The sequence below is a fragment of the Macrotis lagotis genome, chromosome 4, assembly GCF_037893015.1.
Source record: "Macrotis lagotis isolate mMagLag1 chromosome 4, bilby.v1.9.chrom.fasta, whole genome shotgun sequence".
Taxonomy (NCBI): domain Eukaryota; kingdom Metazoa; phylum Chordata; class Mammalia; order Peramelemorphia; family Peramelidae; genus Macrotis; species Macrotis lagotis.
In genome coordinates this window covers 189,505,119-189,649,297 of record NC_133661.1, presented here as the reverse complement: position 1 = coordinate 189,649,297, position 144,179 = coordinate 189,505,119, and the positions used below count along the sequence as shown (strand labels likewise).

General features: G+C 34.0%; 1 protein-coding gene and 4 pseudogenes across 1 annotated transcript; all 5 read right to left on the bottom strand.

Annotated features, from left to right (window-relative positions):
• Nucleotides 1-36,134: 36,134 nt before the first annotated feature.
• On the bottom strand, nucleotides 36,135-37,054 carry LOC141520217 (olfactory receptor 4F6-like; annotated as a pseudogene).
• A 4,832-nt stretch (nucleotides 37,055-41,886) lies between these two features.
• LOC141522825 (cardiolipin synthase (CMP-forming) pseudogene) lies at nucleotides 41,887-77,634 on the bottom strand (annotated as a pseudogene).
• Nucleotides 77,635-88,697: 11,063 nt separating this feature from the next.
• Nucleotides 88,698-89,648, bottom strand: LOC141522824 (olfactory receptor 4K14-like). The gene has a single exon (XM_074236258.1). It carries the CDS (start codon nucleotides 89,646-89,648, stop codon nucleotides 88,698-88,700), a length of 951 nt encoding a protein of 316 aa, XP_074092359.1.
• A 17,229-nt stretch (nucleotides 89,649-106,877) lies between these two features.
• On the bottom strand, nucleotides 106,878-107,825 carry LOC141522822 (olfactory receptor 4F6-like; annotated as a pseudogene).
• Nucleotides 107,826-119,437: 11,612 nt separating this feature from the next.
• On the bottom strand, nucleotides 119,438-120,373 carry LOC141520216 (olfactory receptor 4F6-like; annotated as a pseudogene).
• Nucleotides 120,374-144,179: the final 23,806 nt, after the last annotated feature.

Genomic DNA, 144,179 nt, shown 5'->3' with positions numbered 1-144,179 from the left:
TAGAAAAAGTCTTGGAAGGAAAAGACCCTAACTCAGACAGACATAGAACGTCAGGAGAATATGATCTGGTCTTCAGCACAGCAAGACTTCCTTGAAGAAATAAGGAAGGAGTTTAAAAATCAACTGGAAAATTAGGGAGAGACAATTAATACCTTGCAAAAAGAATACAAATCTTTAGAGAATACAATTGGACAAATACAAAATGGGAATAAATCTCTCAGATCCTCAATTGAACAAATACAAAATGAGAATAAATCTCTTAGACCATAATTTTAGCAAATACAATAATTTTCTCAAAACTTCAATTGGCCAAATGTAAAGCTCTTTCAAAAGTAGAACTGACCAATTGGAAAAGGAGTTGCAAAAGGTTAATGAAGAAAAATCCTCCCTAAAAAAAGAATGGAGTTTACAGAAACTAATGACTTCATAAGACAGAAAAAGCCTCTTAAACAAAATCAAAAAATAGAAAAAATAGAAGAAAATGTAAAATACCCCTCAGCAAAACCATTGACCTTGAGAATAGGTCAAGGAGTGGCAACCTGAGAATTATTGGACTTTCTGAAAATGTTGAAGATTTAAAAAAAGCCTAGACTTAATATAACAGGATCTAGTGATGGAAAATTGCCCTGATATCATGGAATCAGAGGACAAAGAAGTTATTGAAAGAATACATTGATCCCCTCCAGAAAAAGATCCTAAAATGAAAACACAAAGGAATGTTGTGGCCAAATTCTAGAACTATCAGATAAAAGAGAAAATCCTGCAAGCAGCCAGAAAGAAACAATTTAAATATCAAGGAGTCATAGTAAGGATTAAACAGGACCTGGCTGCAACAACATTAAGGAATCTGAGGGCCTGTAATCAGATATTTTGAAGAGCAAGGGAGCTTGGAATGCAGGCAGGAATCCACTATCCCTCAAAGCTGAGCCTTCTTTTCCAGGGGAAAAAGATGGACATTTAACAAAATGGAAGAATTCCAAAAATTCCTGATGAAAAGACCAGAGCTAAATAGAAAATTTGGACATCAAACAGGAGGTTCAACAGACACATGAAATGGTAAAAAAAGGGGGGGCAATAAAAGAAAAACAGCTGCTATCAAATAAGTTGAACCTGGCTATATCACAGAATGGGGAAAAAGATTCTCATAATTCTTGAGAATTGTATCTCTAACAGAGAAAATATACTGAGTCAAAGGTGATGAACATTCATGACCTAGCCATGAGACTGCTGTCCAATGGGAAGTAACTGGCCTTAACCCTGCTTGGGAGAAAGATTCTAACAGTTCTCAAGAATTTTAACTCTATTAGATAGAATGTACTTCACTAGAAGTGACGGATGCTTAGAATTTTCTATGACTCAGATAGAATGATCTAAAAAACACTACCTCCTTAAAAAGGGGAGGCAGGAAGGAGATGGGAGGAGGGAGGGGATTGAATGGGGGTAAATCTCATTACAGTAAGAGGTACAAAAGACCTATGAAAATAGAGGGGAAGAAGGGAGGAGATGAGAAACACCTGAATCTTCTTCTCATCAGACTTGGTATAAAGTCAACTTACACATACTTAGTTAACTAAAAAACATCTTTCAGTTATTAAAAGAGGAAAAGGGGAGGGCAGACAGAGAAAGGGAGGTAGGAGGGGGAAAGGTGAACTAACAAAAGGAAGGGAAGGGAAAAGGGAAAAAAGAGAAAGGGGAAAGAAAAGGGAGGGGTGATATAGGAGAGCAAACACACTGAAGGGGTTGATATTTAGAAACAAGAACTGGGAAATATAGAAAAGGGGGGAAGGGGGGAAAATACAAACAGAGGGAAGATAGCATGGAGGGCAATAAAGAATCAATAATCATAACTTTGAATGTGAATGGGATGAACTCTCCCTTAAAACGTAAGTGAATAGCAGAGTGGATTAAAAACCAGAATCCTACAATATGCTGCTTACAAGAAATTCAGTTGAAGAAGAGAGCTATATAGAGAGTAAAGGTCAAAAGGTAAGAGGAAAATATATTTTGCTTCAGCTGAAGTGAAAAAAACAGGGGTAGCAATCCTCATCTCAGATAAAGAAGCTGCAAAAATAGATAGTGTTAAAAGAGATAATGAAGGAAACTTTATCCTCCCAAAAAGTACCATAGAAAATAAAGTTGTTTCAATACTGAATATACATACATACTTACACACACATATATCTCTATCTATCTCTATCTCTATCTCTATCTCTATCTCTATCTCTATCTCTATCTCTATCTCTATCTCTATCTCTATCTCTATCTCTATCTCTATCTCTATCTCTATCTCTATCTCTATCTCTATCTCTATCCCATCTATATCTATCTATATCTATATCTATATCTATATCTATATCTATATCTATATCTATATCTATATCTATATCTATATCTATATCTATATCTATATCTATATCTATATCTATATCTATATCTATATCTATATCTATATCTATATCTATATATCTATATATTTGTACCCAAAAGGAATAGCCACCATTTTCTTCAAGGAGAAGCTGAAAGTACTAGAGCAAGACATAGCAAAATTCTACTAGTGGGAGACCTCATCCTCCTACTCTCAGATCTAGATAAATTGAATCATAAAATAAACAAGAAGAAGTTGAAACAGTAAATAGATTGTCAGAGAAACTGGATATGGTAGACTTATGGAGGAACTTGAATGGGGATAGAAAGGAATGTACCTTTTTCTCTGTGGTACATGGAAATTATACAAAAATTTACCATGTACTAGGACATTAAACCCTAATGATCAACTACAGAAAGGCAGAAATAGTTAATACTTCTTTCTCAGATCACAATGCAATGAAAATCATGTCCAATATTGGGCCAAGGAGATATAGACCCAGAACCAATAGGAAACTGAATAAACTCATTTTAAAGAATGAGTGGAAAAATTACATAAATTATTCATCATTTTATCCTATTTAATGACAATAATGAAATAACATAGCAAAACCTATGGGATTCACTCAAAGCAGCTCTCAGGGGATATATTATATCTTTAAATGCTTACATGAATAAATTAGAGAAACAGGAAATCAATGAACTAAACATGCAACTAAAAAATTAGGGAAAGAACAAATTAAAAATTCCCAATTTAATTCCAAATTAGAAATTGTTAAAAAACAAAGGAGAAATTAAAAGCAAAAGCAAAATAACCCATTGAATTAATAAATAAAAGCAAAAGTGGGTTTTATGAATAAACTAATAAAATTGATAAACCTCTGGTCAATTTGATTAAAAAAAAGAAAGAAGAAAACCAAAATGCTAGTATCATAAATGAAAAAGGTGAACTCACCACCAATGAGCAGGAAATTAAAGTAATAATTTGAAATTATTTTGCCCAAATCTATGCCAATAAATTTAATAATCTAAGTGCAATAGATGAATATTTAGAAAAATATAACTTGCCCAGGTAAATCCTATTTCAGAAAAAGAAATACAACAAGCCATTATTAAACTCCCAAAGAAAAAATCTCCAGGGTCTGATGGATTCACAAGTAAATTCTACCAAGCATTTAAGGAACAATTGATTCCAATTCTATACAAACTCTTCAGACAAATAGGAAAGATGGAACTCTGCCTAACTCTTTCTATGAAACCAATATTGTGCTGATATCTAAACCAGGAAGCGTTAAAACAGAAAAATAAAATTATAGCCCTATCTCCCTAATGAATATAGATGCAAAAATCTTAAATAAAATTCTTAGCAAAATGATTACAACAAGTTTTCACTGGGATAATATATTATGATCAAGCAGGATTTATTCAAGGAATTCAGGGTTGGTTCAATATTAGGAAAACTGATAGTATTCTCAATTATATCAACAAAAACTATCAGAAATTACATGATCATATCAATAGATGCTGAAAAAGCTTTTGACAAAATACAGCATCCATTCCTACTAAAAACACTAGAAAGTGTAGGAATAAATGGAGTGTTCCTTAGAATAATTAGCAGTATCTATCTGAAATCATCAACAAGCATTGTATGCAATGGGGAGAGGCTAAAGAAATTCCCAATAAGATCAGGGGTGAAACAAGGGTGCCCATTATCACCACTACTATTTAATATCATATTTGAAATGTTAGGTTCAGCAGTTAGAGAAGAAAGAGAAATTGACGGAATTAGAACTGGGAAGGAAGAGATAAAACTCTCACTCTTTGCAGATGACATGATGGTCTACCTAGAGAATCCTAAGAAATCATCCAAAAAACAATTAGCAATTTTTGCAAAGTTGTAGGTTATAAAATAAATCCTCATGAATCCTCAACTTTTCTATATATGTCTAGCAAGATACAGCAGGAAGAACTAGAAAGGGAAATCCCATTCAAAGTAACCTCAGACAATATAAAATACCAGGGAGTTTATTTGCCAAGACAGACTCAGAAAGTTTTTGAAACTAATTATAATACACTTCTTACACAAATTAAATCACATTTAAATAACTGGGTAAATATCAACTGCTCATGGATAGGTATAGCTAATATAATAAAAATGACAATTCTACCAAAACTAAACTATCTGTTTAATGCCTTATCAATCAAAATTCCAAAAAATTACTTTAATGAGTGAGAAAAAATTGTAAGTAAATTCATATGGAGTAATAAAAAGTCAAGAATTTCCAGGAATTTAATGAAAAACAGTGCAGAAGAAGGTGGATTAACCCTACCTGATCTAAAATCATATTATAAAGGATCAGTCATCAATACTGTTCGGTATTGGCTAAGAAATAGAGTGGTGGACCAGTGGAATAGACTAGATAAAAAAGCAGGAGACTATTAAAGTAATTTACTGTTTGATAAACCCAAAGAGTCCAGCAATTGGGATAAAAACTCTCTCTTTGATTAAAACTGCTGGGACAATTGGAAGTTAGAATGGAAGAAACTTAGATTAGATCAACACCTCACACCCTTTACCAAGATAAGATCCAAAAGGTTACAAGATTTAGATATAAAAACAATACTATAATAAAATTAGAAGGTCAAGGACTAGTTTACCTGTAAGATGTATGGAAAGAGGAGCAGTTTATGACTAAGGAAGAGATGGAGAACATCACCAAAAACAAACTAGATAATTTCAATTACATTAAATTAAAAAGATTTTGCACAGATAAAACCACTGTAACCAAGATCAAAAGAACTGTAGCAAATTGAGAAACAGTCTTTACAAGTAATGACTCTGACAAAGGACCCATTTCTAAAATATACAGAGAACTGAGTCATACTTTAAAAAAAAAGTCTTTCCCCAATTGACAAATGGTCAAAGGATATGCAAAGGCAATTTACAGATGAGGAGATCCGAGTAATCCATAGCCATGTAGAAAATTGCTCTAAATCATTAATTATTAGAGAAATTCAAGTTTCTCTGCGGTACCACCACACACCTCTCAAAGTGACCAATATGACCAGAAAAGATAGTGATCATTGTTAGAAGGGCTTTTGGAAATTTAGAACACTAGTACACTGTTGGTGGAGCTGTGAACTCATCCAATTTTTCTGGAGAGATATTTGGAACTATCCCCGAAGGGCAACAAATATGAGCATACTCTTTGATCCAGAAATACCACTCCTGGGTGTATATACCCTGAAGAGATGATGAAAAATGGTAAAAACATCACTTGTACAAAAATATTCGTAGCATCCCTGTTTGTGGTGGCAAAGAATTGGAAATCATGTAAATGTCTTTCATTTGGGGAATGACTTAGCAAACTGTAGTATATGTAGTATATATTGTTCTATTAGAAACCATGAGGGATAGAAATTCAGGGAATCCTGGAAGGATTTGCATGAACTGATGCTGAGTGAGTTGAGCAAAACCAGAAAAACACTGTACACCCTAACAGCAACACGGGGGTGATGTTCAACCTTGATGAACTTGTTCATTCCATCAGTGCAACAACCAGGGACAATTTTGGGCTGTCTGCAATGGAGAAGACCGTTGGTATCCAGGTAAAGAGCTGTGGAGTTTGAACAAAGATCAAGGACTATTCCCTTTAATTTAGAAAAATAACAGATATCTTATTGTCTTATCTTGTTATCTCTTTTACTTTTTGTTTCTTCACTTAGGATGTGATTTCTCTCTCATCACCTCACACCCTTTACCAATATATCTTATTGTCTTATCTTGTTATCTCTTTTACTTTTTGTTTCTTCATTTAGGATGTGATTTCTCTCTCATCACACTCAATTTGGATCAATGTACAACATGTAAACAAAATAAAGACTGATAGATTGCTTTCCATGGTGGGGCTGGGGAAGGGAAGTAAGATTGGGAGAAAAATTGTAAAACTCAAATAAAATCTTTTAAAAATGAAAAAAACATACCAAATATTTTCCACTTGAATCTTATTTTATACCCTAATTCTGATCCTGTTCCAGGCTGGATATCCATAGATTATGACAAAAATAATGTGCAACAGATTGTTTATTTCTGAAAGAATTTAATGTCTCCAGGACAATGCTGTCAAATTTTAATAAAAATGAGGATGGGCATAATAGGGAGTGTATATAAGAATCTCCCCAGGCCGGATATTGATGGAGGGGAAAAGACACATTAATATTATCTATGTTTGATGCATTTTTATTTATTTTGTTAATTATTTCTTAATTTCATTTCATTCTGACTGGGCTATATTTGGTATTTTAATGGTGCACCTAAAGAGTAGAAAAGACACTTCTTACTTTAGGAAAGGAAGTATCTGTTGCACAGAACACTTGGCTTTATTGATTTCTGATCTGCAGTTCAAAACACAGCTTGAGTTGGGGTGGGGAGGGAGTTCTGTTTATTTTTATACCATTAGTATTGCTGTAATGTCATGGCTGCACATTTTTAAACTGCACCATGAAACTTCATGGTTCAATGGAGGGAATGGGGAGGGAGGAAAGGAGAAAATGTAAAATTCAACGTTTTGAAAGCACATGTTGAAACTTGTTTTTGCATGGTGCTCAGGAAAAATGTTTAAAAACAATTAAAAAAAAGACCAAGATTGAAACCAGGGTTCCAATAAGGCAGTGTAATCATCAATAATTTAATGGAAACTTGTGCCATAAATCACCATTCACTTCAAAGCTGGCTATAGTCAACAGACAAGTAGAATGCTGAGAAAGTACAGGTTTGTAATATTCTTTAAGATTATAAAATCGAATCAATAGTGGTATAGCAATATTCTATACAACATGCCCTACAACTGGCTCTAAATCTATCCCTTCAAGAGAAAACATGTATGAACTCTGGCAAAATACTAATCCACTCTGAAGTTTTTCATACATAAAGACAAAAATGTATTGTCTTTTACCATATCCAGATTTGAGAGTCATCAAATTTTGTATCAAACAATTGTCTCTATATTTTTGGAGTTTGAATTTGAAATTAATTTCTTCAAAATGCGTGTGTGAGGATCTAACTACAATGAGAAATTTTCAATTTTATTTACTGCATGAAGAGGTAGTACTAGATAACAAATAAAGAACTGTCCTATAAGTCATGGTCATGGTTCACATCCCAGTTGTGACATATGCTAAGTCGAGAACAGTGAAAAATCACTTCAATTCCAAACAGGAAGATCATCCTTTAAATCTGTACATTGCAGAGTAGCTACCAGAAATTTCCTAAAACAATGAAATTATAAGTCTAATTCCTCTTTTCATTAACATGTCCAGTTTTTAAATTGTTTCTGAAATATTCTTGAATCATTGATTCATGTCTTAGTATCTACTATTCATAGTTATCACTTCAATTATTTGCATCTGATTTTACCTTGCTAATAATCACTCCTCTCTTGTAAATCATTTGTGTCTGTATCTGTCTCTGCCGACAAGAAATGATTTAACTAGTTAGAAAGAATAGAAAAATAACACACTATATGATGATCAACATGATGTTTCACAAACTTTCCTGTTTCTGTGCTAAAAAGATAATTCAGTAGGGGGTTAGATGTGTATGAACCAGTATGTGTCTTAAGATGTCTATACTAAGTCTTTGTTGCTCTGCAAGTAACCAAAACCCACTTAATGAATAACGTTATCCCTTTTTTTTAGGTTTTTTTTTGCAAGGCAAATGGGGTTAAGTGGCTTGTCCAAGGCCACACAGCTAGGTAATTATTAAGTGTCTGAGACTGGATTTGAACCCAAGTGCTCCTGACTCCAGGGCCAGTGCTTTATCCACTGTGCCACCTAGCTGCCCCTTAACATTATCACTTTCAAAATTTTATAATTACCAGAAACTTATGTCATGAAAACACAAATAAGAAAAGAATTGTGAAAATACCATATATTTCTTAGCAAAGATATTTAGTGTGAGCATACATATTAAAAAAATTTATCATCTATTAATTCAGTGATGAATAAGTATATAACGTTATAGAATGGAATTCCAATTATAGAACTCTGTGAAGACAGTCATACCTACCAATATTTTGACTAATCCTGCCAATGAACAAGAATAGTTGTCTAGCAGTATTGTTATAAATGAGTTGCATAAAAGAGTCTTCAATTAAAACCCTTTGCTTCAAGTCATCTCTTCAGTACTCCCAGTGATGCAGGAAGCACATAGTTTGTCCATTTTCATTCACCATTAAAATTTAATATGAAAAAGTGATTAGACTCATTCTTATATCATTAATCTTTCCAATATCCCAACTTCATTCTCCCTTCCAAAAGTTATTGTCCATTTGTTTTTATGCTTAAGGAATTATTTTCTTCAGTGAGCTTTGGTACCTCCTTTCCCTTTACCATTTGTTCTATTCTGTTTATTTAGTTGAATTTTCTTCAATAGTTTTTGCATCTCCTTTATAAAACTGTTGACTCATTTTCTTGCATCACTCTCAATTCTCTCCCAATTTTTGCTTATCCCTTTTAATTGACTTTAAAAATCCATTTGAAGCTCTTCCATAACCTGAGGCCAATTCACATTTTTCCTTAAAGACTTTGAATATAGAACTTTGTCATTTTTATGATTTTCTAACTACGTTTTGATCTTCTTGCCATTGGAGTAACGTTTAATGGTCAGTTTTTTTTCTGTTGCTTGCTCATTTTACCATTTTCCTCATTTTACTTAATTTTTGCTCTTTTTTAAAGTAGGAATCTGCTTCCAAGGTGGAGGGAAAACTGTTCTCTAAAGTCATGGTCTTTGTTTAGATGTTTCTAGAGATACTTCTACCGATATGTAAGTTTTCAGTTCTTCCTAAGTAATAAAATTTTAGGAAAAATGCATTTACTACTCCCCTGTCTTACACTCTAAGAGAGCCCACAACTTTTCTAAGCCAGAACTGTGAGGAAGGTCCACACCACACTGTGGCCACAAGCTTTGATGTGCTACTTGTCTTTCAAACCCTTGGATTGTAAACCATGATTGCAACCTGAATGCAGTACCTGTATGGGCAAAACAATAGAGTTCTCAGGGCCAAGAAAGATATTTCTGGAATATATTTTGATGCCCTTATCATCTGTGGACTTGGAAATCTGAAAAAAGCAGCTATAGCTGTTAATTTCAATAGCTCCCAAGGTCTACTCCTAGTTTCCTGAATCTGTGCTGGTGCAGTCTTCACTGGATTATGTTTCACTCAGGTAAAGATCTTTTATGCTAATCTTTTAAGCTGTCTTGGGCTGCAAAGACATTTGGCTCTGACTTTTTGTGAATTTCATCACTTCAGGATTTGTTTAGAGTCACTATTTAAAGGTATTCAGAAGGATTTGGGGAAGAGGTCTGTTTAGTCACTGTCTTTACTATCTTGACTCTAATATTAAAAATATTCTACTTTACAAAAGAAAAATATGTTCCAGTAATAAATAGTTGGACATAGAATATTAATGTTGGGAGATAGAGTACTGAAGAATTAGGTATTTTATTAAAGTAAGCACTGAATTAGGACTAGGGACCAGGATTCAGATCTTTGTTATTCACTAGTTCAGTAGGCCTCCAAAATAAGTTGAAGGATCTGTTTTCAATTCAGGTTCCTAAACTTTAGGAACTGAGGGCTAGAGTGCAAATGCATAATATATTGGGAGACTGAAATAGAGACTTCAGAAAGGTACAATAAAAGTCAGAAAACAGTACTGTGTCATGGAAATAAATTGAGGAGATAATACCAAAAATGACTTGGTTGTCAGAAGTTTCAAAAGTTTCAGAGAAACCAATAAGATATATGGACTTTAAAAAGTCCACAAAAATTTCTCTGATACAGATAAAAATGTTTTCAATTTCTCAAATTTTTCATTGTCCTATATGGGCCCCATACTATCATAGGCATGCAGGAAACCTCCTCACAGCAACAGGGCAGAGGGGTGGGCCTGTGGTCAGTCATATACCAGAGCACAGGCAAAAGAGCAGTCAAAGTCTCTCATAAGACCTTGGAGGAATTAAGGTCCCTGTGGGATGTCCCCAAAAACCCTCCAGAGTCTTGGAAATGTGGTAAATCATAGGCTGAGAAAATGAGTACACAACAGAAAAAGAAAAATCTGACCATAAAAATGTACATTGGTCACATGGAGGATCAAAATACACACTCAGACAATGACAAAGTCAAAACTTCTTTCTCCAAAGTCTCCAAGAGAAATAAAACATGGGATCAAGCAAGAGAAGAGCTAAAAAATAACACTGAAAAGTAATTAAGTAAAGTAGAGGAAAAATTGGGAGGAGAAATGAGAACAATGCAGGGAAATCATCATAACCAAGTCAGCACCTTGGTGAAAGAAATACAAAAAATAATGAAGAAAATAACTTGTTAAAAACCAGTTTAGGCCAAATGGAAAAAGCAACCCAAAAGGAAAATGAGGAGAAGAATACCGTAAAAAGTAGAATTAGCCAGCTGAAAAAGGAGTTAAAAAAGCTCTCAGAAGAAAATATTTCCTTCAAATGTAGAATGGAAATATACAGGAAGCTGATGACTTTGCAAGAATCAAGAAACAGGGTTTTTCCTGCTCTCTCTTTCATAGAAAGTTAGGAACTGCCCCTGCTTTTTGCAAGAATTGAAATAAATTTTAACTCTTTGCTGCCATTTTGAGAGGACTCTGAGTAGTCATTTTGGTTTAGGGTCTCAATACCCCACACAATTTTCTGGGAGCACTTTCAGGAGCATGGTCTTAGAGAGCGATGACTCCTGACTCAGGCCAAGAGCAGGCGCCTGTTGAGAGTTTTACTCCAACAGTCCTTGATGCTGGTCATGGAGTCTCTCCCTCCCTGAGACAAACAACCTGAAGCAGAGTAACTCCGTGGAAGCAAAGAACAGGAATGGATCCGATGAATTTCCCCAAAGGAAACCCAGCTAGCCAGTGGAGTTTCAGTTAGGCTACTTATATGAGTATAACCCAGAGTAGTACATGTCAAAGGACATCAATCAAGGAACTCATTTGAAGCTAGAGGTAATCATCTTGCAGATGAGAGGGCTTGAGCAGCTGAGGTAAGAAAGTCTGGAGGACCGAAAGACTCCTCCTTTAGGATTTTCAGTCCACAAATTTGAGCCAGGTGATTGGGTGTTGATCCAGACATCAAAGGAGCAGAAGTTGGCTCTGAATTGGGAAGGACTGTTCCAGGTTCTTCTGACCTCAGACACAGTTGTGCTGACCCAGGAACAAGGTTGGACCCACCATACCAGAGTCAAAAGATTTGCGAATCCATCAAAAGGATGGACTGTGGACTCTGAACCCACGAATGAATTGAAACTTCATTTTAAGTGAGAATAGGACTAATGGATTCTCCAACACCTCACCCAGGAGTTGGAGGATTCTTGGTATTCTCCCCTTTGATATAATTCTGTTATCACTCCTTTGCTTCCTAGCTGGTATAATTGTATATAATATAAGGTATTTCCACATGGGACTCATTCTTGGGTGCAATTACAGTGTCACTCCTTGGGGTTGGCCCCTTCATTTTCCAGGCTCTGGTTAAGACTATAATCCTGCAGAAATGTGCCTTAGTTATCATGTTCTGAGAGTGTCCCTTTTAAAATAAACAGGCCTCAGTTTTAGACACCTTCCTTGAAGAGGAAAAACACTATTCAGAACTTAATTCAAACCAGTGCTAATAACTTCAATGTAACTAACTGATGGAATTGGGGGTGGGGGGGAGGGCTCAAGGATTGAGCACATGGCCATGGGTACTGGTTCCACTTGAACCTGTTTGGTTACTGAGTAGGAAGTCCTTAGTACATAGAGGAACTGGATTTTGGAATGAGAAGGAAGAGCACCAATGGCCAGTGGCAGAATCCTTGATGGAGATATTGCCTTAACCAAACTGGGAAGGAACTTGACTTAGGACAAAATAGTTGTAGGTGGGCTTTCTCTGCTAAGGTGGACAATATACAATTAGTGCCAGATTGTGGGAGGTACCAGGCCCTTGGGATAGGACCCATGTACAGTGTAATGATGCCACCTGAGTTAGATGTAATACTGGCAAAATGGATGAGAATCATTGCCAATATATACTCAGTGGAGTGGGAAGGTGTAAAGGTGACCTATCCATAGCAGAATGTAAAAAGTATAATCAGAACAATAGTCCCCTGATTACTCAGCTCCAAAGTTGGAGAGGGGTAAACGACAGTGTATGGGAAGGGTTCTTCATTACTTTTTCGAGTGCCCAAAACAGAAGTGGAGAACCTTGCTTTGAGAGATGTACAATTTTGGAAATGCCAATACAAAAATGATGGGCAGATGAGGTGTGATGGGGAGGCCCTCTAGGGGATCAGGATATACAGTATTAGCCTGTAACAGAGTATAATCAGACCAGGATTTTCCAGAAAAAGAATCTGGCTCTAAAAGGGCATTATTGGATATGTGGACAAACAGCCTATCCATAAACACATCCCACTAAATTGGACAAGGATCTGCTATATAGGATTAATTAGACCTAAGTTCTCTTTGTTCTAGGATGAAATAGGAAGTTCTTTAGGTGTTTAATTATATGATGACATAGGAAACCAGAAATGCAGTATAGAGACTTCTCTAACAATAACTGGAATTTCTAATGGTTGGGGGATGTCTGGCCGCACAAAGGAAAATGAAGGAGTATGATCCTGCTACGTGGGCACAAGATAGGAGTTGGGGATACAGGACACAAATCTATATATTAAATAGAATTATTAAACTTCAGGCTGTAGTGGAAATGATAACTAATCATATGGCAAAGGCACTGGACTTATAAGCAGATGAGATCACCCAAACTACAACACAGATTAGTGTTAGATTGTCTGTTGTCTGAGGAAGGGGGTGCTTGTGGAAAATTGAATTTGTCCACTTGTATGAAAATTGATGAGAATAGAAAATTAGTAAAGGAGATCACCACAGAAATTAGAAAAATAGCCCATGTCCCTGTCCAGACTTGGAACTCTCCCTTTAATAATTCATGGAGGGCTTGGTTCAGAGGGAGCTGGTGGCATCAATTTGTGTGGTACAGACTTCTAGTATTAGGAGTCTTGATAATCCTCCCTGCCTGTATACCATGCATGATATGGTTGGTTACTAGTACAATTCATAAAATCCTCCCTCAAATACTTTTGTCTGAAAATCAAGCTCCAAAACTGATGTTAAGGAGAGAAAGTTGGAGCCGAGATAGTGGAGATGAAGAAATTGAACAACATTGTGAGGAGATATTACAAAAATTCAAGCAGAACAGGCAATAGAATGGGTGAAAAGTCAGCTGAGAATATAATAAATAAGAGGAGGGATTGTGCGGGGCAAAAATGCTGACTTTCCAGAAACATAGTGCTAAATTAGTCTAAGCCATAGGCTTTAGTTTCTATTTCTCAAGAATCAGGTGAGCATGAGAACCCAGATCTCCAGATGGAAAAATTATGTCACCCTAAGCATAAAAGGTTTAAGCAAAGACAGAGTCTCCTAAGAAAGCTTAGGTACAACCCCTTCTCTTCGGACCATCAAGTTTGAGCAATTGTTGAAGGGTCAGCAGAAAAGAGGAGGGAAAATGGGTTGCGGTTGTTGAGCTTTTTAAACTCTGCTTCAGCTTCTGTAATTTGGCTTTTTCCTGCTTTATCATAAAGAGTTAGGAACTGCCCTGCTTCTTGAAAGAATTGCAATAAATATTAATTCTTTGCTGCCACATTAAAAAAAGAATCAAGAAACAATAAAACAATATCAAAAGTAAAAAGAAAATGTGAAATATCTCATTGGAAAAATAACGGACCTCAAAAAACAGATCCAAAAGATAATTCAAAAATTATTGGGTTACCTGAAAATCATAACCAGGAAAAGAACTTAGACTTCATTTTTTCAAGAAATAATGCAGCAGGTCTTCCAGCCAAGATGGTGGAGAGAAGACAGGCACAGTTCTAAAGTTTCCTGATCTCTTCCCCATCTATCACATGAACAAACCTCTTAAAAGAAATCCAACCCACAAAACCCAGAAAGAAAAGCCAAGACAAAGAACATCTACCTCGGGATTGGTCTCCAGCAGGAGCTGTGGCTGAATTCGGGCGGGTGAGTCTGGGTCCAGAGGGAGGATCAGCCATGATGAACCAGACTAGCAGCTGAATTGGAACCGGGAGTCTGAGGGCCCGAGAGCCAGACCTGCTGGATTAGAGGGGGCTGGAACATTGGGGTGTGAGTCTGTGGGAGAGCAGAGGCACTAGTGTTGGAGCTGTCCCCCTGGAGATCCCGGACAGGGCTGGGGGGAGAATTCTGGAGAAGGGGAGCTGTGGGCACCATCCCTGGGCTCCTCTGGTCTGAGTCCCATTACAACTCAGACTTCTCCCCTAACAAACAAATGTAAATTGCTTCTGCCTCAGGCCCAGGTGTGTGAGCAGAAGAACCAGCCCAGCTGAGGAATGACCTGAGGCCAGGGTAAAGCCCACCATTGATTGAAGGCAAAAGAATTCAATACCTCCAACTCCTCCCTTCAAAGAAAAGGAGAGGGCCTCAACCAAGGTCACAGACACTCCAGAGAAAGCAACCAGCCCCCCTTACTGGCCAGTGAGTAAAGCCTTTAGCCATCCCAAGCCCCTGTGAACCAGCCCCTCCAAAACTCAGGTCTCAGCAAAATGAAGAAGGGTCAGCAAAAGGTGGATCCATAGAAAAATTCTTGGAAGGGAAAGACACTAACTCAGAGAGACCTGGAAACTCTGAGTAGAATACAATCTGGTCTTCAGCACAGAAATACTTCCTTGAAGAAATAAGGAAGAAGTTTAAAAATCAACTAGAAAATTGAGGGAGACAATTAATACCTTGCAACAAGAAAACAAATCTCTCAGATCTTCAAATGGGCAAATGCAAAAAGAAATTAATTCTCTCAAAACCTCAATTGGTCAAATGGAAAGCTCTTTCAAAAGTAGAATTGACCAATTAGAAAAGGAGTTGCAAAAGGGTAGGGAAGAAAACTCCTTCCCCAAAAAAAGAATGGAGTCTACAGAAACTAATGACTCCACGAGACAGCAAGAGTCAGTTAAACAATATGAAAAAATAGAAGCAAATGTAAAATACCTCATCAACAAAACCACTGACCTCAAGAATTGATTGAGGAGGGGCAACCTGAAAATTATAGGACTTCTTGAAAACATTGAAGAGAAAAAAAAGTCTGGACTTAATATTACAGGATCTAGTGATGGAAAACTGCCCTGATATCATGGAATGGGAGGGCAAAGTAGTTATTGAAAGAGTACATCGATCCCCACCAGAAAAAGATCCTAAAATGAAAACACCAAGGAATGTTTTGGCCAAACCGCAGAACTATCAAATAAAAGAGAAAGTCCTGCAAGCAGCCAGAAAGAAAAAAATTTAAATATAAAGGAGCCACAGTAAGGATCACGCAGGACATTGCTGCATCAACTTTAAGGTATGGAAGGGCCTGGAATGAGATATTTTGAAGAGCACGGGAGGTTGGAATGCAGCCAAGAACCTACTTTCCTGCAAAGCTGAGACTTCTCTTCCAGGGAAAAATATGGACATTTAATGAAATGGAAGAATTTCAAAAATTTCTGATGAAAAGACCAGAGCTAAACAGAAAATTTGGGCATCAAACAGGAGGTTCAAGAGACACATGAAAAGGTAACAAAAAGAGGGGGGGTAGTAAAAGAAAAAAAATGAAATCCAGTAAGTTGAAACTGGCTATATCCCAGCATGGGGGTTAAAAAAAAAGATTCTTATAAACCTTGAGAAATGTAACTCTAACAGAGAGAATACACCTAGCCAGAAATGATGGACATTCATGACCTATCAATGAGACTACTATCTAATGGGATGTAACTGGCTTTAACCCCACTTGGGAGAAAGACTCTAATAACTCTCAGGAATTTTGACTCTATTCGATAGAATATACAGAACTAAAAGCGACAGACACTTAGAATTTTCTATGACTTAGGTAGAAAGATCTAAAAAAAACCACTAGTGCTCTAAAAAGGGGGACAGGAAAGAGATTGAAGGAGGGAGGGGATTGAATGGGGTAAATCTCATTACATTAAGAGGTTCAAAAAACCTATGGTAATAGTGGGAAAGAAGGGAGCAGAGGAGAAACACCTCAATCTTCTTCTTATCAGACTTGGCTTAAAGTCAACCTACACGTACTCAGTTAACTTATAAAACATCTAACCATTCAAGTATTAAAAGGGGAAAAGGGGAAAAGGGGAGGGGGGACAGAGAAAGGTAAGGGGAGTGGGGGAAATAAGGGGAAATAACAAAAAGAAGGGAAAGGAAAAGGGTAAAAGGGAAAGTGGAAAGAAATGGGAGGGCGTGATATAGAAGGGCAAACAAACTGAAGGGGGTGGTTTTCATAAAGAAAAGAAAGACTGGGGAATAGGGATAAAAGGAGGGGGAAGGGGGGAAAATACAAACAGAGGGAAGATAGCATGGACGGCAATAAAGAATTAGTAATCATAATCTTGAATGTGAATGGGATGAACTCTCCCTTAAAACATAAGCAAATAGCAGAGTGTGTTAAAAACCAGAATCCTACAATATGCTACTTAAAAGAAACTCATTTAAAGCAGAGAGATACATATAGAGTAAAGGTAAAAGGCTGGAGCAATATAATATTTTGCTTCAGCTGAAGTAAAAAAAGCAGGGGTAGCAATCCTTATTTCAGACAAAGCAGCAGCAAAAATAGATAGTGTTAAAAGAGATAAAGAAGGAAACTTTATCCTCCTAAAAGGTACCATAGACAATAAAGTCATTTCAATATTGAATATATATGCACCCAGTGGGACAGCACCCAAATTCTTAGAGGAGAAGCTGAAAGAATTACAGGAAGACATAGACAGCAAAACTCTACTAGTGGGAGACCTCAACCTCCCGCTATCAGATCTAGATAAATTGAATCATAAAACAAAAAAGAAAGAAATTAAGGAGGTAAATAGATTGTTAGAAAAATTAGATAGGGTAGACTTATTTAGGAAACTGAATGGGGATAGAAAGGAATATAACTTTTGATCAGCAGTACATGGAACTTATACAAAAATTGACCACGTACTAGGACATAAAAACCTAATGATCAACTTCAGAAAGGCAGAAATAGTGAATACATCTTTCTCAGATCACAATGCCATGAAAGTCATATGCAATACTGGGACAAGGAGATATAGACCCAGAACAAATTGCAAACTGAATAACCTCATTTTAAAAAATGAGTGGACCAAAAAACAAATTATAGAAAGAATTAACCATTTTATCCTAGATAATGATAATAATGAAACAACATACCAAAACCTATGGGATTCATTTAAAGCAACTCTCAGGGGATATATTATAGCTTTAAATGCTTATATGAATAAATTGGAGAAAGAGGAAATCAATGAACTAAACATGCAAGTAAAAAAATTAGAGAAATAACAAATCAAAAATCCCCAATTAAGTACCAAATTAAAAATTCTAAAAATGAAAGGAGAAATTAATATAATTGAAAACAAAAAAACTATTGAATTAAGAAATAAAACCAAAAGTTGGTATTATGAAAAAACCAACAAAATTGATAAACCTCTGGTCAATTTGATTAAAAAAAGAAAGAAAGAAGAAAACCAAATTGCTAGTATCATAAATGAAAAAGGTGAACTCACCACCAATGAGGAGGAAATTAAAGTAAGAATTTGAAATTATTTCACCCAACACTTTGCCAATAAATTTGATAATCTAAGTGAAATGGATGAATATTTACAAAAATATCAGTTTCCCAGGTTAAATGGAGAACAGATTAAATACCTAAACAACCCTATCTCAGAAAAAGAAAATCAACAAGCCATTACTGAACTCCCTAAAAAAAAATCTCCAGGGCCTGATGGATTCACAAGTTAATTCTACCAAACATTTAAGGAACAATTTTTTCCAATGCTATATAAACTCTTTGGAAAAATAGGGAAAGGTGAAACTCTGTCTAACTCTTTCTATGAAACCAATATGGTATTGTTACCTAAACCAGGAATAGTTAAAACAGAGAAATAAAATTATAGACATATCTCCCTGATGAATATAGATGAAAAAATCCTAAATAACATCTTAGCAAAACGATTACAACAAGTCATCACTAGGATAATGCATTATGATCAAGTAGGATTTATTCCAGGAATGCAGGGTTGGTTCAATATTAGCAAAACTTTTAGTATACTCAATTATATCAACAACAAACCTATCAGAAATCATATGATCACATCAATAGATGCTGAAAAATCTTTTGAGAAAATACAGCATCTGTTCCTATTATAAACACTAGAGAGTGTCAGAATAAATGGACTGTTCCTTAAAATAATTAGCAGTATCTATCTGAAACCATCATTATACTCAATGGGGAGAGGCTAGAGGCATTCCCAATATGATCAGGGGTGAAACAAGGGTTCCCATTATCACCACTACTATTCAATATTGTATTAGAAATGTTAGCATCAGCAAGTAGAGAAGAAATAGAAATTAAAGGAGTTAGAACTGGGAAGGAAGAGACAAAACTCTCAGTGTTTGCAGATGACCTGATGGTCTACCTAGAGAATCCCAAGAAATCATCTAAAAAACTCCTGGAAGTAATTAGCAGTTTTAGCAAAGTTGCAGGTTATAAAATAAACCCTCATAAATCCTCAACTTTTCTATATATGCCTAGCAAGAAACAGCAGGAAGAGCTAGAAAGAGAAATGCCATTCAAAGTAACCTCAGACAATATAAAATATTTGGGAGTATATTTGCCAAGACAGACTCAGAATCTTTTTGAAAACAATTATAAAACACTTTTCACACAAATTAAATTAGATTTAAATAACTGGGCAAATATCAACTGGTAATGGATAGGTAGATCTACTATAATAAAAATGACAATTCTACCAAAACTAAACTATCTGTTTAGTGCCCTACCAATCAAAATTCCAAAAAATTACTTTAACGAGGTAGTAAAAATTGTAGGGAAATTCATATGGAGAAATAAAAAGTCAAGAATTGCCAGAAGCTTAATGAAAAAAAAGTGCAAAAGAAGGTGGCTTAGCCCTACCAGGTCTAAAATTATATTATAAAGCATCAGTCATCAAAACTGTGTGGTATTGGCTAAGAAATACAGTGGTGGACCAGTGGAATAGACTAAGTGTAAAAGCAGGAGATGATTATAGTAATCTGCTGTTTGATAAACCCAAAGAGTCTGGCCATTGGGATAAAACCTCCCTCTTTGATAAAAATTGCTGGGAAAATTGGTAGTTAGTATCAAAGAACCTTAGATTAGACCAACACCTCACAACCTTTACCAAGATAAGATCCAAATGGTTACAGGACATAGATATAAGAAACAATACTATAAGCAAATAAGAAGATCAAGGCCTAGTCTACCTGTCAGATTTTGGAAAGGGGAACAGTTTATGGAAGGAGGAGTTGGAGAACATCACCAAAAACCAATTAAATGATTTCGATTACATTAAATTAAAAATCTTTTGCACAGATAAAACCAATGTATCCAAGATCAAAAGAAATGTAGTAAATTGGGAAACGATCTTTACAACTAATGATTCTGACAAAGGACTCATTTCTAAAATATGCAGAGAACTGAGTCATATTTAAAAAAAAAGCCATTCCACTATTGACAAATGGTCAAATGATATGCAAAGACAATTTACAGATGCGGAGATCAATGTAATCCATAGCCATATGAAAAAATGCTCTAAATCATTAATTATTAGAGAAATGGAAATTAAAGCTTCCCTGAGGTACCACCTCACACTTCTCATATTGGCCAGTATGACCAGGAAGGATAATGATCATTGTTGGAAGGGATGTGGGAAATCTGGGACACTATTACACTTTTGGTGGAGCTGTGAACTCATCCAACTCTTCTGGAGAGCTATTTGGAACTATGCGCAAAGGGCGACAAAAATGTGCATACCCTTTGACCCAGCAATGCCACTACTGGGTCTATACCCTGAAAAGATGAGGAAAAAGGGTATAAACATTACTTGTACAAAAATATTTATAGCAGCCCTGTTTGTGGTGGCAAAGAATTGGAAATCCAGTAAATGTCCTTCAATTGGGGAATGGCTTAGCAAAATGTGCTATATGTATGTCTTGGAACACTATTGTTCTATTAGAAACTAGGAGGGACAGGATATCAGGGAAACCTGGAGGGATTTGCATGAACTGATGCTGAGTGAGATGAACAGAACTAGAAAAACACTGTACACCCTAACAACAACATGGGAGTGATGTTAAAGCTTGAAGGACTTGCTCATTCTATCAGTGCAACAATTGGGAACAATTTATGGCTGTCTGCAAAGGAGAGTACCATCTGTATCCAGATAAGGAGCTGTGGAGTTTGAACATAGTACAAAGAGTATTTATTACCTTTAATTTAGGAAAAAAAACAGATAGCTTATTGTCTGATCTTGTTACTTCTTAGACTTCTCTTTAAGGATATGATTTCCCTTTTATCACACCCAATTTGGATCAAGGTACAACATGGAAACAAAGTAAAGACTGACAGAGTGCATTCTGTGGGGGGAGGGAAGCAAGATTGGGGGAAAAACGTAAAACACAAATAATATCTTTAATAAATAAATTAAAAAAGAAATAATGCAGCAAAATTGCCCTGAGATCCTAGAAGCAGAGCATAAAATAAAAACTGAGAGAATTCACTGACCACCTTCTGAAAGGGATCTCAAAAGAAAAACACCGAGGAATTTCAAAACTCTAAAGTCAAAGAGAAATTACTAAAAGCTGCCACAAGCAAACAATCCAACCACAGAATTTAGCAGCATCTATATTAAGGGCTCATAGAGATTGGAATATGATATTCTGGAAGGCAAAAGAGCTTGGATTAAAACCGAGAATCAACTACCCAGAAAAATTGGATTTCAAATGGAAAAGGAGACTTTCAAACTTTCCTATTGAAATGATCAAGGAACAAAAAGTTTTATCTCCAAATACAGGACTCAGGTGAAGCATAGAGGGGGTGAATGAGAAGGGCTAATTATGAGGAACTTAATGATGTTGAACTGTTTGTGTTATTTCATGGGAAGAAGATACTGATGACTAAAATGAACCTGCTCATTTATAATAGCAGTTAGAAGGAGCATATTTTGACAAGGCACAGGAGGGAGTTAAATATAATGATATAATATGGTACAAAAATGGAATCAATGGGTGATAATGGAAAGTACTGGAAGGAAGGAAAAGGAGAGGAAGAAGGGGCTAAGATATTTCACACAAAAGAGTCCAGAAAAAGCTTTTGAGGGCGGCTAGTTGACACAGTGGATAGAGCACCAGTTCTGGAGTAAGGAGTACTTGAGTTCAAATCCAGCCTCAGACACTTAATATTTACCTAGGTGTGTGGCCTTGGGCAAGACACTTAACCCCATTTGCCTTGCAAAAACCTAAAACAAAACTTTGGCAATGGAAAAGGGAAGTCAAGGGAGAATGAGTGAGCATTCATTCTCATCAGAAATGGCTCAGAGAGGAAATAACATACACATTTAATAGGGTATAGAAGTCTATCTTACTCTAGAAAAAAATGAGAAGAAAGGGATCGAATGAAGGGGGAATGGGAGACAGGGAGGGGAGAGTAGGTGATAGAACAGAGGGAAGAACACAGGAGAGTGTACTCAAATACAAATAATCTAGAAAAAGAACAATTTAAAAATCCCTAATTAAATACCTACTTAGAAATTCTGAAAATGAAGAGAGAGATATTAATAAAATTGAAAGTAAGAAAATCATTAATCTCATAAATGAAACTAAAAGTTGGTTTTATGAAAAGCTAATAAAATATGCAACCCTTTGGTTAATATGATTTAAAAAGGAAAGAAAATAATCAAATATCCAGTATCAAAAGTGATAAGTGTGAATAAATCACCAATGAGGAGGAAATTAAAGAGATAATTCAGAGGTAACTTGTCAAATTGTATGCCAATAAATTGGATAACTTGAGTGAAATGAATGAATATTTACAAAAATACAAACTGCCCACGGTAACAGAAGAGAAATAAATTACTTATGTAATCCCATTTCAGAAAAAATTGAATAAACCATCTACAAAGTCCCAAGATGGTGCTGAAACATAATCAGGAAGAACCAAAACAAAGAAAATTATAGATCATCTTAAAAAAAAGGGGTGGCTAGGTGGCACAGTGGATAGAGCACTGGCCTTGGAATCAGGAGTACCTGGGTTCAAATCTGACCTCATACACTTAATAATTCCCTAGCCATGTGGCCTTGGGCAAGCCACTTAACCCCATTGCCTTGCAAAATCTAAAAAAAAATTATAGATCAATCTCTCTTATGAAAATTGATCCAAAAATCTTAAATAAAACTTTAGCAATGTGGACTATAGCAAGTTACTACTAGGATAATACACCATGATCAAGCAGGATTTATACCAGGTAGGCAGAGATGGTTCAATATTAGGAAAACACCCAACATAATTAAACATATCAGTAGCAAAAGCAACAGAAATCATATAAATATATCAATAGATGTTGAAAAAGCCTATGACAAAAATGCAACATCCATTCCTATTAAAACACTAGAAAGTTTTGGAATAATTGACGTTTTCCTTAAAATAATGAATAGCATCTATTTAAAACTGTCATCAAATATTATATGTAATGGGAAGAAATTCTGAACATTTCCCATAAAACCAGGGCTGAAACAAGGATGTCCATTATCACCATTGCTATTCAATATAGTATCAGAAATGCTAGTAGTAACAATAAGAGAAGAAAAAGAAATTCAAAGAATTGGAAATGAGGAAGTAAAACTTTCATTCTTTGCAGATATGGTGGTCTACCTAGAGAACCTAATAAAATCATCAAAAATATTCCTTTAAACAAATAGCAAAATCAGCAAAGTAGCAGGATATTATATAAACCCACATAGATCATCAGCATTTCTATAGATGAAAAAGAAAACTCAAGAGCAAGAGATAGAAAGAGAAACGCAATTTAAAATAGCTATATAAAACATTAAATACTTCGGAATCTGTCTCCTAAGACAAAGAAAATGTATGAACAGAACTATAAATCACTTCTCACCCAAATAAAATATGACATAAATAATTGGAAAATGTCAAATACTCATGGTTAAGTAGAACTATAAAATAAAAATTACAGTTCTATCCAAATTACATTACTTATTCAGCACCATACCAATCAAACCACCAAATAACTATTTTATCAAGCTAGAAAAAATAGTAACCAAATTCAACTGGAGCAACAAAAGGGCAAGAATTGCAAGGGAAATGATGAAAAAAATGTAAAGAAAAGTTACCAAATCTAAAACTATACTATAAAGTGTCAATCATCAAAGTTGCCTGGTACTGGTTAAGAAATAGAGTAATGAATGGATCAGTGGATTAGGGAAGCTTTAAAAGAAGTCACAGTAAATGACTACAGCAATCTACTATTTGACAAACCCAAAGACATTAGCATCTGGTATAAGAACTCCCTGTTTTACAAAAATTGTTGGGAAAACTGGAAAATAGTATGACAAAAACTAGTTATAGACCCACATTTCATACCCTATATGAAAATAATGTCAAAATGGGTACAAGATTGAGACATAATAAATGGATGTTGAGTGTATTTCATTAGCCATTTTCAATTCTAACTCCATTATAGAGACTGATCTATGTAGCATTAAAAATTGGAATGAATGAATGAATAAAAGCTTTTATGCAGCCTTTACTGCATGTAAATCCCTAAGATTACAGTTGGGCATGCAATTAAAGAGCAAGATATTTCTTTCACTAAAGGACCTTACATTCCTGTATGGGAGACAACTCCAAATCAAATGCAAAAATTTCTTGACCCTTTTGATACAGTGACAAAACAGAGTGCACTGCCTTTTCTTTACTGTCATTTCTGAACTGATAAAATCATATCAGTTTGTGATGCTGAAATGTTTCACACTGTCAAAGACTTTGATAGAGTGAACTTTCCTTTCCTGGGACTTTAGTAGATATAGCTGTAATAGTAGAGTCAGAAGAACAAGTTATTAAGTTGCATCTATATAATATTTGTTTTCCAAAACCTAGTTCAGGTTGTATTACTGTTTATCTTAAAGACTGTTGAGTACAGGACTATCTCCATCAAGATATGAGGAGAGATGGTGATAAAGGTTCTAGTGGGAGAGCCAATAAATGCTAAGAGGGAGACATTCTTCCAGTCTAAGACAATAAAGAGAGATCTGTAACATGGAAGAAGGAGGTGGCATGGATGAAATACTTTCAGTGGGATTAAGTGATGGTGACAGAAACAGCGTACTTTTGGGTTCTTTTACTTGGAACATTATACCTTCTGTATACTCCTCAGGGAGCCTTGCTGCTTCAGTTAGGTTAGTTAGGCTGTCCCATAGTCTAAGTTGGTTGACAAAGATGACTGATCCCTTTGTATTGAAATTCACACCCTTAATACTAACATCAACTGTTTGTGTCGGAAATAGGATCTGTAGTCTGAGGGTGCTACTGCTTCCAGGATTCTTGTTGCCTGTCTCCTGTGATGGTTGATCAACAGTTGAGTATTTTTGTGGTAAGAAAAATAAGCCAGTATTCCACATTGATTTATTCCCTCAATCATGACTATAAAGGGTTGGAAGAAAGCAGATTTAATCATCTTGGGGCACATTATTATTTCAAAAACTCTTTGGTTCAGGGACTGAGTCTACTCCCTATATATTTTATCTGAAGTGAGATTAAAATGATATCATTAGAAAGCTATGGTAGGATCATGTTGTGAAGAGCTTTGAAAGTTTATCAAAAGAATTTGTGCCTTATTGTGAAACTGTAGGATGCCACTGGATATTTCCAGGTAGATGAATGACATGAGAAGATTGAGACATAAGGAAAACTGTTAATAGTGGTATAATTAAAAAAATAGAAGGGGAAGATTTTGAAATAGGGAGGATTTTTAGGAGGTCATTAAAATTTGCTGAATGGCAAAGGCTTGTATCCAGGTGGCAGTAGTTGAAAATAACATTTTAAGACAAGATTAAGCAAATGGTGGAGTGAGGAGGAAAAAGGTAGATAAACAAAAGTAAAAATAACTAAAGGTTGTCCCCAAACTGAAAGAATGAAGGAAATTCTGAAGCATGTGAACAACAAAATGGAGGACTAGACAATTTTTCTAGACAATTGAACCTCTTCAAAACATAAATTATTGACCAAAAATAAAGTTTCTTTAGCTATCTCCACAGAAACATAGAATTCAAAAGAGGAATAAAAAACATAGATTGACATAAACAAAGATTGACCCTGAGCTCAGTTAACACCTTTCCAAGCTCACTACCACCAGTTAAGAAGTGAGGTTATATTAGCAAACCTAAGGACAAACCTTAGCTTAAAGCAAAATCACACAAATGTGTTCACCCAAAATTCCTACCAACTTTAAAATAGCAATCAAATAAAATTTCAGGGGGCAACTAGGATGATGCAGTTGATAGAACACTAACCCTGGAGTCAGAGGGAGCTGAGTTCAAATCCAGCCTCAGACACTTAATAATTGCCTAGCTGTGTGACCTTGGGCAAGCCACTTAAACCCATTGCCTTAAATAAATAAAATTAAAATAAATTTTTAGAATGGCAGAGCCAATAAAATCTAAGAGGGAGACATTCTTCCAGTCTAAGACAATAAAGAGAGGTCTGTTACATGGAAGAAGGAGGTGGTATGGATGAAATACTTTCGATGGGATTAAGTGATGGTGACAGAAGCAGCAGCTGTACTTTTGGGAGCTCCCAAGTCAGCTATGATAAGGTAACAGTCAACTTGTCAGAAAGAAATTACAGGGTACCACTGTACTAGCACTACCTCCTTTGTCAATACCTTTGGGTTATATAATTTAAGAAAAGAGAAAAGTACTTTTAGTCAAGAGGGAAGAGAGTGTCAGGCTTGGGGTCAGGATAATCTGATTACAGTTCTGACCTCAGACCATTGACACCTTTTAGCTGTGCAATCCTGGGCATATCCCTTAATCTTTGAAAAGAAAAAAAAGAGGGAAATAGAAATTCTGAGGAGTATTAGAAAAATAATTTTTAAGAAAGTGAAAAAAGAGATCATCCTAATATAATAAACAAATGCTCACACCTTCTAAAAATTAATAGGCAGAACTTGGAGGGTAAGAGAGAGATAGTAAGCAAAGATAACTTTCAATTATAATTGGAAAATATATCTTCCAAAGTGCATAGGAGGTCAAATCAAAGTATCAAGTACTCTGACGAGCAGTATCACTTCTCATTCCACAGGAGGAGGGACCCTGAACCTATACTGTACCTATTGCAATTCAAAGAGACCAGGGTTCCTTTCTGGGTAAGATCCAAGTGCAGACCAACAGAGCAGTAACCATACTTTTCACTGAAAAGGAAGAAAAATAAAACAATTATTATGAATTATTTTCCCATTTACATGCCAGGAAAACTGACAATATTAAGTGAAATGGATACATATTTGTAAACATAAATTGCTGAGATTAACAGAGAAGGAAATAAAATGCTTTAAAAAATCTATCTTAACAAGGAAATTAAAGAAACCATGAGTGAACTTTTTAAGTATAATGTTTTCTGAACCAGAAGGATTCACAGTGAATTTGGCCAAAGTTTTATGAAATATTTAATCTAAATACTATATTTGGAAAATATACCATTTGAAGAAACTATAGATAAATTTCTCTAGTGAATTGTGATGAAAAAAATTTGAATAAAACACAAGAAAGTAGATTACAGGAATATATCAGAAAGATCCAAACAAAAAAAAAAAAAAAACACTGGAGGAGCAGCTAGGTGGCATAGTGGACAGAGCACCGGCACTGGAGTCAGGAAGATCTGAGTTCAAATATGACCTCAGACCGTTAATGATTGCCTATCTGTGTGACCTTGGGCAAATCACTTATCCCCATTGTCTTAAATAAATAAAAATTTAACAAAAAAAAACACCCTGGAAAAGGGGCCAGCTAGGTGGCACAGTGGATAGAGCACTGATCTTGGAGTCAGGAGGATCTGCGTTCAAATCCATTTTCAGACACTTAATTATTGCCTAGCTCTGTGACCATGGACAAGTAACTTAACCCCACTGTCTTAAATAAATAAAATAAAATAAAATTTAAATACTGGAAAACATAGATATTAATTAATCATCTTAAAATGATGAATAGAATCTATATAAAGCCACGCAAGAGTAAGCATTATCTATAAGAGAAATGAGGTTGAAGTCTTACCAATAAAATCAGGACCAAAATAAGGAAGGTTGTTAACATCATTATAATTCAATATTGTTCTAGAAATAATATTTATGGTAGTAAAACCAGAATAAAGGAAACTAAAGGAATCAAAGAAGTCAATAAGGAAATAAAGTTATCACTCTTTGCATGTGGTGTAATGGTATACATAAACAACTAAAAGACTAGTTGCAATAAATAGCAATTATAGCAAAGTTGAAGGACATAAAATAAACCAAAACAAGTCAAAAGCATTTCTATACATTACAAAGAGAACTCAGCAGAAACAGGTAGAGAGAGAAATGCCAAAAAACATTATAGGAAACAATACTTGGAAGTCTCCCTGCCAAAGCAAATCCTATTTGAACACAATTACAAAACCAACTTTTCCACAAAATAAATACAGATCTAAACAATGGAAGAAATTTTGATTGTTTAAGTTTAGGCTGTGTCAGTATAATAAAAATCAGCATTATTCCTCTAAATTTACTAATTTACTGCCATACCAAGCTACCAAGGAATTAGATTATAGAGCTAGAAATTACAAGAAGAAAAATTTTGTGGAAAGGGAAAAAAAAAGATAAGCTTTGCAAGGAAATCAAAGTAATCCATGTTAAGGAAGGTAAAATATCAGTTCTAAATTTCAAACTATATTATAAGTGGTAATCATCAAAATAATCTTGTGTTTGTTAAAAATAGTGTTGGATCACTAGAATAAGGTGAGCACACAAACACAGTTGTAAATGGTCATTGTAATCTAGTGTTTGAATGAATGCAAAGATTGAAGCTTTTCAGAATAGAATTCAATTTTTGAGAAAAGTCTCTGGAAAAACTTAAAAAGAGTTTGACAGAAAATAAGCATACACTAACATCTCACACAATATACTGAGAATAGCTGAAAAATACAAATTATTTACATATTAAGGATAATTTGTAAATTTATGTGGCATAGATAAATACACATTTTAAATATTTTTTCCAATTACATATTTAATTTATTCTTGATTTCTATTTCTTTTTTACCCTCCAAGATCTATTTCTTGGTTTAGATGTATTAGTTTATTACAATATGATTATCTCTTATCACTCTTTTTTAAAAATATTTTTTCCGGTTGCATGTAAGTATAGTTTTCAGTGTTCATTTTTTGTAAGATATTTTATGTCACATTTTTCTCATTGCTACATTCCCTCCTCCTTCCCTATGACAGTGAGTAATTTGATATGTGTTACATATAGACCCAGATTGGGCATATTTCCATATAAGTCTTGCTGCAAATGAAGAATCAGAACAATAAGAGAAAAAGCATATGAAGGCAAAAGATACAATAACATTTTAAAATTAAAAATAGATTTGTCCTGCATTCAGATTCCACAACTCTTTCTCTGGATGTGGACAGCGTTTTCCTTCACAATACTTTTAGAATTGTCTTTGATCACCATATTCCTGAGAAGATCTAAGTATATCATAGTTGATCACCACACAATATTTCTGTTAATGTATACAATATTCTCCTGGTTCCCATCACCAATCACTCAGGATCAGTTGATGTAAATCTTCTTAAGGTTTTTCTTAAAGCCATCTGTTCATGATTCCTTATAGAACAATTTTATTCCATCACAACCACATACCACAATTACTCAAACCATTTCCCTTTTGACGGGCATTCATTCAATTTCCAATTCTTTCCTATTGCCAAAAGGGCTGCTATAAATTTATTTATGCATAATGGGTCCTTTTCCCTTTTTTCTGATCTCTTTGAGATACACACCTAGTAATGGTAGTGTATATAGGTTTATATTGCTTTTGACATAGTCCAAAATTACTGTCCAGAATAGTTAGATGAGTTCATAACTCCACTATCAGTGAATTAGTGTTCTAGGTTTTTCACATTCCCTCTAACATTTAACTTACTGTCATATTAGATTTGTATGAGGTGGCAGCTCAGAGTTCTTGTAATCTGTATTTTTATCATCAACAATGATTTAGAGTATTAAAATGTACATATTAAATAATATATGAAGGAAGAATTTATGAACAACCAAGAAATAGAAAGTTTTATAGAAATGCAAGGGATCATTTTCATTACATGAAATTAAAAAGGTGTGCCCAAACAAAGCTAATGCAGCCAAAAGGAGACTGAAAATAGGAACATGGGGGGTGGATTTATAGGAAGTTTCCCTATTGAAGGCTTAATTTCACAAAAATTTAAGGAACTAAAATACTTTAAAGATAATTCAGTCTTCAGTTGATAGGAAAAGTATACAAATTTTCAGAAGAAAAAAGCTTTCAGAATTGCTCTAAAGCTCTATTGATTTTAGAAAGGCAACAAATCAACTCTGAAATACCACTTCACAGCTATGAGTTTGGCTAACGTGACAGAAAAGGAAAAAAGACAAATACTAGGGGGAATGTGGGAAAATTCAAATACTGATGTACTCTTTATGACCTCGTCAAACAATTCTGGAGAACAACCTGGAAGAAAGTCCAAAGAGTTAAAAGAAAAATCAGTATGCCTTTTTACCCTGCAATAAAAATTCTGATTTTGTATTTCAGAGACCAAAGAAAACAGAAAAGAATCAAACATATTGCTAGAAGCTCCTTTTGTAGTGGCAAAGAATGGGAAATTGAGCTGATGTCCATCAATAGGGAAATGACTATACAAATTGCTGCATATAGTTATGATGGAATACCTCTGGGCTACAAGAAATGATGAGCAGGATAGCTTCAGAGAAATCCTGGAATACTCACATGAGCTCAAACCCAGTGGAAATAAATGCTAGGAGAAAATTGTACAGAGTAAGAAAGTTGATAAAGACATTGCTATTTTCACCAAGACAATTATCTAAGACAATTCCAAAGGACACATGACTAAAATGCTATCCATCTCCAGTGAGAGAACTGTATTATCTATAGATTGAAACATACTTTTTTTGCACTTTAATTTCAAAAGATTTTTTTTGGGGAGGAGTATATTCTTTCTAAAACGTCTAACATGGAAATATATTTAGTATGTCCTAACATGTATATTCAAAATCTAAATACTTGTCTTCTCAAGGAAGGAGAAGACCTGGGAGGAATGAAAAGAATTTGGATCTCAAAAACATTTTTTTCAAAGATTGTTAAAAATCTTTCCATATAATTGAAAAATATTTAACAAAATGAAAATATATTTTTACATTGTACTCACATCCCATTACTCATCCCTTTTTCTAGTACCATGAAGATCATGTCCCAATACTACATAAATTTGTCCTCGATGGAACAATTATTCAACCAGTCAAAGTACTTCAAGAGTAAAATTCTGTCAGGAGTCATTACACTGTTCTACCAGTCCTGAAAATTGTAGTCTGTGCTGGGGTAGTTAACCATGTAGCACCAGTAGTACTGGGATAAACAATCCTGGAGCAGTAGCATTGCAAAGCTCTAAATGACCAGGACCAGAGAACTAAGGAATACAGGGAATAGAACAGACAGAGACTACTCTTGGAAGTTGGAGGTCAATAGACTATATTAGGTGGGTGATTATGGATGGGGGTGGGGAGCTGGTGGATTGAAGTCCATTTAGCCTGAGAGAAAGAGAAAGTAGTCAATCAGAAACAGTTTCAAGTATCCAAAAGGAATTTGAGACAAAGACTAAATCTACAGAACTGTGAATTGTCCAGCATGGACTGAGATCAAGAAGTTTTTAGATACATTTATTAAGGAAAACACAATCAAATTCAGAAAGTCAAAAAGATAAAGAAAAATAGAGAAGGAGTAGAAGACAGAAATTGCCAAAGAAAACTCTTGAACATAAAAATATGCATTTAAAGGAAGGGAAAAGAAAAAAAAATTAGAAGAAAAGCATTGAAAATCAAATACATTATAGAAGCACAAAAGAAATAAGTAAGTTTTTGAAGAAAGACTATGTATTTGGATTTGGAACTGAAATATTAATGGAATATAGAAGTAGATATGTACTTTTAGGGAACTTGAGTTGAATATATGGGCATCAGAATATAACTAAATACTAGAGACATACATTCAGAGCTCATATCCATAAAGATGAAAATTTAACTATTAAGATTAAATTATTTGGCAAGTTGTAGAATTTAAAATAAAAATATGAATGAACTAAGGACAGATAATTGAGGAATACCTCTACTAATGAAAGAAAAAAATTTGGCTCTTCTAGAGAACAGCTCAATTATAAGAAATTAAAGGATAATTTTATTGTCTAGAAGCAAAGTATTTTTAACTTTTTTAAAAATAATTTTATTATGCTTTCTCTTTCCTACATGATCATAGTTATCCCATATATCTCTCAACTCCCTCTCCCAGAGAGCTGTGCCATACAGCAAGGTTTGTTTTAGAAAGGAAAAAAAAGTTAGTACAAATGATCCATACATTGAAAAATATCCAAAAATATGTACAATGTATGCTACCTGGAAACCTCCCATGACCAGAAAATATGTCCTCATGACCTTATGAAGGACATTACAGGCATTGTCTCAGATCTCTTGACCTAATTCTTCCTAAATCTAAAAGAGTTTTGTTACATTTACTTTTTTGTTGTTGTTTGGTAATTATTTTCATTTATAACACTGTAATTTATTTGTAAAAATTTTGATTGTATTTCCTTCTTTCTACCTCAGTTCATTTATATTTTTCCATAGTTTCCATGGTTCCATTATACTCATCATGAGCAAATACTGAAACTCAGAAGTGTCAAATATGTGACCAGTCTTAATAATTTCACTGGAACCTCATTCAGATGGGATTACTTAGTACCTGATGACCTAAGTGAGCAATTTAAGCTATGTAAGTTTAAAGTTGCACTAAATGTCTATGTTATTTCATTTGATATTCACAATAGCTATATTAGGCAGGTGCTATCCATATTTTACACATAAGGAAACTAAGGTTATTTGAAGCTAAGTGATTTGCTCAGAATCATAAAAATCCAAGCTGTCATAACCATAGTGTCCAATGGATGATTCAAATTTAACACTTTCTGGCTACAAGTTCTACACTCTATCCACTATATCACACTGTTTCTCTGGTTGTTATGCATGAATAAGAAATGGAATAAAATTAAAACACTCCAAAAAGACTTCTAATCCATTCTCCTCAGTCCACGTCATCAAGACCCTATTAGTATGTGTATAATTTCATCTATGACTACAATCAACTCTTATACAAACCTAGTGGATACCCATTGATATCATTTCCTAAGCAATCCAATTGCCTAATTAATATATATATATATATATATATATATATATATATATATATACACACTTTTGATTTCTATTCAGGAAACAGAGCAATCAGATTGACATTTTGATTCAATAGAAACCTGTTAAAGTCTGTGATATGAAAGGATGGGGACATAGAAAGAATAAGGTTCCCAATGCCAGAAAGCTTAAATTCTATAGAAAAGTGTAATATTGGAGCAGCTAGTTGGCACAGTGGATAGAGCTCTGGACCTGGAACCAGGAGGACCTGAGTTCAAATCCAGTTCTCAGATACTTAATAATTGCCTGGTTGTGACCTTGGGCAAGATACTCAACCCTATTGCCTTTATTGCCTTGAAAAAATGTGTATTATATATAACAAAAAGTGTAGTTAAAACTACTATAAAGAGAGCATGAACACAAAGTGAGAAACTATCTAAGAATTATATCTAATCTAATTACCTCACCTTATAGGTAAGTATAAAGAAGTTTACTTGCCCAAGGTCAAACAGGTGACAGAAAACAGAGACAAAAGGTGAACTTTTGTCTTCTGACCTCAGTCTTGTGCTCTTGCAAGGAAATAAAATGTCACCTCCCAACCATGTACAGGAAGTGGACTTCCCACATTTTGAAATCTAAAGAGGGTGGTGATCACATTCTTGGGGGAGAAGGGAAATCCTATATAAGATAATTGTGAAAAAGATGCTGAAAGATGGCCAAATATACATTATTTAAAGTAGATTCTGAGTTTACTTGAATTTACTACAATTGTTTGGCAGTCTTTAATCCTTTCTTATTTTACTTTTTGAACAATGATGTCTCTAAAACTAGGCTAATCCATTAAAAAGATGATATACTTTGGGATGAACTTCTAGTGAACTATAAAGAATCAAGATCAGGAAAAAGAAAAAATGTGCAAAATTAACAATATATAATTTACTAAAGATAAATGTTCAAACAAAATTTCCTTTTCTTAAGAATTTGAAATTTTTAAAGAATTGAAGAGATAGACAATGACAGTGATGTGTCTTAACAGTAGCATATGCAAAAATAATTTTTCAACTTTAGTTATCTGCAAATTAACACATTGAAAATATTATAGTTGTCAAAAATGTATTGAGGTATTTGTAGGCATTTTAAGGTAGTTAACAAGAGAAGAAACATACTAAATAACACTGAATTTCTGTTATTCTGAATATACCTCAAGTATTTTGTACATTCTTAAAATGATGTTTTAAGAACATTGATATACTGAAACACTTTCATAGAAGGATGAATTTAAGCTAACATGAAGGCTAAGAAATTAGGCTTGAAATAAGGATGTCTTGAGTTCAAATACTCTAAAAATACTCATATGCTAACATGTGATTTTGAAAAAGTCATGAATTTATTTGAGCCTCAGTTATCTCATCAAAAAATAGAACAATCACAAGCCTAAATCACTAGGTTATTGTGAAAATCAAAATGAGATAACATAATTTTTTAAGCTTAAATGACTTTATGAATTGGAATCTTTAGGTAAGAGGTTTATAAATCATTTCAACAGTCAAAAAGTTAAAAATATGCAGGAGGACAGATAAGATAGAAAAAAGAAAAAATAACTGCCTAAAGGGCTTGTCATGGGGAAGAGTTATTTGACTTATACCATGTTATTCCAGAGGACAGAACTGTGATCGACATTTACAAGTTACTGTGAACATGGACAAATTTTAGCTAAGAAAACAAAAGGCTATATTATTAGGTGTGGATCTTGGTTATGGCATTAGCCTCAATCTTCAAAGATTTATTTTAAAATTTTGGGCAATGGAAAGCTCACAACTTATATGGTTGCATGTCTACATTTTTAGAAGTTCCCTTTTTCTACGCATTATAATATATTCATATATTTATTTGATTTTATGGATGTAAAGAAATCAAAGTGCATTACATGGTTGCTTTTTTAAATTTTTTTATTTATTTAAGGCAATGTGGTTAAGAGAGACTTGCACATGATCACACAGCTAGACAATTATTATTAAAAGTCTAAGCTCAGATTTGAACTCAGGTCCTTCTGAATCCAGTAAAACTGCTCTATTCATTGTGCCACCTAGCTGCCCTGAGTACATATTTTCTGACATTTAGAACTATCCCAAAACACTAAATATGTTTTAACATATTTAAACAAAGTATGTTTTCTTTTGAAGTCATGGACTTTCCTTCAATGGAAAAGTTTAATCCAGAACTGATTCATTTGTGATACTAGTAACATATTTTTTATTAGATGCTATTTGTAATGCAAGTGATTGTTGCTACTTCATGAACAAGTGAAAGGAGACAAAAAAGATGTTACAGATAACATTTCATAAAAGTTCCCTTATTGCAAAGTAAAAATTATATTGAAGTGCACAGAATACAGGGAAAAGAGAATGGGTGATATGGAATAATATTTTCCCCCTTATGATATAGTTCAAATCTGATTGTAATAGGTCAAAAAGGACAATTAATCATTTTTGAGTTTGATTATAAACTTTTGTAATGCAGTCTGAAGGATAAATTGTATAAAGAGAAATTAATTGGGAAAAGCCTTGCAGGTTAGAGAAAGAGTAGATATATTATGACCTTAAACTATTATACAATTGAAAAGGACTTTAAAGAGTAGCTAAACATAAACAGCCAAGATCACTCAAGTACACCATCTCTTATTAGCCAACAGTGATGTGTCTCCAAAACATAATAATTAAATGGACTGAAGCAAAAGATTCATGTCTCTTTTCTATAGATTTTTCAAGAGAGAAGAGCATTTTGTGATTGATAAAATAATCCCCCTGCAAAAGATAGAATTAGTGCCTCTCAGTAACTTGTAAAAAAAAGTTCCTGAATTTGCAGAAAATTCTGCAAGTCAAACAAAAATTAATTTCTCTTTTCAATAAAGTGTACTTGCCCATGAAGATTTTAATAAGTTGTCCGAAAAGTCTTAATGCAGTTGTAAGTTTTGCTTTATGCTTGACTTAAAGGCATTTGGGACACCCTTCACATTAAGCAAGCAAGAAGAATATATAAATCTATAAAGATTTGCCACGATAATTTTTTGGAATTCAAAGATGTAAAAGAAATAAATTATTTGATTGAACCATTGAAAAATTATATGCAACATGTTTTGGCACACTGCGATAGTGTGGAAATCATCTTGAGGTCCATTGGAATAGAGCTTGTTATCAAGATAACTCCAGGTTTAATGAACTAATGTTGACATTCACAGATTATAAGGTAGCCAGGATGAAATGAAAGCATATTCTTCACCGGTAGATCATAATGTTGGGATTTTTTTTTTAATTCACCAACAGGCTGCTCAGTCTCTTTACTGCCACTTTCATGTCTTTGTTCCTGAATGCATAAATAAAAGGATTTAAGATAGGGGTAATAATAAAATCAAGAATAGCAAGAAATTTATCCACTGGCATTGTAGGGAATGGCCACACAAAAAAAGATACATGGACCAAAAAGTAAGACTACCACAGTGATGTGAGCTGACAGAGTAGAGAGAGCCTTGGACAATCCACTTGAAGAATGCTTCTGAACAGTGACCAAGATTCAAATGTAGGAAATGAATAAGAGAAATACACTGCCAATGGAGATAAAACCACTGTTAGCTGTGACAATAAACTCTAACTTATAAGTATCCATGCAGACCAATTTGATGAACCGAGGAAGGTCACAAAAATGCTGTCAATTTCATTAGGACCACAGAAAGGCAGATTTGCCCCAAAAACAAACTGGGTAAAAGAGTGTATGAGACAAATATCCCAAGCAGATATCTTGAGAAAAATGCATATTCTTGGATTCATAATAGTCAGATAGTGGAGAGGTTCACAAATGGCAACATATCTGTCAAAGGCCATAGAAACGAGTAACACCATCTCAGTTTCTCCCATTAACTGAATAAAGAATATCTGGGTGATACAGCCTTGGAATGATATGATTTTATGTTCATAGAAAATGTCATAAATCATCTTGGGAACAACAACTGTGGAGAAAGACATATCAATAAAAGCTAAATTAACCAACAGAAAACACATAGGAGATTGTAATGAGGGTCAGAAGTCATTGTGAATACAATGAGGAGATTTCCCAAAACAATGGAAACATAAAAGATGGAGGAGAAAACCAAAAGGAGATGTTGCATAGTACAAGACATAAAGATTCCTATGAATACAAACTCTGACACCATTGAATAATTCAATTCTTTCATCAAACTGACTATGTTGATACTTAGAAGGAAGAAAATCAGGAAGAAATTACAACAGTTGTATTACAAAAAGGGCTTTATATGAAAATTATAATATTCCATATAGCTTATGAAATTCAGGAAGAAGAATCAAGATGATGGAATAATAGGAAAAAATATGGTGAGATCCCTCTAAACTTATCCAAATAGATCTAGAAAAGACACTAATTGAATCTTTTATTTTAGGTTTTTGCAAGGCAATGGGGTTAAGTGGCTTTCCCAAGGCCACATAGCTAGGTAATTATTAAGTTTCTGAGACTGGATTTGAACTCAGGTACTTCTGACTGCAGGGTCAGTGCTCTATCCACTGTGCCACCTAGCATCCCCCTAAATGAATCTTTATGTAATAAATACAAGAAAATTCACAGTGAATTATTTTTTCTTTATGTTGGCAGAAGGAGAAAGAGATATGTGGACAATAGTTATGTTAAATTGGAGTGATGAAAACAGAGAGCATCAAAGAAGAGAAAAATTTTATATTGCAGGAAAAAGAGGTACCTGATTCCCAGACTCATTTCAAGGCATTACAAGGTAACCAACTGGTAACTTGGTAGTCCAACACTCAGCTTCAAGTCCCAAATCTAAAAGAAAACAGGGAATAAATTTAGAACTAAGGTGGAATGAGTTCCTTGGCAAGGAACTCTGGTTGATATATTAACTAATAGAAAAACAAGTCCAAAAGCATATAGGATCACAACTCATTATCAATTTCATCAACTTCTCCAGACTACAGAATAATAACAAAAATTAGAATACTAAAACAAAGAATAATTTTTGATTCTGTGACTCTGAAACTATGGATTTTTCAGATAACTCATGGGGATGAATTCATGAATAGGCTAAAGTCACACTTTAGCTCAGATCATGAACTTGCAAATCTCAAATCAGGGGTAATCAATAAGGCTTTACTCTGGTTCAGATCACATTAGTATCATTTTTCTATGCTGGAATACCTGTAGTTCATCTTCATTAAGTCCTTCATATTTTAGCCTTCTCCTACACTCTCTATGCTTCACTTGAGTCCTGTATTTGAAGATCAAACTTTCTGATCAGCTATGGCTATTTTAACAGGAACATTTGAAATTCCCCTGGTTCATTGAAAGTCCATCTTTTTCCCTGGAAGAGGACTTCAGTTTTGCTGAGTCTTTGTTTCTTGTTTGCATTCCAAGCTCTTTTGCCTTCTGGAATATTATATTCCAAGCCCTATGAACCTTTAATGTAGTTGCTGCTAAGTTGTGTGATCATGACCGCAGCTCCATGATATTTGAATTGTGTCCTTCTGGCTCCTTGTATTATTTTCTCTTTCACTTAGGAGTTCTGGAACTTGCCTATAATATCCCTGGGGTTTTTTGGGATATCTTTCCAGGAGAGATCAGTGGATTTTCTCAATTTCTATTTTACCCTCTGCTTCTAGGATATCTGGGAAATTTCCTGTAGGACTTATGTTAAACTGATGTCAAGGCTCTTTTCCTGATCATGACTTTCAGGTATCCCAATAATTTTTAAATTATCTTTCCTGAATCTCTTCTCCAGATCAGTTGTTTTTTTCCATGGGATGTTTCACATTTTCTTCTAATTTTTCATTCTTTTTATTTTGAAGTATTGTGTCTTGACTTCTCCTAAAGTCAGAAGCTTCCTTTAGTTCCATTCTACATCTGAAGGATTTGTTTTCCTCAGAGAGCTTTCTTATCTCTTTTTTCCATCTGGCCAATTCTGCTTTTTAAAACATTCTTCTCCTCAACTTTATGAACTGTTTTATTCAGACTACATTGGGGACATCTAATACTTTCAGTTCCCCAGGTTGAGCTAACCCTGAGATCTTGAAACAATTATCAGTGAACCCTAGCAGAAATAAGATCAACACAAACTTCCATTCTAAAATTCCCAGAGTCCAACCCTAATGTAAAATCTGAAGTTAGGATGTAGGATAGAAGAGTAAGCAAAGAAAAAATAATCCCACCAAATAGAAGTTGTTTTAATAATAGAGAAGCTCAAGAAATTCATGCAGATATCAATGAACCCAAAATATCTATGAGCAAAGTCTCTCTCTCTCTCTCTCTCTCTCTCTCTCTCTCTCTCTCACACACACACACACACACACACACACACACACACACACACACACACACACAGTTTGACAGAAAGTAGTTTGGGTACAACTTTATCTTGAATTCCTGGAAGTGATAAAGCAAGAGTTTTTGAAAGATTTCAAAATTTTTTTATTGATAAAGTGATAAATCCAAAGAAAAAATGTATAAAAAATGAGAGCTAGAGAAGAATGGATATATGAGAGTTACAAACCTTGTCTTAAAAAACTCAAGGTATCAGATAGAAGTGAATAAGAGGGAAATGGAAGGCAAAAAGAGAGTAGGAAGAGTAAAACAATGGAAGAGTTGATGCTACCATAACAAACTCTAAAGTTGTATCAAAATATTCATTATCCTTTTTGAGGGCAAAAAATGACAATCTGATGGGGTATTATGCACTTGGAAATAACTGAATTAATTATGGAATAATATTATGCTGTAAGAAAGGAGAAACGGACTTGTTTGAGAGCAAACTGGGAAGTCATATATGAACAACACAGAGGAAATTGAACAGAAATAAGAGAACAATTTATACAGCAGATATAAAAATCTTTGAAATAATTAGAAACTGAATTAATATAATGATGAATCATGATTTCAGAGGATTATTGATGAAGGATGTTACATTTTTCTTAACGAAATACTGAAGGACGTAGAACCAAGAATGAGACTTGTTTTGGATATGACTAATATGAGAATTGCTTGAATATACAAGCTTGTAACATGCAACACACACATTTTAATGGCAGGCAGATGTGAGGTAGCAGAGAGAGGAGATAAATTTCCATTGAAATATATATATATATATATATATATATATATGCATACATAAATATTAAGAATATAAATTCCATTAAAAATATTTGATGACTAAGTTAAAAAGTCTAGTCAATTCTTTTTATTTTAACAAGACTCCTGAAAAGTTGAGTAAATGCTGCATATATCAGTGGGTCTCAAGACCCAAATTTTCTATAAACCAATGAAAAACAACCTCTCAGTCAGCAATTCCAACTATTCTTATCTAGCTCAACAAGTTCCTTACTTATTTTTCCTTAATACTGTTCATAATTTTGCTCATTTACTTCAGGGTCTAGCATTATTCATTCTGATATTTTTTTTAATGAAGATGAATTGGGGAACAACAGTTAAGGAGGCTTTTGATGGTTCAGGGAAATGTGATTTAGTGATTTTGAAATTTGAAAAGTCCAGTAGTCTGATGGATCAAATGACTTAATGCATTTTATATACTTTGGAAACACTGAAGGACTACATAAATATTATATTATTCTCTAGTCATTAATAAAATTTTACTAAATGCTGTGTTCTAGAATTACAATCACTGAAATAAATAATCTTAGGTAGTTTAAGACATAGATTCTGTGAATGGAGGGAAAATGCCAGTAATTTTGTGAGAGTGGAATTGACAAGATAAGGAAATTAAGGTGATATTAGAATTAAATGAGAGGAAAATTTCAATGATGTCTTCCAAACTGCAAACCTACTGCCTGAAAGACTGGTGCTGCCATCAATAAAAATAGGTAAATAAGTAAATATCTTTTGTAATAAGTGCTTCACTCCACAGATATTTATTAAGATCCCAGTGATTATATTATCTTAAACTCCACAATTTCCTCAGCTTAATCAACAATGTTATTTTTTAAAGCAAGTCAACAAAATTAAGTTAACATCATTTTTAAAAGACATGATAAAAAGGACTTCAAAATAGGGAAAATGAATAATGAATCATGTTTAAAAGGACCAACAATTCTGACTTCAAGACCAATGATCTTTAAAGACATCATGCAAATAAATGACTCTTTAAAAAGTATTGTGCTAGCAGTTATTATTTAGACATCACTACCTCTCTCTCTCAAAGGCCTCTCAGAATCAGCATGAATATGACAGAACTCATATCTCTCAAATCATTTTTCATTGATGACACCACCATCCTTTTTTCCCTACTATTTTATTCCTTTATTATCTTCTTGAAAACAATATTTCCAGAAGTTTAAAAAAACTTGGAAAAATACAAATCTTTTAAATTATTATTTATAATATCACATGAACACAAGTTCTAATATTATGAAAACTTGTCTATTTTAGAAACATAGTGCAAAGTCATAAAGTAATCATTGATCCTTAGGTAGCAAACAGTAATATGTCCTCCCCTATGTTAAGTTTAACTATTCTGTTACTCATTATCCTGAAATAAATAATAAATAAACTATTAGGCATCAAAGATTTTGGAAGACTAAAAACAATATGAATTCCATTATGTGTTTGACCTTATTTTCAAAACACACTTCATTTAATCCCTTTATAATTTAGCTTGTCATTCATATCACCATTCTTAACAAATGACATATCCAGATTAACTGTTACAGATCAGAGATTTGAAAAATAAAATTATTTACCCAAGTTGAATGTAAATTCACATTGAATCTAATTTCCTTCTCTTTCACTGATTTTTGTCAGTGCTTTCTTAACAATGAAAATTCTACTTAATGTAAAAAGGGAACCTGGATATAGGCTATTTTTCTGGAAATATTTCTTTAAAAACTTCAAAATTGACTAATTTTAATTACTTTTAAGAAATCTAAGATTAAAAAATTCCAAATTATATTTTTATTTAAAAATACATTGGAAAATTCCATATATGTACAGTACATGACTTAAGCTTAATTTCACTGCACTGGACTTCACTTGGGATGATACTGACATGGTTTATGTTTTGATAAAGTCTTTCCCAAACTAACAAAAAAGGGAGAGTCTTGTAGATTACCAGCTGGTTCTGATGTAAATGATGTCTGGCTGCTTCCCAGATAATAATGATGGATGACATTTATTTGCCTTTTTTCACCTGGACTGTTTTCTGGCCATAATGACAATAACTGTAGGCTGATGCAGTTGTGGTGAAAGCTGTAAAACACCAAAGTATTTGAACATAAATGCTGTCAACATAATTGAAAACTGGATCTGCCAAAGAAGCTGCCACTAACAGTAACTGAACTGCTGTATTCACCTTACTGATGAGTGTTGGCTTTAACCTAGCAGTGGCATAGCAAGGATTGAAATATCTAGCAAGAATTCGTGGTGATGGTAGAGTTCTGTATCTCATGTAAAAATTGGCAGCAATCAGTACTATATCTCTTGCAATAATCATGTAAGTAAGTGAAACTGGAATAAGATCTGCACATGTCAAGCTAATATAAAGGGCACTGATGAGAATTTTATCAGCAGGTGGGTCAAAGGCACTTCTGAATGCTGGTTTCTGGTTGGCCCAATTTCTAGCAATAAATCCATCCAACAAATCAGTTAGGCCAGCTAAAGCAAAAACTCCTTGTGCAACATTAAAATCTTCTTCAATAATCAAATAACCCCAAACTGGGGCCAAGGCAATTCTTGTCATTGACAATTAATTTGGGATCGTCTATGAGTTTTCATACGGGCTGCCCGGAGGCCGCTCCCGCGCCAAGTCCAAGGGCCGGTTCTTGTCCGCGGCTCGCGGCCTGCGTCCAGGGGCCCCCGGCCCCCCTCCGGAGCTGTGTCCCCTCCAGCCGCACCCCGCCAGCCGCAAGGCGGCCGCGGTGACCCCGCCGGCTCGGGGGCGCGGGCGGGAGCGGCCCCCCAGTGTCCGGGAGGGAGGCCCCAGCCCCTGCAGGAGGCGGCGGGGCCCGGGACCAGGGCGGGCCGGGGCCGCCCGCTGGAGCCCGCCAGCGGCTCCTGGAGTCCGCCCGCCGCGGGCGAGGGCCCCCACTCCAAACACAGGGCTCCGCGGGCTCGGGGGGGGGGGCGAGAGGTTGCGGCCGGCACCCCGGAACACCCCCGGGACCCCCGGCTCAGCCAGGCGGCCAGCATGGCCCCGGAGGCGGCGGCCCCGCCGGGCAGCGAGAGCGAAAGTGGCCTCAGAGGAGGCGGCGGCAACAGGCGCGGGGCAGAAGCTCCTCCATGAAGGCGCGGCGCCCAGTGCCCTCTTGCCCCGCTAGACCCGGGGCGCAGCCGCGCGCCGGGGCGCGGACTCGGGCATGTCGGCTTCAGCCACCCCCGCCTCCACCACCATCCTTTAAAAAAAGCCTTAATACTCCATTTCCTTCAAATTATGCTCAGTTAATCACCAGATTTTTTCATTTTTACCTCCACAAAATCTGTTGCATTGGTCATTTCTTTCCATTAATACAACACTTCAACTAATTGAACTTAGTCACGTCTTAATGGTACTATTGAAATAGTCTCCTTATTTACCTCTTTGACTTTAATTTCCTACCTCAAATCCACATGGAGCACAAATTCTATATTAATATTTGTAAAATTATTTTCATGATACTGATATCTAAATTTCTAAGTCATTATTAATTAGGGCAATACAATCTAAAACAATTTTCAGTTGTAATTTTATACCTATAAGACCAATATATTGATCAAAAAGGAAAGCAATAAATGTTGGCGGGACTGTGGAAGAATTGGGACACTAATTCACTGTGGAATTGTGCACTTACCCACCTATTTTGTATAATCAACTGGAATTCTATTATTAAACAATCTGTACTTTACTAGGTCTCTTCCAAAAATGATTAGGGAAAAGAAAAAGAATCTAGATTTTCTTAAATACTCGTATTTTGGTGGCAAAACAACCTGGAAATTACAGAGGCCCATCAATTGGGAAATGGCCAAACAAGATGTGTTATATAATTATGATGAAATGCAAATCTACTATAAAAAAGGATGAGTTTGATGATCTTAGGAAAACATGGATGCACTGGCATGAAGTGAAATTACCAAAACCAAAAGAACATTATATACAGTAACAAGAATATTATTTTAAGGTGACTTTTGAGGGAATAAGTGATTTTAACTTATACAAAAACCTAAAGTAGTTGTTAAAGCCTATGAAGGAAAATGCTATCTACATTCAGAAAAAACAGTATATAGAAAAATATATAGAATGATTTTACAGATATAGATGTAAAATCATACTATAAACACATACACACTCACTCTCTCTCTGCATATATATATATATGTATATATATACATATATATGTATATATATATATATATATATATATATATATATATATATAAGTTTATTGACATTAATCTCCAGGTTAGGGAGAAGTAAGAGAGTTACATGGTAACTTTATTATATAAGTGAAAGAAATAGCTAATTGTACATAAAAATTTTCAATTTTATATACAACCATTTTTTGTTCTACTCTGTTATAAAAATTGTTTATTTCATAAATTAAAAATAAAAATTTAAGAATAATATTCAATGACCTTAGGATAAAATGCAAACTTCTCATCTTGAAATTTAAAGTTCTACATAATGTTTCTCATCTACCTTTCCCACCCTATTGTGTAGCACTTTTGTATTCTACCCAATCTGCCTTCCTGGGTTCACATCATCATGGAATCCCATCCCTTTCCTAAATGACTTTAACTTACGCCAGTCTCATATAATTCTTAGCTTTCCTGATAGCACAGTTGAGATGTCACTTCTTATTTGATCCCACCACTTAAAAGCAAACTGTCCCCCTTAAAATAGTTTCTGTTGCTTTGTATAAATATTTCTATTTTACATTTTGTCTACTCCACATAAAATGTGTAATAATTATGAACAATGTTCATTTTTGTCTTTTATTCTCATGGCCCAAAAGAACTCCTTAACAATTAGTAAGTGGTGAATGAAGACATTTTTTTTAAATAGTTAGGAATAAATAGGTAAATAACTTCTCTGTAAAAACTATATCTATAAATGTATATAACAAGTTTGAGTCTTGCAGCACATACTCCCTTTGAAAGTCTTCTGTATCTATGAAGTCAACTTCTGAAGTCCCATCCTAGACCACAAGCTTAAGTACCCAAATTAAACTAATAAGAAAACTAGAAATTGCCTTCCTTAACCCAGATATCCAGTGTCTCCTCCACCTTTTTCCTGGAATATCCTACAGAATGTCCACATTAAAATGACCTTGCTCAAATTACAGCCATATAACAAAAACTTTTGGAACTACTTTGTCCTGAACTGTCCTGAATTCATCTGTCTAAAATTCCAAATTGTTTGGAATATTTAATTACTTACAAGGTTTAAAAAATCCTTTTTTAATTCAAAAGACATCCTCAGACCCTTTTCAAGTTGGAGGAAATTTGATAATCTAGATCCATCAAGGAACCTGAGTACTGGATATGAAGTAAATACTATTGGAAAAATGTTAGTATGGTTCATACCATGACTATTCTTTGCATTAGTTAAGGATTGAAATTTGATGGAAATGAAATGTACTAGGAAGTGTTTATATTCTGCAACCATACTATCTTCTAACTCATTTCATGAAACTTTTGTATATTGGTTAAGTATTATCTATGGATCCCAGGGAGTCCCTAAATCCTTTCAGTTCTTGATTCTAGGAGGTGAAAACTATTTTCATGATATTACCTTCAATCAAAAACTATTTAGTGAAGCATTCCATTGCTGCATGTCCCTTTTAAAATAATTTCCCAAAGCCTCTTATGTTCTTACATTAATATTTTTGCTTCACTTTTTGTCTCCTGTCTCAGAAATCATTACATGTCTCTTAATTAATTGCATATATATATATATATATATATATATATATATATATATAGTATGTATTAGTAGCTTAGTCTTTTAGAATTATTGCATAATAACATATGGAAATAGCTAATGCCTTAGTGAATAAAGTGTTGAATCTAGAGGCAAAACCTGAAACAAATCAAGAACTCAGCTACTGTCTAGTTTTACATAATTTAAAATTTGTTTCAATTTTCTTAATTTTAAATTGGGCATAATAATGATATCTACTTTATGGAGTTGTGAGGATCAAAGGAGTTATTTGTTTTTTTCAAAACACCTAGAAAAATGATATATGAATGCTTCAATAGCCTAACACATTAGCAGCAACTAATGTGATTTTTCCACTGACTTTTCTTATAGCTAAGCAGATGAGAAAAATCAGCAACAAGAGTCCTGCTGAAATATTACTATCATGTGGGTGATTTGTAAGTTTTCTGTGTGTTACGAATGCACTCTACTTCTATCTCAGTGTTCTTTCTTTGTAAAATTACCTTTTTATACTTTATCGAAAATCTACCAAAGAAAGAAAACTGGTTAAAAATTAAATTATAAAATGACCATTGGATCACTTACTTTGAGCAATAATGAAAACAGAAGTTTACCACAGCCCCTAACAATTTTAACATGAAGATTTAACATGAAAATATAGAAATCTTTTCTAATACTACTTTCAGGTCAAGGCAAAGAACAGCCACAAATCAATGGGACCCAGCTATATCCACCAATATTTGTATCAATCCTTCCAATTGATGAGTGGCTGATATCAGAAACTGTCATACTACCTTTTTGATTTGGTTAGCATCTTCTACCAATTAGCTCAATGCTTTTGCCTCATCTCTTCAATTCACTCAGATAATCTGTAACACAAATAAAATAGACAAAAAATTTCATTGTGATAAAGTGTAACATAGAGTAATAAAAGGTTTATTTTATTCACCAGTTTCCACAAATAAAGCTCAGAATAAAGCTTCAGAGATTAGGCTCACACTATTTAGTGTGTGTCCAAACCCTTTCTCCATTCTCCTTCCCAAATTTTATTTTCTAGATGCTCTTTATGACTCACCAGGAAGATATTGACAGTTTTCTACCTTCTTGATAGCTTCACTGTGGAGAAAATAAAAACACTTCCCCCAAAATAAATTCTTTCTTCAAACCTGAATTTCCAATATGTTCCTTGCCTCTTGGCTGCAGATGATCAGTAGGCATTTGTATAACGTTATTCTATTTTCAGGTTATATTGGTTTGTTGAAGGGGAATGAGGGAATTTTACCTAAAGGGATTAAAATACACCATTCATAGTTCATCTCTATTATGTGAAATAAAAAGTTTACTTGACTTCAAATGCCATTCACAAATCACTTGTATTCAATCTCAAAAATACTGGCATTTCCTTACTTGTCTTGTTCCTATTCCCAGCATACTTTGTTACCCTAAAATTTGGGATGAGTAACAACTCATTTGCCCCTTAGTTCCATGAGGCCATAAAATAAGCACCAATTGGTTCATAACTTCTATGAAAATTCCCTGTTGATCCTCCCACACTTCTAAGTGGAATGAGAAGAGGTATCCTCAAAATATTCAAATGCAACCCTGTTATGAAAAATGACACCTTAAAGCAGTGGAGGATCATTGTAGTTCCTACATGGGTCATAAGAAGAAATCCAAAAACTCCTTGATGGCAGAGAATGTACTATAAAAATTGAGTAAAAAAAATTCTACAGCTCTATTGCTTTAGCCACACATCACAGGGGATTTTTGTGACCACTAAGTTGCAGTGTTTCACTATAATCTTTCCAACAATTAAGCGCGGAAAACTAGTCTCTAGCTTCTCTCTATAATTTCTTCTCTTCCACCTTTCTGTGCTAGGACAAAAGGATAGCAGTATCTTTTAAGAGTCCTGCTGTTCTTAAGAAAACAACAAATAGTGTCTAGAAGTACGAAAACAAAATAGTGGAGATGTTGAAGATTAAGTGATCATTTCATACTGCCCAGCTATAAGAGAGTTCATGGTATGACCAACATGGAGATTCTATCATTGAACAAATATCACCTTAGATTAAGAAGATTAATAACTAGGATCAGGTATTTTTCCAAGATTAATATTAATTGCAACACCATGGGAGGTAGAATTAACATTGCAATGAAGTTTAAAGAAAACAGCAATGTTGTTTTCTTTTTTTTTGCTTTTTCTAAGACAATGAGGTTAAGTGATTTGCCCAAAGTCACACAGCTTTTCATAGAAGTTATGAAACAAATGAAGCTTATTATGTCTGAGGATAGATTTGAACTCAGGTCCTCCTGACTCCAGGGTCACTGCTCTATCCACTGTGCCACTTACTGACCCGTGAGCAGTGCTTTAATGCTAAAATTGCTGCTACTTGTAAGGCTTTAAAAATTATTTCATCTCTGGCCCAGGTGGGCACCTAAAAGTATGGAGATAAATTACCTTTAAACTCTAATGTTCTTTTTTATCCTACTTTAAATTTTCCACATAATCCCTTACAATCAAGTTAGTTCCAGTGTATAAATTCTCATCTCAAATAAAACTGAATTATTAGCCAAATGCAGAAAATCAGATAGCTTCTAGAACACTCACTGTATCTTCTAAAACTCAGAAACTGCTCAATGGCAAAAGAAAATGAAACTTGAAACAGTGGCGCCTTTTCTTAAGAAAGAATGAAAAGAAATGGAAAGAAGGTAAGATGAGAAATTAGTAGGATGGGATAAGAAAAAGAAAGAAGGAGAACAAAAGGAGAGGGGGGGAGAAAGAATATAAATGAAAGAAGAAAGAAAGATATATTATATTTAAACATTATCAATAAAATTATACAACTTGTTCTGTGACAATGATTCTTAGTTGTTTGTGCTTGAATGTTTTAGATAACATTTTGTTTAATAAGTTATGAATTATTTAGATAAGATTTAGAAGCATGTTCATCAAATATGTGGAGGACAGAAAACAGAGGAATAACTATTATCTGCATCATAAGGACAAAGAGAATTGAAGGAGAGACTTAGAATTCAGCTGATTGAGCATTTGGCAGGTTGCCTTCTTACAGTAATTGACTTTAGTTTATGTAATTACAGCAGGTGGGTATCAATCAATATCAGTTACAATGAGCATCAAGAAGAGATAATTCAAGTTATTTTAAGCAATAATTTTTCTAAAAATTGAGCTAAGCCCAAAAAGTAAGTTTTCAATGTCAGAGAAAGAGCTTCCTAACACAGAAATTGTTTAATCACAGCTAAGGAGCTATTTATACTCCAAACCAAACTTAAATTTATGGTAGTAAAATATTAAATAGGCTGAAAACATAGATAAAAACAAATTCAGAGATGTGCTTTATAAAAAGTTGATCATTCCAAGTGACAATAACTGCATTGAAATTCACACATACTAATAAAGTTTAAAAATAATTTAATAATTCTTATTATAAGTTGTCTCAATCTAAGGCACCAAACGAAAAGGGAAATTTGTGATCTTTATATTTCACAATGAATTTATAGTTTACTTTGCCTATGCCATCTAGCAACAAAAGATGACTTTTTAGAAAAGACTTTAATCTGGTCAAGTAGAATAGAAAGAAACTACTTAGAGCCTCATAGAACCTAAATTAAAGGGGTCTTAGAGATGCTAGATATTCCTATTAGCAATCCCTTTCATAGTATTCTTTATATGGAGTGTTACACTAACTTTGTTCCATGATAACAGTGTAGGATATACCAATAGTCTATTTTCTTCTCTATATTAAATCTAGATGAAAATAGAAGGTACCAGCCTACCCTTTATGATTAGTAAAATAATCCTATTTCTAAAAGAAAGGGGTGTGCACCTATGACTACTTAGTATGAACTTGCAGATGTCTCTGCAAGGAAAATAAATTGTAGTTTTATTATCATTCCCTGAAATTTTGAGTCTACAGTAAGTACCAAATGAACATTTCAGATATAGAACTTCAATAAGGATGTTATAACACCAGGAATTCTTCCAAAAAGTGTTGTTTCTATGTTTGTTCAAGCAGTTGAAGCAGCATTCAAAATATGTATTATGTGATTAATCTTTATATCAGTTTAAGAGCCACTAGTATGGAGCGCAATGTCAGTCAAGCTCTTAGCTTCACATATTAATATTTAAGTTGGAGAGAGAAAGGAATGCTCACTAGAATTTAAGAATATGAAAAATATTCTATATAAGTTAGCTCATGTGATCCTTACAAATGTGTGATAAGAGTTCTATTATTACTCCCATTTGGAGTTGTGAAAACTGAGGTGAAACATCTAAGTGAAATGTCTAGGGCTCTATAGTTGGTAAATGCGTGGAGAAGGATTTGAATTCAGATTCTCTTGTCTCCAAATGCATCACTTTTCCTGGTTACAGGAAATTCCTGCATGAGAAAATACTGACAAAATAAAAATCAGATCAGCCATTGCCATGAAATTTATGGTCTGACCCCCATGAACTACTGAGAAATCAAGTGACATTTTCAGGGTTATATAGATAGTATATGGCAGTGGGAGAACACTTATCTAATCTCCCTAGTTTCCAGGCCAGTGTCTGATCCACTACACAGCATGTACCATATTTACTTGTTAAATGGTGGCCAGAAGCTTGAAGAATACTTTTTTTCGATTTATAAATGTTATCTGGGAAACAACCACTTCATTGCTGCCTTCATGTCTTTGACTCTAAATGTATAAATAGAAGGATTTAAGACAAAGGTGATAATTAAATCAATTATAATAAAAAAAAGTCCACTGGCATTGTAGGGACCACACATAAAAAAGCTATATGTACCAAATAATAAGATCACCACGTTAATGTGAGCTGACAGAATAGAGTGAGCTTTGAACAATCCACTTGAAGAATGCTTCTGAACAGTGACCAAGATGTAAATGTAGGAAATAATAGGAGAAACATGCTGCCAATGGAGATGAAACCATTGTTAGCTGTGACAATAAACTCTAACTTATAGGTGTCCTTGCAGGTCAATTTGATGACTGAGGAAGGTCACAAAATAAAAAAAAAACTGTCAATTTCATTAAGACCACAGAAAAGCAGATTCACCACAAAAGCCAACTGAGTCAGACAGTTTATGAGACCAATAGCCCAAGCAGACATCTGGAGAAAAATGCATATTTTTGGATTCATAATAGTCAGATAGTGGAGAGGTTACAAAGGACATAGAAATGAGTAACATCATCTCAGTTCCTCCCATGAAATGGACAAAAAATATCTGTTTTAATATCATTTCCTGAAAATTTGAGTCTGCAGTAAGTAGAAAATGAGGAATGAAGACCATGTGCTGATAAAAACGGTCATAAATCATCTTGGGAACTGCAACAGTGGAGAGACACAAATCAATAATAGGTTGACCATCAAGAAATACATTGGACAATAGAGGTGACTATCAGAAATCACTACGAGTATAATAAACATGTCTACTAACTTGACATCCATATAGAAAAGGTTGACAAATACCAGGAGGCCAAAGTGTATAGTACAAGAACTGGATATTCCAAGGAACACAAACTCTGACACCAAGGTCTGATTCAATTCATTCATCAGACTAACTTTAAGGTTCCCTGAAAAAGAAAAACAAAACCAAAAGGAAAATAATATCTGTTGTGATAAAGATTATTTTAACAGTTCTATGTTATTTGGTAGTTATTGTGAGTGTGAGATTTTTAAATACCTCTTGTTCATATGCATGTTGCAAATTTTCAAAAGATATTTATTAGTGCTAAGAAATATAGAGGTTTCTGTAAATGCTGTATAAGACAAGGTTACTCAATCTTGAATTTTTGTGATTAAGGTATATGTGAGAAAAAAAGTGGAAGGACAGTGATGTGAGAGCAGATTGCTTCTTTTATATCTCAGTAGTGTCATTCACACTTTTCACTTTCACTTTGTAATTTTCCTTTGTGAAAGAAGAATTAAAGAACAAAGGATGAATGGAAATACACAATTAATGATCATAGTCATGGATGCTGATGAAATTAACTCATCCATGAAATAAAAGTAAACAGTAAACTGGTTTAGAAAGCAGAATTCCACATGTTATTTACAGGAAACAAGCTTGAAATAAGAATATTGTCATGGATTTAAAGAAAATGATCAGAGAAGAATTTATTATATATTCAGTGAACTATAAAAAATTAGGGGTAGCAATCATGATCTGAAGCAAGGTAACAGTAAAAATAGACATGATTTAATGAGATAAACAGAAAAACAGCATTAGATTCAAATGTATCATGGTTAATATACTAAGATCAAGAGTTGATTTTTTTTTGTCCTTCAGTCTCAAAGAATGCCATTATATCAGGGAGGTGATACCATGACAACAATGTGAATTAGATTTCAGTGGGAGGGATATTGTGCCAAGTCACCAGCCTCATGTTTGTCCTCCAGAGCCATCTGCCTTCAGTGGTCATATCTAAATCAGGATTATTGGAAATGGCCCTGGATGTGAAGCCATCAAGGTTAAGTGACATGTCCAAGGTGATACAATCAGTAAATGCCTGAGACCAGATTTGAACCTAGGTCAGGATGACTTCATGACCAGTGTTCTACCCACTATGTCATATATCTGATAGTATATCAAGAGTCATATATTTATTGAACGAGAGCATCTAAATACTTAAAAGGAAATTTAATCAGAATATGGCGATAATAGAAGTAAAAGTATTAAGTAAAACTAAGACTAGTAAAATCTTGATAAATCTAACAAAAATATAAGCAAAAAAAGTTGAGAACTTAAATATACTTTTATAAAAATTTTTTAAGACAGATTTCTTGCAATTACAGAGTGGTAATCAAGACTGTACTTATTACATATTTGTACATGAACTCTTTACAAAAAAATGAAACAAATGTAAAAGTATAAAAAACATAAGCATGAAAAATCACACATAGCAAATCCCTCTGATATTGAGCAAAAGCACCATAAAATTGTAATAAATCCAGGGATGTTTCATAAAGATGAATAAAAATGGAAACCTAATCTTTGATAATTGGTGAGTGAAGGACAAGTTATTGAACAGCAGATAATTTCATCAAAGAAATTGATCCAAAAAATGAACTATCATATCAAAACTATTAAATTGTATTGAAAGGAATTCTTAGGATTTATTTTCATTTGTAAATGCTTTGATCAACAAAAGAGACAGAGCACATTATGAATTTGGAATGCCACTTATAACTTAAAAAGTCACAAAGCAAGAATTAAAGAATGAAAGTGAAATTTCTGATTAAATTGAAAGTAAAGAAACAAATTGATAAAGAAAACAAGCTCTGTTTTTAAGCTAATAAAAATCTTATTACAAAAAAGAAAGATAAACTAAATTATCTAAAAAGGGATAAAGTTAAATTAACAACAAAATAAATAAAAGAAATTATAAATAATAATTGCACCCAATTGAATGTGATTAAAATTGATTGCTTTAGAAACTGAATTAAAATTTATAAAAACAGATGAGGAAATACCTAGATTAAAAGTCAGCCAGTCAACAAGTTTCATTACATTCATATCATGTGTCCATCACTGAGGATGCAAAGGGAAAAAATAAACAATCCCTGTGTTGAGGAAGCTCAAGTTATATTTGAAGAGGAAATGAAAATTTTAAGCATACCAAACTTAGGAAAAGAAAATGAATAATCTATAACTCCCAAAGGAAAATAAACAGTGATAGATTCATAAGTGAATTATATCAAAAATTCAAAGAACAATTGAATCTAATATTATATAAATTATTTCCATAAATAGAAAAAGAAAGATCCAATCAAATTCTTCTTACCCTCAAAATTATAGTCTTGGCATCTACACCAGTGAGATATAGAGAAAGAAAAATATGACCCAATATTCACAGGTAAAAATCAAAACAAAGATATTAAATACTACCAAAGCATCTACAGCAACATATTTGAAAGTTAATATTCTATGATCAAGTTGGATTTATACTAAGAATACCAAATTGGTTAAACTATGATAAAGACTATAAGCATAATAGAACATCTCAACTTTAAAAAAATAATTGTATTATTTAAATAAATGCTGAAAAACTATTGACAAATGTCTATATGTGTTTGAAACATTAAAAAATAAGAGACTAAGTGAACCTTTCCCTAATATGGTTGATGACATTTATATAGATCCAAGGACTGCATTAAATCACTAGAAGTCTTTACAACAAGGTCAAGGGTAAGAATAAGAATAAGAATAAGAATAAGAATAAGAAAATTAATAATTTATAGAGCATATACTTTTGGCCTACACTGTGCTAAAAGCTTTACAAATATGATCTCATTTATTTAATCCTCACAACAACCTTTGGAAGTGGGTGCTATTATTATTTTCATTGTAAAGATGGAAAAACTGAGAAAACATAGGTTAAATACATTGCCCAGTGACACAGAGTTAGTAATTTTGATGGATCTGAATTCTAGTCTTCTTTGCTCTAAGTCCAATGATGTATCTACAACATCACATAGTTGTGCATAAATAAAACAAGAATTTCCTTTATTATGACTATTATAAGATGATAGAAATTCTATTTAAAGCAATAATACAAGAAAAAGAAGTTGAAATAATAAGAATAAGTTAAGAAAAAAACCAAAAATGTGTTTTAGCAATGACATGAATTAGAGAAGCATAAAAATTTAGCAAAAAATTAATTGAAATAGCCGATAACATTTTGCAAAATAGGAAGGGATGAAATAAATCTATATTAGCTTTTCTTTGTTGCCAACAAAATGAGAAAGAATGTGTGTGTGTGTGTGTGTGTGTGAGAGAGAGAGAGAGAGAGAGAGAGAGAGAGAGAGAGAGGCAGAGAGACAGACAGAGAATGAGAGATAAAGTTGACTAAAACATTTCCCAAAAATATTACTGTAAATTTAAAGTTTAATGCCTGAAAACTGTATTAATATTTTTAGAAGACCCTGCATATTAATAAGGTCAAAAATTCTAATAAGAGAGATAATGATTAGTCATCTTTGGGAATAAAATAAATCTGACAACACTTTGTAAATTCATGGACTTATTCAATGCCAAACTGCTAAAGGATTATTTTTATGTAATTAGAAAAATTGAAAAAAATAATAATCTCAAATAATATAGTATCAAAAAAAGTCAAAACACTTTTAAGTGAGAATGAAGATGCTTAATAACTTCATATGTCAAACTAGTCTATTAATCAGTAATAAGTAAAACTCTGGATTAAAAAATCAAAACAAATTCTGATTAAAATAGGATAATAAATCAAAAGGGTAGCTTTTGAAAAATATAGTATCCATTCCAACTAAAGACACTAGAGAGAGTAGGAAAAAATGGATTGTTCCTTAGAATAATAATCAGTATCTATCTGAAACCATCAACAAGCATTATATGCAACTGGGATAGGCTAGAGGCATTCCCAGTAAGATCAGGGATGAAACAAGGATATCCATTATCACCACTACTATTCAATATTGTATTAGAAATGTTAGCTTCAGCAATATGAGAAGAAAAAGAAATTGAAGGAATTAGAATTGTGAAGGAAGAGACAAAATTCTCACTCTTTACAGGTGACATGTTGGTATACCTAGAGAATCCAAAAAATCATCTAAAAATGAACTAGAAATAATTAGCAACTTTATTAAAGTCACAGGATATAAAAAACCCTCATAAATCCTTAAAATATCTATATATACTAGCAAGATGCAGCAAAAAGAGCTAGAAAGAAAAATCCCATTCAAAGTCACTTTAGGCAATATAAAAAAACCTGGGAGTCCATCTGCCAAGGCAGACTCAAAACCTTTTTGGAAACAATTACAAAGCACTTCTCACACAAATTTGAACAGATTTAAATAACTGAGAAAACATCAACTGCTCATAGGTCGAGCTAATAGAATGAAAATATAATAAAATATAATTAATATAATATATAACTAATATAGTATAATATAGTATAATATAGTATAATGTAATGTAATATAATATAATATATAACATAATATAATATATAACATATAACATATAATATATAACATATAATATAATATAAATATAATACATACTATACAAATAAATAAATAAGCGAATAAATAAATAAATAAATAAAAGATAATAAAACCATATTCCAAAAAATTACTTCAATGAGTTAGAAAAGGTTGTAAATAAATTCACACAGAGAAATGAAAAGTCAAGGATTTCCAGGGATTCAATGAAAAAAAGTGCAAAAGAAGGTGGCTTAGGCCCTACCAGATCTAAAATTCTATTATAAAACATTAATCAACAAAACTGTCTGGTATAGGCTAAGAAATAGTGTGGTGGATCAATGGAATAGACTAGGTGTAATATCAGGAAATGATTGCAGTAATCTGCTGTTTGATAAACCCAGAGTCCAGCTATTATGATAAAAACACTCTCTTTGGTAAAAATTGGTAGGGAAATTGAAAGTTAGTATGGAAAAAACTTAGATTAGATCAACAACTCACACCCTATACCAAGATGAGATCAAAATGGATACAGGATTTAAACATAAAAGAACATTACTATAAACAAACTAGAAGAATATGGAGTATTTTACATGTCAGATCTATGGAAAGGGAAGCAGTTTATAATCAAGGAAGAGATGGAGAGTATGACTAAAAGCAAACTAGATGAATTTGATTACATTAAATTAAAAAGCTGTTGCACAAACAAAACCACTGTAACCAAGATCAAAGAAATGTAGTAGAGTGGGAAACAATCTTTAGAACTAGTATTTCTGACAAAGGACTCATTTCTAAAATATACAGAGAACTGAGTCAAAATTTGAAAAAAAAGCCATTCCCCAATTGACAAATAGTCAAAGGATATGCAAAGGCAATTTCCAGATAAGGAAATCAAAGTGATCCATAGTCATAAGAAAAAGTGCTCTAAATCATTACTTATTAGAGACATGCAAATTAAAGCATATCTGAAGTACCACCTCACACCCCTCAGACTGGTCAATGTGAACAGAAAAGACATTGATCAATGTTGGAAGGGATGTGGGAAATCTGGGACTAATGCATTGCTGGTGTAGCTGTGAACTCATCCAACCTTTCTGGAGAACAATTTGGAATTATGCATAAATACAAAAATGCGCATACCTTTTGATCCAGCAATATCACTACTGGGTCTATACCTTGAAGAGATGATGAAAAAGGGCAAACATCACTTATACAAAAATATTCATAGAATCTCTGTTTGTGGAGGCAAAGAAATGGAAATTGATTAAATGTCCTTCAATTGTGTAATGGCTTAACAAACTGTGATATATGTATGTCAGGGAATACAATATTGTTCTATTAGAAACCAGGAGGGATGGGAATTAAGGGAAGCCTGGAAGGATTTGCATGAACTGATGCTGAGCGAGAAAAGCAGAACCAGAAAAACACTGTACACCCTAACAGCAACGTGGAGGTGATGCTCAACCTTGATAAACTTCCTCATTCCATCAGTGCAACAATCAGGGACAATTTAGGGCTATGTGCGATGGAGAATGCCATCTATATACAGAGAAAGAATTGTGGAAAGAACTATTTCCTTTAATTTAGAAAAAAAATCCTTTATATCTTCTTATATAATCTTGGAACTCTTATACTTTATGTTTCTTCCTTCACAATATGATTTCTCTCTCATCACATTCAATTTGGATCAATGGAAACAATGAAAACCATGGAAACAATGTAAAGACTTGCAAATTGCCTTCTGTGGGGGGGTGGGGGGAGGGAAGCAAGGTTGGGGGGGGAAACTGTAAATCACAAATTAAAAAAATAATTAAAAATAAATAAATAAAAATAAAAAAAGACTTAAAATAGATACAGGATATAGATGTAAAAAATAATATTATAATTAAATTAGAAGATCATGGAGAAGTTTACCTGTCAGATCTATGGAAAGGGAAACAGTTTAAGACCAAGGTAGAGATGGAGAACATCATAAAAACAAACTAGATAATTTTGATTACATTGAATTATAAAGCTTTTGAACAGACAAAACCACTGCAACCAAGATCAAAAGAAATGCAGCAAACTGGGAAACAATTTTAACAACTAGTATGTCTGACAAAGGACTCATTTCTAAAATATACAGAAAACTGAATCAAATTTTCAAAAAAATAAGCCTTTCCCCAATTGACAAAGGATTAAAGGATATGGAGAGGCAATTTCAAGACGAAGAAATCAAAGCAATCCAAAGTCATATTAAAAAGTGCTCTAAATCATTACTTATTTAGAGAAATGCAAACTAAAGCCTCTTTGAGGTACCACCTCAGACTGGCCAATATGACCAGAAAGGAAAATTATCAATGTTACAAGGGTTGTGGGAAATCTGGGACACTAATACATTGTTGGTGGAGCTGTGAACTCATCCAACCTTTCTGGAGAACAATTTGAAATTATGTCCAAAGGGCAACAAAAATGTGCATACCCTTTTATCCAGTAATACCACTACTGAGTCTATACCCTGAAGAGATTATGAAAAAGGGTAAAGATATCACTTGTCCAAAAATATTCAAAGAAACCTTTTGAGGTGGCAAAGAATTAGAAATTAAGTAAATGTTTTTCAATTGGGGAATGGCTTATCAAACTGTGGTATATGAATGTCGTGGAACACTATTGCTCTATTAGAAACCAGGAGGAGGGGCAGGTAGGGGGCACAGTGGATGGAGCACCAGCCTTGGAGGTAGAAGTACCTGAGTTCAAATCTGACCTCAGACACTTAATAATTACCTAGCTGTGTGGCCTTGGACCTTGCGAAAAAAAACTAAAAGAAACCAGGAGGGATGGGAATTCAGGGAAACTTGGGAGGATTTGGATGAACTGATGTTGAGTGAGATGAGCAGAACCAGAAAAATATTGTACACTCTAACAAAAACATGGGGGTGATTATCAACCTTGATGGACTTGCTAATTCCATCAGTGCAACAATCAGCAACAATTTGGGGCTATCTGCAATGGAGAAGGCCATCTGTATACAGAGAAAGAATTGTGGAGTTTAAACAAAGACCAAAGACTATTACCTTTTACTTAGAAAAAAATAGTGTTATCTTATTACATAATTTTACTCTTATACCTTATTTTTCTTTCTTAAGGATATGATTTCTCTCTCATCACATTCAGCTTACATCAATATATAGCATAGAAACAATGTAAAGACTAACAGACTTTCTTTTGTGGGGGTGGTGTAAAATTGTAAAACTCAAAGTAAATAAAATCTTTCTAAAAATATTTAAATCTATTAATTGTGTGACCAGTAAGTATATAAGTTTAGAGAATGGATTTTCAGGTTATAGAACTCAGTAAAGATATATAAATTCCATGGGATAATTATACCTACCAATATTTTGGCTAATCCCTCCAATGAACAAAAATGGCTGTCTTACAACATTTTTATAAAAGAGATTGTTAAACAATCTTCAACTATTGAATGCAAACCTTTTGCTTCAAGTCACCTCTTTGGAGTTCCCAGTGATGCAGGAAACACATAGAAGAGGATAAACAAAACTTCACAATGACACAAATTGACAGGAAACTATTTTGTTCTTTTTCATTCACCATTAAAATTTAATATGAAAAAGTGATTATGGGGTGGGTAGGTGGTGCAGTGGATAGAGCACTGGCCCTGGAGTCAGGCGGACCTGAGTTCAAATCCTGCCTCAGACACTTAATAATTATCTAGCTATGTGACTTTGGGCAAGCCACTTAACCCCATTGCCTTGCAAAAACTAAAAAAAAAACCCTAAAAAAATTACTTATTGTGTGGCCTTGGGCAGGCCACTTAACCTTATTTGGCTTGCAAAAATCTAAAAAATAAAAAATAAAAAAAGTGATTAGATTCATGCTTATTTCATTCACCATTCCAATATCCCAACTTAATTCTCCCTTCCAAAAGTCATTGTCCATTTGTTTTTTTGTGACTCACAAGACTGCCATTGACACTTAACCTGCTTTTGAATAATCTTACAAAACTAGAAATTTCTTTCTCCAAAGACTCTATCTCCTAAAAGTAAATCTAACCAGTACCTGATTCTTCAGTGTCTTCCTCATCAAATGAATACAAATGATCTTTAGTATTTTGCATAAAGCAGTATAATCACAAGTTGACGCAGACATAATAATAATAAACATCTGTATTTTTTTTCAGAAGTATAAAACATTTCTGTCCACCTCATAGTGCATTATTTATGCACAGTCATTTTTGTTTTATTTTCAAGTGTCAGGCAGAAACCCCCGTAGTCCAAATCAGCTATAAAACCTGCAATATTTCTGGATATATTGTGCTCCTATACTTTTCTTCCAGATACAAATCAAGTCTGGTATGGGAATAATCCAGTTTGTAACTGTCAAAGAGTTCTATCACATCACATAGGATGCTTATTTTGGTTAAGATTAGTCCCTATACAAATGGCCTGATAGATACTAAATTTTTAACAAAACACTATAAATATAGACTAGTTGGCAAAAGTTCTGCAGGACAATTGAGTTAACTAAACATATCAGAAAGTGTCTTGTGATAATAAAAATGTAGTATCCTGGAATAGGATTCACATGGACGGAAATTAGGAAATACATTCTTTCCATGTCATTAATTTATTTTGATCACACCCATCTACTTGTCTAGAGAAACAGTAATGGACAATGATATCTTGAGAACATTCTAGAGTGCCTTAAATGATGTGCATCTAGAAATATCCAAAGAGATTAAATATACCTCTTCCAGGAACATCAATGATCTGTGAATAATTAGTATTACCTTAGCATAAGAGTCCTGCGCATGATCACTGTAAGGATTAGGATTATGCCTTTAAAATACTTTGCTTTTACTTTTTTTTAACTTGATTTACCAGAAAGAAATAATTGTGAAATTTTGGTACATAGATAAATATTTTTCATCTTTTCTATGATTTTCAGAACTTCTAATTTGGTATTTAATTGAGGATTTGTAAATTTGTTCTTTTTCCTAGCTTTTTTAGTTGCATGCCCAATTTTTTTATTTTCTCTTCTCCATTTTATTCATATAAGCATTAAGAGATATAAAATTTCCCCTGAAAACTTCTTTGGCTTCATCCCACATGTTTTGATATGAGGTCTCATCATTGTCATTGTCTTGGAAGAAATTGCTGATTATTTCTTTAATTGTTATTTGATTCACTCATTCTTTAAAATCTGGTCATTTTGTTTCCAACAATTTATATTTTATGTTCATGTGTTCTTTTATTATATATTTATTTTTTGCATCATGATCTGAATAGAATGCGTTTCATATTTCTGCTTTTCTGTATTTGGGAGGCTCTGATGCCCCACTATGTTGTAAATTTTTGTGTAGGTGCCATTTATTGCAGGACAAAAGGTATATGTTTCATTCCATTCTCATTCAATTTTCTCCAGAGTTCTATTATATATAAATTTTTTAAAATTCCATTGACCTCCTTATCTTCCTTCTTATTTATTTTGTGGTTAGATTATATAATTTTGAGAGATAGAGTGAGGTCACCCACCATTATAGTTTTGCTGTCTATATCTACCTGTAATTCATTTAACTTCTCCTCTAAAATTCTGGATGCCATACCGCTTAGTGCATATATATTTAGTAATGGTATAATTTTAGTTTCTCTGGTACCTTTTTAAAAAAAAAGATGTATTTTCCTTCCTATTTCCTTTTTATGAGATCTATTTTTGGTGTTGTTTTGTCTGAGTAAAGGATCGCATTACCAAGTAGTTTTCTTTTTTTTTACTTCCACTGAAGCATAATATATCCTGATTCAAACTTTTTTCCTTTACTCTGTGTGTGTGTGTGTGTGTCTGTGTGTGTGTGTGTGTGTGTGTGTGTGTGTGTTTGTGTCTGTGTCTGCTTCAAACGTTTCTTGAAAACAGCTCATTCTAGGATTCTGGTGTGTAATCCGATTTGCTATCTGCTTCTGTTTAATGGAAGAGTTCATCACTTTCACATTTATATTTCTCTCCATGCCATTTGCCCCTTTCAAACTTTTCTCTTTCCTTTCCTATCTTAACCAATGAATTTGCTTCTGATTGCTTGCTGCCTCTCAATCAGCCCTTTTATCCATTTAGCTCTTTCTTTTCCTTCTCCCTTTCCCCTTTGAAATTTCTTTTTAGTTCTAATTTTAATGTTACTTTTACTTTTATGCTCCCTTTTATCAGTCTCATCTTCCCTCTTCTTCTCCCTTTCCACATTACATGTTAAATTTGTGTGGGATAAAAATCCACTTAAAAAATATAGAGGTTCCTCTGAGAAAAAAAAAAAAAAGTTTATTTTGTTTTTTCTGGAGAAAAGGGCACACTCCAAGTCTCATAAAGGTAGTGAAGATCAAGGAGCTGCCCCAAATTGTCAGACAAGCAAGATTATATGGCCCAATGCAATCCTCTCCTTCTTCCTATCATCCCTCTCTGTCAACTCATTGTTAGTCTTCAGAGTTACCCTCACCATCCAGACGGATTGTGACAACACAACCTTCAGGATTGTGACTATCTTACTGAAGTAATGCAACTTGTCTTGGAATTCAAGGTTTTTCTCATGGGAACAGTGTACTGATCGCCTGGTTAAGATAGTTTTATCATCAAATAAGTGACTAACTAAAAATGGAAGATCTCTCTGGAAATAGTCCACTATGCCCGCCCCCATAACAGAATTGGGAGGGTGCCTGGCTTGGAATGCAAGTTCTCTCTCTCCATCTTTCTTCTAAAAATCCTCTAAGAGTAATAGTCCGAGTTTGTTTTAATGCTTTTTAACCCTGAGAGGACTTCACTAGGAATATTAACTCTTATGAAGGAATATCCCACTCAAATTCAATTGGGAATGTATATCCCTCATTCAGAATCTGCTGACAGTAAGATTTACTTAGTGCTCACACATGCCTTTCTTTCCCTCTATGATATTAGGTCTTTGTACATCCTCTAATGTCTAGCTTTCTGTCCTAGTATAATCAAACAAGATCAATCCATCATCAATTTATATCCACAAACTCTAAGTACAATCCCTCCAATAATATTTAACCATCATTTGATAATGTATTGGCTAAAGCCTCATCAATTTCATAGTCTTTTTATACATATACTGTCTTTAAGTATGTTTCTTTTAACTAACCTAAGAGAAATATATTTCTCAAGAATTCTTTTCATTTAATCAGAGAAATCGGAAATATTTCCATTTCACTGAAAGTTCATCTTTTCCCTGAAAGGATATGCTGAATTTTGTAGGGTAGTTGATTCTTGGTTGTAATCCAAGTCTTTTGCCCTACAGAGTATCATATTCCTTTTCTTCTGATCCTTTAATGGTGAAACTATTAAGTTCTATGTAATTCTGATTTGCTATTTAAATCGAATCCTTATGATTGTTCTTCCTTATGATTGTTTCCTTTAGCTGAGAATTAATCAAATTTGCCTACAATAATCCTTGGAGTTTTTACTGTTTGGGGGGGGGTCTCTTTCTAGAGGAAATTAATTAATTTTTCAAAGACAATGTTTTCTTCATGTTCTGGGATTTTCCAGGTCATTGATATTTCCTATTGTATTTCCAGGTCATTGGTATTTCCATATGGTATTTCCTGTGACATGTTCTTCTCTTTTGTTCAACATTTTGGTTTGGTTTGATGGAATTTTGGTGACTCATGGAGTCATTAGTTTCCAATTGTCCAATTCTAATTTTGAGGATTTTTATTTTCTTCAATTTACTTTTGGGTTTTCTTTCGAAGTTGATTAATTTTACTTTATTAACCTGTTTTCCTTTTCCAGTTGGTTAATTTTACTCTTTTGGGAGTTGATAGGTTTGTTGAGTGACATTTTTTTCTTTTTGGTCATTTTTACTTTTTTGTTTAGGTTGTTTTTCTTTTGCAAGGCAATGGGCTTAAGTGGCTTGCCCAAGGCCACAAAGATAGGTAATTATTAAGTGTCTGAGGCCAGATGTGAACTAAGGTACTCCTGACTACAGGGCTGGTGCTCTATCCACTGCACCACCTAGCCACCCCTTCATTTTGACTTTTAATGGAGATTATTTCTTAAATCAATTGTTCATAATTCTCAAGCACAGTTCTCATTTCAGTTCTCAATCTTTCTTAATCTTTCTTAATTTTCTCTTCTTTAGTTTTTAGAATCCTTTTTGAGATCTTCTAAGATCTTTGAATTTGAGGCAAAATCATAAACACCTTGGTGGTGTAGGCATGTAGGAAATTTATTACTGCTGTCCTCTTCAGAGATTTTTTTTTTTAATCAAACCTATCAGAATTGTTGTTTTTTATCTTCATAATCTTTGGGGTTTTTTTGCTCATTTTCACAGTTGAGTTCTAATCCTGGGATACAGGGAGCAGAGTGGCAATTTTTTTATTGCTGGGATCAGGATCTGATCCCTGGCTTATCCCTTTCCAAAGTGATGTCTAAGTAGAGGTTTGTTTCCTTCTGTATGGTCAGGTATGGCCTATGCAGTGGTTTCTTCCCAACCCAATCCCAGCATTCCCAGTGCTTAGACAATCTCTTCCAAGTTGGGGGTTGGGACCCTCACTGTTGTCTGCTGCCCCACTGGTTTGCCAATCTGGGAACTGAGCTAGTCTGTGTCAAAAGTCTCCCTCTGTCTTTCAGACTCTCCTACCTTTGCTGAAAGAGACACAATAGACAGACCTTTCCCAAAGAGTCAACCCTTTTCTAAAGTTCTTCCATGATATCTTGAATTGAGAACTTGTCTCACTATTTTTTTAAGTGGAATCTGTTGGTTTAAGTTATGAATTGAGGTTTCATTTAAATTTGCTTTGGAAAAATCTTCATGAGCTTCGTGCTAGCATCTTGACGGAACCCTAAAAATCTGGTAGGTATATGTTTAAAAAAACTCTAAGTGTATTTGTATGTGTTGTATGGAGTGTGTGAAAGACAGAGACTCAGAGAAAGAGGGAGAGAGAGAAAAATAGAGATAGAGACAGAGAAAGGAAAATAGACAAACATAAAGTTCACTTCTCTCTTCCTATTATCTCCTTCCTCTTATCTCATTATTTGTTTTATATTATATACCAAATCCCATTGGGCAAAGATTATGTTCCAAATGTCTAACAACAATTTTTTTAGGTTTTTTTCAAGGCAAACAGGCTTAAATGGCTTCCCCAAGGCCACACAGCCAGGTAATTATTAAGTGTCTGAACCTGGATTTGAACCCAGGTACTCCTGACTCCAAGGAAGGTGATTTATCCACTACACCACCTAGCTGCCCTTGTCTAACAATGATATTACCAATGGCTTGCTTCATTTAAGCAATTATGCAAAGATTGGATTAAAAGAATCACTTGTAATCTTTGGTAGGATTTAATCTATTTATGCCCCATCATTAAGGACTCCATGAGCCAGATGATATATAAGTCTATAAAACTCATGGTGTTTCCTAATCTGGGACAAGATACCAAAAATAAGTTCACAGGAAACTACTCTATTTTTATTGAGGTTACCAAATGAGAATGATGACCTCTAAATCCAATAGAATAGTTTTGCGGATATTTTACCAAAAGAAACCAACAGACCTTACCTCCTTTCAGTGCCTCTAGCAATTTGAAGATGTAAAACAGTATTTTAAACATAATCAATGTGGGTGTTTGCTTTGCTCAAGTCTGCATATATGAATAAGGATATTGATTTTCCTTTGTTTCAGCAGCCAGGGATGGAAAAAAAAATTGGGAAGAAAAAATATTAATTGAAAAAACAGAAATTTAATTTAAAAAATCAAAATCTATACATAAATTTTTAAAATAAAAAGTTTATTAAAGTTCCTACAATTATACAATTCTGCCCTTAAACAGTTATCAAGAATCTATGACTAATTGATATAACCCTGATTGATGTCATTGACATTTTCACTCAAGCATTTTCTCTTTGGAACTCTTTATATTTTTCTCAAATTTCAAGCAGAAAGGTAAATGTTTCATATTTTTATTTAATCACATATTGTCACATATTTTGACCAAAATGGCATCAAGGGTTGCTACTACCTAAAAGAAATTAACGGAGAGCAATTTGGAACTATGCCCAAAGGTCAATAAATCTGTGCATACCTGCTGATCCAACAATACAATTATTAGGTTTTTTCCCCAAAGGGATAATAAAAATGGGGAAATATATATAGGTACAATAATATTTATAACAGCTTTCTTCAGTGACAAAATTGGAAACTGAAGGGATACCCATTATATGGAGAATGACTGAATAAATTATGGTATATAAATGTTATGGATTACTACTGTTCTGTAAGAAGTCATAAGAGGCCAGACTTTAGAAATGTCTGGAAAAACCTACATGAACTTATGCTGAGTGAACAAGGAGAACATTGTACTCATTAACAGCAACATTGTGAAATGTTTAACTGTGATGGATATAGCTAGTGATCAAGGAAAATTCTAAGACACCTGTTATGGAAAATGCATTCTACATTTAGAGAAATATGAAGTCTAAATCCAGAGAAAAACATACTATATATACACTTTTTAAATTTTCTTTCAAGTTTTTTTCCTTTCTTTCTTATAGTTCTTGCTCCTTAATTCTGATTTCTCTTTAACAATATTACTAGTATAGAAATATTTCAAACATGATTATATGTTTATGACCTGTTTCAGATCATACACTGCAATGGGGAGGGGGGGAAGGTAAAGTGAATAATGGGAAAGTGTTGGAAAAATATCTTGCAAAAGGATGAATGTTGAAAACTATCTTTGCATATCATTGGAAAAAATTAAATTAAAAAAATTGAAAAAATAAAATAAAATCATTGTGGAACTTAGGAGGATGTGTAATCCTTATATGCAAGGGGTCATCCCAGAAGAAATGATGAATGAGAACAATTTGTTCAAGTAGTTAGCAGATGTTGCAGAGCACTTAGAAGTTAGATATCAAAGATGATATGGTCAACTATTGCATTCAAGTCCATTTGACAGTTTGTCAAACTTTTTTCTTCCACTGTAATTTTATGAATCTGGAAGAGAGAAAAAGGCAGACAACACTGCCTCATTTAAAGTCAATTCACAGATGAGTCGAGACATAACCATGTGATATCATTGGTTCATTTAAAAAAAGATGAAAATCCATAATTGTATATCAAAAATGGACAATTCTGGAATCATCAGATCACTAACTTGGAAAGAATTATAGAGATGATCCAGGGAATACTAGCCAAGAAAATATCTTAAGACTATCCTTTATCTGGGAGTTATTCTATACAATGATTTAGTGATGTACAAGGCTCTAGGCTAACAATGCAAATTGGCAACTCCCTGTAAGATGTTAGATTAGCAAATACTCTTCAATTAATAGTTTTAGAAAGCTTCAAGCATAACTCAAATGTTTCAAGTCATGCAACAAATCATAGGTGAAGAGGGAATTGAGCCAAGATCTTCAAGGTGAGGTCTGTTCACTATCCACTGCATCACTCTCACACTCAAGTAAGATTATGTAATGATTTAATTTCATGAGTTCTTTTTAGTTTATAGAAATAAATTTTTCTCATAGACTTTTCAAATAATAATAGGATGTACCATTGAATCCTTTGTGATTGACAAGATAATCCTACCCCAGAGGACAAAATAATTTACTATTTGGATCCTGTGAATTAATCAAGATAGCCAATCTATGAATTTGCATAGAAATTTATCAGTAAAACAAAATTTCCTACTTTCTATTTTAAAATACATTTCTCTGACTTCAGGCCAAGATGGCAGAGAGAAGTCAAATACTGTTTGAAATTCTGCTGGCTTTCTCTCAGAACCAACAAGAATCAAGCTTCTTAACAGATTTGGATTGACAGAGCCACAGAGGAATAGAGGGGGAGCATCTTCCAGCATGGTCTATTACCAAGGAGAGGAGGAGTGCCCAGAGTAGAGAGCAGAGACCCAACACTGGGGTGGTGGAATGATGCAGGAACTGATCTGACAACCATGATGGAAACCTTTATGATATGCATGGTGGAAGAATGGGGAGGGAACTCCAGCACAGCTGCCCATACTTTTTCTGGCCAGTAACAATCTCCCCAATTCACCAACAACCCAAGTTGTTTCTGTGGGAAGGTCTGACATTCTCCACCACAAACACAGAAACAGCCCAAGGTGATCACATCTTGCCATATAGTCTAGGTATGGGCAGTCGATCTTCACCAGCACTGGTGAACAGGAGAAAGTCTCTGGCATTTCTAGCCTTGATTGTGTGAGTTTAACACAGATCCATCCCCAGGCCTTGGAAGTGGGCCTTGATACCTCCAACATAGGCAATTAAGAGAAAACTTCCTTAACGAAGGGATCATAGGGTGACCCACAAGAGAGTTACTAACTTCAGTGAGTTAGACCTTCAGGGATCTGCTAACCAACTACCCTCCTAACACAAGACTCTGGGGAAAGTTAAACTCTCAAAATGAAGAAAGGACAATACGAAGCAGGGTCTACTGAGTGTCATCTTGGAGACAAGGATACTTGCTAAGAAAAAAAGGACAGAATAGATGAAATTTCAGAAGAGAATATGAATTGGCTTCCAGTTAAGAAAGATTTCTTAGAAAAGATCAGAAAGGCATTTAAAAATGAAATGAAAAAAATGAGGAAAGAAAGGAAAGAGAAAATTTACATTTTACAACAAAAAATGAGAGAAGATAACAAATCTTTTAAAAATGCAATTGGACAAATGTAAAAGGAACATGATTCCATTAACAGCACAATTGGGCAAATGGAAATAGATAACAACTCCTTCAAAAATAGAATTGACCCATTGGAAAAGGAGATGCAAAAAGTTAGTGGAGAAAATTCTTCTCTAAGAAAAATGGAATCTGTGTAAGCTAATGACTTTATGAGACACCAAGAATCATTTAACTAAATCCAAAAAGGAAAAAAAAAAGAAAAGGAAATGTAAAATATCTCACTGGAAAAACAACTCACCTGGAAAATAGATCCAGATGAGACAATTTAAGAATCAAAGGATTATTTGAAGGAGAATGCCCAAATATCCTGGAAACAAAGGGCAAAATAATCATTGAAATAATATATCAACCCCTTCCCAAAAGAGATCCCAACATGAAAAACTCAAGGAATATTGTAGCCAAATTCCAGAAGAAGCAGGTCAAGGAGAAATTCCTGCAAATAGCAGAAAGAAACAATTCAAATGCCAAAGACACACAGTCAGGATTACACAGGACAAGGCTGTATCAACATTAATGTATCAAAGAACCTGGAATATGATATTCCAGTGAGCAAGAGAACTGGTATCCCAGATAAGAAACCAATGTCTAGCAAGACTAAGCCTTCTCTTTCAGGGGAAAAAAGATATTTAATGAATTTGGTGAATTTCAAACTTTCCTGATGAAAAACCAGAGCTAAACAGAAAATTTAATCTCCAAACATGTAAAAGTAAACATAGGAAAAGAAAAAAACTTTTATCCAATAAGTTTAATATGGTTACATCCACACCTGGGAGGAAGATTCTCATAATTCTTGAGATTTGTAACTCTATTAAAGGAAATATACTAAAGCTAAAGATATATAAATTCACACTAATGTTCATGACTTATATTTTATTAAAAATGAGAGTATGCTTCAGCTGAAGTGAAAAAAGGAATAAAAATCAGCATTTCAGACAAAGCAGTTGCAAAATTAGATCTCCTTAAAAGAGAAAAGGAAAGAAATTATATCCAAATAAAAGATACCATAGACAATGAAGTAATTTCAATAGTAAATAACTATGCACCAGCAAAACTCAACTGGTAAAGGATTTCAATCTCCCTCTCTCATAATTAGATAAATCTAACAATAAAATAAAACTGAAGGAAATTAAAGAGGCTATTAGAATATTAGAAAATATAGACAGGATAGGCCTCTGGAGAAAACTGGATGGGGATAGAAATATATGTATAGAAGAATATTATTCCTACGCAAAAATTTGCCATGTTTTCAGGCATAAAAACCTCACAATCAAATGTAGAGAGATAAAAACATTGAATGCATTCTTTCATACCATGATACAATAAAAATAACATGCAATAAAGGGCTGTGGAGAGACAGACCTAAAACTAATTGAAAACTAAATAACCTAATTTTACAGAATGAGAGCATCAAACAATTAATCATAGGAAGAAGTAATGATTTCATTAAAGACAATGACAATAATGATACAACATAGCAAAATTTATGGGATACAATCAAGGCAGTTATTAAGGGATGCATAATAAATTTAAGTGCTTATATGAATAAAATAGAGAAAAAAGAGAACAGTGAACTGTGCATGCAACTAAAATTATTAGAGAAAGAACATATTAAATATATCCAGTTTATACTAAATTAGAAATTCTGAAAATTAGAGAAATTAATAAAATTGACAGAAAGAAAACAAATTAAATTAAAACCAAGGGTTGTTTTTAAGAAAAAGAAACAATAAAATAGATTTAAAATGTTAGTTAATTTGATTTTAAAAAGAAATAAAAAAACAAATGACTAGATTCAAAAATGTAAAAAGATAAATTCACCACAAATGAGGAGGAAATTAAAGTAATAATTCATAATTACTTTGCCAAACTGAATGCCAATAAATTTGTTAATATAAGTGAAATGGATGACTTTTTACAAAAATATAAATTATGCAGGTTAAAAGAAGAGGAAATTAAATACTTAAATAACCCTATCTCAGAAATAGAAATTTAGCAAGCTATCAGTGAACTCCCTAAGAAAGAATCTCCAGGGTCAGATGGATTCATAAGTGAATTCTATCAAAATTCAAGAAAGAATTGGTTCTAATTATCTATAGACTATTTGAAAAAATATTTCAAGAAGGAACTCTACCAAATTCCTTCTTTGACACAAAAATGGTATTGATTCCTAAACCAGGTAGAGTCAGAAAAGAAAAAAAAATTATAGATCAGTTTCTCTTATGAATATGGATGCATGAATTTTAAATAAAAATATTATCAAAGTAATTAAAGTTATCACTAGGATAATAAACTATAATTAAATAGGATTTATTCCAAGAATGCAGGGTTCATTCAATATTGGGAAAATGATCAGCAAAATTGATCATTTCAAACAAACATATGATTGAACAAACCAAACAAATCATATGATAACATCAATAGATGATGAAAAAAACTTTTGACAAAATAGAGCATCCTTTTCTACTGGAGCATTGGAATAACTGGATTTTTCCTTAAAATTATAAGCAGTATCTATCTAACACCATGAACAAGCATTATATGTAATGGAAGCATTCCTAATAAGATCAGGAGTGAAAGAAGGATATACCTATTATCAAGATTATTATGCAAAACTCTATTAAAAATGTTACCTTTAGCAATAAGAGAAGAAAAAGAAATTAAAGGAATTAGACCTTTAGTGAAGGAAAAAAAAAACTCTCACTCTTTACAGATGATAAGATGGTATACCTAGGTGACCCTAGAAAATCATCTAAAAAACTACTAGAAACAATTAGCAACTTTAGCAAAGTTGGAGGATATAAAATAACCCCACAAAAATCTCAGGCTTTTTATATATTACTAACAAGCTACAATTGCAAGAAATAGTAATAGAAATCCCATTCAAAATAATTTCAGAAAATATAAAATACTTGGGAATCTACTGGCCAGATTCAGAAATTCTATGAAAGCAACTATAGAATAAATTACAATCCAATAAAATCAGATTTAAATAATGGAAAATGTGAATTGCTCATAGGTAGGCCAAGCTAATATAATAAAAATGACAATTCCATCTAAATAAAATTATTTAGTGTCAATCAAACTTCCAACAAAAATCCCTTTACTGAGTTAGAAAAAATATGAACCAAATTTATATAGAGGAAAAAAAGTCATAACTATCAAGGGAATCAATGAAAAAATACAAAAGAAGGTGGCCTAGCCATACCAGATCTAAAATTATTTTATGAAACATCAATCTCAAAATGGTCTGGTACTGGCTAAGAAATAGAGTAGTGGGTCAGTGGAATAGAGTAGCAAAAGAGGCAACAGTAAATAGCTTTATTCAATTACTGTTGGATAAACCCAAAGATTTCAGCTATTAGAATAAGAACTCACTCTTTAATAAAAACCTGCTGGGAAAACTGAATGATAGTATGGCATAAACTAGGAATAGATGAACATTTCACACCCTATACCAAGATTAAATTCAAAATGGCTGCAGAATTAAGACAAACGATAATATTATAAGCCAATTAGGAGAACAAGGAATAGTTTACCTGTTAGATCTATGAAAATGGAAGGAGTTTACGACCAAAGAAGAGATAGAGAACATTATAAAAGCAAGCTGAATAATTTTGATTACATTGAATTAAAACGTTTTTGCACAAACAAAACTACTGCAATGGAGTTTAAAAGGAATGTGATTAATTAGGAAGCAATTTTTATAGCTAGTGTTTTTGACAATGAACTACTTTCTAAAATATATAGAGAACTGATGTCAGCTTTATAAAAAATCTAGTCATTCTTCAATTGATAAACAGTTAACGGATATGGAAAGGCAATTCTTTGAGAAAGAATTCAAAACTATCTATAGTTATATGAATCATTATGAATTTCTATCCAGCACTATCTGAAAGAATTGTATGCCGCACTGACTCAAAGCTGCTTTCTTCCATTTTGCTGAGGTTCAGGTTTTCAAATGTATCAAATGCTTCATGAATCCATTAATTTATCCATTGAGATTTCTTGGCAAAGATGTTACAATAGTTTACCATTTTCTTCTATTTATCCCCATTTTACAGATGAATAAATGACACAATTAGCGATTAAATGACTTGCTCAGAGGCATAAAGATAGCAAATATTTGAGGGCAGATTTTAACTCATATCTTACTGACTATCACCATGATGCTTTCTCTACAGAACCCCCAACTTTCTTCTGAGTTCTCCATTTTCACCACTTAGTCAGACTTTCTAGTTTAATACCCAACACTAACTAGATGACAGAACCAAATGAGGTTACAATTTGAACAGTTCTCCTTTTTTCAAAAAAATTTGATTCAGTTCTTTCTGTATATTTGAGAAATGAGGTCTTTTTAAGAGAAACTTGGTTCAAAAATGTTTTACAGTATTGATAACGCTATTTCCTTCTATTATATTTCTCCCCCTGTTTATTGTTTCTCCTTTCACAGTTAACCTCCTCAAAAGTGTATCCCTCCCCAATCTATCTTAACTTCTCATACTCTCCCCCTCATATGAACCATTCCACTCCTACTTTAATATAGTGTAAAAATATATTTCTATGCACAATTGAGAGTGCATATTGTTCCCTCTTTGAACCAAGTCTGAATGGAGTAAGGTTCACTTACTCCCCTCCCCACTCTACTTCCCCATCACTGAGATTTTTATAACTTCTATCTTTCTCTTTTTCCTCGTACAATCCTCTCTTAAACCTTAATTTCATTTTTAAGATATCATCTCTTCATATTCAACTCACACCTGTGCATTTTCTCTCTCTCTTTCTCTGTATATATATATATATATATATATATATATGTGTATATATACATATATATATATATATATATACACACATATATGGGGGTGGATATGCATACATATAAAAAAATTCCTTTTAACTGTCCTAATAAATAGGAAGTTCTTATGAATTAATAGCATCACCACCCCATGTATGAATGTAACCAGTTAAAAAAGAGTTCCTTATGATTTTCAATTCCTATTTATCTTTTTATTCTTCTCTTGATTTGAAATTAAATTTTCTGTTAAGTACTGACCATTTCATCAGATAAGTTTGAAAGTCACCTATTTCATTAAGTGTCTCTTTTCCCTTAAGGTAGTACATTCAGTTTTGCCAGTGAGTTAATTCTGGGTGGTAATCTAAGCCCTTTTGCCTACTCCATTTTGCCTACTGCATACAATAATCAAACTTCTCTGATCCTTTAATATAGAAACTCCAAAAACTTGAGTTATACTGACAGTGGCTCTACAGTACTAGCATTATTTCTTTTTGACTGCCTGAAATATTTTGTCCTTGACCTAGGAGCTCTGAAATTTGGTTATGCTGTTCCTGGGGAATTTTCATTTATGGAACTCTTTCAGTACATGATTAGTGGATTTTTTCAATGTCTATTTATCCCTCTGGTTTTAAAATATGATGGGAATTTTCCTTGATAATTTCTTATTAGATGATGACTAGGCTTTTTTTTATCATAAAATTCAGATAGTCCAGGAATTTTTAAATTGGTTCTCCTGGATCTATTTTATAGGTCAGTTGCTTTTCCATTCATATAATTCACATTGGCTTTTATTATTTTCATTCTTTAGGTTTTGTTTTATTGTTTCTCAATTTCACATAAAGTCATTCACTTCCATTTGGGCAATTCTTATGCTTAAGGAATTATTTTCTTCTGTGAGCTTTGATACCACCTTTGCCATTTGGTCAATTCTATTTATAAGCAATTCTTGCTCTTTGGCCTTTTGTACCTCTTTTACCATTTGTTCCATTCTGTTTATTTAGGTCAATTTTCTTCAATAATTTTTCCATCTCCTTTATCAAATCATTGATTTATTTTTTGACAATTTTCTTGTATCACTCTCATTTCTTGCCCCATTTTCCCCCACCTCTCTTCCTTGACTTTCAAAATCCATTTGAAGCTCTTCTATGACCTGAGATCCATTCACATTTTTCTTGAAGGTTTTGAATGTAGGACATATAACATCCTTATTATCTTTTAAGTCTTGTTTTGATCTGCTTGCCATCATAATAAATTTCTATGACCATAATCTTTTCTGTTGCTTACTCATTTTACCGAACTATTACTTGATTTTAGCTTTGTCAAAGTAGGGTTCTGTTTCCAAAGTGGAGAGCAAACTGTTCCAAACTTCATGGTTTTCGTTTAGATGTTTCTACATATACTTCCAGATATGTGAAAGTTTTCAATTCCTCCTAGGCGGTATAATTTAAGGAAAAATATGTTTTGTACTCCCTTGTCTTGGGCTCTAAACACAAGATCCCACAAACAGTCTTTTCTATGTTAGAACTGTGAGGAGCATCCCCACCACAATGTGGCCACAAACTTTGAAATGCTACTGCTCCTTCTAACCCTTGTATTGTAAACCACAACTGCAACCTGCATCCAGTGTCTATATAGGCAAAGTAACAGAGTCACTAAGTGCTAGCAAAGATACTTCTAGAATATCCTTTGGTGTTCTTATCATCTGTGGACTGAGAGATCTGTAAGAAGCTGCTATCTACTGGTTTACTAGCTCTGTGTTGGGGCATCCTTTACAGGATTGTCTTACACTCTCATCCAATTCAAATAGATCATTCTTGCTGATCTTCTATGTTTTCTTGAACTGAAAAGTCATTTGATTCTGATTTTTTGTAACTTTTATCATTCTAGGATTAATTTAGTCATTATTTAAATGTCATCAGATGGGTTTGAGGGAAAGTTCTATTGAGTCACTGTCTTTACTCCGCTATCTTGTCTCTACTCTCTTTTTTTATTGAAATGTTTTTTTTTAAAGCTATCTTTAAAAAATGGCATACCTCTTTCCTGGTGGGAGAGAGGGGCAGGGAAATCACCAAATATAAGGTCTTTAATGTACTTTGAAAGACTTTGATCCTGCCCCCTCATGGGAACCACATGCTGGTGTCACAATCAAAGTGATTCATTGGCTTCCATATATTTGGTGCACCCTGCTCATTATACTAATGAGCAAGAACAATTAGATCTCTTTGAGCATGGACAAAGGAGAAGGTCAAGACTCTAGGTTAAGTTAAACACAGGTGGGGCAATTTCTTCAGCTTTTGATCAAATGGAGGCTAAATCCTTTGTCTTAACTCAATACCAGCTCATAGGAAACAATATAGGCAGACCCTAGTCTTTGTAATGTAAACTAACAATCCCATCTTCACATTCCTGTGGAACTCAAACACCCACACTTTCCTCACAATTCCCACTTGACTTCTATAATAAAATTTGGGGTTGCACACCTTAGTGATTTCTTGCTTAAATTACAGTACTTGTTATTGATATGACTTTTTCTTCTATCGAGATTTTTATTTCCTCATTATCAGAGACATGGACCCCTCCTATTTTCCAGGTTTGTGTAGGAGCATGTCAACATTCTGATGTATTTTACCACTTGCCTCTTTGTCATCTATCTTTAGGCAGCAACTTGATAGATTCAATTTACCTCAAACTCCTTCTTCAATCAGCAGATTTGTTTGCATTGCTTAGCCACTCAGCAAGGCCCTAGCTGTCTGTTGAGCACTGCATGAGGAGACTGGATGAAAGGTCAGAATGACCTCTTCTGGGCTCATGTGACCCTCTTGAAGAAAGTTTTCCACAGAACTCTGCTGTGATAACACAGGTGCATCAAAGTATAACTTTGCTTGCATGATAAGCCTTGAATTTCCTGAAAAAGGTTACTTCCTGTGTAAATCTTAGAAATGTCCTGGACTTGTCCTTGTTTGCTAATGTTGTGGTTATCTGCTATAAAGAACTGTCTGATACTCTGAATAAATGGGACTAGTAGTTGTCCTGCTAGCAACCCCACCTGTGTGCACAAGTTACATTTCTCTCCTGAGTCGAGTCACTCTCCCAGAAGGTCAGGGGAACCTAACAGCTGTCTAATTGGTAATTTTTCCATCACAGCTTAGAATCTAATCAGGATATAAATTGAGGTTCTATAGCCCCAACTCCAATCCTGTGCCCACATAATAGGCCCTAAAGTTGAGAGAACAACTGCCTGACCAATCCTTTGGACAAATGGGTGTAGGCAGTAGTCCTACAAATCCAATGATATCCCTTTAATGCTGGTTGGTCTTCCAGGAATATAACTTCCCAGTTTCCAACAAGTGGATAATACTGTTCATCCTTACAACGTTGTTGTACCTCCTTCCACTGGCAAATTTTCATACCGATGTCTATAGACAGATCTTCCTGGCTCCAAATTTCATCAAAATAAATCCCTGGCTTTTTGCCATTGAACTAATCTAAAAGATAGCTAATATATCTTGTGTTGCTCCTTGCAGTTTTTCTTGCAAATAGCCATTTTTGCACTTTCCTTGCCATTCCATACTAACTCATATTCACAGTTTCCCTTAACAAATCCCCCAGTTTGCAAATCTTAAAAAAGGATACAGGTATCATCATTACAAGCTCACATGAGTCTCAGTGAATCTATCTCTTTAAGTTGTACAATCCAGTATATATGTACCCTGCTTCTGGACATGTCCAGACATTTGCTACTCCACAGGAAAATATCCTGGGCAGACTGGTATAAATAATAGTCACCCTGAACTGACTCAGTCATATGATACTGGTGTTTTTCTCCTCTGGATCAGAGTCCTGTGCCACAGAATTCTATACATCTCTGACCAGGACCTGAGAATGTATGTTGGACCTCGGGGGAAAGGCACCCAAGGTCAATTCTCAAACTTCTGTGGACCACCACAAGTCTAACAGTTAGCTATACCACAAGAATGGGCATTGACTTCAGCCAGCTAGATTCTTCTCCCAAAATAACTAATACCCCATTCTCTAAATCAGAGATAGGATTCTCCCTAGACAGGATATACAGCCTTGTACCACCCAATAATCTTCCTTCTTTTCTCTCATTGGAAAACATCTTTACTGTGCCTTTCCTCCTCCTTTCCATAAGAAGAGGGGCAGAAGGAGGGGGATCACACTTACAGAATCAGGGGAAAGTTACAGGTACAGATCCCCTGACTAAACAACATACACATACTTGAGAGACAGTGGAGATGAACTGGTTCAGTGGCTCTCCTTTCTTCTCTTCTTCCTTGTAGACATCCTGTGTCCTTCTGCATGTTCTGAATGTGTTCCGAAAAGGTCCATTCCAATTCAGGTGACTTGTTAAACCCTTGTTTTCTGGTAAATAAACTGCTTAACATTTTACTTAGAACAAAACACATGTGTTCATCACAAGACAATGAGATTTTGGAGATTATTACAATTTACATTTTGCCTTACTCACTGTCCAATTGACATACATATTGCACTTTAACACAATAAACTTCCATTGGTGCTCTACTATGTGAACAAATTCACAATGGGAATTATCACCTTAACTTAAATTTGTAGCATAAACATTTCTTAACCTTTTGCTCTCATTACAATAATGACTCAAACATTCTTAACTAAAATGATTTTTTTTTCAAAATATACCCATGTTTTCATGTTCCTGATATACTTACCTGACTCACATTTCTTTCCCTAAATAAGACCTTGAGACTCCAATTATCCTAAGAATTTCCCATTCTTCTTACCTAAATATCCTGATTAACATAAACATTAAGGAAACCTAATTTCTATCTCAACATGTAGCTGAAAGAAGGTGTCACACCTAACTTATCTGGCTAGTAAATCCAGTTCACCTAAAACTTTTTTTCCTGGTTTGCTTAGTAACTATAAAGATCCAGGATATTACGGAAAATTCCTTTATAGATATAAATATCGAATGTCAGTGTTCAGGCAGAGGTCATAAGGGTAGTCAAGTGTCTTGGGCCAGATTTATTCTTTCAAATGAGACATTATCCATATGTCCATTTGGGTAAATCAAGTCATAAGGATCCAGCACTGAGAAGCTGCCCCTTTGACTGTACATCCCTGTCCCTGTCACCTGACATCTCCAGTCCATTGGCTTCCTTGGCTCCAGGAACAATGCATTGACCCAGTATAACTTTCTTCTAGCTGACTCTCCTGGTACCTTATATAAAAAAGAGAAAATTGATTAAAAATTCCACAATCTAAATTAGTAGTTTTACCTAATTGGAACTTCCAGTGAGTCCAATTCACTAAATTCCAATTATGGAATGGGGTTCCAATTAATGGACCCCCTACCTAAAGTTCTGAATGTCCTTCCTTGGTCCTTGCTCAAACCAGATATTCTAACTAAGACTGACCCTACAGGGCTCATCTCCTAACTTTTGCTAGAAGCAACCATTTATCTTAAATCATAGCTATTCCATCTCTATATAAAGATGGTGAATCAGATTCCCCTTGACTAGAGAACCTTCCTTCTATCCTGTGGTATTTTACAACAAGTAAACACTGCCTTTGTCTAGGAGATTGCACAGAACATTCTCAAATTATCTTTCTCATATTACATATGTGCCTTTACTTCAAAGAAAACAAACACAGCTTTGGAATATATATACATATCCAAAATATTCCTAATTCACACACACACACACACACACATATATATATACATATATATATGTATATATATGTATATGTAGCTAGAATCCTCTATACATAAGTTTGTTTAGCTACTAGCCATTGTTAAAATATAAGTTATTTTCTATTTGCAAGGCAATTATGGTTAAGGAACTTGCCCAAGATCACATAGATAGGTAATTATTAAGTGTCTCAGGACCGGTTTGAAATCAGGTCCTCTTGACTCCACGGCCAGTGCTCTGTCCACTGTGTCATCTATCTCCCCTTTAACATACAATTTACTTTCAGAATTCTTTAAAACCATTAGAAAATCTTAGGTGACTTTAAATGTCCAACATGGGTTATTAATTCCAATACAACTAAACAACAATAAAACTAACACACAAATTATTAGATTGTACAAAGCAATCCTTCCATTATTATATTATTCATGAACTCACAGATCTATCCCAAAAGGAGTCATAATTTTTGATATTTCCCTTATTGCTCTTCAAAGAAATCACATGGAAATCCCAGGCTTTAACAATATAGTACTTAAATTACATATATTCATAAAAGATAACCAAAAATTGTAAAAATAATATCTTTGCAGTTACAAAAGAATTTCACATAATTGATAAATGCATCTTACTCATAAATAAGTTACCTTACAGTGGAATCACACAATTGTTATTTGATCAGTTATCTATCAGCAGAGCCCCCCACATCAGCTGTCTGCAGTTACCAAGAGAAGTTCATATTCTTGACTTCTTTAAAATTAAATATACATTACCAGTTTACATTAAGGATAAGATTATTATCTAAACATCTCATTCCTCTTTGAACAAGAGTAAAATGAATATCCTACTATCTTTATGCTTTTGGCTTCCAGATGTCTTTACCCGGAACCTCAAAGAATCAAATCTCATACATATGATACATTTAAAACTCCATTGCAATTATAACTATACTTCCCAACAGTTTAGTTTGATAAAAGCTTTAGGGTACCTTATACAGAAAATCTAGCACTCACATTCCAAATGCTCTATTTCAAATTAAAATACAGGGGCAGCTAGGTTACACAGTGGATAGAGCAGTGGCCCTGGAGTCAGAAGTACCTGAGTTCAAATCTGGCCTCAGACACTTAATAATTACCTAGCTGTGTGGCCTTGAGAAAGCCACTTAAACCCATTGCCTTGCAAAAGCTAAAAAAAAAAATATCCAATTGTTAGCATTATTAGGCTTAACATTAAAAGGAATTAGAGCTTTTTCCCAAAATAAATCAGTAAATATCTCTGATAACATAGATATTTCTCTCTTAGTTAACCCAGTACCACTTTCCTTTAACTCCTTGTAATAGAGTTACAAGAGTGTTAAAATAATTAAAAATCCCAAACTAATTTAGCAATCTAGGTTGTTTAATTCCTCCCATTCTGTACAAATTTTGTCAGAATGTTACATTAATTCCCCTCTTTTAAAGCCCTTAGGGTGCTTCCCCAAACTCCAGTTTAGAAACTTTAAAAGCAGTTGAGTTATCACTTTTAGACCCATGTGTCGAGAGCAGAGACATTTATTTAACATGATTTACTTTCAATAAATATGCCCCCTTAGCCCCTTGAATTTGTATTTTCTGCTTTTCCCAATTGCACCTGTGTCTGGGTCTCTTTTCCTTTAAGTCCTGAAGTACTTGAAGTTTCCTGCCGAGCCCCTCCCTCCACAGGTGGGTAGGGCACTCCTCAAGTGATCTTGCTTCAGAGTTCAAGTCTTAACAAGATGCCTGAGGGGTTCTAGACTGCCAAGTGTCCAACCAGCCACATGTCCAGTCCCACACCCCCTTTCCCCCACGCAGGGAGAAAACATGGAATCTTTCCCAGATAGTCATAAGGATAAGAAATCTTCCCTCCTATAACTTCTCAATCTTTCCCTTAAAAGTTGTTTCTCTCTTCTAAACTTTCCCCAAACCACAGCTTTTGCTAGTTAAGAATTCCCCTACCCTTTACTCTTTGACTCCATAAGTCAGCAGAACTAAGAAGGGCTCATTGAGGGAGGGGCTGAACTACAAGCCTGGGACACTATAGACTTACTTCCTCCTCTCCCACCTTTTAAAACTATTGGGCTCTAGTTCCAGCTTCTCCATGGCTTAAAGCTTAGATTCAGAAATACCTAATTCAGACACTTACATAAGACAAGACAGAACACACACACACACACACACACACACACACACACACACACACATACAGACACAAACACACACCCTCAGGAACATTTGAACTCACACAGCACTGGATCCAATCGACTTCTTTCCTTCTGGTTTCCTTGGCTTCCAACTACTGACAGTATAGTCCCCTTGCGCTCCCCTCCCCCCAAGTCTGGAGGCAACTTTCCCCTTCAAGATTTTCATGAAATTCCTGGAGAGGTACCCCAAATCCCTCTCCCTTTCTCGAGGCACCCTATTATCCTCTGGCCTCTCCATGATAGAGCTCCCACCTAGAGGAATTCTCAGCCAGTTCAAGGTGGTTCTGGCCAGCAATGCAACCCTAGAGAGCTGCCACTTACCACAGTTCTATTCCTAGGCATTTTAATCACTCCCAGCTCCAAACCACAGCCAATCTTCTGAGGAAACTCTGAGATATTTCCCCAGAAAAGAACTCCAAGAAAGTAGGCCTGAAATCAAGCCATTTGTCTGCATCATTTTCATATTTTGTTCTTGTAAAATACCAGGTAAAGAGACTTACATTAATACTGTGGACAAGACCCCAAATTGTTATAAATGGCTCATCAATACTTAGTCCAGAGTGATAAAATGCCTTTTTTATTAAGATATCTTAACACAAAATAGTGTACCTCCTTCATTGTGGGAGAGAGGGGCCTTGGCTCTATTCTCAAACAAAATATTCTATTTTAATTAGGAAAACTTTGTTCCAAAAATAAATAGATGTGCATAGAATATTGATGTTGGGAGATAGCATACTGAAGAATTAACTAGTGTGACAAAGTAAGCACTGAATTGGGACTAGGGGCCTGGCTTCTAATGATTGTTGTTCCAGACTCAGTAGGTCTCTGAAATAAGTTGAAAGATCTGTGTTCAGATCAGGTTCTTAAACTTTTGAAACTGAGTGCTAGCGTGCAAATGCATAATATATTGGGAGACTGAAATGGAGAATCCAACGGGTAGAACAAAGCCAAAAGAAAATACTGTGTCATGGAAATAAAAGGAGGAGAAAATACTGAAAAATGACTTAGTTGTCAGCAGTTTCAAAAGTTTCAGAGAAGCCAGTAAGATCTATGGACTATAAAAAGTCCATGAAATTTTCTCTGATCCAGATAAAAGTGATTTCAATTTCTCAAATTTTTCATTGTACTATGCAAATTTTTCGTTAACCAGACTTCTCCCTACAACAAAACAAAAACCAGATTATTTAAGTTACCAATACAAAACTCTCAAAATATAAAAACACATAAGAATCATTGCTTCAGATGAGCAACCAGGAAAAAGTAAATAAGCATATTCATCAACCAAAGTGCATATCATATAGATGGCACAGTGAATAAAATATTACACTTGGAGTCAAGAAGACCTGATTTCAGACTTCAGATGCTTAGTAGATTGTGTGACCCCAGACAAGCCACCTAACCTCTGTGTCTCAGTTAACTCATTTAAATAAAGGAGATAATAATAGAACTTATCTCCCAGGGTTATTATGAGGATAAATGAGGCATTATTTCTAAAGGATTTTTTACCCTTTTAAACCTGATATCATGATCATTAATATCTAATAAAAATTATGCAAGAAAAATGTCATTTCTCTCCATCCTGAAATAATCATTTTCTGCATTTCCACCCTTATAAATGCACCCAGAATAATAACCCAAGCTATCTTGAGAACAGTAAAACTTAACTGATCCAGGATATGAGTAGACCTTTCTTCTACATACATTGACAAATTGAAAACAGGAATCCTTAGATTTCTAATATTTTAAGACATCCTGACTAGGTATTATCCCCAAATTCTCCTGTCCTTGTTTGTTTACTCTCCTGAGCCACTTAAAATAATACAAATAACTGAAACTTACTCCTACTAAACCTACTCCACTCCTACTTTATAATAATGTTTGTTTCAGGAGCAATCTATTTTAGCATTGATAGTTGTTGAATGAAGATGCAATGCAAGGTACTAGTGAATATTTTCACTTTCTGACCTTATCTCCTAATCTTCATCTTCATGTACCCTACACTACAAACTGCATTATTCACTCTTTTCCAGTGAATATACATATACATTTTCACCTCATTTCATTGACTCACCTCTGGTTAAATATCCCCCCAATACATTTCCAACTTAACTTCTTGCCATCTCTCAAGAACTGGCTTATTTTTTTAAAGAAACGTTCCTTGACTAGCCCAGTTGTCAATTATTATTCCTTTTTTTGAACTCCTGGAGTAAAGTAAACAACTTCTTTAGTACTTAGAACATACAATCCTATGTTATTTATCTTGTGCATGTTCTGCTATCCCAATTAGACTGTTAACTACATCTCATTACTATAATTGTAATAGGTGTTGAATAAAAGTCCATGAATGAAATAATTTATAAATCAAACTATAGAAAGAAAAAATGAAGTGGAAAGAGAAATGGAAGTAAAGCAAAATGGGTGGGGGTGGAGCCAAGATGGCAACAGGAGAGGACCATTTCTTGGGTGCTCTCACTCAAAAACTTATAAACTAAGGACTTTAAATTTTCAAGATACAGAATGCACAGAGAGATTGAGTGAGGCAATTCTACAACCTAAGGTAACCTGGAAAAGAGTGGAAAGGCTCCATTCCATAAGGTTAGAGGGGTGGACATCAGAGTGAAGGAAATTCAGACTCCCAGGGTGCTGGGAGCTCCTGCTCACAGCAGCGAGGGCAGTTGCTTGACCTACACTCTGGGAGCACCAGGTACAACTTGGGGGATCAGTGGGGGTACCTTTGCCAGAGTGAGCACACGAAGCCCAGATCTCAGGGCACACAGTGAGCAGTGGCCAAGGTAGCCTAGATCCAGGAACCGGAGCAGGCATAGCTCCTAAGCAGGAGCCCCCAGGGCTCCCCAGGCTGAGCCTAGGGAGGGGAGTGGAGAGAGACTGCCGAGCTCTGTTCTCATCCCTGGAAGAGGACTCTGGGGCTCTGACCACATTTAGAACCTGATCACAGTATAAGCCCCTCATAGAATAGCAGCCCCCCCACCTCAGCCCTGTGGCAGAGGGGTGCACTTGTGGTCATTCACAGACCAGGAGGGAAGACAGAGCCTCACACATAGAGATTCTTGTGGGGGTTATCCCAATAATACTCAAAAGCTCAGGAAGCACCCCAAAACCAGGCACAGGCTGGAGAAATGAGTAAGCAGAGATAAAAGAGGAACGCCACTGAGAAATACTTTGCCTGTGATCCCAAGAAGGATCAAAAGACTCAATCTGAAGATGAGGAAATACAAGCTCCTGCATCTAAAGACTCCAAGAAAAAAACAGAAATTGGGATCAGGCTATGCTAGAGCTCCAAAAAGACTTTGAAAATCAAGTGAGGGAGACAGAAGAAAAATTGTGAAAAGAAATGAGAGAGATGCAGGAAAAACATTAAAATGAAGCCAGCATCTTAGTCAAGAAGATCCAAGAAAATGCTGAAGAAAATAACATGTTTCAAACCAGCATAGGTCAAATGGATAAAACAGTTCATAAAGTTATTGAGGAGAAGAATGTTTTAAAAAGCAGAATTGGCCAGATGGAAAAAGAGATGAGAAAGTTCTCTGAGGAAAACAAAACCTTCAGACAAAGAATTGAACTGAGGGAGGTTGCGGATTTTATGAGAAATCAGGACACAATATTTTAAAACCATAGAATGAAAAATTAGAAGAAAATGTGAAACATCTCATTGAGAATACAAATGATATGGAAAACAGATTTAGGAAAGATAATTTTAAAATTATTGGAATACATGAAAATCATGATCAGGAAAACAGCCTTGGCATCATTTTCAAAGAATTACTACAGGAAAATTGCCCTGATATCCTAGAAGCAGCGGGCAAAATAGAAATTGAGAGAATCCACCAATCTCCCTGAGAAAGAGATCCAAAAAAAACAAACAACCCCCAGGATTATTATAGCAAAGTTCCAGAACTCCAAGTAAAGAGAAAATATTACAAGCAGCCAGAAGGACACAAATCAACTATCATGGAGATTCAGTCAGGATCACATAGGACTTAGCAGCAACTACATTAAAAGCTTGTAGGGCTTGGGATATAATATTCCAGAAGGCAAAAGAGCTTAGAATGCAACCGAGAATCAACTACCCAGCAAAACTGAACTTTCTCTTCCAGGGAAAAAGATGTACTTTCAATGAACCAGGGGAATTTCAAATGTTCCTGTTGGAATGTCCAGAGCTGAACAGAAGGTTTGATATTCAAATATAGGACTCAGGCGAAGCATAGTGAGTGAAGGAGAAGAGGAAAATATGAGGGACTTAATGATGATGAACTACATGTGTTCCTGTATTAGAAAAATGATATTGATAATACTCATATGAACCTTCTCTTTTAACAGAGCAGGTAGAAGGAGCTTTTATAGATGGAGCACAGGAGAGAGCTGAATTTGAAGACATATTGTGGTGTAAAAATGGAGTCAATAGATAAAAGGGAAATGTAACGGGAGAAAGAAAAAGAAGAGGAGGAATAAGATAAGATATTTCCTATAATAAGATTTTTATTTATTACAATGAGCTATTGCAATGATATTGAAAGGGGAAAGGCAAGGGGGAATGAGGGAGTGTTCGTTCTCATCGTAGTTGGCTAGGAGAGGAAACAGCATATATACTCAATGGGGTATAGACATCTGGAGTAAGAAGGAGAGAAGGGGGACAGGGGGAAAGGGGGGATGTGAGTGATGGAGGAGGGGATGGACCATGGGGAAAGAGTAGTCAGATTAAACATTTTCATTTTTACATCTTGCAAGGGGCTGGGATTGGATAGTCTGTCCCAGACTATAGGCCCGGGTGGATGCTGGGCCTAAGGGGTGGTATGTGGGTTTGGGGCCTCTTGGCTCCAGGGATGGGGCCAACTACACTACAGCAGAGTCAGAGTGAAAGGAGAGAGAAAATAGAGTACATGGTAGTGGAGAAGTACAAATGGAGGGAGTTGCAATCAGCAATGGCAAAGATGGAAAAATATGAAATTAAATTTTGTGATGAACTTATCACAAAGAATGTGATCAATGCACAACAGAGCTGGTGTGTTGTAACACAGACTGGAACACAATTTTATTATTATTTTTGGTGGGGATTGCAGGGCAAATGGTGTTAGGTGGGCTACCTGGGGCCATACAGCTGGGTGATTATTGGGTGTTTGAGGCTGGATTTGAACCCAGGTACTCCTGGCCTAAGAGCCAGTGCCCTGTCCCCCACCTGGCCACCCCTACTATCATCATCATCATCATCATCATCATCATCATCATCATCATCATCATCATCATTATTGCTATTTTATTTTATTTTAGGGTTTTTTTTTTGGTTTTTAGGGGCAATGGCGTTGGGGTTACTCAGCTGGGTGATTTTTGGGGTGTCTGGGGCTAGATTGGGACTTGGGTGCTCCTGGCTCCAGGGCCGGTGCTTGGTCCAATGCACCACCTAGCCAGACTTACAATCATTATTATTATTTTTATTTTATTTTAATTTTAATTTTTTTCCTCCCCCCTTACTTTATCACCCATGCAGGTCTATATATTTAGGCTGGAGAAGGGGTTTTATGTTTACTCTTAAACAAGAATACTTTAGTAATGCATAAAAAAACTTACTTGTACCAAATAAGAATAAATAAATAAACACACACATACATATATAAATAACTAAATAAACAAACAAATAAACAAACAAAAAATAAAGAAATAAAAGAAAAATGAGTACCTAAGAGGAGAGAGCTAGGGGAAGGTAGAAGAAATAAAAGTGAGGATAAATAAAAGTCTGTTGGAAAATTAGGAATATTCATGGTCTAGGCCTGAAATATTAGTTAAAAGGAATTTTTGGTACCACAAACGTTACTGTTTTTGACAATTGATATAAGTTAATATGGTTGATAAGTTGAGAAGGATATTCAAATTTGTAGGAATGTGCAATCCAAAGAATTTAACTGAAAGTACTTAGAATCTCACCATAGAATCCATACTAGCATTTAATACTGAATTGGACAAGGCCCTCATTTCTACTCAATAAAGACCTTAATTTAATGACTACAAGAACAGGAATAGCTCATATTTATATTTTATAATATCTTCATTAAGACATGCACCTTTAAGATTGGATAATATCTGTATGGAACACAGAATTTGAGCAGTAAAAGAGAGTGACAGAATCATAGAGTCTAAAATCTGGATAGGGACTTAGTGTCCTGCTATTCCATCCAAACCTTAAATGGAATCTCTTCAAAAACATCAACGAAGGAGTCATCAATCTTCCATTTGGGTAATGTCACAGAGAAAAAAAAATCAATGTTCTACTGAGGCAGGGTCCTCCAACTCTCACATTATTTATGGAGTTTTTCCCTCTTTATATCAAACTAAAATCTGCCTGTCTTCATCTCCATTGTACTGAAGTGCTAAATAGAAAAAGTCCCATGCATTTCCCATAAAATTTGATCTTTAAATTATCTCCTTTAGATGATCTCCAGCTTATCAGGATATATGCTAGAATGTGACATCTAGAGATAGACATGACATTCCAAAGTTGGTTTAAGTAGGTTATAGCAGATCCATCACTTTCTCCTTCAGGACCATTATGTTCTACTTTTAAAATACAACTGAGCTCACATCAGCTTCACTGACTGCTCCAATGAAGAAACAGATCCCAATTAAATTTGTCATTCACTGGGATCTTTTTCACAAAATTCATAATTTACCTCAGCATTACAATTCTGTAAATGGGCAGTTGACTATTGACCACAAATATAAGAGTTTTATTCTTATTAATATTTATTTTATTAGACGCAGACCATCATTTTAGTCTATTGAGGGTTTTTGTATATCCCATTTGTCATCTAACATATTAGCTATGCTTAGTTTCATATAATCTGTGATTTCCAAATCCATGAAAAAAAACAGGCTTTAGAATTGTGAGATCTAGGCTTGAATTCTGCATTTTTCCAATATCCTGGCAAAATCTAGGATTGAATTAAGAATTTTGCAGAATCCTTTCTTCATTATTTTATCTTCTTTTCAAAATTCACATTTCTCAACTATGTCTGAACCATAGGTTTCAATCTTAAGGCTCTCAATTACTATTTTACCATATATTTTTCTTTTCATATTATCTCAGTTACAGCACTGCCATTTTTAAATGCACATATGATTCTGTCAAATACAATAATTTTAACATTTGACTAAATTGAAATATAATTGAGACAATAAGTATTTACAAACATATTGATGTATTTTATTTTTATTTCTGAACTGACCCAATATTTCTATAATTATGTTCAAATTGTGTGTGTGTATTTTATAGGTGTTCACTTTTATTTATGCAGTATAAGATGAAATTTATTTGTCAAATACTATAATAATAATAATACAAAAATCATATTTTGAAAAGTTTGTCAATGTTTTTTTTGAATCTATAAACTACAGAGAGAATTAGGGAAGACCAAAAAAGAGATAAAGAGCATTATTACATGGTATAAAAAGATAACCTTCAGGTGCAAACTGAGTGTGTACAATAATATAGTTCATGAATTCATCCATGATGCTGTCAGATTACCTACTTTTTTGATAGTTCTTCTGATCAAGAGAAATTCCTAAGATTTTCTCTTGAATTCACATATTGACTTCTCAATCTCTTCATGGCAGCTTTCATCTCTTTGTTTCTCAGGGTATAGATGGCAGGGTTTAATAGAGGTGTAAATACTGCATAAAATACAGCAAGAAATTTGTCCACTGAGGGAATGTTGAGTGGACAAAGATAAATGAAGATACAAGGTACAAAGAATATTACCACCACAATGATGTGGGCAGTACAAGTGGACAGTGCTTTATATATTCCCTCTGTAGAGTGATGGCGAACAGTGAATAGGATATAGGTATAAGAAATCAACAATAAGATGAAACAGGTTGAGGCAAGGAATCCACTATCAGCATTCACCAATATTCCTAGAATGTAAGTATCCGTGCAGGCAAGTTCAATCACCAGTGGAAGGTCACAGAAAAAGCTGTCTATCTCTCTAGGGCCACAGAAAGGCAGATCCACAATCAAAACCAATTGACTAATGGAGTGTATAAGCCCAATAACCCACGAGATAACTACAAAGCAAATGCACCTATGTTGGTTCATGATGATTGTATAGTGGAGGGGTTTGCATATGGCTACATAACGGTCATAGGCCATGATCACAAGCAATACCATCTCACCACCACCAGCAAAATGTACAAAGACAACCTGCCACATGCAGGTTTCAAAGGATATGGTCTTACGGTCCTTAAAAAAGTCTATGATTGCCTTGGGAATGGTGACTGAGGAAAGCCATAAATCCACAAAAGACAGATTGGCTAACAGGAAGTACATGGGAGAATGGAGACGGGAATCAGTGATAATTGTGGTCATAATAAGAATGTTACCTGAAACAGTTGCCAAATAAATCACAGAAAATAATAGGAAGAGACAGATCTGGAACTCCCTTGAATCAGTAAGTCCCAACAGGACAAATTCAGATACCACAGAGAAATTCACTCTATCCATTCCATAAGGCATGTATTCCAGTCTTCTAGAAAGAATGGGACAAGAAGTTATAAGACTGGAAAAGATACCTTAAGTGGAAATCTTTGGTTCCCAGAAAGATATTTTTCCACATATTAAATGTAAATGTGTCTTTATACGTGTGTGTGTGTGTGTGTATACACACAAACTCACAAATATATAAAATTTCAAAAATGTGTCTATTAACACCTAACTTTCTAAGATATAATCAATATTATGATTAAAAACACTATAAAATGAGATAAGTGGCTTTGATCACCTCTATTGTGTCCTGTGATTTAAACACTGTAATTTTAAGAGCACATCAAAAAGTAAGGTTAAATCAAACATCAGAGAATACATAAAGAACTTTAGGTGAATATATGCATTAGAAAAATTAAAAATGTGTTATTTTCTCCAAACGCTGACATTTATCTGGCTGATTTTTAAAAGGATTTCTCAGCTTAGTTATACCTGAAATGTTGCTATCCTGTTGAAGCATTTATAACAGAATTCTAAATAGCAATCAAAATGTTATGATTTATCATAAATCCTATTCAAACTCATAAACAAAATCAGACTGCCAGATTTGGAAGGAACTTCAAAAGCTTGTCCAAACTATAATTGAAGAGGAAACAGTTCAACAGTATCACCAAGGGAAATGGAGCTTTCACTTGAATATTACTAGTAAAGGAAAATCCTTTTCTACCAGTTGACTATTTACAATGTTAAAAATATTTCCTTGTATCAAAGATGTTTGTTTCCCTTTAACCTCCACCTTTTGCTCTTACCTGTTTGTCACTGAACTCAAATAGAGCAAGTCTTAATGTTCCAAAATTATGTTTCTTGTACTGTACCTGAAAAATGACAAAGTAATAGCTAACTTATTTCATTAATTGAATTCTAAAACATAATTAAAGCAGTATTTGTGATGATTGAGAACATTCAATCAATCCTTTAATGGATCAAACTATATCTTTAGCTTCCAAAGGTACTTGCAATCACCATAGGTATTTTGACATAGGTATTTGTCCCTAAGCATCTGTAAAGCAAGTTCGACCATATCTCAGCTTTTTAATCATGTCTACATCCACTGGTACCACAAAGCTTCCCTTTTTAAAGACTGATTTGACTCAAAAACATCAATTGAAAATTACAGATTTAGCCATGTTGCTAAAAATAGCATAACAATTACACTAACTTAACCAATTCCTTAGATTTCACTGATAGTTTAAATTGACCTTATATAAATTTAAATATTTTATTTAATTAGAGGGTAGATATATATTCTACACATCTCTTCTGTTTCCTTTTATCTTACATCTCCCTTTATCCTGCATTGCTGTGTTTTTCTGAGGTCAAGTTGACAAATCTGAGATCAGTTTCATTAATCTGAAGTAACAACTAGTATGATCATAACTCAGACTTGGATTTCAAAGAAGGATTGTTGATATTGTGATTTGAGAAGGATTTCCTTCGCATTAAGAAATCTAATTCAACAAAATAGATATATGATTTACATATAAAGGGTATTGTCTTCAGCAAATTTGGGAAGAATGGCATAGAGTAGTTCTTGAATTTATAAGTAATGGAAGAATTTATGACTAAAGAAGAGAATAAGAGCATTACAGACTCTAAAATGAATAATTTTGACTTCATTAACATTAAGGGTGCTTTTGCACAATCAAAATCAATGCTGGGACAGTTGAGTTAGATAGAGCACATGGCCTTGGAGTCAGGAGGAATGCATTCAAACCTGGCCTCAGACACTTAATAATTGCCTAGCTGCGTGACCTTAGCAATTCACTCTTAACTCCATTGCCTTAAATAAATAAAATTTAAAGAAATCAATGCAGACACAATTTAAAGGAAAGCAGAAAAACTTTACAATAACTTTCTCCACTAAAGACTGCATTTTAAAAAATATATTGGGAACTGAGTCAAATGTTTAATAACAAGTCATTCCTCAATAATAAATTGTCAATTTTATTCAGTACTTTTCAGATATCAAGGTTATCTATAGTCATATGAAAAGTCCTCCAAATAACTATGAAATGCAAATTAAAACAACTCTGAGGAACACCTCATACCTATAAGATTGGTTAATGACAAAAAGTAAACTGACAAATGTTGGAGGAGATATGGAAAAAGTGGGACACTAATTGCTATTGATTGAGTTATAAACTGATCTAACTATTACGGAGAGCAATTTACAACTAAGCCCAAAGGTCTATGAACTATACATACACTGTGACCTAGAAATCCTCCGTATGTGACAGTCTTCTAATGATCCTCAAGTGAGATTCCTGCTTCAAGAGATGAAAGAGTTCATGTCCACTTCAGACCACTGATGGAAAAGCTTGGGAAGACATGAAGGGAAAAAAATGTTCTAGATCATTTCTCTGTTCTAACTTGGTACACTAGAGACACCAGAGGGTTTCCCCTGTAGGTGCTATCTTGGACACTGTCTTAGTTGAGCTCAGTTCTCTTGCTCCAAGTAAGTAATCTCTTATCCTCTGTATTGTCTGATTTATATTTTCCTATTTTCTTCTCTGATTTCTGCATTGCAATGAACTGGATAAATAGGCTTCTTTGCTATTTGCTCTTTATGTTCATTGTGGAGTAGGGATTATGTGATGAAGCTTTGAATATAGAGTTTAGAGTCATCCTTCTCCCCAAAAATGACAAAGGTATCGAATATTAGGTGAAACCTGATCATATTACCTAGACTAATACTTTAAGGAGTAAATAGATACAATTCTATTCTGGTATACCCTCTCTCTCTCTCTCTCTGAGAAAAGCAAAACTGTGGGTTCCCATCATAATTCCCTTATTTGTCTCTTGACAGAATTGCAAATCTTCTTTGGAAGATTTTAGAAGATTTTTGGAAGACTTTGGGTCAAGGAAGGAAAAAAAACAAAAAAGACATTTATTCAGCTTCATTTGGAGCCAAATACAAGGACAGTGCTTGCCCTTTGTGGAACCACCTTTCCAAGTGGATCCCACACTCTTCTCTACATAGTTTAACTACATATTTAAAAAGAAATGCCCATGATTTGGACCTTGTAGATAACATCTAAGAGAAAATATTATATAATGTTTATTCATTATGAAAGAATTTACATGTAATATATAGATATAAAGATTGGTTTTTTTGGTTGGGTGCTTTTGGAAAAGTAGAATTGAAATTACAAAATTTTAGAATTGAAAGGAGACTTGTTGTTTAGTCATTTTCAAATGTGACCCTATATTTTGACTCCTTTTGATTTTTCTTAGCAAGGATACTGGAGTGATTTTCCATTCCTTCTCCAGTTGTTTTTACTGATTAGGAAACTAAAGCAAACATAGTTCAGTGACTTGCCTAGGATCATACAGCTAACGTAAAATTTTTCTAAGACCAAATTTGAACTCTGGAAGATGAGTCTTCCTGACTTTAGGTTCAGCACTCTATGCATTGTGCCAAATGATTACTTGAAAGGAGTATTAATCATTATTCCCTGAACCCCTATCTGGTAATCTTTCACATGATCATATTGTGCTAATGGAATCATATTATTCTCATTCGCAGTGTGCAAGAGTTTCACAGGGAAAGGTTGAAATTAAATGTGGATTAATCATAAAAATAATTTTATAATCAAATTAATACAAATTATGTTTGAGAGGAGTAATGTTTCACTTAAAATACTATTTAGGCTCTTCGATTAATAGAGCACAGTAGAAAGAAGTAATGGAGCCAAATCTGTAATAAAAAGACCCACAATGGTATAGAATCACCATGTTTCTCTGTTCATCCCTCTGGCCTCCCCGCCTCAAAATGAAAAAGTTTTTAAATTACCTTAAGAAGGAGAGATGCTTATTCAGTCAATACAAATATTGTCACATTATCAAGTTGTCCTTTAATCGAAATTATTTAGTTTTATTCTTTCCTGCTTTCTGAAATGCTTCAAAAATCCTATGTATAATTGAAAAAGTTAAATCTTAAGGAAAATCACATGAAGTCTTATTTTTCTAGCTACTTTTAATAGTTTGATAAGGCAACATCAAAACTAATCAGGAAATGTCACAAATCAAATTGGATGTAATTATAAAAATAAATCTGAATGACCTAAAAACCAAAGTTACAAATAGGAAACAAAAGCAATCAATATTTTATTGATGGAAAACCTATTAAATATAAAAAGATATAATTAGATAAACATCAAGAGGTTAATTTTAAATATATGATGTGTTAGCATTTCCAAAAATGTAAGACTGAAATTCATTTCCCAATAGATCGTTTGTTAAAGGCTATAAATTGTAAGGTCGGAAAAGTTTTGCAAACTATTAATAATTAAATTAAAAATGTTATAAATCACTAATAACAACCAAAATGCATCAAAAAATTAAGGTAAAAGTGTTTCTGAGCATTCAGTCATTGGAATGGATACCAAAAAACCTGGAAAGATTCCATTTTAGAGGCTCTTTAGGAATACATTATAATGGTTTCCTGGTATACTGTTGAGATGTTTATAAATTGTACACAACATTCTGGAACCTTATTTGGAATTTTAGAATTATGAAGAAAAACAAATATGTCCATATCTATTGATGCAAAAATTTTACTAATAGATAGATATATGAAAAAAGTAAGGGGGCAAAAAAAGAAAAATGAAGAAATCAAATCTTTATTTAAACTTTCGTATATAAAATATTTAGCTTGGCAAAGTACTGGCACTAAAATGGCAGTTCATTAAGTGGAAAATTCTTAAACATTATGGATAGAATACTAGAGTACTTTAGAAAATGAGAGATAGGGATTCAAAGATAAATGGAAAGATTTATCTACTGATGCAGAGCAAAGTAAGCAAAGACATAAAAACAACATTCACAAGAACTGTAAAGTAAAAAAAGAAGATAACAAGAAAGGAAATGTAATCTTGCAAATATTTCATGTATGAAAAAGATGAGAATATATATCTCCCTCATTCCATCCAGGGTAGACTGAAGGAAGTGAAATGTGGAAAATAGTGGTAGTTTATGAATTAGCTTTACACAATTATTTTTTAAAAATCTTCATTCCATGGGAAGCCTTTCTAGATGAATAAGAAGGAGTGACATATCAGTACATGAATTCAATATGCAAAAATAATATTTAAAAACTGCATATTTATCAAATTTCTAAAAATTGCAAAAATCTGTAAAATGCAACAGTGAGGGAATAGTGGAACAATTATTAATAACCTATGATGATGAAATTTCAAAATAATTAAATCATTCTGCAGATCAATTTTAAGATACTCAGCAAGCAACCATTTTTCCACAATGTTAATAATATTCTGAGATTTTCATCTAATTAAAAAAAGAGTTTTCTGTCTAAATTGACATTATCTGTTATTACAAAAAAAGAAGGTAATTGTGAGGAAAATTAATGTCAGTAGCCACAGTAATTAAATAAATTTTGGCACATTCATGACCTAGAATTCAACAATACAATTAAAAAAAAAAACTCTATGAAATAACACAATGAGAAAGGCAGAACCAGAAGAAGGAAAGATATAATCATTAAAATTCTATAAGAAGAGGTTTGGACAAAAACAAGGAAAATAAATAAACTTTATGGGAATGATTTTAAAAAATGATAATTTTTCCTTTCCTAAAAACATTTTTTCCTTTAAATGAAAATAAAGCAAATCTAATTAGATTTATTGGCATTTTATATTGAATGAATCACATATATATTTGGAGAAAATAAGTTTTGAATAATATTTGTCAAGCTTTTGCTGTTTTTTTCTAATGATGTCTAAATATAGATATTATAAATAATTCAAATTTATTCCTTTTAAATATTCCTAAAATTCTGGTTTACAAAACCTAACAATATTTTTAGCCCTTTAGTTTATTTTTTTCTATATTTGAAAGGAATAGTATTACATTTTCTTTTAAAAATTATTTAATTCAGAATTTTTTTTTGTCTTATCTGACTTTCCTTGTCCTCATTAGTCTAACTAATTGCAAATTTTCTGTCTGTATTCACACTTATAAGATTTTAAAAAAATTAACAAGAAGAGACACAAGAAATGCTTGGGGTAAAAATTTGTTTTGCTTTAACAATTTATTAATTTTTTTAAAAAACTTGAAAAACATTTTAATACAGCAGCTACCAGGTAATGAGAACTTCATACAAGTTTAGTAAACTAGAAAGACCACTGGTTGCCAATTCAGCATATTAGAGAATTCCAACTTTGCCACAAACTGTGAATTTTGACAAAGTACTTATGCTCTACGAGACTGATCTCCTCAGATCCTGGAGCCAGAATGAAGTAGGGAATTTAGGTCAGGAGTTGCATTTAGGACTAAGACTAAAAGCTACCTCTGTCTTTCCTAGCTAACTCATAAGCTGTATCTCAATGTCTCAGGGTTCCAATTTCCCTATTTTACATTTTGATAAGAAAACCTTCATTATTTACCCCCCTCCCCCGCCAAAAGCTTATTGGGAGAAGAAAAAGGACTTTACTAACCTTAATTCTTTGCATAGAGATGTTATTAGAATATTTAAAATGAATAAAAAAAAACTTGGGCAAAATGATCTCTATGATCTCTTTTGATTCTTCAACATACAGACTCTACTCTATGTTGCTTGACCAACACTCTCATTTATCCATATTTCTCTGGATATAAGAAAATAGATGGGTGGCTAGATGGCATAGTGGATAGAACATTGGCCCTGGAATCAGAACCTGAGTTCAAATGTGACCTTTTTGACTTTGGACAAGTCACTTAACCCAATTGCCTTAGATTAAAAAAATTAAACAAAAAGAAAATAGAAATGGGGGCTGCTAGGCAGAGTAGGGGATAGAGAACCAACCCTGGAGTTCGGAGGACCAGAGCTCAAATTGAGCTTCAGGTACTACTTACTTAGCTAAGTGACTTGGGAATGATACTTAACCTCATTGTTTTGCAAAAACAAAAACAAAAGAAAATAAAATAGAAACAGACGAGAAAAAGATTCCTGATTTTAAGGAACCTAAAAAAAAACACCCCTTCATCTCTTTCACTGCTTCCTTAGGAAAGGAATTATTCATTTTTAAAAAACCCTTTAGGAGTGACTGATATAATAATTAACTGGGAAAGATAATGATTAAATAACATTGAACCAGGAGTGTGCTGGCAAATATATCTCAAAGTTTTCCAAATAAATTATACATATGCATGCACACAAAAATACAAATACAAATAAATGTGTGCATTCCTACATACATATATACATACATATGCTTAATGTGTATTGTTAGGTCTTAGAATTAACAACACAATAAATCAAGGCCTATTTTGATGAATTTTTGATATCTAAGGTGTAACCCCTCACCCTAAAAGTTTAGCCAAAAAGTAAAATGTAGTAGTAGACTCTCAGAAGCCATTAGAGTAGATTTCAGCACAACCCTGCAAAAGGATCTCTTGTCAAAGTAGAATTAAGGTAGGTTCCAATCAATTAATGTCTATCAATGAACTATCAAATGTAATCTCAAATATATCATTTAATCATTCCAAGAAAAACTTTCCACCCTCCCAAAAGGAATTACAGCTTTTGAAAGCAACAAAGGAAAGATAACAAAGAAAAGTAGAATAGATCCTAGACTCTATATTTCTCTTGATTTACAGATTCAAGCACAATTCTTCCTTTTATTTTTTTTAAAGCCGATTCTCTGTTTGGTAAATAGCCAATGCTTTTCACTCTTCCCTTAACTTCCTTTCCTTTTTGTCCTTGTTTTTCTGTCAGATCACATTCTTTTGGCCATCTAATTCTCTACTTCGATAAGGATCACCAAACATTTGAGAGTTAGAAGCCTCTGACATGCAGTATAAATCAAAAACACAGCAAGATACCTTTTGGACTCTAAAGAAGTAAAAGACAAAAACTTTAGAATGTCATAAATGAAGAGAAGGCTTTATTCCCAAGGCTGAAATAGGAAAAGAAACATATCAGGAATGGTAGAAAGACTCAGAATAAAGGCAAGTACACGGTATATACATATATGTATATACATATATGTATATAAATGTATATGTGTGCACGTATATATATATATGTATATGTGTCCATGTGCATATATATATATATATATGTATATGCATGTGTACACATATAGCTACAAGTAGCAATATTCTTAACTTGTTTAATGAATTTGAGAAGGTCAAAAGATAAAGTAGATGGTTTACCATACACATGAGTTCTCCAGGACAAAAAAATTCTTAGGTAATGGCAGATTCTCTTCTCCCTATTTGGATATGACAAAAGAAGCAATAAAAGGGCTATATGCATGCTAAGTGGAGACTGAGATTCATGTAAGATGATCACTATCTCTCTGACATATATTCAGTGCAGGAGGAAGTATAGACCAGATTAATGAAGAAGCATCACATGCTATGTTCCTATGGGACCTCTTAGTGAACTGAGTCTTCCTAAACTCAGAGCACCATCTAGCACTGTACTTCTTTTTAAATTTAAATAAAAAACAACTCAATCCAGCAAGGAAATCCCCAAGTAAGCAATATTTTTAAAGCTCCTGACCATCAGCTATGGGACTAAATGAAATATCAATTTTTGTAATATATGCCTAGAACACACACCTTCCATATTACCATCTGTTGAAAACTATATATTCTGTCAATAGCTGACGTCTTCCTTATTGCACTCAGCTGCAAGTAAGTTTCCACCCATAAGATTCTTTATAATATATTATCTGATTCTGTTTCACTTTATCCTGCTCTGCTTTTTGTAGCATTTAATTGTGTGTACAGTATATAGCTTGCTTTCTTCTACATCTCTAATATATTGCAAGTGCATGTACAGTAGGGACTGCTTTAGTTTTAATCATTACAAGCCAAGAATATAAAAACAATACGTCAATAATTTTTTATTGACTTTGCTATGATACTGAGTTGATTTCATTAGTGATTTTTAATTCTAACTCAGTAACATAGACAGATCTATATAGCATTAAAAATGGAAATAAATGAATGGCTAAAAGCTTGTAGGGATGGGCACCTAGGTAGTGCAGTGGATAGAGCACCAGCCCTGGAGTCAGGAGGACTAAAGTTCAAGTCTGACCTCAGACACTTAATAATTGCCTAGCTGTGTAGCCTTGGGCAAGTTATTTTTGAGCCCATGGCCTCAAATATTAAAATTAAAGAAAGTTTTTATGGAGCATTTACTACATGAAAAGCCTTATGAAAATGGCTGGGGTTACAATTAGAATGTAAGATAGTTCTTGCTCTAAAAAGGACTTTACATTCTTAAATGGGAAACAACAACTCCAAATCAAATGGAAAAATTTCTTGACCCTTTAGAAACAGTGGCAAAACAGAGTGCAATGCCTTTTCTTTACTATCATTTCTGACTGATAAAGTCATATCATTTTGTGATGTTGAAACAGTGACAAAGACTTAGATAGAATGAACATTCTTTTCTGGCACTTTAGTTGCTATAGATGTAGTAGAGTCTGAAGAACAAGTTATTAAGCTGCATCTCAATAATGTTTGTTTTTCCAAAACATTGTTTGGAAAGCATTTCTGTTTAAGCCAAAGGCTCTTGAATACAGGACTGTCCTCATCAATATTTAGGACAGATGGTGATAAAGGTGTTAGTGGTAGTTTCATTTACTTGGCACATTACATTTTCTTTAAAACCCTCAGGGAACCTTGCTGTTTCAGTTAAGTTAGTTAGCCCATAGACTACAGTTAGGTGGCAAAGATTCATTTTGTATTGAAACTGTGACCCTGAATGATAACTTCAACTGATTGTGCTGGAAATAGGACCTGTGGTCACAGGATGCTACTGCTTCAAGGATTCTTGTTGCCTGTATTTGAGTGACAGTTGATCAACTGTATTTTTGTGAGGATAAGAAAAATAGCTCTGTTTTCCACAATGATTTATTCCCTCAATCATGACCACAAAGTTTTGAAAGGAAGCAAGAACATTTAGTCACCCTGTGAGACATTATTATTCCAAAAGATCTTTGGTTCAGGGTCCTAGGCTACTCTCTATACATATTTTATCTGAGGTGAGATTAAAATGATAAGATTAGAAAGCTATGGTAGTGTCAGGTTGTGAAGAGCCTTGAATGTTTTATCAAAGAATTTGAGCTTTATTTTGAAACTGTAGGATGCCACTGTATATTTCCAAGTAGATAAATGACATTACAAGATTGAGAGATAAGAAAAACTTTTAATAGTGGCATAACTAAAAAAATATAAGGGGAAGAATGTCAAATAAGGAGGATTTTGTAGGAGGTTATTAAAATTTGTCAAGTTGCAAAGGCTTGTACTCAGATGGCAGTAGTTGTAAACAAAATTTTAAGATAAGATTCAGCAAATGACTGAATGAGGAGGGAAAAAATGTAGATAACCAAAAGTAAAAAAAATGACTTAAAGATCATCCCCAAACTCAAAGAATGAAGGAAAATTCTGAGTCATATGAACAAGAAAAGGGAGGACTAGACAATTTTTCTGATTATCATTTCCTCCTAAACCTCTTCAAAAGAGAAATTATTGACACCATAGATAAGGTTACTTAAGCTATATCCATGAATACCCCAAAGAAGGATAAAAACAATGAACTGACATGTATTAATTCTGAGCTCAGTTAACACCTTCCCAACCTCACTACCAGCAATGAAGCAGTGAGGCTATACTAGCAAACCTAAGGAAAAACATCAGCTTAAAATAAAATCACACAGATAAGCTCACCCAACATTCCTCCCAACTTTAAAATAGCACCTCAAATCAAATTTTAGAATGGCAGAGTCAATAAAAGGTAAGAGTGAGATATTCTTCCAGTCTAAAACAAGAAAGGGAAATATAGAGATATGTGAATCTGGAATAAGAAATTGGCATGGATGAAACACTTTCATTGAGATTAAGAGATGAGGACAGAAGCAGCATCTGTAGTTTTGGGAGCTCTCAAGTCACTGATGTTAAGAGTATCTGTAAACTTGTCAGAAAGGCAACAATTAAGAATTTAAACAAAGATGCAGGATATAAAGTAAACCAACAAAAATTAACAGCATTTCTATATATTATGAATGGAACCCAGCAAGAATAGGTAGAAGAGAAATTCCAAATAAAATTATGGGAAAGAGTACTTGGAATCCTACTTGCCAAAAGTCTCCCTTTTGGAACACAATCACAAAAATAATTTTCTCACAAATAAATACAGATCTAAACAATTAAAGAAATTCTAATTTTTCATGGTTAGATTGAGCCAATATAAGAAAAATGATCATTCTTCAACTAAATTCACTCATTTAGTGCCATACCATGCTACTAAAGAATTAGATTATAAAGCTAGAAATTATAAGAAGAAAAGTTTTGTGAAAGGAAAAAAAAGATAAGATTTTCAAGGCAATCAAATTAAAACATGTTAAGGAAAGAAAAACAGCAATTCTAAATTTCAAACTATATTATAAAGAGGTAATCATCAAAATTATCTAATATTGGTTAAGAAATAGATTGTTGGATGAGTGGAATAAATTAAGCATGCAAACCACAATAGTAAATGACCATTGTAACCTAATGTTTGGTGACCACAAAGAACCAAGCTTTTGTGAATAGAATTAGCTATTTAACAAAAATCCCTGAGAAAACTTGAGAAGAGTTTGGCATAAGCTAGGCTTATACCTACATTTCACACCATATTCTGAGATCAGGTAAAAAAATGCAAATTATTTAGATAGAAATATTAATTTGTAAATTAATGTGGCATAGATAAATGCACATTTTAAAATAATTTTTCAATTAAATATCGACATTATCTTTTATTTCTATATCTCTCTTACCCTTCAAGATCTATTTCTTTTTTAGAAGGCATGAGTATTAATTTATTGGGTTAGTAAGATCTCGTTTGTCACTCTTTTTACATTATTTTTCTAATGGCATGTAAGGATAGTTTTCAGTGTTAATTTGTTGTAAGATTTTGTGTTTTACATTTTTCTCATACCACCATTTCCACATCCATCACCATGATAGTGAATAATCTGATCTAAGTGTTACATACAGAGTCATGTTGGACATATTTCTATATTAGTCTTGCTGTGAATGGAGAATCAGAACAAAAAAAGCTTGAGAAAAAAATGATACAACAATTTTAAAAATTGAAAATGGTAGGCATTGATCTGCATTCAGACTCCAAAGTTTTCACTGCATGTGCACAGAATTTTCCATCATAAGTCTTTTAGAATTTTCTTTAACCAAGATATTGCTGGGAAGATCTAAGCCTATCATACTTGACCATCACACATTATTTCTATTAATGTAGACAATATTCTCCTGGTGGTTCTACCCACTTCACTCAACATCAGTTGATGTAATTGTTCTCCAGGTTTTTCTGAAATTCACTTGCTCATGATTTCTTATAGAATATAGCATTACAGGGGCCTCTAGGTGGTGCAGTGGATAGAGCAGCAGCCCTGGAGTCAGGAGGACCTGAGTTCAAATCTAGCCCCAGACACTTAATAATTACCTAGCTATGTGTCCTTGGGCAAGCCACTTAACCCTGATGCCTTGCAAAAGAAAAATTAAACTTTGGGGGCAGCTAGGTGGCACTGTGAATAGAGCACTGGCCTTGGAGTCAGGATTCAAATCCGATCTCAGACACTCAATAATTACCTAGCTATGTGTCCTTGGGCAAGCCACTTAATCCCATTGCCTTGAAAAATATAAAAAAAGAATTCAACAATGCATCACAACCATATAACACTATTATTCAAGTCACTTCCCATTTGATGGGCATCCCCTCAATTTCCAATTCTTTCCCACTGAAAGAAAGGGCTGTTATAAATATATGTGTACATATGGATCGTTGCCCCTTTTCTTATGTTCTCTTTGAGAAATATACCTAGTAGTGGTACTATATATATAGTTCTTAAGAGCTTTTGGCATAATTCCAAATTACTGTTCAGATCAGTGCACAACTACACTATCAGTGCATAAGTGTTCCAGTTTTCTCACATGCACTCCAACATTTATCATTTAACTTACTATCATATTTGATATGTCTGAGGTAGCAACTAAGAGTTCTTTTAATTTGCATTTTTATAATCAATAATGATTTAGAGCTGGAGAATGTACATGTTAAATAATAGATAAGGGAAGAATTTATGAACAAACAAAAAATAAGAAAGTTTAATAGAATATAAACTGGATAATTTTAAGTGCATAAATTAAAAAGCGATTGTCCAAACAAAACTAATGCAGTCTAAATGTAAAGGAAAACAGGAACCTACCAGGTATATTTCCATCAGATTTCTCTGATGAAGGTTTGATTTCACAAAAATTTAAGGAGTTGAAATAAATTTGTAAAGATAATACTCATTCCTCAGTTGATAAACAGTCAAAGTAAACAAATTTTCAAAAAAATCAAAGATTCCAGTCATTCAAAAAGAAATGCTCTAAGTCTCTACTCATTATAGAAAGGCAATATAAAGTAACTCTGAAGTATAACTTCAGATTTAACAGTTTGTCTAACATAACAGTAAAGGAAAAAGATAAATTCTGGGCGAAGGATTTGGGAAAATTCAAATAGTGAAGTGCTCTAGGTGGAGTTATGACCTAGCCAAACTATTGTGGAGAAGAATTTGAAACAAAGTCCAAAGAGTTTAAAAACTCAGTATGCCCTTTGACCCTGCAATGACAATTCTAAGTTTGTATTTCAGAGACAAAAGAAAGCAGAAAAGAATCTAAAATATTTATAGGAGCTTCTTTTGTGGTGGGAAAGAATGGGAAATAGAGCTTATGTCCAACATTAGAGAAATGATTGACCAAATTGTTGTATATAGTTGTGATGGAATACTATTGTGCTACAAGAAGTGATGAGCAGAATAGATTCAGAGAAACCCTAGAACAATTACATGAACACATGCCAAGTAGAGTCAAGAAGGCTAGGAAAACATTATACAAAGTAATAAAGTTGATCAACCATTAAAGATGTAGCTATCCTGATGAGTTATCTAATTCATGGGATAAAGCAGTAGAGAGGTAGTGTTACGGAGTTGGAGTTGCAGTTGCATATATGGTGTTCATAATAGATGTGAGTGCTAGAGACATACATTAAGAACTCATGTCCCTAAAAATGACAGTTGAAATACTAAGATTAAATGATTTATCAAGTTATAGAATTTAAAATAAAAGTATGGAGGAACTAAGGGTAAATAACTGAGGAATACCTCTATTATGAAGTCAAGAATATTACACCTCTTCAAAAGAACAATTGAGAGAGCAGTGATACATGCATAATTATAAGGAATTGAAGGATAATATTATTATGTATAAGTAGAGTACTTTTAACTTTTTAAAATAGTTTTATTATTTCTTCCTTACCTTACATGATCAAAGCTATCTCCTTACCTTACATGATCAAAGCTATCCCATACATCTCTCTTCCTCCCAAAGTCTCTCTGGCTGTTATGAACAAATATGAAATGAAATAAAATTAAAACACTCCAAAAAAGTTTCTAATTCATTCCCCTAAGTCCATATCCTCAAGACTCTGTTAGATCATGAATACAAAGTGAGATGTTATCTGAAAATTATATATAATCTAACTACAGCACATTAAAGATAACTGAGTTTGGAGAGGTTTAGTTGCCTAGTCACACAAGAAATACAAACCAGGGACAAATTTGATCCTGTGTCTTCTAACTTCAAACCTCTGCTCCTACACAGGAGATAAAATGTCACTTCCAAACCATGTACAGGAAATTCAACTCCCACATTTTGAAATCAAGAGGGTTCCAATATAAATAAAATTCGAAGGTGATCACATTCTTGTGGGGAGGAGGAAAATCCTTTATGCAATCATTGTAAAGAAGAGGTTGAATTTTGGCCAAATATACACCACTTAAAGTAGATGTGGAGTTGACTGAACTACAATTTTCTGACAGTCTTTAATCCTGTCTTAAATAACATTTTTATCAATGATTTCTCTAAAACTAGGCTTATCCACTAAAAAGAGGATACACTTTGGGAACACTTCTGTTGTACTGTAGAGAATCAGGACCTGGAAAAAGCAGAAAATTGTGCAAAATTAGCATGTAATTTGTTAAAGATAAATGCACAAACAAATAGTCATTTCCTTGAGAATTATTGATTTTTAATGATCTGAACAGATTGATAATGAAGGTGATGTGTCTTAATAGTAGCATATGCAAAAAATATTTTTTTAATTTCAGTTAGCTACAAATTAACACATTGACAGTTTGTTATAGTTGTCAAATTAGGTAATGAGATATTTAAAGGCATTTTCAGTCTGCTGACAAGAAAAGAAGTATATACTAAAAAACATTGAATTTCTGTTGTTCTGACCATACCTCAAATACATTATGAAGGTGATATTTTAAGAAAATTATTGGTTGGGGTGGCGTAGTGGCGTAGTGGATAAAGCACTGGCCTTGGAGTCCGGAGGACCTGAGTTCAAAAGACAGCCTCAGACACTTAATAATTACCTAGCTGTGTGGCCTTGGGCAAGCCACTTAACCCCATTTGCCTTGCAAAAAACCTTAAAAAAAAAGAAGATTATTGGTAATGAGGATCATTTTCATAGAAAGATGAGTGGTAGTATAGCATGAAAACTAACAAATATGAATTGGAATCATTTGGTAAGGAGTATTCAAATCATTTCAAATGATGAACAGTCAAAATGGTAAAATGTCTAGTCGAAAGGACAGATATGACAGAGGAAGAAAAAATAGTTGTCTAAAGGGCCGTCATGGGGAAGATCTTTTTGAATTATATATGTTACTCCAGAGGGCAGAACATTTACAAGTTACTATGGACAGAGTCAAATTTTAACTAAAAATCAATGGATTATACTATTAGATATGGATCTTGATTATGGTATCACCCTCAATATTCAAAGATTTATTTTAAAATTATCAGAAGAGAAGAGTTCACAATTTATTTGGTTTCATTCCTACATTTTTAGATGTGCCCTTTTTCTACCCATTATAATACATTCATATATTTATTTGATTTTATTGATGTAAAGTGCCCAAAGTGAGTTAAATATTTTCTGACATTTAGAGCTGCCCAGTAATAACAGATGCTTTCTTTTGAAGTCAGAAATTTCCCTTCATTGTAAATTTTTCATCCAGAATTGGTTAATTTATGATACTAATAAATATATTTTATCAGATTCTATTTATAATACAAGTGATTATTGTTGCTTTAAGTATGATTGAAAGGAAAAAAAAGAAATTTGTAACATTTCACAAAAATTCTATCATTGCAAAGTAAAAATGGTATTGAAATACTCAGAACAGAGTGGGTGTTAAGGAATATAGTACAAATTTGATTGTAATAGGTCAAAAAGGACAATTTTTCATTTTTGTGTTTAATTGTATTCTTTTGTTATGCAATCTGAAGCATAAATCTTCTGAAGAGAAATTAATTGGGAAAAGACTTGTTTAGAGAAAGAGGAGATATTTTATGACCAACTATTTCAGAATTAGAGAGGATTTTAAAGATTAACAAAGGATTACAGTTAGAATCATTAAAACTTATATCTTCTTAGCCAACAGTGATACAACTCCAAAATGTGATAATTAAATGTACTGAAGAAAAAGATTCATGTCCCTTTTATATAGTTTCTTCAAGAGAAAATAACATCTTGTGACATAAAGAAATCCAACTGTAGAAGATAGAATCAGTGCCTCGCTGACTTCCAAAAAAGTTCCTGAATTTGCAGAAAAACTTGTAAGTCAAATAAAAAGTATTATTTATTTTCATTAAAATATACTTTCTCATGAAGATCTTAATAATTGACCCAAAGGTCTTAATGCAGTTATATGTTTTGCTTTAAGTTCAACTTAAAACTCAATAATATAGCTGTGTGATGTTGAGCAAGTCACTTAACCCCACTGTGCTGCAAAACCCTAAAAAAACTTAATAGGACTTTATGGAGATCCTGTACATTAAGCAAGCAAGAAATATATATATATATATATGTATATATACACACACACACATAAAGGTTTACCACAATAACTTTTTTTTAGCTCTAGGATGGAAAATAATTAAAATATTTATTTGAACCATTGTAAAAGTATCAGCAATATGTTTTGGCATTCTGAGATAGTCTGAAAATCATCCTGAGGACAATTTTACCAGTACATTTTATCAAGGGAATTCCAGGTTTAAAGAACTAATGTTGACTTCCATAAGTTATAAGGTGGACAGAATGAAATTAAAACATATTCTTCACTAGTAAATTAGAATTTTAGAACTGTTTTCAAAATTCACAAACTGGCTACTTAGTCTCTTGACTGCCACCCTCATAACTTTGTTTCTGAATGCATGAATAAAAGGATTTAAGACAGGAGTAATAATGAAATCAAGAATTGCAAGAAATTTATCCACTGGCATTTAGGGAATGTCCTTACATAAACGAAGATGCATGGATCAAAAGAGTACCATCACACTAATGTGGGCTGACAGAGTAGAGAAAGCCTTGGACAATACATTAGATGAGTCTTTTTGAACAGTGACCAAAATGTTAATGTAGGAGGTGAACATAAGGAACATAGTGCCAATGGAGATGAAACCACTGTTAGGAGTGACAATGAACTCCAGCTTATAAGTGTCTATACAAGTCAATTTGATGAAGCAAGGAAGGTCACAATAAATACTATCAACTTTATTAGGACCACAAAAATGCAGATTTACCACAAAAGTCAACTGGATGAGAGAGCATATAAGACCAATAGCCAAGTAGATATGTGGAAAAAAATGCATAGTCTTGGATTCATAAAAGTCAGATAGTGGAGAGGTTTACAAATGGCAATATATCTGTCCAAGGCCACAGTAACAAGTAACACTCTCTCAGTTCCTCCCATTAATTGAATAAAGAAAATCTGTTTGATACAACATTGAAATGATATGGCTTTATGTTCATAGAAAAGGTCATACGTTATCTTGGGATCAACAACTGTTGAGAGACATGTCAATAAAGGATAGACTAGTCAATAGAAAATACATAGAAGACTGTAACTGAGGATCATAAGTCACTTTGAATACAATGAGGAGGTTTCCCAAAACAATGGCAACACAGAAGATGGAGGAGAAAACCAAAAGGAGTCATTGCATTGTCCAAGAACTAAAGATTCCCATGAATACAAACTCTAACACCATTGAGTTATTCAGTTCTTTCATCAGACTGACTATGTTGATACCTAGAAGGAAGAAAATGAGAAAGAAATTAGAACAGTTGCATTACCAAAAAAGTGTTTTATATTAAAATGTCAATCCTCCATTTAGTATATGAAGTTGAGTAAACAGAAACAAGATGATCGAATAATAGGAAAAAATATGGTGAGATTCCCCTAGGCTTATCCAAACTGATTTAGAAAAGGCACTAATTGAATCCTCGTGTGATAAATGCAATTAAAAGTCACAGTGAATTATTTTTTATTAAGGCTGGCAGAGGGAGTCTGAACTATTTGGACAATAGCTATGTTAGACAGGAATGATGAACATAGAAAACATCAAATAACTTTTACATTGGAGGAAGAAGAGGTCTCTGATCCATACTGATAGTGCACCACTCAATTCCAGGTTCCAAATCTAAAGGAAAATGAGGAAGAAACTTACAACTGGGAGTGGAATTAGTTCCTTGGCAAAGAGCTCTTGATGATATAATGACTAAGAGAGAAACAATTACAAAAGCAAGTAGCAGGATGACAACAAATTCTCAGTTTCATCAACTTGCCCAGACTGCAGAACAAATACCAAGAATAGAATACCAAAACAAAAAATGATCTACAATTTTTTCAGTCCAAAACAATGGATTTTTCAGTTAACCGATGGGGACTAAATCTATAAGTAGGTTATAGTCAGACCAAAACCCAGTTCGTAAACTTGCAGAGGTCAAACTAGGGTGCAGCCATCAGACTTTACTATGGGTGAGACCACATTGGGAAAACCTAATATGTTCAGGTGCCCAGGCTGAGCTACCCCTGAGATCTTGAAACAATTATCAGTGTCCCTAGAAGACAGCAATAAGACCAACCCAGGCTTCCATTCTAAAGATCCAAGAGTCAAATCCTAAAATCCAATCTGAAGTTAGGAAATGGGACAGAAGAGTAAACAAAGGAGAAAAAAATCCAACCTTAGAAAGATGTTTTAGTAATAGAGAAACTCAAGAAATAAATGCAGATGTCAATGAAACGAAAATATCTATGACCAAAGTCTCAAACACACACACACACACACACACACACACACACATACATACATACATACACATGCAGGCATGCACAGAGAGTAGCTTGGGTACAACTTCAGGTAGAATTCCTGGAAGTGATGAAGAATGAGTTTTTGAAAGATTTAAAAATATTTTTATTGATGAAGTGAGAAATACAAAGAAAAATGTATAAAAAAATAAGAGTTATAGAAGAATGTTAAGGAAATTAACAGCTGGAGTTATAAACCTTGTCTTAATAACAAACTCAAGGGGATGAAATAGAAGTCAACAAGGAATTTTAAATTGGAAAGATTGGAAAAAAAGAAAATATAAGATATAGCAATAAGAAGTGCCCCAGAAAAAAGATTGAGCAGAAAATTCTTGAGTCATTGGATTATTTTAATGTTATAAAAAGAGCCTCAAAATCAAATTTCAAAAAATATTCTAAAAACATGTACATATCTCTTGGGACCAGAAAAGAAGTGGAAATAGAAAGAGTCTACTGGTTATATCTAGAAAGAAACCACAAATTTCCATGAACATTATTGTCAAAATCTAAAATTTCCATGTCAAAGGAAAAATAAAACAAGTTTCCAGAAACAGGCCACAAATAGGATCACACATTATTTAGCAGCCAACACATAGAAAAGGAAAGGTTTGAATATAATATTTCAGACAACAAACAAGTAAGAAAGACTTACTGAGGAAAAATTAGTATAATGATACTACAAAAGAAAAATGGATCTTTAAAGAAATCTCAATTTCTAAACATTCCTGATAAAAGGCAAATAGAATTCATGAAATATGAATAAACAATGAAAGAAGACTAAACAATGATAAACTGCTTAAATGTTAAAAATTACTATTCCATCTTAATTTATTATCCTTAAAGTTCATAGAGGGACTCTAAATAGAAAAGGTCTCAGAGTAATTCTGTTTTCTTAATGAACTTAAGAAAATAATGGAAGCAAAGAGGAAGAGGAAAATACTGGTGGAGATGACAAGTAACTGTTATCTCAAATAATTTGAATGCACAAATATTACATTGAATGCACAACTATACAAACAAGATGGAGGGGTGTTTCAGTGGAGGGGAATGACTGGCACTGGAAATTCACTAATCTAAACTAGTCAATTTAAAAAGAATACACACAAGTAAACAGCTAGTATGAGAAAAACATTTCATTCAAAAAGAAAGTAAAAGGTAAATAGAAGGGGAGAAAGGGGCTAAGAAGAATAGACTAATGAAAGAGTTAATCCTACCAAAACAAACTCTAAAGTTGTCTAAATATTTATTGTCCTTTTTTGAGGGCAAAAAAAGCAAAAAGAGATTTGGTATTATGCACCTGGAAATGACTAAATAAATTAGGGAATAATATTATTATATAAGAAATAAGAAGAATTGTTTGAGAGAAACTTGGGAAGTCATATATGTACAATACAAAGGAAACTGAACAGAAATAAGAGAATTTATGCAGCAGATACAAAAAACTCTGAAATAATTAGAAACTGAATTAATGCAGTGATAAATCATGACTTCCAAGGATTAATGATGAAAGATGTTATATACTTCTTGAGGGGGAAAAAAACTGATGGACACAGAATCAAGAATGAGGCATTTCTTTGGACATAACCAATGTGAAAAGTGTATTGCTTGACTATCCAGGCTTGTAACATGCAACATGCTGATTTGAAGGACAGGGAGATTCAGAGGAGGAGAGAGAAAAGATGAATTTCTACTGAAATATACATGCATGCACAAATATGGAAAATACAAATTCTATTTAAAAAATTTGTTGACTAAGTTACAAAGCCTCAAATTTACTCTTTATTTTTATCTTAATATATATTTAATTAGTTTTATGTTTGTGCAAATGAAATTTTTTAGACATTACAAAAAATATTTCTGTTTAAGACTACCCCTTCCCCCCTAAAAATATAGACCCTCACAAACAATAAAGGAAAAAGAAAAAGAAAAAGAAAAAAAATTATATGTATTTCAATCTGTGTTCCCAAAACACCAGTTCTTTCGTGGGTGGATCACATTCTTTATGATAAGTCTATCCCAAAGATTACTTCCATATTTTTCCACAGTTGCTATTGCTGATTGCAACTCCTGCCATTCATAATTCCTCACTAAAATAAACTATATTTTCTCCCTCTTTTTACTCTGTTCCTCTTCTTGTGTTGTGGGGTAGCTGATTGGCAAAGCAGACGAAACACTAGCCCTGGGGCCAAGAGGCACCGAACCCACATACCACCCATTAGGCCCAGCAACTACCTGTCCCTGTGGCCCTGGACAGGCCATTCAATCCCCGTCCCTTGCAAGAAGTAAAAAAGAAAATATGTTATATCTAACCCTCTCCCCCATGGTCCATCCTCTTCTCCATCACTCACATCCCATCTTCCATTGTACCCCTTCTCTCCTTTTTTGGGGGGGTGCCCCAATATTACTCAAAAGCTCAGGAAACACCCGAAAACCAGACACAAGCTAGGGAATTGAGTAAACAGAAAAAAAATAACCTGACCATGGGCAATTACTTTGGTCCCATGGAGCACCAAAATATTCAATCTGAAGATGAGAAAGTCTAAGCTTCTGCATCTAAAGACTCCAAGAAATAAAGCAGTTGGAATCAGACTATCACAGAATTCAGAAAGATTTTGAAAATCAAGTAACATAGATAGAAGAAAAATTGGGGAAAGAAATGAGAGAGATGTAGGGAAAACATGAAAATGAAGTCAGCAGCTTAGTCAAGGAGATCCAAAAAAATGCTGAAGAAAATAACATGTTAAAAACCAGCATAGGTCAAATGATAAAACAGTTCAAAAAGTTATTGAGGAGAGGAATGCTTTGCAAAGCAGAATTGGCCAGATCTAAAAAGAGATAAGAAAGCTCTCTGAGAAAAACAAATCCTTCAAGTCTAGAATGGAGCTAAGGGAAGCTGTTGACTTTACAAGAAGTCAAAAGACAATACATCCTTAAACAAAAGAATGAATAATTAGAAGAAAATGTGAAATATCTCTTTCAAAAAGCAACTGATCTGGAAAACAGATTCATGAAAGATAATTAAAAATTATTGGGATACCTGAAAGTCATGATCAGGAAAACAACCTTGACCTCATTTTTAAAGAATTCCTAAAGAAAAATTGCCCAGATAACCTAGAAGCAGTGGCCAAATTAGAAATTGAGATTCCACCGATCTCCCCCAGGGAAAGAGATCCAAAAAAAAAAAAAAACCAACCCCCAGGAATATTATAGCCAAATTCCAGAACTCCTAAGTCAAAAAGAAAATATTAGGAGTAGCCAAAAGGACACAATTCAAATATCATGGAGATGCAGTCAGCATCACACAAAACTTAGCAGAAACTACATTAAGGGCTTCTCGGGCTTAGAATATAATGTTCTCCAACGCAAAAGAGCTCAGAATGTAACCTACTGAGCAAAACTGAACATCCTCTTCCAGGGAAAAAGATAGACTTTCAATGAACCAGGGGAATTTCAAATGTTCCTGTTGAAATGCCCAGAGCTGAATAGAAAGTCCTCAAATACAGGACTCAGGTGAAACATAGAAAGTGGAGGGGAAGGGTAAAATATGAGGCACTTAATGATAATGAACTACATGTATTCCTGCATAGAAAAATGATACTGATAAGACTCATATGAAACTTCTCATTTAATAGAACAGGTAGAAGGAACTTTTATAAATGAAGCACATAGGAGAGTTGAATTTGAAGATATAATATATTGTAAAAATGCAATTGATGGCTAAAATTGATATGTAATGGGAATAAGAGAAAGAAGAGGTGGAATAGACTAAGATATTTCATATAATAAGATTTTTTTTATTATTGCAATGAGCTATTGCAATGATATGGAAGGGGGGAATGAGGGAACTTTCAATCTCATCAGAGGTGCCTCGGAGAGGAAACAGCATATATATTTGCTTTTTATTTAAACAAGAATCCTGAAAAGTTTAGAAAATGTTAAATGTATCAATGGGTCCCTAACCCTGTATTTTCAATAACCCTATGAAAAGCAATCTCCCTGTCAACAATTCCAACTTTCCTTATCTAGCTCAACAAGTTCCTTACTCATTTTTCCTTAATAAGGTTCAATAATTTTGCTCATTTACTTCAGAGTCTACCATTGCTCATTTTGTAATTTTTTATATACAAAAATTTATATACATACATACACACATACATATATATTTATATATATACACATACACATACATACACATATATACATATATATGAAGTTATAGAATTATTTTAAATATGTGTACAATAATTCTATTCATTTTTGTTTTTTTCAGTTTTTCTGGATGAAGTTAGCATTTTCCTTCATAGGCTTTTAATAATTCTTCTGCATTTTTGTATGAGTTAAAATGATTTATTCCTTCTGAGTTGGTTTTAAAATAATATTGTTACTGAATATATTTTATCTGGTTTCTCAAAATTTTGCTTCATGCCAGTGTATCCATGCTTTTCTAAACTCATCAAAGTCATCCTTTCTTATAGTACAATTGCATTTCATCATATTTATATACCACAATTCTCTTGCCCATTTCTCAATTTTTGGTCATCTAGCTAATTTCTGTTTTTTGATGCTAAAATATAAATATTTAAGAACATATAGAATTTTTTCTTTTCCCCTATTCATCTTTGGAAAGAGTAAAGTACAGAATGTTTCATAACAGAATTCCAGCTCATTCTTCAAAGTGGGTTGATAAGTCCACAATTCCACAATGAATTAATGTCCCAGTTTTTCCACAGTTTCTCCAACATTTGTTTCTTTCCCTTTGCTCATTTTAACCAATCTTATAGGTATAAAATAATATCTCATGTTTGCTATTTATTGCATTTCCTTTATTGATGACAATTTAGACCTTTAGAAATTCTATATTATGAAAAGGAATTCTTAGAGTATTAATTTAGCAGTTATGTCTATTGTGGATTTGAGGTAGGAAATTAAAGGCAAAGATGAAAATAAGGAAACTGTTTCAATATCATCAATGAGAGATAATTAGGTTCAGTCAGCTGAAGTGTTGTGTTAATGCAAAGAAATGACCAATGCAAGAGATTTTGTGAAGGTAGAATGAGAAAATTTGGTGATCAATGGTGCTTACAGTTGAAGGAGATGGAGCATTAAGGCTTTTTGGGGTGGTGCAATCAATATAAATAAGATAGCATGTATAAAAAATGATTTAAGAGAAATTAGCTCTGTTATGTTCATGTTGAGTGTAAGAGGCCTATGAGAGACAGAAGCAGTGATCTCTAACTAAGAATACCAGCAGTACAATACTAGTAGAAGAGTCAGTCATTTTCATGATGACTTTTAAGATCCTTGGAGCCTAGAGGTCAGAAATGCAGAACCTTATAAATATTCTACATTATACATTCTTCTTATTTTGATGTTCTTTTTCTCCTGTCTTTAAAAATACTGTTAAATATATTTTGTTGAATTGCTTTAAAAAATGTGGTTGATGACGTTGAGAAAATTGTGGAGTTAGGAGAGTGATGACAACATATAGCCACTAGGATCTTGATAAATATCTTCTGAGTGAAGTAAATATAATAAAATATAATATTGAGTTATTTCTCTATTTTTGCTGATGGCAATAGTAGCCTTTCAGGAAGTACATTTTCAGTTTTGAATACATCTTTGGAATTTTCCTCTCATTCAGTTCTTTTTTTTTTGAAGGTCAATCTCTATTTTATTTTTAAAAAGTATAAGCCCACTGATTTTATTTTCTAAAAGGAGGCCTACACAATTTTAGTGACCTTGAGCACGAGTAGGTTATTGTCTTGAGGGTAGCAAACCAGATATGTTTTAAATTTATTTTTATTAAAGATATTATTTGACTTTTACAACTTCCCCCAAATCTTACTTCCCACCACCCACCCCACCCCCACGGAAAGCAATCTGTCAGTCTTTACTTTGTTTCCATGTTGTTCCTTGATCCAAATTGGGTGTGATATCATTCAGTTCTAATATCACCTTAATTTCCATACTTTGTCAATCCTACTTTAACAGAATCTCTCATTAATGTCACTTTCACTCCACTCAGAGAATCCCTGTCTTAAGCTATTTAAGAATATTGGTTCAGTGATTATAGTCGTAGAATACAGCAAGCATTTCCTAAACTTATATTGATAGCTAGAAAATGATTCAATATTTATATAGAACCTTAGCTTTTCCAAAGTATCCAAAATTTATTATGTTATTTGATCCATTAGACTACTGGAGTATTCATATTTCAAAATCACTAAATCACATTTCCACGAACCATCAGAAGCCTACTTTTTGTTCCACAACTTATCTTCTGTAAAAAATTACAAAATGAGCAATGGTAGACTCTGAAGTAAATGAGCAAAATTATTGAACCTTATTAAGGAAATATGAGTAAGGAACTTGTTGAGCTAGATAAGGAAAGTTGGAATTGTTGACAGGGAGATTGCTTTTCATAGGGTTATTGAAAATCCAGGGTTAGGGACCCATTGATACATTTAACATTTTCTAAACTTTTCAGAATTCTTGTTAAAATAAAAAGCAAATATATATATATATATATGCTGTTTCCTCTCTGAGGCACCTCTGATGAGATTGAAAGTTCCCTCATTCCCCCCTTCCATATCATTGCAATAGCTAATTGCAATAATAAAAAAAATCTAATTATATGAAATATCTTAGTCTATTCCACCTCTTCTTTCTCTTATTCCCATTACATATCAATTTTAGCCATCGATTGCATTTTTACAATATATTATATCTTCAAATTCAACTCTCCTATGTGCTTCATTTATAAAAGTTCCTTCTACCTGTTCTATTAAATGAGAAGTTTCATATGAGTCTTATCAGTATCATTTTTCTATGCAGGAATACATGTAGTTCATCATCATTAAGTGCCTCATATTTTACCCTTCTCCTCCACTCTCTATGTTTCACCTGAGTCCTGTATTTGAGGACTTTCTATTCAGCTCTGGGCATTTCAACAGGAACATTTGAAATTCCCCTGGTTCATTGAAAGTCTATCTTTTTCCCCTGGAAGAGGAAGTCCAGTTTTGCTGGGTAGGTTACATTCTGAGCTCTTTTGCATTGGAGAACATTATATTCTAAGCCCTAGAAGCCCTTAATGTAGTTGCTGCTAAGTCTTGTGTGATGCTGACTGCAGCACCATGATATTTGAATTGTGTCCTTTTGGCTGCTTGTAATATTTTCTCTTTGACTTGGGATTTCTGGAAGTTGGCTATAATATCTATAATATTCCTGGGGGTTGTTTTTTTTTTTGATCTCTTTCCAGGGGAGATCAGTGGAATCTCAGTTTCTAATTTGCCCACTGCATCTAGGTTATCTGGGTAATTTTTCTGTAGGAATTCAAAGAAATTCAAAGAAAGTAAAAGGCTATTCAGACATTGAGTCTAAGGGTGTCCAACTCTTGGTTAGAGAGAAGTTAAAAAAAAAGGAGAGTTACATGATAACTATACTATATATGTGAGAGGAATAGCTAATTGCACTTAAGAAACTTATAATTATATATACAACCCTCTTTTTTGTTCCACTCTGATATGGAAATACTATCTTCATAAATTAAAAATAAAATTTTAAAGATAATATTCAATGACCTTTGGATAAAATGCAAATTCTCATCATGAAGTTTAAAGTTCTACAAAATGGTTCTCATCTATTTTCCCATCTTATAATGTAACACTGTGTCTTCTACTCAGTCTGCCTCCCTAGCTTCTCATTATCATGAAATACCATGTCTTGACTATATAACTTTGACTTGATGATAACTAGCATCCCAATTTGCATCAGTCTCATATAATTCTTAGCTTTCTTAATAACAGAATCGAGATGCCATCTCTTACTTGAAACCTTACTTGATCCCACCTCTTATAAGAAAACTGTCCCTCTTAAAATAATTTCTGTTGTTTTATATAAATATTTGCATTTTCCAATTTGGTTTAGCAAAATAATATATGTATTATTGCAAACTTTGTTTATTTTTTATTTTTTATTCTCATGGCCTAAAAGAGCTCCTTACCATATAGGAAATGATGGATGAAAACTTTCATTTTAAACTTGTAATGAACAAATAGGTAAACAACCAACTTTCTGTTAAAACTACATCCATAAATTAGTAGCAAGTTTGAATCTTGCAACACATACACCCTTAGAATTCTTCTCCATCCATTAAGCCTTTTTCTTAAGTTTCAACCTTGACCAGAAGCTCAGGAGACCAACTTAAATTAATTAGAAAACTAGAACTAACTCAGATATCCAGAGTGTCTCCTCCACCTTTCTCCTGGAAGATCCTATGGACTGTCAACTGTAAAATGTCCTTGCTTAAATAAACATCCATATAACAAAAAAAATCTGGAATCATTATATCCTATGCTGTCCTGTATTCATCTGTCTACAATTCCAAGCCATTTAGAATAGTAAACGACTTACAAGGCTTAAAGAACCTTTTTGTAATATAAAATACAGTCTCAGACCCTTTGCTGGTTGGAGGAACTTTAGTAACATAGATCCAGTAAAGATCTGAATATGAAGCAAATACTAATATGAAGTAAATATATGAAGCACTTCATATGAAGTAAATGTTATTGGAAAAATGATAGCATCATTCATATGATGTCTATTCTTTGCATCAGTTAAGGATTGAAATATCTCTTGGAAATACAATGTACCAGGAAATCTTCATGCTCTGCAACCATACTACTTTCTCACTCTGTGATACTTTTGTACAGTGGTTTACAGTGGTTTGTACAGTGGAATCCATGGATTCCAGAAAATCCCTAAAGTCCTTCCAGTGAGTGTTTCTATGAGGTGAAAAGTGTTTAAATGATGATACTAAGATGTCATTTCTCTAGTAAAATGTTTCTTGATTTTAATTATACATCTCTGTAATGTCAGACTGTCTTCATATACTTCAACAAAACAAGAAATCAATACATATTGAATGTAGAAGTACATATGAGGATTCAGGTATCTCTGCTTGAATGAGACAATTAGATTTTCAAGATCATTTAAAACAGTGTAATAACTATGACTGAATCTTTTAGAAAATAGTTATTTTCATTAAGATATTATTTATGTTAACATATAATTATCATTATTTGTAAATGAATAAATGTATGATCTTCACTTTTTTTTTAGTTTTTGCAAGGCAGTGGGGTTAAGTGACTTGAACAAGGTCACACAATTAGGTAATTATAAGTGTCTGAGTCTCAATTTACACTCAGGTACTCCCAACTACAGGGTTGGTGCCCTATCCACTGTGCCACCTAGATGCCCCTAAATGTATGATCTTTAAATAGGTTTAATTTCTATTATAATAAATTTTGATGAATATAACCAACTTAAAATAGTTAATAATTACTGAGAATGCAAAGGTGTTTGGTCTTAAGAGCTAAAAGTTTGAGATATACTGCTCTTCTTTTGTCATTTAGAATATATTGCTCCAAAAGCATGCCTTTGCTTTGCTTACAGCTTTTTGAGATATTTTGTCAAACAATCTGTTTTTGTCACTTTTTACCATCTTCAAATTTGACAACCATATAAAGAGGTTTCAAAGAAAGGTGTGACCTGAATCCTATCTCATTATAATAATCTCCCAAGATTTTCTTGAATCAAGAAATTTTCAATGAAGTATTTCATTACTACATGTCCCTTTTAAAAACTTTTCCAAGTCACAGGTTTTCCTCTTATGATCATACATTAATATGTATGCCTCTTCTGGTTCAGAAATCATCACGTGTTTCTTAATGGATTGTCTCTATGTTTTATATAATAGTTGTCTAGCCTTTTAAATTATAGAACAATAACACGTGGAAGCAGTTGATGCCTCAGTGACAGAGTGTTGAATCTAGATGCAAGAACACAAGAATTCAAATCTTAGCTCAGATTCCACCTCGTTTTATGTAATTTAATCTTTGTCTCAGTTTTCTAAATTTTAAATTTGGCAGATAGCATTGGGGGTGGGGAGGCAGAGCCAAGGTGGCAGTATGAAGGCAGCACTTCTTGGGAACTCTTTTCCCAGGGAACTACAAAAGCCATCAAATTATGACTCTAGCCAAAAGTTAGAGGGGCAGAACCCACAGAAAACTTGAGTGATGCATTTTCCCAGTTCAAGATAACTTAGAAGTTCCACAGCAAAGGTGTGCCTCACCAGGAATAGGAGTTGGAAAAAGCCCAGGTTGCAGTGCAGCCAGGGAACAGCTTGAAGGGGCAGGGAGAGAATTCAGCTAAACCCGAATGAGTGTGGAGTCAAGTGTACTGGCTACAGAACCTGCAGTGAGAATTGAGATAAACCAGTCTGCACCTCCAGAGCACAGCCTACAGACGGTAAAGAGCCCAGGGGAGAAGGCAGAAATATCTCTGCTCTCCCTGGGTGCAGGACACTGCTATTTTCCCACATTCACATCCAGGTTGAAGTTTATATAAAACAATTATTTAAATCTTCCTATTATCCAAATCAACATTCTACACACTTCACCACACTGTATCACATTCAGATGTTAAATGGTTGCTATGAGCCTGAAGAACATTATTTCTGTTTATAAATGTAATTTATAAAATTTTCCTAAAACTCACTATCTGGCCAATCAAGCTCTTCATTGCGGCCTTCATGTCTTTGTTTCTAAATGCATAAATAGAAGGATTTAAGACAGGGTGATAAGTCAATAACAGCAAAAAAAGTTATCTACTATCATTGTAGGGAAAGGCCAACACATAAAAAAAAAATTCATGGACCAAAGAATAAGATCACCACACTGATGTGAGCTGAAAGAGTAGAGAAAGCCTTGGACATTCCACTTGAAGAATGTTTCTGAACAGTGACCAAGATGTAAATATAGGAACTGAATAAGAGAAACATGCTGCCAATAGAGATGAAACTACTGTTAGCTGTAAGAATGAACTCCAACTTATAGGTGTCCATTCAGGCTAATTTCATGAATCAAGGAAGATCACAATAAAAACTATCAATTTCATTAGAACCACAGAAAAGCAGATTTACCACAAAAGCCAACTCCATCACTGAGTATATAAGGCCAATGACCCAAGTAGATGCCAGAAGAACAATACACATTTTGGGGTTCATAATGGTCAAATAGTGAAGTGGCTTGCATATAGCAATATATCTATCAAATGCCATAGAAATGAGTAGCACCATTTCAGTTCCTCCCATGAAATGAATGAAAAATATATGGGTGTAACAACCATAGAATGATATGACCTTGTGTTCATAAAAAGGTCATAAATCATCTTGGGAATTGCAAAAGTGGAGAGACACAAATCAATAATAGAGAGGTTGGCCAACAAGAAATACATTGGATAATGAAGATGACCATCACAGATCACTGAAAGTACAATAAAGATTTTTCCCAACATGAAAGCCATATAGAAAATGGAGGCAAACACCAAGAGACCAAGCTCTATGTTCTAAGAACTGTATAATCCCAGGAACACAAACTCTGACACCATGGAGTGATCCAGTTCATTCATCAGACTAACTTTAAGTTTCCCTGAAAGGAAAAACAAAACCAAAATAAATAAATAAATAAATGAATGAATAAGGACTATTGTAATGTAGATATTTTTAGAGTTTTAATAATTTATATAATAATTCTTCTGGATATGATAAGTTTTTAAATTCCTCATTTATCAGTTTGCTGCATACTTACATTTTTGGAAATTATATATATATGTATATATATACATACATATATTTGTATATATTAGTGCTAAGAAATAAAAAGGTTTCAGTAAATGCTGAATGAATAATGCAAAGTATACCAAATTCAAATAAAAGGAATTGATTTTTTTGATTAAGGTATATGTGAGGGCAGCTAGGTGGTACAGTAGATAGAGCATTGGCCCTGGAGTCAGAAGTACCTGAGTTCAAATTCAGCCTCAGACACTTAATAAATACCTAGCTATGTTGCCTTGGGCAAGCCACTTAACCCCATTTGCCTTGCAAAAGCAAAAAAACGGGTATATATGAGAAAAAATGTGGAAGGAGCGTGAAGTGAGAACAGCTTGCTTTGCTTATTTCTCACTAGAGTTAATCACACTTTTCACTTTCATTTTCTAATTTTTCTTTACAAAAAGAAGAACCAAAGAACAAAGAGTAAATGGAAATACTCAATTAATGATCAAAGTCACAGATACTGATGAAATTAACTCATACACAGAACAAAATAATAAACTTATTTAGAAAGCAAAATTCATTCTATTGTTTACAGGAAACAAACTTAAAAATAGGAATATTGCCATAGAGTTAAAGAAAATGATTAGAAAATTATTCATTATGTATCCAGTAAGCTATAAAAAATTAGTGGTAGCAATCATGATCTGAAGCAAGGGAATAGTAAAAATATACATAATTTATTGAGATAAATAGAAAGCTAAATTAGATTTAAACATATTTCAGTTAATATACTAACATCAATAGTTGAATGTGGGGGTTTTTGGTCCTTCTGTCTCAAAGAAGGTCATGATATCAGGGAGGTGATTCCATGACAAGCACATGAATTGGATTTGATTGGGAGGGATACTATGCTAAGTCACGAGCCTCACCTACCATCTGGGTCCTGTGGTAAGATATAGAACAGAATTATTGGAAATGGCCCTGGATATGAGGCCATTAAGATTAAGTGATGTGGAACTTCTGGTCAAGTTGGAGGAGAGAAGACAGGCACAGTTCTAAAGTGTCCTGATCTCTTCCCCATCTATCACATGAAACAAACCTCTTAAAAGAAATCCAACCCACAAAACCCAGAAAGAAAAGGCAGGAGAAAGAACATCTACCTCAGGATTTGTCTCCAGCAGCAGCATTCTCTGAATTCAGAGGGGTGAGTCTGGGCCCAAAGGGAGGATCAGCCCCAGATCCACCAGATTAACAGCTTAATTAGAGCTGGAGTCTGAGGGCTCGAGAGCAGGCATGCTGGATCAGCAGTGGGGCTAGACTGCAGGGGCTTGAGTCAACTAGGGAGTAGAGGCACTTGTGTTGGGGCTGTCCCCTGGGAGCTTGCCAACAGGGCTGGGGGGAGAGTTCCAGAGCAGGAGAGCTGGGGACACCATCCCTGGGCTCCTCTGGACTGAGGAACAAAGTCCCATTACAGCTCAGAACTCCTAGAGCAAACAAATGCAAACAACTTCTGCCTCAGGCTCAGGTGTGTGAGCAGAAGAACCAGCCCAGCTGAGGAATGACCTCAGGTCAGGGTAAAGGGCACCATTGATTTAAGGCAAAAGAATTCAATAGCTCCAACTTGTCCCTTCAAGCAAAGGGAGAAGGCCTCAATCAAGCTCACAAACACTCCAGAGAAAGCAACCAACACCTCCTTCTCACCAGCCAGAGAAATTTCTCTCAGTGAGTAAAACCTTTAGCGATTCCAAGCCCCTGTGAACCAGCCCCCTCCCCAACTCAAGGTCTTAGGCAAATTCTGGGAAGGGAAAGAATCGAACTCAGAAAGACGGGGAACTTCTGAGCAGAATACGATCTGGCCTTTAGCACAGAAAGACTTACTTGAAGAAATAAGGAAGGAGCTAAAAAATCAACTGGAAAATCTGGGAGAGACAATTAATAACTTGCAGCAAGAAAACAAAACCTTAGAAAGTACAATTGGACAAATACAAAAGGAGAATAAATCTCTCAGATCATCAATTGGACAATTGCAAAATGAGAACAATTCTCTCAGATCGCCAATTGAGCAAATGCAAAAAGAAATTAATTCTCTCAAAACCTCAATTGGTCAAATGGAAAGCTCATTCAAAAGTAGAATTGACCAACTGAAAAGGAGTTACAAAAGGTTAATGAAGAAAACACTTCCCCCCAAAAAGGAATGGAATCTACAGAAACAAATGACTCCATGAGACAGCAAGAGTCAGTTAAACAAAATCAAAAAGTAGAAAAAATGGAAGAAAATGTAAAATACATCATCCAAAAAACCACTGACCTGGAGAATAGATCGAGGATGGGCAACTTGAAAATTATAGGACTTCCCGAAAACATTGAAGAGAAACAAAGCCTAGACTTAATATTACAGGATCTAGTGATGGAAAACTGCCCTGATATCATGGAATTGGAGGGCAAAGTAGTTATTGAAAGAAAGCATCGATCCCCTCTAGAAAAAGACGCTAAAATGAAAACAGCAAGGAATGTTGTGGCCAAATTGCAGAACTATCAAATAAAAGAGAAAATCCTGCAAGCAGACAGAAAGAAACAATTTAAATATCAAAGAGCCACAGTAAGGATCACACTGGACCTGGCTGCATCAACATTAAGGGATTGAAGGGCCTGGAACAAGAAATTTCGAAGAGCAAGGGAGCTTTGAATGCAGCCAAGAATCTACTTTCCAGCAAAGCTGAGCCTTCTCTTCCAGGGAAAAAGATTCACATTTAACAAAATGGAAGAATTCCAAAAATTCCTGATAAAAAGACCAGAGCTAAACAGAATATCTAGACAGGAAGTTCAAGAGACACATGAAAATTAAAAAAAAAAATAAAAACGGGGCAGTAAAAGGAAAAAAAAAATGCTATCCAGTAACTTGAAACTGGCTATATCCCAGCATGAGGAAAAAGATTCTCATAAATCTTGAGAATTGTAACTCTAACAGAGAGAATATACCTTGCCAGAAATGAAGGACATTCATGACCTATCCATGAGACTGCTAGCTAAAGAGATGGAACTGGCTTTAATCCCACTTGGGAGAAAGACTCTAATAACTTTCAGGAATTTACTCTGTTCAATAGAATATACTGAACTAGAAGGGACAGACACTCAGAATTTTCTATGACTTAGATATAATTGTCGAAAAAACACTACCTCCTTAAATGGGGGACAGGAAAGAGACTTGAGGAAGGAGGGGATTGAATGGGGTAAAGCTCATTACACTAAGAGGTACAAAAGATCCATGGTAATAGAGGGGAAGAAGGGAAAAGATGAGAAACACCTGAATCTTCTCCTCAAATTTGCCTTAAAGTCAATCTACACATACTCAGTTAACTTATAAAACATCTAACCTTTCAAGTATTAAAAGGGGAAAGGGAAGGGGGGATGGAGGAACAGAAGGGCCGTGGGGGGAAAAAGGAAAATAACAAAAGGAAGGGAAGGGAAAAGGGAAAAAGGGAAAGGGGAACAGGGAAAGAAAGGGGAGGGTATGATATATGAGTGCAAACACACTGAAGGGGGTGGTATTCAGAAATAAAATACTTGGGAATATGGATAAGGGGGGAAGGGAGAAAAATACAAACAGAGGGAAGATAGAATGGAGGGCAATAAAGAATTAATAATCATAGCTTTGAATGTGAATGGGATGAACTCTCCCTTAAAACATAAGTAAATAGCAGGGTGGATTAAAAACCAGAATCCTACAATACGTTGCTTACAAGAAACTCATTTGAAGCAGAGAGAAACATATAGAGTAAAGGTAAAAGGTTGGAGCAAAATATATTTTGCTTCAGCTGAAGTGAAAAAAGCAGGAGTAGCAATCCTTATCTCAGACAAAGCAGCAGCAAAAATAGAGTTAAAAGAGATAAGGAAGGATACTTTCTCCTCCTAAAAGGTACCATAGACAATAAAGTCATTTCAATATATCTCTATGTCTATGTCTATGTCTATGTCTATGTCTATGTCTATGTCTATGTCTATGTCTATGTCTATGTCTATCTCTATCTATCTACCTATCTATCTATCTATCTATCTATCTATCTATCTATCTATCTCTATCTCTATCTCTATCTCTATCTCTATCTCTATCTCTATCTCTATCTCTATCTCTATCTCTATCTCTATCTCTATCTCTATATCTATGCACCCAATGTGACAGCACCGAAATTCTTCCAGGAGAAGCTGAAAGAACTACAGGAAGACATAGACAGCAAAACTCTACTAGTGGGAGACCTTTACCTCCTGCTATCAGATCTAGATAAATTGAATCATAAAATAAACAAGAAAGAAGTTAAGGAGGTAAAGAGATTGTTAGAAAAATTAGATATGGTAGAGTTATGGAGGAAACTGAATGGAGATAGAAAGGAATATACCTTTTTCTCAGCAGTACATGGAATTTATACAAAAAATGACCATGTGCTAGGACATAAAAACCTAATGATCAACTGCAGAAAGGCAGAAATAGTGAATACATCTTTCTCAGATCACAATGCAGTAAAGATCATATGCAATATTGGGCCAAGGAGATATAGACCCAGAAAAAATTGGAAACTGAATAACCTCATTTTAAAAAATGAGTGGACTGAAAAACAAATTATAGAAATAATTAACCATTTTATCCTAGATAATGATAATAATGAAACAACATACCAAAACTTATGGGATTCATTCAAAGTGACTCTCAGGGGATATATCATAGCTCTAAACACTTACATGAATAAATTGGAGAAAGAGGAAATCAATGAACTAAATATGCAACTAAAAAAATTAGAGAAAGAACAAATCAAAAATCCCCAATTAAATACTAAATTAGAAATTCTAAAATTTAAAGGAGAAATCAATAAAATCAAAAGTAAAAAAACTATTGAATTAATAAATAAAACCAAAAGTTAGTATTATGAAAAAACCAATAAAAGTGATAAACCTCTGGTCAATTTGATTAAAAAAAGAAGAAAACCAAATTGAAAAGGTGAACTCATCACCAATGAGGAGGAAATTAAAGTAATAATTCAAAATTATTTTGCCCAACTCTCTGCCAATAAATTTAATAATCTAAGTGAAATGGATGAATATTTAGAAAAATATAAGTTGCTCAGGTTAAATGAAGAAGAGATAAATACCTAAACATCCCTATCTCAGAAAAAGAAATTCAACAAGCAATCATTGGACTCCTTAAAAAAAATCTACAGTGCCTGATGGATTCACAGGTGAATTCTATCAAACATTAAAGGAACAATTGGTGATAATTCTATGTAAACTCTTTGGAAAAATAGGGAAAGATGGAACTCTGCCTACCTCTTTCTATGAAACCAATATGGTCCTATTACCTAAACCAGGAAGAGTTAAAACAGAGAAAGAAAATTATAGACCTCTATCCCTGATCAATATAGATGCAAAAATCTGAAATAAAATCTTAGCAAAACAATTAAAACAAGTTATCACTAGGATAATACATTATGATCAAGTAGGATTTATTCCAGGAATGCAAGGTTGGTTCAATATTAGGAAAACTGTTAGTATACTCCATTATATCAACAAGAAATGTATCAGAAATTATATGATCATATCAATAGATGCTGAAAAAGCTTTTGACAAAATACAGTGTCCATTCCTATTAAAAACACTAGAGAATGTAGGAATAAATGGACTGTTCCTTAAAATAATTAGCAGTATCTATCTGAAACCATCAACAATCATTATATTCAATGGAGAGAGGCTAGAGGCATTCCCAATAAGATTGGGGTGAAACAAGGGTGTCCATTATCACCACTACTATTCAACATTATATTAGAAATTTTAGCATCAGCAATTAGAGAAGAAAAAGAAATTGAAGGAATTAGAATTGGGAAGGAAGAGACAAAACTCTCACTCTTTGCAAATGGCATGATGGTCTACCTAGAAAATCCCAAGAAATCATACAAAAAACTACTGGAAACAATTAGCAATTTTAGCAAAGTTGCAGGTTATAAAATAAACCCTCATAAATCCTTAACTTTACTATATATGTCTAGCAAGATACAGCAGGAAGAGCTAGAAAGAGAAATCCTATTCAAAGTAACCTCAGACAATATAAAATATTTGGGAGTCTATTTGCCAAGACAGACTCAGAATCTTTTTGAAAACAATTATAAAACACTTCCAAATTAAATCAGATTTAAATAACTGGGCAAATATCAACTGCTCATGGATAGGTAGAGCTAATATAATAAAGATGAAATTCTACCAAAACTAAACTATCTGTTTAGGTCCCTACCAATCAAAATTCCAAAAAATTACTTTAATGAGTTAGAAAAAATTTGTAAGTAAATTCATATGGAGAAATAAAAAATCAAGAATTGCCAGGAGCTTAATGAAAAAAAGTACAAAAGAAGGTGACTTAGCCCTACCTGATCTAAAATTATATTATAAAGTATCAGTCATCAAAACATTTTGGTATTGGCTAAGAAATATAGTGGTAGACCAGTGGAATAGACTCAGTGTAAAAGCAGGAGGTTATTACTGTAATCTGCTGTTGGATAAACCCAAAGAGTCCAGCCATTGGGATAAAAGCTCCCTCTTTGATAAAAACTGCTGGGATAATTGGAAGTTTGTATGGAAGAAACTTAGATTAGACCAACACCAAACACCCTCTTACCAAGATAAGATCCAAATGGTTACAGGACATAGACATAAAAATCAATACTATAAGCAAATTAGAAGATCAAGGAGTAGTTTACCTGTCAGATCTATGGAAAGAGGAGCAGTTTATGACTAAGGAAGAGTTGGAGAACATCACCAAAAACCCATTAGATGATATCAATTACATTAAATTAAAAAGATTTGCACAGATAAAACCACTGTAACCAAGATCAAAAGAAATGTAGTAAATTGGGAAACAATCTTTACAACTAATGATTCTGACAAAGGACTCATTTCTAAAATATACAGAGAACTGAGTCATATTTTTAAAACAGAAAGCCATTCCCCAATTGACAAGTGTTCAAAGATATGCAAAGGCAATTTACAGATGAGATCAAAGAAATCCATAGCCATATGAAAAAATGCTCTAAATCGTTGATTATTTAGAAATGCAAATTAAAGCTTCTCTGACATACCACCTCACACCTCTCAGATTGGCCAATATGACTAGAAAAGATAATGATCATTGTTGGAAGGGTTGTGGAAAATCTAGGACACTATTACACTCTTGATGGAGCTGTGAACTCATCCAACCATCCTGGAGAGTTATTTGTTATTACACCCAAAGGGCAACAAAAATGTGCATACCCTTTGACCCAGCAATGCCACTACTGGGTCTATATCTTGAAGAGTTGATGAAAAAGGGTAAAAACATTACTTGCACAAAAATATTTACAGCAGCCCTATTTGTGGTGGCAAAGAATTGGAAATCAAGTAAATGTCCTTCAATTGGGGAATGGCTTAGAAAACTGTGGTATATGTATGTCATGGAACATTGTTGTTCTATTAGAAACCAGGAGGGATGGGATTTCAGGGAAGCCTGGAGGGATTTTCATGAACTGATGCTTAGTGAGATGAGCAGAACAAGAAAAACACTGTATACCCTAACATCAGCATGGGAGTGATGATCAACCTTGAAGGACTAGCTCATCCCATCAGTGCAACAATCAGGAGGAACTTTGGAGTGTCTGCAAAGGAGAGTGCCATCTGTATCCAGATAAGGAGCTGTGGAGTTTGAACAAAGTACAAGGACTATTCCCTTTAATTTAGAAAAAAACAGATATCTTATTGTCTGATCTTGTTACCTCTTAGAATTCTTGTCGCTTCTCTAAGGATAAGATTTCTCTCTCATCACACCCAATTTGGATCAAGGTACAACATGGAAACAAAGTGAAGAGTGACAGATTACTTTCCGTGGAGGGGTGGGGGAAGGGAAGTAAGACTGGGGAGAAAAGTGTAAAACTCAAATAATATCTTTAATAAAAATTAATTTAAAAAAGAAACCAATCTTTCCTAAGATTACAGAAATAAATTGTCAAGCTTCTTTTTGAAAAAAAAAGCATTAAGTGATGTGCATAAAGTGACACAGCTATTAAATGTCTGACAACATTGAACCTAGGTCATCCTGACTTCAGGACCAGTGTTCTACCCCTGTCCTTTCTTGCTGATAGTAAATCAAGAGATATGTATTTACTGAATGGCATAGCATCTAAATCCTTAGAAGAAAATTTAATCAGATTACAAGGAAAATAGATTGTAAATCTAAGATAAATGAAGACCTCAGTGTATCTTTCAAACCTTCATAAATCTAAAAAATATATATAAGCAAAAATGTTTAGAACTTAAATATACTTTTATAAAAGGTTTTAGGTCAGATTTCTGGCAATTACTGAATGATAATGAAGACTGTATGCATATTACTTTTCTGTATATGAACTCTTTACATTGTATCAAACATATGCAAAAGTATAAAAATAAAAAAAATGTGAAAAATAAGACATATAGGAAATACCTCCTTTACTGACCAAAAGAACAATAAAATTGCAATAAATTCAGGGATGTGTAATAAAGGATTCATAAAAATAGAAACCAAATAATTCTTGAGAACTGGTGGGTCAAAGGACAAGTTATTAAAACACCAGAAATTTTATCAATGAAATCTCCCCCCCCCCAAAAAAAAGAGCTGTCATTACTAAAGATGTTAGGATTCATTGAAAACAATCCTTAGAATAATTTATTTTCATCCCTAAATAAAAGAGACAAAGAGCAAATTATGAGTTTGGAATGCAACTTAAAGCATTTAAAAAGGCACAAATCAAGAAATAAAGTACAAAAGTGAAATTTTTGATTAAATTGAAAGTAAAAAAAAAGCAAATTGATAAAATAAGATGTTTTTAAGTTAACAAAATAACGTTTTGATTACTTTTGTTACAAAAAAGGAAAGAAAAACTAAAATATCTAAAAATTAAAAAGTAACAACAAAATCAGAAGTTAAATAAATTATAGATAACTTTACCCAATTATTTGTGACCATATATGATAGCTTTAAAAAATGAATGAAAACTTACAAAATCAGGTGATGAAACACTTAGATTAAAAGCCCGCCAGTCAATTAGCTTTCATAACATGTATATTATGTGCCATTTACTTAGGATACACAGGAAAGGAGGCGGGGGACAGCCTCTGTGTTGCAGAAGTTCAAATTACATTTGAACAAGAAATGAAAAGTTGAAGGTTTCCAAACTAAGGAAAAGAAAATGAGCAATCAATCTATAACTGAACTCCCAAATGAAAATTAAAAAAGTGATAGATTTACAAGTGAATTATATCAAACATTCAAAGAACAATTTATTCCAATATTACAACACTATTTTTCAAAAATTGAAAAAGAAAGCATCACATCAAATTCTTCCTTTTGTCAAAATAATTGTCAGTAAAAAAAACAGTGAGATTAGAGAAAGAAAAATAAAACCCATTATCCACACATAAAAAATCAAAACAAAAATATTAAATATTATCAAAGCAGCTACAGAAATATATCCCAAAGATTATATACTATGACCAAGTTGAATTTATCCTAATACTACAAAATTGGCCGAACTATTAGCAAGATTATAAGCATACTCAAACATAGTAAGGTCAAAAAAATAATTATATAAATAGATGCAGAAAAAATATTGACAAATTTCTACACAGTCATGTTTGAAACATTAAAAAGTAAAGAAATAAGTGGACTTTTTCCTAATATGGGAAATATTTATCTAAAACCAGGAACCTGTATAAAATCAGATAGGGATAAACCAGAAGTCTTTCCAACAAGGTCTAGGGTAAAATAATAATAATAAATTTTTATGCAGCACTTAGAGTGACACTGTGCTAAAAGCTTGACAAATATTATTTCATTTATTTGATCCTCACAACAACCTTGGAAAATGGGTGCTATTATTATCTTCATTTTAAAGATGAAAAAAATTGAAACAAATATTTTTTAAATACCTTGACCAGTGATACAAAGCAGTAATTTTCTGAGAATGGGTGTGAACTCCAGTCTTCCTTACTCTGAGTCCAATAATGTATCTACCACATCACATAACTATCTGAACATTGAAGAAAGGATTTCCTTTATCAAGACTGTTATATAATATGATGAAAGAAATACTATATAAAGTAAGAATAAAAGCAAAAGAATTTGAAATATTAAAAATCAGTAAATAAGAAAAAAAAAGTTTTAGCAATGACATGATTTAGAGAAGCATAAAAAGTGAACAAGCATTAATTGAAACTAACTATTGATAACTTTTGCAAAACAGGAAGGTATGAAACAAATCTGCATCAGTTTTTCTATGTTACCAACGAAATTAGACAGATAGACAAAATTAGAGACAGATAGACACAGAGAGACAGAAAAAGATACAGAATTAGAGATAAAATTAAAAGGTGTCTGTAAAGTATCATTGTGATTTTAAATTTTAATGCCTGAAAACTATTAATATTTTTAGAACACCGAGCATATTAACAGAGGCAGAAATTATAATTAGAGAGATATTGATTGCTCATCTTTGTGATGAATGAATATAATAATTCTGACAATACTTTGTAAATTAATGCACACATTCAATGCTAAACTGCTAAAGGATTATTTTATACAACTAGAGAAAGTGAAAAAAAATCATTTGGAATAATAACATATCAAATAATCACAGAAGTATTTTTTAAGTGAGAATGAAGGACCCCAACAGTTTATGTCAAATTCTACTATTAATCAGTAATACTAAAAAGTAGTTTATTATTGATTAAAAATCAAAACTAGTACTGATCAAAATAAAATAAATCAGTAGGAGACCTTAGATACAGTTTAGATACATAAACAAATGAACATGTTAATTTACCATTAGCTAAACCCCCAAATCCACATAAAATAGCAAGAATTCACTCTTCAACAAAATCTGCTGGGAAGAATAGAAAGAAGTCTGGTATAAATTTAATACATTTAAATTTATTATAAATTTAATATATGACAATGAGTTACCAATGGTTACATCACCTAGATGTAAAATTCACATCACAATTTAATTAAAAAATAACATTCATAACTAATGGGGGTGAAGAATTCATAAGGCCGGAATGTGGGGGGAAAGGAGAACAGCAAAAATCACAAAAAGATAAAAATGAATAATTGTAATTCCTAAAATCAAAAAACAATCGGGGTGGCTAGGTGGCAGAGTGAATAAAGCACTGGCCTTGGATTCAGGAGTACCTGGGGTCAAATCTGGTCTCAGACACTTAATAATTACCTAGCTGTGTGGCCTTGGGCAAGCCACTTAACCCCATTTGCCTTGCAAAAATCTAAAAAAAAAATCACAAAATGGAAACAGGCAAAATTATAATGGAAACAGTTAATTAAAAAAAAAAAGAGTTTCTTCTCATGAGGTTCTGTATCTAAGGGAATGTTTCAAATACAAAAAAGATTCATTCTATGATAGGAGAATGGAGAAAGAATATAAGGTTATATAATGAAGAAAATCAATCAATATCCATATAAAAATGCTCCAAATTCACAATAAGAAGATTACAACTGAGCAGCTTTCAGACTGTATCTAAAATGTATCAGAATAAAAAAAATGACTATTGTTGGCGAGACAGCAAAAAAGCAGACACTGTTGTAGACCTGATGTACCTGTGAATTGCTCTATTCTGAAAAAAAATTCTGAAAAACAATAGCAAACCATGCTCCAAAGACAAGTGAATTGTCCTCACCATGTGACTCAGCATTATAATACCACAAACACATCAAAAGAATGGTCTTTAATAAAACTTGACTAATGCACCCAGCTCTCAATAATTGCTTCATCCTCTAAATTCCTGAAGCTTTTTTGTATGCATTACAATAAGAACTTTTCATGTATAACATGCTTCCCCCTATTATTTCTTTATGATGAGGTGTATCTCTCCCCACAAAAAGGAACTTCTTTATCTTAGAAAGAGTACCTTTTCCATCTCTTTCCAATTCATAGCAGCCCCAGCCCAGGGATATGCGCATAACTGGTGCTGTTAGCACAGGATGGAGCATTGCTTCAAAAGTTAACATGATCTCAGTTCAAAGCTGGCTTCAGACACTTACTAGATATGTGACCCTGCTCTATTCACCTAACTGCTCAGTTTACCTCAGTTTCCTTAAATATGAAATAGTATCTATCTCTGAATTTTATGATGAAGCAAGATATTTTTAAGGTGTCTGTCAAATAGTAAGCTCTTAATGAAAGCCTGTTTTATTCCTTCTCAACAAATGTTTGAGAATGCAGAAATTTATAAATTAAATGATAAAGGGGAAAAATAGAAATTTTTTTAGTTTTTGCAAGGCAATGGGGTTAAGTGACTTGCCCAAGGCCACACAGTTAGGTAATTATTAAGTGTCTGAGGCCAGATTTGAACTCAGGTACTCCTGACTCCAGGGCTGGTGCTCTATCCACTGTGCCACCTAGCTGCCCCATAAAGTTTTAATAAAGAAAAGAAGGTTTAAAGATATTAATAAAATTAAAGAAAAAATGAGAAATAGGTTGACGGAAAAAGTAGATGAAAGACAATCCCTAAAGGACATGAGTTAAAACATTGTACAACCCATGACTCTGACAAAAACCAAAATTGTCTGCTTGAATGTATTTTATCCCCAATTCTGATCCTGTTCCAGAATTGATATCTATAGAGTATGATACAAGTAATTTTCCACTTCACTGGAACACTTCAATGGAGGGTAGACATCTGAAAGAATGTAATTTCCCAGAACGATGCTGTAAAATTCAAATAAAAATGGAGAGGGGCACGAAAGGGGTCATAAGGATCTACACAGGCCACTTATTAATTTAGAAAATGTCATTGACATTATGTTTTGTGTATTTTTCTTTATATTGTTAAATCTTTCTTAATTTCATTTCAATCTGATTGAGCTACATTTAGTAGTTTGATGATGTACCTAGTGAGCTGAAAAGACACTTCTACTGTAGGAGAGATAGAAAGATCTGTCTCCCACAGAACACTTGGCTATAACAATCCCTGATCTGAAGTTCAAAACACAGGTTTATTGAGGGATGGGATTAATGATTATTTTTATAACATTATTATTGCAATGTTTTTCATGGCTACACATTCTGAAAAGTATCTTTTGGGGGGGAAATTTTTGCAAGGAAATGGGGCTAAGCAATTTGCCTAAGGTCAGACAGTAAGATAATTATTATGGATCTGAGGTCAGATTTGAACTCCTGACTCCAGGGTCAGTGCTCAATCCACTGTGCCACCTAACTACCCCATGGCTATGTAGTTTGAATTGCTTGTTTGCTGTGGGGAGTGGGGTATGAGTAAGGAAGAAAATTTAGAACTCAAAATTTTGCAAGTAAATGTTGAAATTTGTTTTTGCATATATTTGGGGAAATATTTTTTAAAGTAAATTTTAAAAAAGCAAAGGTTCACATAGGGGCTCCAATAGAAGTTGAAATCATGAATAACTTCATAGAATCTTGTGCCCTAAATCAAAACTCATGACAAACCTGGCTAAACACAACTGACAATTAGGGTATTACAGAATCAGGAAAGCTCAGATATGTAATGATCTTTGAAATTTTAAAGTTCAATAATTAGTGGCATACTATTAATCCATGCAGGTCACCCTAGAACTGGTCTTCCATTTACCCCTTCAAAGGGAAACTGCATTAACTCTCACAAACCATTCTACTCTTGGATTTTTTTTTTACATGAAGGCAGAAATAAATTGTTTTTAGGGCAACATTTTTCCTAGTTCAAAATATGGAGACTAGACTTTTCTTCAATATACCAGTCCTTCAGATATTTGAGGACTAATACCAAAATTTATTTTCTTCAAAATAAATATCCCAGTTACATCCACCTTATTTGTAAATGGCATCATTCAAGCCCCATTAGCACCCTGGTTACTTTCCTTTAGATTATCACTAATTTATCAGTATTAAATTTTATACCATGACACACAAAACTAAACATATTCTAAATGTAATAATTTTAACTCACTATGAACTTTATATTTATTAACCCAAAACTTGGATTCATTTTAGCCCACCAAACTCTTTCAGGATCCTATCTCATTTTTTCTAGATTTTACCATCTCCAAATTTGAGTCATCAAATTTGGTGTCATAGATTGCTCTCTATATTTAGAGTTTGGTTTTGAATTTAATTTCATAATACATTTGTAAGGGTCTAGCTATAATGAGGAATTTCCAATTTCATTTACCGCATGAAGCATTAGTAGTAGATAAAAAATAAAGGACTGGTCTTCAAGTCAAGGTCATGGTTCAAGTCCCAATTGTGGCACATGCAGGCTCTAGAAAAGTAAAAATTACTTAACTTCCCAATAGGTACTCCTTTAAAATTGTGTACTGCAGAGGAAATACCAGAAATTTCCTAAACCAATAAATTTTAAACCCATTTGCTATTGTTTTCATTATTATGTCCAGTTTTACTTTCATTATTATGCCCAGTTTTTACATTAATATTTTCAAAATATTCTTAAACCATTGATTCAAGTTTTAGTACTTACTGTTCATACTTTTCAATTCAGTTTTTTACCTCTGGTTCTACCTTGTTAATTTGTTAATTTCCACTTTTCTCTTGTAAATCATTTGTTTCTGTACCTGTCTCTGTCTACAATAAATGATTTAACTATTTGGAAAGAATATAAAAATAGCATGCAACAATATTTCACTGAACTTTCCTATTTCTGGGTTAAAAAAGATCATTCAGTGAGTGTTTATATGTGTATGAAGACATGTGTATGTCTTTGGGTGTCTGTACTAAATCATTATTGCTCTAGGAGGAACCAAAACTCACTTAATGAATAGCATTATGATTGTTAAAATTGTATAATAACTAAGTTATCAGCAACTTGCATGAAATTATAAATAAAAATAATTATGGTAATATGGTAATAAATATGGTAATATTACTTAATAAAGATTTTATTTAAGCATTCATTTTAAAAATTTATAATTTATTAATTTGGTGACAAATAAGTATATTACTTTACAGAATATGATGACATCTATAAATTCCATGGGATAACTATACTACCAATACTGAAGTAGATCCCTCCAATGAATAAGAATGGCTGTCCTTTTAATAAAAGAGTGGCTTTAAAAACTGTCAACTAATAGATACAAATCCCTTGCTTCAAGTTACCTCTTTGGTGGTAAAGGAATCATGCAAGAAGAACATAGGAGAGAATAAATAAAAATTCACTATAACACAGAATGACAGTAAACTATTTTACCCACTACCTATCACATTTAAAATTCCATATGAAAAAGTGATTACTCTGGGGCTCTGACCACATTCAGATCCTGATTGCAGTCTAGGCCCCCCCATAGAACAGCAGCCCCCACCCCCACCTCAGCCCCTTGGCAGAGGGGGGGCGCTTATGGTCATTCACAGACCAGGAGGGAGGACAAAGACACACACACTGAGATCTTTGTGGGAGTGTCCCGAAAGCTCAAGAAACACCCCAAACCAGGCCCAGGCTGGGAAAATGAGCAAACAGAGAAACAAAAAGAAGACTATTGAGAAATATTTTGCAAATGAGTCCAAGAAGGACCAAAATACTCAGTGTGAAGATGAGGAAGCACAAGCTCCTGTATCTAAAGACTCCAAGAAAAACAGGAATTGGGCTCAGGCTATGATAGAGCTCAAAAAACACTTTGAAAATCAAATGAGGGAGTTGGAAGAAAAACTGGGAAAAGAAAGGAGAGAGATGCAGGAAAAACATGAAAATGAAGTCATCAGCTTAGTCAAGGAAATCCAAAAAAAATAGCATGCTAAAAAACCGCTTAGGTCAAATGGACAAAACAGTTCAAAAAGTTATTGAGGAGAAGAATGCTTTAAAAAGCAAAATTGGCCAGATGGAAAAAGAGACAAGAAAACACTCTGAGGAGAACAAATCCTTCAGACAAAGAATAGAATTCAGGGAGATTGATGAATTTACCAGAAATCAGGAATCAATACTTCAAAACCAAAAAAATGAAAAATTAGAAGAAAATGTGAAATATCTCATTGAAAAAACAACTGATATGGAAAACACTTAGGAAAGATAATTTAAAAATTATTGGAATACCTGAAAGTCATGATCAGGAAAAGAGCCTTGACACCATTTTCAAAGAATTACTACAGGAAAATTGCCCTGATATTCTAGAAGCAGAGGGCAAAATAGAAATGGAGAGAATCCACCGATCCCCCAGAGAAAGAGACCCCAAAAAACCAACCCCTAGGAATATTATAGCCAAGTTCCAGGACTCCCAAGTCAAAGAGAAAATATTACAAGCAGCCAGAAGGACACAGTTCAAATATCATGGAGCTGCAGTCAGGATCACACAGGAGTTAGCAGCAACTACATTGGACGCTCATAGGGCTTGGAATACAATATACCGGAAGGCAAAAGAGCTTAGAATGCAGCCAAGAATGAACTACCCAGCAAGGCTGAATGTCCTCTTCCAGGGAAAAAGGTGGACTTTCAATGAACCAGGGGAATTTCAAAGGTTCCTTTTGAAATGGCCAGAGCTGAACAGAAGGTTTGATCTTCAGATACAGGACTCAGGTGAAGCATAGAAATTGGAGGAGATGGGGGAAATATTAGGGACTTAATGAGGATGAACTGCATGTATAGAAAAATGATACTGATAATATTTATATGAACCATCTCAGTTAATAGAGCAAGTAGAGGGAGCTTTAATAGTTGAAGCACAGGAGAAAGCTGAATTCGAAGATAAAATATGGTATAAAAATGGAGTCAATAGGAAAAAAAGGGAAGTGGAATGGGAGAGGGAAAAAGGAGAGGGGGAATAGTCCAAGATATTTCACGTAATAAGATTTTTTTTTTAATTACAATGAGCTATTGCAATGATATGGAAGGGGGGAGGCAAGGGGGAATGAGGGAAACTTTGCTCTCATCAGAGAAGGCTAGGAGAGGAAACAGCAAATATACTCAATGGGGTATAGACAACTGGAGTGAGAAGGAGGGGGGAGCAGGGGGAAGGGGTGGGGAAGTGAATAAAGGAGGATGGGCCATGGGCGGACAGTGGTCAGATATAACACATTCTCTTTTTTTACTTCTTGCAAGGGGCTGGGATTGGAGGCCCTGCCCAGGACCATAGGGCCAGGTGGATTCTGGGCCTAAGGGGTGGTATGGGGGCTCAGGGCTTATTGGCCCCAGGACCAGGGATCTGTCTGCTGCGCCACTCAGCGACCCTACAGCAGAGTCAGAGTGAAAGGAGAGAGAAAATATAGTACATCATAGTGGAGAAGTAAGAAAGGAGGGTGTTGCGATCAGCAATGGCAATGTTGGAGAAATATGGAAGCAACTTTTGTGATGGACTTATCTTAAAGAATGTGATCCACCCAAAACAGAGTTGATGGTGTTGGAACAAAGACTGAAGCACATTTATTGTTATTATTATTTGGGGGAGGGTGCAGGGCAAGTGGGGCTGGGTGGCCTGCCTGGGGCCACATAGCAGGGTGATCTTTGGGTGTCTGGGGCCTGATTCGGCCCCAGGTGCTCCTGGCTCAAGGGCCAATGCTCTGTCTGCCACCCAGCCACCCCTACTATTATTACTATTTTATTTTATTTTGGGTCTTTTTTTTCCCTTCTTTTTTGGTTTTTGCAGGGCAGTGGGGATTGGGTGGCTTGCATGTCACATGGCTGGGTGACTATTGGGTTTACTAGGCTGGATATGGACTCGGGTGCTACTGGCTCCAGGGCTGGTGTTTCGTCCATTGCGCCACCTGGCCATACCTACAATTATTACTATTATTTTTTTAATTTTAATTTTTTTCTCTCCCCTTTACTTTTTTGCCCAAGCAAGTCTATTTATATTCATGGTGGGAGGGGTATTTTGTTTTCTTTTAAACAAGTATATTTTATTAATGTAAAAAAAAAGTTTTTACAAAATGAGAATAAAAAATAAATTAAAATAAAACAATGAAGGGCAAAAGGTGATAATCCTAAAAAGGTCAAGAGTTGAATGTGATGAGAGAGAAATCATATCCTTAAGGAAGAAGCATAAAGTATAAGAGATAGTAAAATTATATAATAAGATAATATATTTTAAAAATTAAAAAAAAAGAATAAGTGATTAGATTCATTCTTATCTCTTTTACCCATTCCATGGACACCAATATCCCAATCTTATTTTCCCTTCTAAAAGTCATTGGCCATTTGCTTTTCTGACTCACAAGACTACCATTGGTACTTACCTGCTTTCTTAGTAGCCTTGGTACAAAAATTGTTACAAAATGTCTCTAAAGCCTCCATCCCTTAAAAGGAAATTAACCCAAAACCTGATACTTTGGTGTCTTCTCATTAAATGAATAGATGATCTCTAGTATTTTGTATTGAGCAGTACAATCACCAGATGGTGTTGGCATAATAGTAAGGAACAAGTGGATTTTATTTCTTCAGAAGGATAAAAAAAATTTCTAGTCCATATCATAGTATTTTATGATGTGCAACAAAATCATTTTCTTAATTTCAAGGACCAGGCAAAAATCCCATTGGTTCAAATTAGATATAAAACCTGTAACATCCTTGAATATATTGTACTCCTATACTTTTTATCCAGGTTCCAAATCAAAAGAATTCTAAGTCTGGCATGGGAGTAGTTCAATTTGAAGTTTTCAGGGAGTTCAGTCACATAACATAGGAGTATTACTTTTATTAAGATCATCCCCTATACAAGTGATCCTAATAGTTGCTTAACTTTCATAGAATACTATAAATATAGACAACAGAAGTTCTGTAGAACAATTGACTTACCCGAACATAGCAGAAGGTTTCTTGTGATAATCAAAATGTAGTATCCTGGAGTAGAAGTCTCAATGGATGGAAACCAGAGGGTTGATTCTCTCCATGCCATTAACCTTAATTTGTTCTAACCCACCTACTTATCTAGAGGAACAATATGGACAGCAATATCTTTGGAAATTTTGTATGTGTCTTTAAATATGTGTATCTAGAAGTACCTAAACAGATTGAATATTACTCCTCCAGGAATATTAAGGATCAGTTACCAATTGATGTGCCTTAGTGTAAGAATCCTGAGCATGGTCACCTTTGGTATTCTGCTTTTGAAACACTTTACTTTTAGTTTTTAACCAAGCTGTGAAACTTTTTTACATTAATTAAAATGTAGAATATAAGTAAGGGATTCAATTTGAGGAAGAGACAGGGAATCAGGGTGAGAGAATATCTGGCTAAGTATTAGGAGCTTGTCCTAGCTCACTACAGAGTCCAGGGAAGTAGGAAAAACAAATCCTTGCTTCGCTGTCCTGATAGCACAACTGCTTAGAATGCTATAGATGGGGGTGGCTAGGTGGTGAAGTGGATAAAGCACCGGCCTTGGAGTCAGGAGTACCTGGGTTCAAATTGGTCTCAGACACTTAATAATTACCTAGCTGTGTGGCCTTGGGCAAGCCACTTAACCACATTTGCGTTGCAAAAACCAAAAAAAAGGAATGCTATAGATGGATATTCATTTGTGTTTTGCAAACTTGTAATGATATTTCATTAGTCATCTTCTTAAAACTCTAGAAAGCAAAACTATCCAACTGACTCTTTGGGGAAGTTTATTTATTATTGAAATAATGCCTGGTTTATGGAGATATTTCTTTCCACTCTCCCTTTGATGCCATGTACAGTGAAAATCATTTATAAATAAAAATGAAATTAATTTCTATAAGATGCATGCTTGATTCATGACTAATTGTGAAGCAATCCTTTTATTTATTCCTTTGAATCTCCCCATCTCCAAAAATTCTATGAATTTATTTGTCCCCTGGCTGTTCATAATCCCTTTTAAAGCACTCCATCTAGATTTGCTGACCAAAACACTCTATTCTAAGGGAGTAACATGAAATAGTGGAAAAATCTGCACACAGAATATAATCTTAATATTAATCTGTATTAATTAAACTTTTTTCCCTAATTTTTGTTTTGGAGGCACTTAGGGTTAAGTGATGTGCACAGGGTCACACAAGGACCAAGTATCTGAGGTTGAATTGAACTCAGGGCCTCATGACTCCAGGGTCTGTTTTCTATCCACTGTGCCACCTAACTTCCCCATTATTTTATATTTACAAAATGAATAAACTTGAAGTATTTACCACTTTCTGATATGCAAATGTTCACATTGAAAATTTAAGAATTGACTCAATATAAGATGAGTTCACACATCCCTGACCAAAACTTTTCTTACTTAGATCAAGCTTCCTTATTTACTGCTATCTCCTTACTTTGATTTAAAGCACACACCAAAGCAAATTATAAGATGTGCTTCTTAGAAATTCCATAATTACAAAAAATAAAATCAGTGTTGAAATTAATATTTATAAAACATTTCAATTACTTAAAAGAAATGCTTTATTGATTCTGAATAGAAGTTGAATCCCACTACCAAGTAAATTCCTCATTCTTAACATAAATACGATTTGACCATGAGATCTAATATTAAAAAAAAAGACTCACTCTGAAGCAATGAGATATTAATTAGGTATGATATTCAAGGAAAACTGAACTGGAGTATTCTGAGAGTCATAGCATTTAGAATTAGAATAAATTTCGGGTATGATTAAGCTAATAATTCAACTTAAACATCACATCTTGTTCATGTCATGGTGAGATAAAGAGTATATCTGTGATTTTATTGGTATATGGATGTGCATATAAAGAACGTCCTTCAGAAGATAGTACCACCAATAAAGAGTTAGTAATTATTACTTTGAATGTGAATGGGATGAACTCTCCCTTAAAATGTAAGCAGATAGCAGAGTGGATTAAAAACCAGAATCCTACAATATGTTGCTTACAAGAAATTCATATGAAGCAGAGAGATTCATACAAAGTAAATTTAAAAGGTTGGAGCAAAATATATTTTGCTTCAGCTGAAGTAAAAAAAATCAGGGGTAGCAATCCTTATCTCATACAAAGCAGCTGTAAAAATAGATATCATTAAAAGAGATAAGGAAGGAAACTATATCTTCCTAAAAGGTACCATAGACAAGAAAATAACTTTAATACTATTTATGTATGCACCCAAAGGGTAAGTGCAAATTCTTAGAGGAGAAGTTGAAAAAGCTACAGAAAGACATAGACAGCAAAACTGTATTGGTGGGAGACCTCAATCTCTCACTCTCAGAACTAGATAAATCAAATCATAAAATAAACAAAAAGGCAGATAAAGGAAGTTGTAAGTAAATTCATATGGATAAATAAAAATTCAATAATTTCCTGGGATTCAAATTTTTTAAAAGTGCCAAAGAAGGTGGCTTAGCATTACCAGATCTAAATTATATTACAAAGCATCGGTCCTTAAAACTGTCTAGTACTGGCTAAGAAATAGAGTGATGGATCGGTAGAATAGATCAGGTGCAATAACAGTAAATGATTATAATAACCTGCTGTTTGATCAACCCAAAGACTCCAGATATTGGGTTAAAAACTCTCTCTTCAATAAAAATTGTTGGGAAAATTGGAAATTAGTATGGAAGAAATTTAGATTAGACCAAGACCTCACATCCTAATGATGAAATGCTAGGCACTTTAGCTCGAGAAAGGACCTCAGGGTCTGGTATTTTTTTTTTCCTGCCAGGTGAACTTCAGAATATTCCTAAGACAATTTAAATGGAAGCAATTCAGTTTTCTGACATGGTACTGGTAGACTTCCCAGGTTTCCCAGGAATGTAGCATTGAGGTCAGCAGAACCATTCTATGTACCTTCATTTTGGTATTTAGTCTAATTCCTCTTCTCTTCCATACTTTCATTAAGAGTCTACCAAATACTGAACTAGCTCTGGCAATAGGTGTGTCAATCTCATTGTCAATATATACCTCCCTGAAAAGAACACTGCCAAGGTAAGTGAACTTGTCCACAGTACTCAAAACTTCTCCATTTGCTGTAATCAATAGTTCCACATATGGAATATGTGGTACTGGCTGATGGAAAACCTGTGTTTTCTTGATGTTTATTTTTTGACTAAAATAATCACAAGCAGCAGAGAATCAATCCATACTTTATTGCATCTCAGTTTCAGAGGCTGTATTGAGTGTACCATCATCTGCAAACAGAAAATCATTCACCAACACTCTTTCCATTTTGGTCTTGGCTTTAAATCTTTTCATGTTCAAGTATTTGCCATCAGTGCAGTACTTGACCTCTTCCTCAGTAAAAGCATGTGATTATATGGAAGAAAACATTATGCTAAAAAGTATAAGAGCCTTCTCATACCTCTCAGATTGGTCAATATGACCAGAAAGGACAATGATAACTATTGGAAGGGATGTAGCAAATCTCTGACATTACTGTATTCATGGTGGAACTGTTAATTGATCCAAACTTTTGATCCAGCAATACAACTGGATCTATACCTTGAAGAGATTATGAAAAAGGGTAAAAATATCACTATTACAAAAACATTCATAGCAGCTTTGTTAGCAAAAGATTAGAAATCAAGTGAATGTCAATCAACTGAGGAATGACTGAAGAAATTGTGGTATATGTACATTATGAAACATTACAGTTCTATTAGAAATCAGGAGGGATGGGATTTCACAGAAGTCCGGAAAGACTTGCAAGAACTGATGCTGAGCAAGATGAGCAGAACCAGAAGAAAACTGGACACTCTAATAACTACATGGGGTTGATGATTAATGTTAATAGAACTCATTCCATCAGTGCATTAATCAGGGACAATTTTAGAGTACTTGCAATGAAGAATACCATCTGTATCCACAGAAAGAATTGTAGAGTTTAAACAAAGACTATTACCTTCAATTTAAAACAAAAGCTGTCTTGTCTACTGCATAACTTTGCTATCTAATATTTTATATTTTCCTCAAGGATATGATCTTTCTCTCAACACATTCAATTTTCATCAATGTATAGCATGGAAACAATGTAAACATTATCAGAATGCCTTCTGTGACCAGGTGGGGAAGGGAAGGGAGGGTAGGGAAAAATTGCAAAATTCAAAACCTTACAAAAATGATAAGTAGAAACTATAATTGTATATAATTCAAAAACAAATAAAATGTTTACATAAACATGAAAAAAATATGGGAGCAAGGACACATGCTTGTTTTACTCCTTTGGTGACTAGGAAATCTTGAGAGCGAACTCTACTATCTAGAATTGGACATGCATGACATCTTGGAATTGATGTATAATACTGATGTAATTCAGGCAACCAAATTTTGACATTAATTTCCATAAATCCTCATGACTGATGTGACAAAGATATTGGTCAGATCTACAAATGTTGTATATAGACCTCTGCTCTATTCCTAGAATTTTTCCTGGAGTTGTGGACTGTTCCTTGACCCTTTCTGAGAGCCACACTGGCTCTCAGGGAGGTGACCATCTTTCAGGTGAAAGGTCAGCTAATTGAGGATTCTGGCAAGAATATTACCAGCAATGATTAAAAGAGAAATACCCCTGTGATTGTCACAAGACAATCTATTCCTTTTACCTTTATAGAGATGAACAATGGAGCCATCCTTGAATTTTGGGGGGATAATCTCTTCTTGCCATATAACCTGGAAAATTTCAGTCTGTTTTTGGATGAGCAATGGAGACCCCCTCCTCTTGTAGATCTCAGCTGGAATAGAATCAGCACATGT

Excerpts from the sequence above, each read along its gene's own strand:
- LOC141522824 (XM_074236258.1), bottom strand. The coding sequence starts at position 89,648 with ATGGATAGAGTGAATTTCTCTGTGGTATCTGAATTTGTCCTGTTGGGA.